The sequence below is a fragment of the Salvelinus sp. IW2-2015 genome, linkage group LG15 (genome assembly GCF_002910315.2).
Source record: "Salvelinus sp. IW2-2015 linkage group LG15, ASM291031v2, whole genome shotgun sequence".
Classification (NCBI taxonomy): Eukaryota; Metazoa; Chordata; class Actinopteri; order Salmoniformes; family Salmonidae; genus Salvelinus; species Salvelinus sp. IW2-2015.
The window spans coordinates 34,088,019-34,192,707 of NC_036855.1; the positions used below are offsets into that span (position 1 = coordinate 34,088,019).

Here is a 104,689-nt window from a genome sequence, read left to right on the forward strand (position 1 = left end):
ATCCGCAAAATGTTTACAGTATAGTACTAATGGTTCTCTCAACTACACAGCAAATTCTCCAGTATTAATTTAACACTGACTGTGTTAAATTTAACACTGGTCCAGTGGCTATACCTTTTCAGTGTTAAATGAACACACCGTTTAGTGTAAAGCCTTATTTGCATAGTTCCCAGAGTGCCTTACCCGTCGAGTGACTTGTAGAGTTACCACCCATGACTGTATTTGTTAGTGACAGAGACATGGTTGTTGCATTCATTACTTTTCAGCCCTGAACTGACAGGATTTTTATGGGAATTTTTTTATTATGGAAATTACAGTTATGCGGGAGCATGGACATTGACTCTAGGGGGTTTTAATTAGAGCTTATTTTGAGGGCCTAGTTTTACCATAATACAGTGGCCTGAAACTCATGGTTTTCAGGCCTGCAAGTCACATTATGATGGCTTGCAAAGTGATGTGTAATTCCTATTGTAATCTAGCCAGAGTGGGGAAATCCAACATTTGCATGTCATTTGAATGTCAGGTTGGGAAGACTAAGATATGAAACTGCCTAAACCATCTAAACTGGAACAACCATCTCAGTAACGGGTGCAATAAATCCAACTACTAACAGATTGGATTAGTTTAGAAAAATGTATCCTATTTATTTTTGAGTAGCATAACGTTAATGAATCAATGTACGTGCAAAAACATAGATATTGAAAACAAACTATTCTAAAAAGCTACCTGCAATAGAGCATGCTGGGAAATATTATCTGCATGGTTTTGGTTTAACTGATTATTAACACCAACACTGGGGTTCTTTTGCGCCAATGAGTTTTAATTTAACACTTAGAATTCATTTAACACCTGAATCAACACTAGAAATGTTACACTCAAAAATCAACACTAGGTAACACTGGCCAATTTGCTGTATAGACATCAAGTATTAGGGTGATATCTGAAAGTGATTTGACAGATGTTTTAGAGAGTTTGTGTGTGTGTGTGTGTGTGTGTGTGTGTGTGTTAGGGACAGATAGAGAGATGTGTGTGTGTGTGTGAGAGAGAGATTGATGTTGATGGGGAGGAAAAGGGCTTTTGGCACAAGGGGGCCGTGTGTGATCATGATTTCATTAGAGGTATACAGTGAGACAGGTCTGTACAAGCTGCTGTACAGTAGGGACCCAAGGGACGTCATTAACACCAGCACTGCACCGGTTTTCTATGCTATGGCCATTCCCCACCACACACACACACACACACCTTGTTCTCTCAACACTTTGGGGAATTGGGATGGTGTGGTAACATTGTCAACAGGATTACAGACTCACAAGCACCAACTGTTTGTCACAAGAAGGTATCCATCACATCACAACAAATGGACAGCTCTAACTTCCCTCTGACTGATGTAATTGTAATTGTGATTAATTGTGAAGTATCTGTGTGTATATCTCTGTGGACAAACGTACCTTATACCTGTACCAACATGTACACACAGCTTGTGCTGCTGCGTTGCTGTGCCCACCTCTGTGTGTCTGTGCTTCATTACTGTTCACACACAGACAGTTCCAGTGTTTCTGTATCAATATTTAATGAGGGATGGGAGTCTAGGGACCCTACGGCTGTCAGGACTGCCTGTAGTCTTGAGGTACCACCTGTTCCCACTCCCTCCCCTAACGTCACACACACGATAACTGATAAACCATGTTCTCTCAACACTGTGGGGAATGTAACATACATGTTTGTTACATACAGTCGATTCAGAAACTATTCACACCCTTTTGACTTTTTCCACATTTTGTTGTGTTACAGCCTGAATTCAAAATGGTATCAATTTGGATGTTGTGTCACCGGTCTACACACAATACCACATAATGTCAAAGTGGAATTGTGTTTTTTAAAGTTTTTTAATTTTACAAATGAATAAAAAATGAAAAGCTGAAAATGTCTTGAGTCAGTAAGTATTCAACCCCTTTGTTATGGCGACCTTAAATAAGTTTAGGATAAAACATTTGCTTAACAAGTCACAATAAATTACATGGACTCAATAATATTGGTTAACATGATTTTTGAATGACTACCTCATCTCTGTAAGGTCCCTCAGTCRAGCAGTGCATTTCAAACACAGATTCAATCCCAAAGACCAGGGAGATTTTCCAATGCCTCGCAAAGAAGGGCACCAATTGGTAAGATGGGTACAAATTTAAAAAAGCAGACATTGCATATCCCTTTGAGCATGGTGAAGTTATTAATTATACTTTGGATGGTATATCAATACATACAGTCACTACAAAGATACAGGCGTCCTTCCTAACTCAGTTGCCAGAGAGGAAGGAAACCACTAACCATGAGGCCAATGATGACTTTAAAACAGTCACAGAGTTTAATTGCTGTGATAGGAGAAAACTAAGGATGGATCGACAACATTGTAGTTACTCCACAATACTAACCTAAATGACAGTGTGAAAAGAAGGAAGCCTGTACAAAATACAAATATTCCAAAACATGCATCCTGTTTGCAATAAGGCAAACAGGTCCTGAACACAAAGYGTTATGTTTGGGGCAAATCCAACAACAGTACCACTCTTCATATTTTCAAGCATGGTGGTGGCTGCATCATGTTATGGGTATGCTTGTCATCAAGAAGGACTAGGGAATTAAGGACAAAAAGAAACAGAATAGGGCAAAGCACAGGCAAAATCCTAGAGGAAAACCTGGTTCAGTCTGCTTTACAAAAGACACTAGGTAAAAAAAAAAAATCACCATTCAGCCAGACAATAACCTAAAACACAAGGCGAACTATACACTGGAGTTGCTTACCAAGATGACAATGAATGTTCTTGAATGGCCTAGCTACAGTTTTGACTTAAATCAGCTTGAAAAACTGTGGCAAGACTTGAAAATGGCTGTGTAGCAATGATCAAAAAGCAACTTGACAGAGGTTGAAAAAAACGTAAAAAGAAAAATTGGCAAATGTTGTGGAAAGATCTTAGAAACTTACCCAGAAATACTCACAGCTGTAATCGCTGCCAAAAGATGATTCTAATATGTATTGACTCAGTTTGTCATTATGGGGTATTAGTGTGTAGATGGGTGAGAAAAATTATATTTTGAATTCAGGCTGTAACACAACAAAATGTCAAAGGGTATGAATACTTTCTGAACACACTGTACAGGTTTGTGGGATGGGCCTAGGCTCCCCTAAATCTTGATTCACAAACTATGGATGTGAATTAATACTGCTGTATTAATTCACCCAGAAGTGATAGTTTAAATCTGCATCATTTTTTTCTTCTTCTGGTGTGGTTGATGTTGCTGCTGATCCGAACTCTCCTGATAGAAACAGACCAGCGAGTTGAGCTCAATGTCGACCAACACATCTTGTCGAACAGCCTTGTGTCTCAGAAAGAGATGTACTGTAACCATTTACAAAACCAAGGAGGCCTAAATGTACCTTAAAAAAAAAAAACTTTAATTAAAACAAAAACACAAATCAATTGACTCATTAACAAGATTATAAAACAGTGATTTTAGTTACATAAATAAATTGATATTGGTGTATCAAATCTTATTTTCATAAGCATGTATACATGGATCATTGTAATAAATAAAATGGAAAAACAGAAGATTCTATTTCCTACACGAACAGAACAAAAAAAAAATTTAACAGCTAGAAAGAAAGAGGAAATCCTTTCATTAGAGGAAGAGAGACACAGGACGACGTTTTTCCACCAAACACACGAGGAAATGCTTTGTTAAAAGCACAGAGTTTACAGAGCCCATTCAGTTACTAATTAAGGACACTAAAGCTGGGACCAAGGCGGCTTGGCTTTCACTTCTTGGAACGCATTTGTTTGGTTGTTAGAACTCCTGTTTGGTTACTTTAAAAAGTGTTAAGACAAGGCAAGAGAAAAGTCTGTTTCTTCTTTAAAAAGAACAAGAGAAAGCGCTTRAAAAAAAAAAAAAAAAAAAACGAAAAATAAAGAAACAAGGCAAGTTATGAGTACAATTGCCGACCTTATACAGAGAGAGAGACACACTTGGTCTGTCCCGTGTTCAGATGCAAGCAGACAGGAGGAGAACTGTAGTACATTGCAGCGGAGCACAATTCCTGTCCTCGAGGGTCACAGTCCTTCTGGTTTTAATGGAACAATCAGTGTCATCGATTGACCAGAGAATTCACACTACTGGTTAGCCAGGTATTGGTCTAAAGTTAGAACTCTAAAGTCATTTCTCAACAGCTGATCATTGTTATGAAAAATCTATGCTCAGGTTGCCATATGCCATGTACAGTGTCATTGGAATACTGCACATCAGTCAAATACATACATCTGTTAATTGTGAAACAATAACATAGTTTCACGGTACTCTAATGACTTGAATAGATACCAATCGAACCGTCGATACCGGTACAATAATCTCAACCAATGTTTTAGTACTGACACTACTCTTGTGAGCCTACAGCAACCCTCCATTAGCCAATTCAGTCTTTCTGACATGTTCTGTGGTAAATAAGAGCACAGAAAGACTAACAGAAAAAGAGCGAGCGACAGCGGCTTCAAGTATTTCACATTACATAGAATACTCTGTATAATTTAGTTAACATATACTTTTGAATCCTCCATATTCAGACTTATACTATTGTATATATACACACACAGTACAGTACAATAAATGCTTGCTCGTGTCGTGTTTTTGTTTTCCTGTACTCCGTTCGCTCTTCCTTTTTCGTTTTCGTTTTCGAGAAATCCCTGAGAACGTCTGTTGACAGTTGCTGAAGGTTCTACACATAGAAGAGGCCTATTAGAACCCGAATTCTAATGCTATTCTAATTATTCTATGGTTCCACACGCACAGAAAGCAGTGACACTGGCCCGTTCCGGAGCTACACTCCACAACTATAACCATGATCTGTAGTTAGTTACCCAGTCCGACACATCTTCCAGTAGCCTGGGTCACTAGTCCGTGCCGGTCTGTTTCTTTTTTAGCTAACCTTGTGTCTGGTTGTCTTGCCAAGGCAGCGATGTACTGTAGCATTGAATACAGAAAAATTCAGGTAACCAGGCTAATCTTCTGAGTACAGAAACAGTCAGGTAACCAGGCTAGTATTCTGATCCACCTGATCTCTAATGGATTTCTTCAATATCTGAAACACCAATACAGTACATTTAGCAAAGACTGGGTTAAACTGAAGAAGGTATGAGACAATGTCTCCAGCAACAGTTTATCTTAAGACTTCAACCAAAAAAAACAAAGCCACAATTACAAGTTTGATGGTTCGAAGTACATTATGGGATATATCTGCCATAATACATCAAATGCTAGTAATCGCTTTGATAATACTCCATATCCTCATCTTACAGTGCATGTGGCATTACTGTGGTCCTGTACTGCCGTCCTCAACCTAACAGATATTCATTATTACTACATCTGAAACAACGAGTCTGTTAAGAGCATTATTCTACAACTAGAACCTCTCTCATGCCTATGACCTAGAGAAAACACAAGTGCCGAGTCAACAGAAATGCTAATGGTGGTTTTCTCAAGGAGCCAAGCTGTGCAGTGCATCCTACGTTCGGTAGCCAATAGCCAAGAGGTGCTGTGTGGTTTGAAAGCCATAGTGTCTCTTTGAGGCTGCCAATGCGTTTTTACACAAGCGCTTTTGCACAAGGGCCTTTAGCCACTTGACAACAATATACTCAGTATAAAACCAAAATAAAAAACACAATAAAAAAAATGCTAATAATAAAAAAACACGAACAGAAAAAGCCATTTTCGTTATCCTGTTTTTCCTCTCGCACACACAGAGAAACACTCACAACATTCACAACTTGACACGTTTCTTCTTCTGAAAATAGAACACGTCTGAACACATAGCAATGACAGTAATAACGTTCATAACAATAACAGCAAATCACGATAATACCGTGTGGCTCTGATCAGTATTTCTTTCTCTCCTTCTTTCGCTTGGTCTCTCTCTTTACTTGTCCATGTTCAAGTCCAAAAGAAGTTGAAAAAAGGCAGACGCGAGTTAATAGAAAAGTACTAGGGACCGACCCTGGTCAGCCAAACCGCTCCCTCACCAGCATCATCAGTTTCTTCTTGCCCTTATAGATCTGTTTAAGGTTGTCTATGAACTGGGTAAACTGGATGTGTCCGTCGTGGGCCATGAGGAACGTCTCCCGGGACTTCCCCAGGAACTCGATGAACTCGCTGTAGTGCCGCGGGCTGATGTGCGTGAGGCGAGAGTGCGTGGTGTTGATATAGGCCCCGATTGTGGCGTCCAGCAGCTGCCTGAGCGGAGCCTTGTCCAGCGACATCAGCTTCCCAGAGTTCCTGCGRCTATGCAGCGCCGACACCATCCCCGGCGTGGTCAGCGTGCACCGCCGCAAAATGTCGGAAAGCACCGTGGCGCACTTCACGCTCTTCACCACCAGGGGGATGACGGCAGCCAGCTCGTTCTTGCCCAGCGAGTGACTCAGAGCGCAGGCCCACAGCACGTCGTTGATAGCCGGGTGGGTGTCCTGGTTGTAGCTGAGGTTTAGATGAGCCATGGCTAACGTGGCTAGCTTGTACGCCCTCATAGGGTACCCTCTGTGCTCCATGTACCTAGCTATCGTAAACAGCTGCGTGTAGCTCATCCCCGCGACGGCCGCGTCCAGGACGATCTGGTAGGCCGTCTCGAAGGCGATGTGGTCCTTCTCGCAGAGGGTGAGGGCGGAGAGGGCACAGTTCTGGGGATCCTTCATGGCACACTGCAGGGCCAGGGTCCGGGCGGAGGAGGCCAGGTTCTCCTGCTGGTGACAGTCCAGGCGCAGGCGGACAATGGTGGTGTTGGACATGACGGTGGTGGCCACGATGCTGGTGGCCTCGGTCGGGGTGAAGAGGGTGAACCAACTCTGCATGATGCTGTCCAACGCATACACACCTAGGAGACACACACACACACACACACACAAAGAGGGAGAAGTCAGGGGATTAGCAGAGTAATTTGAATAACAAGACAATCCATTTTCAAGCCCTCATCCTGTCCACTAACTAAATATGTACTATATTATAGAAAGTCAAAAGGGAAAACGTTGTACACGTACCTACTTCGGTTGCACAGGTAACTAACCACCGTACCATCTCCCTCCTCCTCCAATTTAATGTAGACAGGGTTATCCTCATCACCTGATGAACGAGAGACGGTTAGCGATGGCAAAGAGGTGTGTGTGTGTGTGTGTGTCTGTGTGTCTGTGTGTCTGTGTGTCTGTGTTTGTGTACCTGTAGCCCAAGCTCCAGTGAAACTTTGAGCAGTGTAATGTCTGGCAGGCTGTCCATCAGTGTAGCGATCTTGAAGGCGTCCTGGGCCAGTTTAAAGATGTGAGACGAGGAGTGGATGTTCTTCTGGATGGACTCTAGCACCGTCTCCAGCTTACAACTATCACCTGGGACAACAGGGACAACACACATACAGTACAATGACAAAGGAACCCAAATATGTATGTATGTATGTATGTATGTATGTATGTATGTATGTATGTATGTATGTATGTATGTATGTATGTATGTATGTATGTATGTATGTATGTATGTGTGTATGTTTACCTTTGGCTGCGGTCAGCATGGTGGAAGCCAGTTCACACTGCTGGGACTCTATGTGGGAGAGTGTGAACCAGCGAGGGTAGCGGTTGGGGACCACAGACACCATGTGATGGGGTCGCGACAGGTCACCTGACGAGGCTGTGGACTCCAACACAGGCAACCTGAGGAGCACAGAAAAACCATACGGCTGATTAGGATCACACACAGACGCACACGAACACACACCGGCGCGTGCACAAAGCGCAAGTCAGCGACGGACCTCCAGCAAGGTTTTGACAGTGTTCTGGAGTGCATTATGGTTGTTAGCTTATTACTGCAAATGTACTTCCAACCTAGTCCTTAATTACAGAACTGAATCAACTGTAGCAGAACGGCTATTTTCTTGCTGTTAATGAAGACATGGGCTTGGAACACCTGCTAATGTATAAAACAGGCCCTATAGGACAGACTGACAGCACACAGAAACACACGGTAGTCTTCATGTCTGCCACTGTGGGCAGCTCATCTCTAATTCAACCCTCTTCTTCCAGCCCAGTTTCAAAGGTCTCGCTGCCTTTGAAAGAGAAGAGAACCTGGCCAGATCAACCAATCACAAAGCTAATTGAGTCCATGGGGAAATTAGGGGATTCACCTTCCAGGCCTCTACGGCTGGACACACATCAAAGACATACTTACACACCTCAGCGCATGTACACACGCACGCCGGTGCACGGACACTCACACACGCATGCACTTCAGAGAAAAGGGCCAGAGATACTATTGCCACGTGAGCACCAACAAAATCTGTATTTAAACATCTTGATCTGAAGTCTGTCGGGCCTAGACAAGGTAATAGGGGTCGGTCTGGCCAACAGTCTTGCTAGATAAAAAGGTGGGAAAAAAGCAAGGTGAGAGCTGTGCGAGTGTGAACACAGACTCGGTGTGAAACGGAAGACGTGCTGATGCCATAGCAACAAGGGGTTCATTCCAAACACATCTAAAAAGCTGCTAAAAGCTCTACCATACCGGGGGGGCTTCTGGACCATTCATGGGGTGGAACGAAGCAAAAAAAAATAAAAAAAATAAAAAGGTATTCCCTAAATATGGAGCCTTCGTCAACATTCCTGTCTTTGTGTGACTTACCCGAAAACCACTGGTTGGGATTGGTTGCGGAGCTTCGATAAGCCAAAGCTTGGAAAATACTCCATGTTTGAGTGAAAAATCGCACATATTTTTCTTAAGCTGAATCGTTTATTCCACCTCAAAAACAAATCCATTGCTCGGGCTAGTATTCTCCTGCTCTCTCTTTCTCTCCTACTCAAACAGCCTACTACAGGTATATACAGTGGGGAGAACAAGTATTTGATACACTGCCGATTTTGCAGGTTTTCCTACTTACAAAGCATGTAGAGGTCTGTAATTTTTATCATAGGTACACTTTAACTGTGAGAGACGAAATCTAAAACAAAAATCCAGAAAATCACATTGTATGATTTTTAAGTAATTAATTTGCATTTTATTAACATGACATAAGTATTTGATCACCTACCAACCAGTAAGAATTCCGGCTCTCACAGACCTGTTAGTTTTTCTTTAAGAAGCCCTCCTGTTCTCCACTCATTACCTGTATTAACTGCACCTGTTTGAACTCGTTACCTGTATAAAAGACACCTGTCCACACACTCAATCAAACAGACTCCAACCTCTCCACAATGGCCAAGACCAGAGAGCGTGTTAAGGACATCAGGGATAAAATTGTAGACCTGCACAAGGCTGGGATGGGCTACAGGACAATAGGCAAGCAGCTTGGTGAGAAGGCAACAACTGTTGGCGCAATTATTAGAAAATGGAAGAAGTTCAAGATGACGGTCAATCACCCTCGGTCTGGAGCTCCATGCAAGATCTCACCTCGTGGGCATCAATGATCATGAGGAAGGTGAGGGATCAGCCCAGAACTACACAGCAGGACCTGGTCAATGACCTGAAGAGAGCTGGGACCACAGTCTCAAAGAAAACCATTAGTAACACACTACGCCATCATGGATTAAAATCCTGCAGCGCATGCAAGGTCCCCCTGCTCAAGCCAGCGCATGTCCAGGCCCGTCTGAAGTTTGCCAATGACCATCTGGATGATCCAGAGGAGGAATAGGAGAAGGTCGTGTGGTCTGATGAGACAAAAATAGAGCTTTTTGGTCTAAACTCCACTCGCTGTGTTTGGAGGAAGAAGGATGATGAGTACAACCCCAAGAACCCATCCCAACCGTGAAGCATGGAGGTGGAAACATCATTCTTTGGGGATGCTTTTCTGCAAAGGGGTCAGGACGAATGCACCGTATTGAGGGGAGGATGGATGGGGCCATGTATCGCAAGATCTTGGCCAACAACCTCCTTCCCTCAGTAAGAGCATTGAAGATGGGTCGTGGCTGGGTCTTCCAGCATGACAACGAAACGAAACACACAGCCAGGGCAACTAAGGAGTGGCTCCGTAAGAAGCATCTCAAAGTCCTGGAGTGGTCTAGCCAGTCTCCAGACCTGAACCCAATAGAAAATCTTTGGAGGGAGCTGAAAGTCCGTATTGCCCAGCGACAGCCCCGAAACCTGAAGGATCTGGGGAAGGTCTGTATGGAGGAGTTGGCCAAAATCCCTGCTGCAGTGTGTGCAAACATGGTCAAGAACTACAGGACACGTATGAGCTCTGTAATTGCAAACAAAGGTTTCTGTACCAAATATTAAGTTCTGCTTTTCTGATGTATCAAATACTTATGTCATGCAATAAAATGCAAATTAATTATTTAAAAATCACACAATGTGATTTTCTGGATTTTTGTTTTAGATTCCGTCTCTCACAGTTGAAGTGTACCTATGATAAAAATTACAGACCTCTACATGCTTTGTAAGTAGGAAAACCTGCAAAATCGGCAGTGTATCAAATACTTGTTCTCCCCACTGTATATATATGTACGCTGACTTCACGCGCAGCACAAGCTAGGCTATACATCAACCATAAACATTATGATCTTACCATATCAATGACACTGTAAAACACTCAATGCCGGGTTTACAGCCAGTCTTCAAAACAGAACCGTAAAAGTCCCATTTTTACAATGACACGTGTATCCATTTAACGGTAAGAACGTAACACACCCTTCAGTCCCAAGCCACTGATGAGGACAGCTACGGTGTCCGATTGGTCCTGTGGCACTATAGTGCCGTGTAAAAAGGCAGAACGGGATGCTTTTAATACTTTTCACACCAGAGGTGTTCAAGAGCGAGGGTGCCAGGGGCCTCAGGGCAAGGGGCTCTGAAATTGTGCATGAATATTGCATTTTAAAAGCCTGTGATATTAAATTAAGTGTCCTATAATATGGACCACATGAAAAATGTCAATAAATCTTTATTTTAMATTTTTATAATGATTAAAGACTTGCTAAACGTCTGCATTTTGACATGTCCCTCTGTGAAGTTTAACCCACTTTACTCCAACATTGATCCAAGTTTTCACCATCATTGTAAAGTCCTAGTTACTTTTGTTGCTTTGACAATGTCATTTCTGAAGATGATTATTTATTTCATGTGATTCCATGGATCCCAGGAAGAGTAGCTGCAGCGTTTAAAATGACAAAAAAAAAGCAAAATGTGTGATTAATAAAAAAATAAAAAATAAATAAAACTGTCCCTAATTTTAAGGTCAACCCTGTTACGTGAACTAAATTCTCATTTTAATATGGTGAAACCATAACTTTTGGAAAATTTCTTTCCAAAATAATCAAAAAGGGTCAAGTGCAAGTGTTGGTTAAGAGAAATGACAGAACTTGGGAAGCTTGAAAACCAGGCGGGCTGCTGCGTTCCGGATAAGTTGCAGGCACTTACTATAGTCATTTGTTTTTATTTAACCTCTTGAAATGGGAAAACATTTTTTTTTTTTTATTAAGTTGAACGGGTGCTCTTTATGACAGAATGTTAACATTTGCTAAACAAGTTACACTACTTATTCACCTAGTTCACACTACTCAAAAAGGCACCTATAAATTGGTGGAACGACCCATAGATGGATGTGAAAAAGAGCAACTATCCAGTTCCTTCACGGTCTGGTCCTGGTTTCTGSTGAACATCAGTGAGACTACTGAACTCTCTACCTCCTGGTCTTCACCCTCAGACAAAGTAAACACTTCACAAACGTCTATTCACTTCCCCAATCTATCAAATCCCGGCATCCGCTGGAAGACTTCGACTCAACATCTCTTCTTTATACAAAACGCTCCCTAGGCCACCGCGAAGACGAGTCGAGGCTCCATGGTAGAGACATTAGAACATTTTGATGGACATGCATCTTCATCAATCTAAAACTCCGGAAGCGTTAACAATATGAGGGTATTATCATGTCTTTCTACATAATATTCCACCCGCCCTGCACTATTGAAATCAGCTGGGTGTGCCTATTGTACATTCCTTGAGCTGAAGATCAATTCCTCCTTAGCGTTAAGCAGAGGTGTGAATACAGAGAGGCTCTCTGAGTCTATGATAGTGTTGTAATGGGCCATTAAAAGCCAGTCCTTTTACCTAGCACTATATTTAACCAGCAGCACCTTTCCCATGAGGGTGGGAAAGCATACACTGCTATCATATTACGCCAGCACCACGCTACATTGCACACATTCATTACGTGCTGAGCAGACAGACAACCAGGACCCTGGAGCAGCTAGAAGTAGTGGCCACATTAGTCTACCTCACCCCCTTCCACAGGGCTGGGTGGGKAGAGAAGTGGACTGGGGAGGCCTGGAGCCCTGTGGAAATGCTGTGGTGCATTTTCATTACACTCCGGCCTCTGCTCCGGCTTGCATCTCTCCGTACGCGACGTAGCTCATACTCGTTCACAATCATTAAGCATCACCACATTGTTAGCATTGTTCAAAGCGCAGCTCGTTGAGAAGTGAAATGGTAGAGAGATGTTAGCGTTAGCCACGTAGCTGTCCTGTCCCTGTAGGCCAGGCGTGTGCGAGCCTGCTCATTACACACACTAATTAAACTCTCATTAACATCATTAATATTCACTGATCCAGGTCCCCCTACGAACATCAAAACAGAGCCGCCCCATCTGCATAACACACGCGCTCATACAGCGCACGCACAACACAAACGCAACACAAACAACACAAATAATGATAAAGGTGAGTGACTCACCGCATGGCTCTCAGTGCAATCTTGTACGCCAGTTCAGCGTCGTGAGGTAGGAGAGAGGTGAAGAGATAGCGGGTGAAGGTATGCATGGGAACACTCTCTCTGTGGACAATCTCTCCCAGGCCACTGTACGGCCCACCTGGAGACCCACGGAGGGAGGAAGAACATGTTAACCCACAGACCAGTGTGTTTCAAACAGGAAGAGAGGGGGTGAAACAGTTTGGAACAAATTAAAAGAACATTGAAATATCAGATGCAAAAATAGAAAATACATTTAATTATATTCGGTCTGTGGTGCCGTATAAAAGGAGAATGTGTGTGTACAGTATACTTATAAGTGTGTGTGTGTATTATTGCGTGGCTAGACAGTGGCTATCATAGTTTCCTCCTCCCAGTCTCAGTCCAGAGGAGAAAAGGCCACGCAGCACAAAGCGGTCACCATGACGTGGTGAATGCCATATGGCCAGATGTGCAGACTAGGCTTCCCTCCCCTCGTCTCCACTGGGTTATTCTAGACTGAACAGCCCCTCCCCGCCCCCCGACCACAAGCCCCATTACCCCCTCCCCGACCACAGACCACGAGCCCCATTACAGTCTCCAGCAGTCTTAGGCCTTAGAGCCTGGGACTCAATTACCAACCAGCCCAGAGGTGGGTGGTCATCCTGGGCAGAGGCAGGGGTTAGGGTGGGACTGGAGGTTTGAGGGCTGGGTCTACCATCTCTCCCACTCCCATAACCAAACCACAGCAGTCACATTCTGTCCCAGTACAAGATGTCAGTACAGTGTGTGTGTGTGTGTGTGTGTGTGTGTGTGTGTGTGTGTGTGTGTGTGTGTGTGTGTGTGTGTGTGTGTGTGGCCTGCCGCACAGCATCGCTAGTTTTACTGTGTGAGGCTTATTTTGGTCTGGCTTAAGGCGGTTCTAGTTATATTTACCCCACTGAATGAAAGATAATAAGATAATAAATATTGAGATGGATGGGTGAAATGTGCTTCAGCATAGAGCCTCAATGCTTGGAGAGAAGGAGAGAGGGAAGGAGAGAGGGAAGGAGAGACCAAAAGCCCGCTCTCGTTTTACCTCACACAGCTACAGCTCAGCCATGGAAACACACACTCCACACATTCATAACAACCATATGGAAGATTATTTGACACTTTATCCGATAACCAAAGTAAAGGACACTGTGTGTGTGTGTGTGTCCTCACTCTCTAACAGGAAGACGGCTTGTTTGCGGAAGATCTTGACCAGCGTGTCATCCAGCTCCACTTCCTGCAGCTTGGCCAATAGCTGCTCTTCGTTGCGACACACCTTCTCCTGGGCGTACAGCCCATCAGGCATGACCCTCTGCTGGCCTAAGCCAATCAGAGCAGTCTCCACAGCCAGCGCCCCGTATGATTCGCCCTCGCCTAGCAACCTCTGCACTGGCAACCGCTGCAGCTCCGCACGACTCACCACACTAGAACAATCTAAGCGAGAGAGAGAGAGACACAAAGGGTCAGTACCTAGTAGTCCGTTTTTCAGTGTTCTCTGAGGTTTGGAGCCTCCCTCCTAGTCCACAACACTGAGGGTCAGTCTGTCCCAAACAGCACCCTATTCCATATAGACTACACATTTGACCACGTCCCAGGTCAAAGTATTTGGGACGGGTCCAAGACCTCCAGCTAGTACTTTTCCATATCACCGGGCCAGCTTAGTGTGTGCCGTGACAATTTTTTTAACTAGGAGAGGAAAGACAGAGGGATAAGGAAAAGGGGAATGTGAGGGAAGGGTTGAGAGAGGGACCATCTGAGTGAGGGGGGAAAAAGGAGAAGATCAGAATCAAAGGTGGAGACAAAGAAGACTAGATTGATTATTCTTTTTAGTACCTGAGAGGTCAAGGCAGGTGTTGGCCCCCTCCTCTGCCCCCCGTCCCGTTTCAGTGAGAGTGCTGAACAGGGTGCCGATGGGATCCAGGGGGTGACCCACCCAGCCTTCCATGTTGGTTATGGAGGTGATGGCTTTATGGAGCAGCTCTGTCACGGACAGGATGCAACACATGTCAACTACAGGGCACATAGTAACATAGTGTCAACCCTATTGACACTACTACTTTAGTATGTAACAGAGCTCTAGATCTGCACTTATGAGGCTTTATAAGAGTCCATTGRGGCTTTAAAGCAGTCCTATGTCATCTAATACGTGCAGTCTGACCTTTCTTATGTCGGCGGAAGTGCTCCAGTTGCCTCTGCTGCTGCCGTCGTAGTGTGTTCACCACGGCAATGGCCAATCGAAGTGCTTCGCGGGGGTAACCATGGGAACGCAGGGCATCCACCCGAGCACAAGCCGTCGGGACGTGTTCTGAGAGACACAGAGACGGAGAGAGATGAACCAATGTTGTCTTTATCCCTTTCTATAAGGCTTTTGGCAAAATGTGACCACTTGACATAAGACAACACACATAGACACACAGTCCTCCATTTCCCCTTTACACACACAAAAAATAAACACACTCTCAAACACACACACACACACACAGTTCTGTTTCCCCTTTACACACACACACCAATCATCACGATACACACTAAAAATAAACACACTCTCAAACACACACACTCACCGTGCCACATGGGCCATCCACGTGTGTCGAAGAGCGAGCCGTCCTGGTTGTCGTGGTAACAGTAGTTGGCATAGAGGTCGCTGGCAATGATGTGCTGCAGGTGACGATCCTGCCAGTGGAGGTCACACGCCTCGATTGCCCGTGTGAACACCGTCCTGTGGGGACGCGACTCTGACAGGATGGAGAGGGAGAGAGACTCGCATTAGACAGAGAAGAGAGAAGGGAGGAGGGAGAGAGGGATGAAGTGGGAGAGGGTACTGGAGGGAGGGAGAGTTCAAACGTTAGCTGCAGGCTAACAAAAGAGAGAGATGGAGCGAGGGAGACCGAGAAGACAAGAAAGACAGATATACACAGAGAGAAAGAAAGAAGGAGGGTTGATGTGGAGAAAGAAAAGAGTCCCGTCTCTCACCTTGGTTGCCATGGGCACCCTGAGGCAGGGAGTGGGTGAGGTTGGGCAAATCGTTGCCATGGTTACCATCCTCCCAGGGACACACGTCCACGCTGTTCCACCTCCTCAGCTGTTTGAGCCACCAACACTTCTGCTCCGTCTTACAGTGGGGGTTCAACACGATACACATCCACAGGGCACCTGCACACACAAACCACACGCGCACACGCGAACGCACACACAGGTTAGGTCTTATCCTACCCAAGGTCATGTTTGACTTCAGGCTAGAATCAGGAGAATAGTCTGAAGGTGGTAAACCCAGAGAACCAAAACTAAACTGCAGGTAAAAGAGATCCCGTCAATCTTKTGTTTTGGACCCACATTTTTGGGTCTATTGTTGTGTTGTTATTTAGAGATGGGTTTGAAAGTTTATCCAACTTTTCAAAGAAATCWAAAGTTTAGATATTCCGTTAAAAAAATGCCCCCCCCCCCGCAAAAACGTAAGGGAGTTGCATACTTTGTAGTTGTAGATATAGTCTTGCGCTGACACACAAACTTTCCTTGTCGACAAACTCTTTGAAAAGCGGGAACTGTATTTGTCCTTCACGCACTGTCACAGACACACACTGCATACATCAATACCAGGTAAACAGAAACAAACTAAAGACTAAAAGTGAAGAAGTCTCCATGGATATCATAACACATTCAGGAAGATGTAGGACGATAGTGTCACAAAGACAAACCAAAAACACATCAGCTAATAACAACACAACACACACACACACACAACAACACACCCACAACACACCCACACACACCCACACACACCCACACACACACACACACCACACACCAACCACACACACACACACTGCTATTACAACTATGATGTGGCAACGATTGATGCACAATAAAAGGGGGATGAAAACATTCAGAAAGGCAGAGAGAGAGAGCAACAAGGACAGATGGTCAGAAAAAAATCAAAAAGGGGTGGTTCGCCAACAGAGATGAAGTAGAGGAGAAATGAAGGAAGGATGTGTGTGTCTGGATGAGGAGCGAAGTAGCGGCCCTGAGGAGGACTAAAAAACAAAAGTGGAAAGCAGCCGACCCGAGAGGCAGCATTTGCCACATATCAAGCAGTCAGAAAAGGACTCCGAGAGTCTGGACGTCGACGCATTTTTACACTTTTAAAAATACAAATCAAAGAAACCTCTGTCTGTCTGTCTGTGAACATAGTGAATAATAAATGTGAGAATACAGAAATGAGGTTGAGGTCGACATCCAGAGACTTTTTTGTCCCCATTCACACATTAGCAGGAGAGCACAACTAACATAACATAGGCTGCATAACCCCAAAACCTCAATCAGTGTGTGTGTGTGTGTGTGTGTGTGTGTGTGTGTGTGTGTGTGTGTGTGTGTGTGTGTGTGTGTGTGTGTGTGTGTGTGTATACAAGTAATCTGTACTGAAGGCCACAGTGGACATGTGAGTGCTTCCTATCGAAAGTCGATAAATAAATAATTAAGCAGAGATAAAGGGAGTATGGTATGGTGATTGCATGTGTAGAAGATGGCAGCAGAGTTTAATGATAAATACAACAGTACGTAAGGTTTACGTTTGTGTTGTCTATCAGTAAATATGTACAGTACATAAAGTAGCCTACTGTATGTGTGTGAGCATGCATGTTTGTTAATGATCCTGCGGTTCATTAGTGTGTGTGTGTGTGTGTGTGTGTGTGTGTATATACACTCACCTAGTTCGTCCCAGAGCTGTCTGTACTTGTCGTTCATGGTGGTGCCCTGCTGTCTCCACAGTGCCAGGCGAGGGTCGGCCATAAACTGTTCTGTGATCAGTGTTAACATCCGTGCTCCGTTGGAGTCACGCATACGCAGCATCTCCCTCACCTATGGGACAGGGAGAACAGCATCAGTGTGTGTGTGTGTGTGTGTGTGTGTGTGTGTGTGTGTGTGTGTGTGTGTGTGTGTGCGCTAGGCTAAATATTCACATTAGCACTAGGCTAAATATTTCACATTATAGCGCTAGGCTATATATTTCACATTAGCGCTAGGCTAAATACTTCACATTAGCGCTAGGCTAAGTACATCACATTAGCACTAGGCTAAGTACATCACATTAGCGCTAGGCTACATACTTCACATTAGCGCTAGGCTACATATTTCACATTAGCGCTAGGCTTTAGGCTTGTGTCCCTAACGGCACACTTTTCCCTATGTAGTGCACTACTTCTGACGAAAGTCCATACCCTATTCTATAAGAACTACTTTTGACCAGTGTCCAGATGGGCCATTATCAAAAATGGCGCACAACATAGGTGACAGGGTGTCATTTGGGACACAGAGTAAATATTTTACATTAGCGCTAGGCTAAATATTTTACATTAGGCTAAATCTACACTAGAAGAGCATATCATATTGCTGAGGTTGGCACACCAGCCAGACTAACACTCATCTGGTGTAGAGACAGGTATACATCCAGGGCTAAAAGCAACATCAAACCTCAACAATTGTACTGTTTAATGTATGKGCCAACTGCCATGCGAATGGCTCTTTAGACTAACAGAGAAACAGTGGCTTTGAACTGAACAGAAACAACTTGGCTGTGGAAATACACTGGGAGAAATGCAATGTTGATGTTAATGCGTTTATATATGAAAGGAGATATAATGCAACGTTTCAGCCTCTTCCACTGGTAATAATAGTCATTGCAAAGTTTTACACAGAGACGCTGAGTGAGTGTCTAGAGGAGGGGAGTGTGTGTGTGTGTGTGTCTGACGCTCCTGTGTGTGTCTGATGCTCAGGTGTGTGTCTGATGGGCATGTATGTGTGGTGTGTTACCTTGCTAAACAGGAGGTTTAGTTGTTTCCCAGAGCCATGGTATCCTCCCTGTGACAGGAAGAGTTTCACCTGCTCCTGGACCTGCTCCTCATCCAAGTGCCAACAGTTCTCATCATCCACACTGGCCCCTGCAGTGGGGTCTGGGGCCCCTACACACACAGAGAGAGAGACAGAGAGAGAGGTTAGTTACACACACATTTCTCATCATCCACACGGGCCCCTGGGGTYCGAGGCCCCTACACAGGCAGGCCCACAAACACACAATGAGACATTCTACATTTGATTTGTTTAATAAAGAACTCGAAATCTAATTTAAGGTAAGGTGTGGAGCTGTAGAAACCTTTCATCCTTTTACCCCTTTACCTACCCGTCTCTCTAAGGTAAATAAAGGCCAGGTCTTTAGTGTTGTTTAGAGGTGGACAGAGCTTTAGTTTACAGGCAGGATCAGACTAATGAGCAGCATTGATCTGCCCAGCCTTTACCTTTAGCACAGTCAATGTCCTCAGTGGGGCCTACACACTCACACACTCACCGTGGACCTGGTTGATCTCAGAGTTAGTTGACAGGATCTCATCTGCCAGTTTCTGTGCGGTGGGCAACACCTCYGTATGATGCACTGATATCAGGTACTGGACAAACTTCTGCAGCTGATCTCGGCTCATCTGGAACAGCGTCTCTGAGATGGGCAGGTGCAGTTTGACCTGCTCGGGCTTCCGTACGCGGTACAGGGCCAGCGCTACCACGTGGGCGCAGTAGAATATGTCCTTGTTGCCGCAGCTACAGGTCACCGCGGTGATCTTACAGCGGTCGAAGCTGACGCTCACGCTGCAGACCATCTCAGGCTGAGAGGACGTGGCCGGGTCTGTTACCGTACCACTCAGATGGAACCCTGGGAAGGAGGAAGAGAGAAGAAGGAAAAAAAACAAAGCATTTCAACAAGCCTTTAATTGTGCATCCACTATAAAAAGAGGAGAGGTGAAAGAAAGGGGGGTGAGAGATAGGATATAAAAGAGGATGATATAAAAGAGGAGAGGGGGGAAAAAAGACAGGGCTGTGAATTTCAAGCCCATTATGAATGGGGCGTCATGCAGGACTTAGGACACAGAAGCCCAAACCTGTCTAAAACGTCAGGGCGATGTTAATTAAATCAAGCAATTGACATTTTATTGATTTTAAAATGACTACGCCATGTCCTCTCAATAAAAGGCATGTCATGCGTAAGGATCACGTAAACCTTCCTAAACCTTATGAAAGGGGTGCAAAGATATTCCATATTCTCCGAACATAAAAGCATGGCCACATTGAGTACAGATAGACGTCCTGTGGCAGGTTGGGTCAACAACGATAGCAGCACAGATAGGGAGAGTGAGAGATGCAAAGTATGTGTGTGTATCAATAATGGAGCCCGCTCATTTGAATAGTGTTTGATCTCCTCCTGAGCGCTGCGTTTCCAGAGGCGGGGGGGGGGGGGGGGGGGGGTGCATTATTCCACTATGAATATGCATGAGGAGGGCAGGGCTGCTAGCGCTGGTATTAAAACACACACTGATGAGCATATGAAAGAGACGCGGCCAGCGTGAGATCATGCATTTATTAATATTGGGGAGGGGCCAGGGAGACAAGAGTGGTATGAATTAATTTATGCGCTTCGTAGAGAGCGCGAGAGAGATACAAACATATTGGGGCCAAGTGGAGACATACATGCATAAATACGCTTATCAAAAGGGATGTGGCTTGCTGTGATATCAGCAGTGTAATAACAGGGATATCAAAGCTGCTGCCGCTACTCGACATGGGGCCGTGCGTTACCGGAGGGAGGCGTGAATACGGCATCCCATACAAGATGAGACCGCAACGAAAGTGGTCGCAACCCGAAGCCTACCCCCCATGCTAAAATAAACCCTTTATGAAGAATGAGCTGCAAAAATGGGGGAGCAGCTAGAGGTAGACATCTAACCCTGTGAGACTCCATGCCGTTTGTTTCATCCCCACGGCCTTTGGATGGAAGGATTCGGGCCTAAGCCGCGTCTCAGAGCAATAATGCTACTCTGAAAAACAGTGTGTGTGTGTGTGTGTGTGTGTGTGTGTGTGTGTGTGTGTGTGTGTGTGTGCGCGCGCGGCTCAGAAACCGGTTCAGTGTGTGCTCTCCAACCTTTCACAAGCAAGTCCCAGTCCAAAGAGCGGAATAACAAGAACATCAGAAACATGTGCGGTTCAAAAAGAGAACTCGGGGCAGCTCTGATACACGCCTGTAGAAAAACTAACACCTACCTATCACTTATTTTTAGCAGACCAGAAACCTACACCATACAATGACCAATAGTGATAATAGGAATAAAATGGAGAAGTCAAACAAAAGTTTGATAAAACACAAAAGTCCAGATAGATTCCATAACACAAGAAACACCAAAGCCTATCACATTTGAAGACTGCTGCCATGGCTCTTTATTGGGTGCTCCCTCCCTCTCTTACACACATACAAAACATGAAAACGCACAAAACACACACACACCTTTCTCTCCCTCTTCTTCCCCCGACTGCTGGTTGGTATGAGGCCTTCAGTATCTCATGTGCTAGCTATTAGACTGTGTGTTCCCGTCACCTGCAGCTGCAGAGTGCAGCTTAGGGCTGTTGCTGTGTGTTGGAAAGGCCAGGGCGCACTTTCAAAGGAACCGTGACGGACATTTTTAGAACAAGGCCTCTGTGAGGTTGCCCTAGAAACCCCTTATGACCGGTCTGGTGAAATCACACTTGGCTTCAAGCACACCCTGAGTGTGTGTGTGTGTGTGTGTGTGTGTGTGTGTGTGTGTGAGGAGTGTATGCAAGCAGTAGAGAGTGAGTGTATGTGTAAACCCACAGGGCCCCCGGACCACCCATACACTTGGGGGCCCACATCAAAGCACTAGCCTAGATACTCTCTCTCTCTCTCTCTCTCTGCTTTTGAAACCGTATGAGTGGTGATAAGCCAGCAAGCTCTCTCGACCAGCTACAAGCCCTCCTTCCTCTCATTCAACGACATGGGGCCCCCAAAATACCAAAACCCTGATCTTATTTCAGGGAGAAGGAGAGGCCAAAGCCCCTCCAGAATTAACCCACTCCGACCCACAGGAGGAAGAATGTAGGCTTTATATAGGATTTGAGCATTCCCACATTAAAAGACCTAGTTGAGGCTGGGAGGCTGCTTKYCTAAGCACAAAAGCTCTCAGTTTGCAACCACTGGGGTAAATTAGACTGAGCATCATACATATATTTCCAAGTCAATGCAGACAATTCAGCCACAGCGGTGGGTGGTTCATGAAATGTATTTGCTGAATTGGTTTATGAGTAACTGTCACTTAGATATAATATGACACAGTCCTGTGTGTGTGTGTGYGGTTTATAGAGAAGAGGATAGAGAGAAGAGAAGTATTCGCCACTTTAGCTTTGAGATCTAATCAAATTACCCCAATTTGAGCTTAGCAGAAGAAAGCAATTGAAGGGGATCCTTTGGTAGCCAGGGGGATCCTAAGATAGCCAGAGGGATCCTATGGTAGCCAGAGGGATCCTATGGTAGCCAGAGGGATCCTATGGTAGCCAGAGGGATCCTATGGTATCTAAAGAGCATGTTGGTAGTCTGGAATTCCATCTGGCCTGAAAGAAGATCTACTGTAGAACCAGTTGGGATGCATATCTGTATGGGCCCTGGTCAAAAGTAGAGCACTAAATAGGGAACAGAGTGCCATTTGGGATGGACACTTGGAGTTCTGGGTGGAACTAGGAACCCTTCGAAAAGTGAGTGAGCAATTTGTTCAGCCCTTAGTGATGTCATCCATCTGAAATGACCTCAAAGGGCTTAGTTTATACGTTCATACGAGAAGAAAATAAAGAATCAGAGATTTCAGGGTGTACACCTCACATGTGTGCAGTCTTACTGGGAGAGGGGGGGCATAAGAGGTGCTTATGAATATTCCCATGTGTGTGTTAGAGAGAGAAGAGTGTGTGTGGTCCTATAAGGAAGACCCCGTACAGAGATCATAAACACAGATCAATGCATTAAGCAAGGGACGCTGCTTTAGGGGTGTTAAACTGTGTGCGCTCTAGGTGAGGGACAGGCTGGAATAACACAGCTGAGCACCAAGGGCGGTCCTGTTTGTGCCGTGACCCCTCTAACAGAGCAAAGGCCTTGTCCTCCACAGGTGCTGACACACACACAGACACACACAGCCAGGTGTATAAAATTATATATATTTAAAAAAAAATCCAAACATTCTGTGAATTTCAATTCCATTACTTCGACATGCAAATGTGACTGCAAATCTGCATATTAATCATCGGGATGGAGTGTGTGTGTGTGTGTGTTCACGTCTGTGTATGATTGGAGGTGTCATCCTACGGCTGCTGAAATGACAGTCTACTCTGGTCTCGTCGGGTGAAGCCGCCACTTAGTTGCCACACGATCCGTCAGGAATAATTTCCAAACTATCACTTACAAAATGGAGTCTAATTTGATTGAATTGGACTTTCAGGTCCAGCCAGTTTACTGGCCTGTTGAGTGATTCTGTAGCTTGGCAAGAGGATGGCTGTCTTGACTATCAGTGGGACATTCAACTGAACTATCTAGACAGCAGGGCTTTGGCTAGCTTATGTTTGAAACCACATGCCTCAAAACTAGGCTTCGGTCTATACATCCCCCAACCATGTGTGGAGTTCATTAATGGGAGAGAAATTATATATGCATGGAAGTGAACGTGCGTAATTACCAAGAGAAGTCCCTCAACGGTCTCTTGGCTGAAGATGAATGTAACGGGTTGGTGTGTGTGAGTGTGTGTGAAGATGAATGTACTGGGGATCCATTGAAAAGCCAATGTCAGCTCTTTAAGGCAGAGTGTGTTTGTAAGGACAACCCTCTACATTAGGAAGGTGATTACAGACAGTGACAGAGGGCAAATGAGGCTAGACCTATATCAAAACAGCTACGATGGCCATAAAGTCACGAGAATGGTACAAATCCACGCTGGGAAAAAAGCACACATTAAAGACATTCCACTTGGAAAGTCACCCGACACACTCCTGACTCCTAAAGTATATCGCCTACTCCCACAAACACACCCCTCCTCTTTCCTCCTTCCTTTCTCGAATATGTGACTTCTCCCTTGCTCCCCTTCCCAACACATACGTTCTCAGTGATGCCTAGCCCTAAAGCATACTACACGCTCTACACAGACGCAAGATTTGGAGTGTTGTATACAAGTATTTGTTTTCATTATAAATCTGATTATTTCACATGGAGATGTAGGAAGCTGGAAAGGCTAGCTAGCTTAATATATTTTTAGCCAGGCTAAAGCCAGCTAGCCAGGCTGCCAGCTAGCTACTACTAGCAAAGGAAGGCAACTCGTTGCTTTCACAAAATTAAAATGAAATGTAAACGTTGCTATGGGAGTGGGACTGGCGAGGATATCATGTTACCGAATGGTGTTCACTACACACACAAAAATCCCACAACCCACGGATGTAGATCAACGGAGTGACGATTGTAGTGACCTTAAACTGACCTGCTGTGTGTGTGCTGACATCACACACCAGACACACACACCCAGGGGGGGGGAAGCTGCATTCCAGCACTGCGCACGCACACACACACACACACACAAACACAGAACAAAAACACACACACATGGGTGGGAAGCATTGGGAGCGCTCAGCTGTAGCGAGGGAGAGAGAGGTTTCGCCGTCTGGGTTCCTCTGAGCTCAGCACTTCCCCTTTCTGCTTCAGCCAGCTGCGGTTAGCGTAACGCAGCCCTGCCGGCTCGGACTTAACCCCTTCCTTCCTGGAGTCACTTGGGTCGTTTACCATCAACTATTGACATCCAGATTTACTAACACCCCAGCCCCCACCCTAACCACACACATACACAGCCGAAATTAGCACACACACGCTGCCCACAGTCCAAGATAACATGACTAAAAGCCTACACACCCATACATGCCAATTTATCAACTAGCAATCCTGAATGTATGGATGAGAGAAGTAGTGGGGGTGCTGTGGAACAAACACACACACACCTCCCTGGTCCCATCACACATAGAGAAAAATTAAACACCTAGGAAAACGACAGCTTGGAAGAGTTAACCCCCACACACCAATATTTCTTTGTTTGGCATTTTGCATTCACAGTGTGTACTGCCTACTATCCTGAGAGCCCAGATGAATAAGCATAGCTCTCTCACTTCTACACTACTCAAATCTTTTTTTGCAACAGTGTCATTTAGGATATAGTCCACATTTACTATCCATTCGTGAATGACCTGGTTTCAAGTAGGAGCCCATAGGTAGGTAGCCCATAGGCAGGTAGCCGTTGAGGGGCAGGTATCCCATAGGCAGGTAGCCTAGCGGTTAGAGCTTTGGACCAGAAACTGAAAGGTCGCTAGCTCGAATCCCTGAGCCGACAAGGTGAAAWATCTGTCGATGTGCCTTTGAGCAAGGCACTTAAAGGGATAGTTCACTCAAATTACAAAATTACATTGTTTCGTTACCCTAGAAGCAGTCTATGGCCAAAGTATGACAGCAATCCATGCTATGGTGTAGTTTCCCTCGCACTGTTTCCACATGATAACGTTTTAGCATTCATGGCACAAATCCCATCAAGTCCTATATATTAGATTTGTTCAAAACATCTATAAGTGAYTTTTGTTCAGCTTTACAATCCATTTTAGATACTTTCAGATGATTTGGGCATGAAATGCTAATAAATCGGTCCAATGACTTGAATGAGATTTGTGCCACAAATGCTAAAACATTACCACGTGGAAACAGTGCCAGGGAAACTAAACCAATGCATGGATTGCGGTCATAGCTTGTCCGTAGACTGAGTACAGGGTAAGGACACCAATGTGTCATTTTGTAATTTGGGTGAACTATCCCTTTAACCCTAATTGATCATGGCCATTTCACACATGTGTATAATACACACTTGTACATGTGTGAATCAGGACAAATATTTACACCCACCAAACTATTATATTATTGTTATTAAATCATTGAAAGGACAAAGGCTGCAGAGAGGGAACAGAACCACAACAGCTTACACACTAATTCATTAGCAATTAGATTAGCTAACGTGTCCTAATAGTCCCTCACTGCCCCAGGCCCTGATTAGCTCCCATATGAAATCGCAAAGCATGTTACTGCACATATGGTACAAGACACATATCACTACGCCGTCTTACCTTTGCACTTAGGCTACTTCACATAGACCTACACTGGGCCTTGTCTATCAATTGGCACCAAATTCCATATAAAAAGTGCACTACTTTCGACCAACGCCACTATATAGGGAATATGTTGGGGATAGGGTGTTATTTGAGCTCGACTTTGTCCTTCCTGAACCTGCCTTTGTCTATGTAGGACAGAGTGACCCCGGGTCATGCTGCCCAGCACGATTGGAGGGGTAATACATCAGACATGCCATTTTTTTTTTTACCCCTAAACAGAGACGTGTCATTCTTCACACTAACCACAGTGGACAAAGCCAGGAACGAGAGGGGAGGAATGGAGGGCTCTCACGTTTAATATCACTTGACACACGTCATCTAGCATCTCTCAGCCCTCCGCTGAGTCTGTGTCAGAGCCTCAGCCGTCACACACAAATATCAAAACAAAGGAAAAAGTCAAACATCTCACCAGCCCAGTGCTGCTATCGACAGATACTGAGGAGGAGAGAGGAAGAGGATGAGAGAGCGAGAGAGGAGATAATACGGTTCTTAAGAGGTGGTCGATTCTCCTGCCTGTGGGCAATTCCTGTAAATATTGACGTTGAGGTTAAGGATATTCCCTAAATGGATAGGCTATAAAATGCATAGCTAACATTGTCTCTTAACGCTGTAAGCATCCGACATTATATGCAGTAGCACTTTTCTTTCCTCAAACAAAACACACACATGGAGAAGGCAAAGAGTGGGCCTACTGAACGCATCAACGACTTGCCTAAGAGCGGTTACTAGAATAGGGAACCGAGCACTCAATGGGTCTGCAGCCACTTTTGGTTTCGGTCTCTCCAGCTAAAAACGCAGACAGCTGATATTATCAAAACCCTTTCAGAATCCTATTTCCCTGAAATGGCTCTCATTACTTGTAAATAGCTACCCTTTACTGATGGATGATTGGGAAGAAATCGATTATGGCCGATTACATTGCACTCCACAAGGAGACTGCATGGCAGGCTGACTACCTGTTACACGAGTGCAGCAAGGAGCCAAGGTAAGTTGCTAGCTAGCATTAAACTTATCTTATAAAAAAAAAAATCTATCTTAACATAATCACTAGTTAACTAACTACACATGGTTGATGATATTACTAGTGTATCTAGCTTGTCCTGCGTTGCATATAATCGATGCGGTGCCTGTTAATTTATCATCAAAACACAGCCTACTTCGCCAAACGGGTGATAATTTAACAAGCGCATTCGCGAAAAAAACACTGTCGTTGCACCAATGTGTACCTAACCATAAACATCAATGCCTTTCTTAAAATCAATACACAAGTAAATATTTTTAAACCTGCATATTTAGTTAATATTGCCTGCTAACATGAATTTATTTTACTGTGTCACTTCTCTTGCGTTCTGTGCAAGCAGAGTCAGGGTATGTGCAGCAGTTTGGGCTGCCTGGCTCGTTGCGAACTGTGTGAAGACCATTTCTTCCTAACAAATACCGTAATTCATTTGCCAGAATTGTACATAATTATGACATAACATTGAAGGTTGTCCAATGTAACAGCAATATTTAGACTTAGGGATGCCACCCGTTAGATGAAATACGGAACGGTTCCATATTTCACTGAAAGAATAAACATTTTGTTTTCGAAATTATAGTTTCCGGATTTGACCATATTAATGACCTAAGGCTCATATTTCTGTGTGTTATTATATTATAATTAAGTCTATGATTTGATATTTTACAGACTGAGTCTGACTGAGCGGTGGTAGGCAGCAGCACGCTCGTAAGCATTCATTCAAACAGCACTTTCCTGCATTTGCCAGCAGCTCTTCGCTGTGCTTCAAGCATTGCGCTGTTTATGACTACAAGCCTATCAACTCCCGAGATTAGGCTGGCAATACTACAGTGGCTATAAGAACTTCCAATAGTCAAAGGTATATGAAATACAAATGGTGTAGAGAGAAATAGTCCTATAATTCCTAAAACTTCTTACCTGGGAATATTGAAGACTTGTTAAAAGGAACCACCAGCTTTCATATGTTCTCATGTTCTGAGCAAGGAAGTTAAACGTTAGCTTTTTTACATGGCAAATTTTGCACTTTTACTTTCACCAACACTTTGTTTTTGCATTATTTAAACCACATTGAACATGTTTTATTATTTATTTGAGGCTAAATAGATTTTTTTGATGTATTATATTAAGTTAAAATAAAGTGTTAATTCAGTATTGTTGTAATTGTCATTATTACAAATATATATACAAATAAAAATCATCCGATTAATCGGTATCTGCTTTTCTTGGTCCTCCAATAATCGGTATCGGCGTTAAAAAGTCATAAAAAATCGGTTGACCTTTAGTGTACACACACCTCAGTGCATTCGGGATGTTTTCATACCCCTTCCCTTTTTCCACATTTTGTTACGTTACAACCTTATTCTAAAATGGATTACATAATTTTTAATCCTCAATCTACACACAATATGCCATAATGACAAAGTTCTTTAGAAATGTTTGCAAATTAATAAAAAAGTATAAGTAATCAGACCCTTTACTATGAGACTTGAAATTGAGCACAGGTGCATCCTGTTTCCATTGGTCATCCTTGAGATGTTTCTACAACTTGATTGGAATCCACCTGCGGTAAATTCAATTGATTGGACATGATTTGGAAAGGCACACACCTGTCTATACAAGGTCCCACAGTTGACAGTGCATGTCAGAGCAAAAACCAAGCCTTGAGGTTGAAGGAATTGTCCATAGAGCATTGAGACAGGATAGTGTCAAGGCACAGATCTGGGGAAGGGTACCACAAAATGTATGCAACATTGAAGGTCCCCAAGAACACAGTGGCCTCCATCATTCTTAAATGGAAGAAGTGTGGAACCACCAAGACACTTCCTATAGCTGGCTGCCCAGCCAAATTGAGCAATCGGGGGAGAAAGGCCTTGGTCAGGGAGGTGACCAAGAATCCGATGGTCACTCTGACAGAGCTCCAGAGTTCCTCTGTGGAGATGGGAGAACGTTCCAGAAGGACAACCATCTCTGCAGCACTCCACCAATCAGGTCTTCATGGTAGAGTGGCCAGAGAGAAGCCACATGACAGCCCGCTTGGAGTTTGCCAAAAGACACCTAAAGGACTCTCAGGCCATGAGAAACTAGATTCTCTGGTCTGATGAAACCAAGATTGAACTCTCTGGCCTGAATGCCAAGCATCACGTCTGGAGGAATCCTAGCATCATTCCTACGATGAATCATGGGGGTGGCAGCATCATGCTGTGGGGATGTTTTCAGCGGCAAGGACTGGGAGACTAGTTAGGAAGGTTGAGGGAAAGATGAACGGAGTAAAGTACAGAGAGATCCTTGATGAAAACCTGCTCCAGAACGCTCAGGACCTCAGACTGGGGTGAAGATTCAACTTCCAACAGGACCACGACCCTAAGCACACAGCCAAGACAACGCAGGAGTGGCTTCGGGACAAGTCTCTTAATGTCCTTGAGTGGCCCCGCCAGAGCCCGGACTTGAACCCTATTGAACATCTCTGGAGAGACCTGAAAATAGCTGTGCAGCTGAAAGGATCTGCAGAGAGGAATGGGAAAAATTCCCCAAATACAGGTGTACCAAGCTTGTAGCATCATACCCAAGAAGACTCTAGGCTGTAATCGTTGCCAAAGGTGCTTCAACAAAGTACTGAGTAAAGGGTCTGAATACTTATGTAATTGTGATATTTCCGTTTTTTTTATTTGTATAAATTTGCTAAAATTCTAAAAACCTGTTTTTGCTTTTTCATTATGGGGTATTGTGTGTCGATTGATGAGGGGAAAAAACTATTTAATCCATTTTAGAATAAGGCTGTAACGTAACAAAAATGTGGAAAAAGTCAAGGGATCTGAATACTTCCCGAATGCATCGCGCACACACACACAGGTCCCCAATCAATACTTTAAATTGCCCGAACGGCACCAGAACATCAAGATGAAATGTATTTAGAATTTTGTTCCAGCAATACGGTGTATTTACCTAGCTCAGTGGAAACCCTAAGAGCATCAAGAGTTAACCAATCCTGTGAATGGGTTAGGCAACTCAGGTGTCTATACTGTATGAATAGTGTGTAAACAGTATTTTTGTTATCTCTTGATTTCTTTCCAATATACAGCTCGTATTTTATACGTAAAAAATGGTACAAAAATGATTTGAAATGTCCTTGTCTATTACTGTTCTGTACTTTGTAATGTATTTGTATGTTTTATGTAGAACCCAGGAAGAGTAGCTGATGCATGTGCAGTAGCTAATAGGGATCCTAATAAACTAAATACCAATGACTCACACACCTAACTGGTATCTATTCTATTCAAATTTGTATTCTATTCCATTAGTAGACAACACAGTATTCAAGGCTGTTATTAACTGCTTGAATCAGGCCTATTACAACATCATCTGTAAAAATGCTAACTCTGACTAATCATATTAATGTAATGTTTCATCTTTTGTTACGTGCCTGTGGTCGGGGATCGTCATTAGCTCAATTTGAGATGGTACACTGGTTAAGCAGAGCGGGAGTTGGGTGGTGAATGGGGGTACAACCAATGACCGTCGCAATGATAAATGGGGGTTCGGAGACCCTTCTGCTGATCAAGACGGCATCCATCCTTGAATTAGGTCAATGATATTTTGTCTAAATGCCGTGCTGTTCTGGACAGACAGCCAGAGTGGGAAGAGGGGACAGGTGAGAGGAGTCTCTGGACTAATATGGTTATGGGTGCAGAACCAAAACAGCTGACTTAAGCGGAGTTCATCATATTCATCACATTGGTTAGACAGCTAATTACTGCTACAGGCCAATAAAATGCAGAAACACACTAGTGTGCACACACACACCCCCCCACAGGAAAGGCATCTTCTTCACATCAATCTTCAGCCAAAAYGATTTCTTCTCCACAAATATATCTGATCACAAACACTCTGCATGCATCACAGATTTGTTTTGATTGGAAACGCTTTTGAAAAGCAGTCCGTTTCAGTTACAACGCTTTTAGGTATAACCATTTGCCCCCCTCCCCCCCCTTGCTGTTTGGCTGTTTTCTTCTTTATCATCCTTTCCTGTTTTTTCCCCCCGAGGCAGTCATTTTGAAGAATCCATATATGGTATGTGAGGTTGTTCTGTTCTAGTTAATAAATGGCAACGCAGAGAAGACTTTGAAGTCCCCAACAGGTTTGATTCACTTTCATCAACAGCGCTGTCAGCGCCTGGTTTAAACAGCTCAAAGAAAAAAGTGGGGCTCCAAAGGAAACTTTGAAAGTTCTCCAAAAACGACAACAACAGCAAAGATTGTATTGAGAACCAAGCAGTGGTTGGCCTAATTATCAATGTTGCTGTATTGGAACCATCCGCTGTCACGTCACTGCTGATTCTCAATGGGTTGTCTCGGCCTATTTTACACAAAGGGTAGTAGTATTTGTGTGTGTGTGTGTGTCACAGTGCATGTGATTGCATGTGTGTGAGTGCACCACAGCAGGCTACAGCTATGGGTCTCGCTCAACTTTCCCGTGTCAGTACTGTCTGATGTGTCCCCCTGCCCTAGACTAGACTTACAGTCGTCTGTCAAACACACAGAGAAACACTGACAGGTGTCTGACGTGGTTCACGTCTCCCACTGTTATGTGACGCACCAGAGGCCTGGCTCGGCCTCATCACAGCATCCTCCAGCTCCTCCAGTCTGACAGACAGGGATGGGGGACAAAAGGCACTCCCCCCTGGGCAACCATCAAACTGGTCTGGCTTGCCTCGGGACGCGAGAAGGCCCACTTCTTCCTGCCCATTGTCTTTCCCTACCTCCCCCAACGCCAATCATATGTCACGTTTTATTTTTCAGAGAGCATGTGTGTGTGTGTGTGTCTGATTCGGAACCCCCCTCCCCATCAATCATATGTCACATGTTTTATTCTCTCTCTGTGTTAGTGTGTGCCCAGGCTGTGTGTAGGGTCGGGTGGGGGTTTGGGGGACTGCTGTCTATATTGGTTATGGTGAAGAGACAGGCAGAGCTGAGCCCATAAAGCATGATTTACCATACAGCTGAGTGACAATTACAGAAAGCAACAAATCTGGTTTCAACCCTGCTTCTCTGGAAGCAAGTCTTGTCCCAGCCAGAACGGCTCATAAGGCAGGAGCCTATCTCCTGTTGATGTAGGCTAGCGTGATGTACAAGTACACATCCTAAGTGGTATACTACGAAGCAAGCTAGATCTACACAGGCTTTTATAAAGCTAGCCAGCTTCAGTTAGCTTCACATTCCAGGCCAGGCTTAATCTGTACTATGACCGTGGATATTGCACGTCCGCCTGTCGCTAACTCTAGCAGGCTTGTAACTGAGCATGCATGTCTCACATGGCTAGTAGAACGCTGAACTCTTCATAGACAATGCCCGAAACATCAATCCATGGCGAGTCAGCGCCACATTTTAATTTATGTCAAAATCAAAAAAAAGTTATCTTGTAAATTCAGCAAGCTATAATGTGAAATAGGCTTTTAGAATTTCCACCGTTATTTTATTACTCATTATAAATGCCGTCTTTGGTTTACTTATCCATGCACGAGCACCTTTTCGCACTCGATCGATCCTTCTATATGTGGAACCTCTTGTTGCATTGTGACTAAAGATAAATAACCCATAGAAGGGTTTTTGAACTTCTAAACCTGGCAATTTGACTGTTAAAATCATGGGTACGCAAGCAATGGCTGCCAGTCTTGACTTGAATGGGAACTGCCATCTATGGATTATATGTCTATGGTTGCCTGCAGCTGTCAGTTTGCCTCTCGCAAATTTCAACATCAGAAAAATGTGTCATGTGATAGGTATTAACATTATTATTTTTTTCACACACCAAAAAACATTTGATTAATAAAATATTTCAAATCAGTTCCTCTTCCTCAAATRAAGGGGATGACGACAAMATTTGYGAGAGGAAGGGTAYCTGATTTCATTGGTCCTTAACTCGTGGCTCAGACACTTCATTCATAATAAATCTAGTTAGCCCCGAGTTAGCCTGCCCCGGTGCAGGTTAGTTGTGAAGGACGAAATCAAATCAAATTTTAATTGTCACCTGCTTCATAAACAACAGGTGTAGACTAAAATAGTAACACAAGGAATAAATACACGATGAGCAATGATAGCTTGGCTATATATATACACATGGGGTACTGTTACTGAGTCGATGTGCAGGGGTAAGAGGAAATTGAGGTAGATAATGTACATACAGTATAGTTAGGGGTAAAGTGACTATGCAACAGGATAGATGAGACAGTAGCAGCAGCGTATGTGATGAGTGTGTAAGTRTGTGTCTGTGGCGAATGTGCCTGTGTCTACATGTTATGTGGGTGTACGTGTTATGTGTGAGTGAGTGTGTGTGTTGGACTGTAAGTATGTGTGAGTGTATGGGTAGAGTCCAGTGTGTATGCATAGAGTCAAATAGAGTTAGTGCATAAAGGGCCTTCCTCTGACACCGCCTGGTATAGACATCCTGGAGTTCGGCCCCAGTGATGTAGCATAGAATTGTACCTGGCTAAAAAGGTGAGCCACTTTCGTGGTACCGGTTATCCCGAGTCGAACTCAGAGTTGACCGAATGTACCTAGCTAATTCCTATAGTTAATATGTTGTATTCACGTCTCCATCTCAACCAAAAAAATCGAAGTTAAAGAAWAGGGCTAAATCAAAAACTTTATTTAAAGTGCATTTAAAGTTTGATTTATTTTAGTCCTATTCTTTAACTTAAAAAATTTGGTTGAGATGGAGACGTGAATCCAACATAAATAAGACAACTGAGACGGTAGCCTGTGAATAAAAAGTAAGCCATTTCATCCTACATATCCATGGAATGCAGAATTTAGTTTTTGATGTGCAACCTGTCAAAATAGGATCCAGAATGATCAGATTTCTATTTGGCTCTTTAGAGAATTTGCCGACATCTTTGTGCATATTGGCCTATAGGCTATACTATTCACCATCTGAGGAAGTGGGAACTTAAAACACTAAGCGAGATTGCTAACTCTAAATGTGATATTGTTGCTCTACAGCAATGTAGGTTGATTGACTAATCGAACAGTAAATGTAGAATAATGTCCTACGAAAAAGTTTCCAGCACTAGGCCTAGGCTACATGATGTACACCTATTCGCGCTACGCTCCGCGGGCGCATCAAAACTATACTACAGCCAACTCCGGTTGTAAAGTGGGCCATGAACTCAATATTAAAAGAGGTTTGAAATAAAGTATATACTTACAGAAAGCTGCGACTCTCCTCTCTGTATCTAGAACAACAGTAGTTGCTTTGAAAACCTTATTTTTTCCCCCACAATTGCATTTGAGCAACRGTCACGCTTGTGCTTCTCAGAATGCATCTCTCCCTCCTACGTGTGCACAGTGGGGATAGGGAGTGAGAGTGGCTCACTCAAACAGCAGCCGACAGCGAAACAGACAGGGAAATACTTTTATAGCAGGAATCCACAATGCATTAGCTATTACTGTTGACCGAATAATGGTTTTAGAACAATGTGTAGCAAAATCACCGAAAATGACCTACATATGCAAAATGCTTTGGTAAGAGGAAGGCAATGTGAGATCAGTAATTTTAGGTTTATTGTCCTAGCTCTACTAAATAGTATCATAAATGATATGACTTAAGTATGGTTACATTTCATTTGCTCTGTTATATCAAAGCTAAGCTAAGCAGGGCTTGTTTAAAACCCTGGATGGGAGACCAAATGGGTAGCTGTAGATCGAACTCTCCAGTAGGAGGCGCTGCCCAGCCTATAGTTTTTTTTTCTGATAGTGGAAATAACATTGAAGATCTGACTTTGTTTCAAATGACAAATTCAACATATTTTATATAAAAGGTTTGTCTGCGTTGAACATCGTTTACCATGATGACAATCCTATAGACACAGTTTCACCTTCAAAACAACAGTTTACGTTGATGACTCTTTTCAAATCCAATGTATTTCCCACGTAGATTCCATGTCATAATACGCTGAAACAACGTTGATTCAACAGGTTTGTGCCCAATGGGGAGTGGGTTTGGATKAAACTAACTTATCCATCAACAACGCCAAATCAAACCATCCCATATGAGCTCAGTCAGACGTTTAGACTAAACCAGCCCAGAGAGGGTTTGTGTTGTTTCAGAACTATACAGTACACAAATATGGAGCTAGGACCAGAACTAACTGGAGATGAGCCAAAACAAAAAAGCCTCTGTAGGGGCCTCCATAGGGTAGGGCTAGGGCTGGAACAGGAACATGGGCTGGGAGCCAGACAAAGGGAGGCTGTAGCTGAGGCAGGGCCAGGGCTAGAGATAGCAGCCAGCCAGAGAGAAAGAGCCAGGGCTGGGGCTATGGCAGAGGCAGAGCAACGGCTGTGGTGAGGTGGTGTGTCTGTTCATACGAGTGTATATGCGCATGTGTACGTGCAGGGTGCATGTGTCTGTGGAAGCTAGTGTGTGGTTGAAGGCCAGGGCTAAAAGTGGGGGCCAGAGAGAGCCAGCGCGAGATCCAGAGCTCAGCTGGGGCAGGACCAGAGCTGGGGCTGGAGCCAGGGCTAGGGGCCAGGGGAGGAGGCTGAGGCTGAACCAGGGCCACAAGCTCSAGATTTAGTCAGCTGTTCTCCTGGCCGCTGCATTAGGGAGAGGCAGGATGGAGAGAGAAAGGAGAGGGAACAGAGAAGATGGAGAGAAGGGATAGGGTAGAGAGAAGAGAGAAGTAATGGAGGTTTGGAAGCAGGACAGTGGAAAACCCATTAGAAGCCTATGAGAGAGAGAGAAAAAAAAMCAGCACTCAGCACAGACAGACAGAGGATGGGAACCTCTTAAGGCTCGGGGGGAGTGTTCGGAAGTTCGGATGAATGACGTGCCCAAAGTAAACTGCCTGTTACTCAGGCCCAGAAGCTAGGATATGCACATAATTGGTAGCATTGAATAGAAAACACTCTGAMGTTTCTAAAACTGTTAAAATAATGTATGTGAGTAAAACAGAACTGATATGGCAGGCAAAGACCCGAGGAAAATCCATCCTGAATTWTTTTTTTTGAGGTCACAGGCCATTTCAATGATAGCCTATGGGAAAAACAAATAGATAGGACCCAGATTGCAGATCCTATGGATTCCACTAGATGTAAACAGTCTTTAGAAAGGGTTTCAGGCTTGTTTAAAAAAAAATKAACAAGTAGTTGTAGTTTTTCCAAGGTGTCCCTCATTAGAAAGGTAGTCTTGTTGCGCACTCTTCGTTATTTTCTTGCCTATTGAACATACTATTCTCCGTCTTACATTTYATCGTTTATTTAGATATTACAGTACCTGAGGATTAATTAGAAACATCGTTTGACTTGTTTGGACAAACTTTACCGGTAACTTTTTGAATTTGTTTGTATGCATGTTGAACGGGTGGATTAATGAAATCAATGGCGCCAACTAAACAGACTTTTTTGGATATAAAGAGGGACTTTATCGAACAAAATGACCATTCATTGTGTAGCTGGGACCCTTGGGATTGCAAACAGAGGAAGATCTTCAAAGGTAAGTGATTTATTTTATCGCTATTTGGGAGTTTGTGACGCCTGTGCTGGTTTGACAAAGTATTTTGATGTGGGGCGCTGTCCTCAGATAATCGCATGGTATGCTTTCGCCRTAAAGCCTTTTTGAAATCTGACAACGCGGCTTAACAAGAAGTTAAGCTTTTAAAAACGATGTAAGACACTTGTATTTTCATGAATGTTTAATATTAAAATGTTTGTATTTTGAATTTCGCGCTCTGCAATTTCACCGGATGTTGTCGTAGTGGAACGCTAGCGGGATACCGATCCCAAATAGGTTTTAAGACTCACTGGGTTTGCAACAGCTCTTCCCTTCCTCTTTCACCACTCCTACATCTCTCTATCCATCCATCTATCCAACCCTCCCTCCCTTCTGTATTCACTCCCTCCCTACCAGTTGTGGCTCTGCAACAGTCAAGCTATTAATCACCCATGGCCTGTAGTCATGACCCCAAACACACACCCTAATACTCACACAGAGCTGAAAACCCATCCCTGCTGAAGACCCATGTGACGGGACGGAATGAGTGTTTTGAGAGGAACAGAGGGGGGGGACTTTGGTCTGTAATGTATTTTTCGTTATGTGTCAGACACCAGTAAGACTAGCTGTCGCCTCTCCTCTGCGGGTTAATGGCAGAGGGATACAATGTGGAATATAGATCAGTGGAAGATGGATGGAGGACCAGGAGCTCCGGTCGGTCCCGCAGGTCCCAGACCAGAGATTAACTAAATATTAGCTGACACAAACACAGGGGAGAGACACAGCTGCTGCTGCTGCCTGCCTGCCTCCAGGACAATGGAGACTGCTTTTATCCTCTATAGTCACTGAAGAGTCTCTCTCTCTATCCATCCAACCCTCCCTTCTCTTCTCCATCCATGCTCTATTCTCTCACTCCTTCCCTACCAGTTGTGGCTCTGCAACAGTCAAGCTATTCATCACCCATGGCCTGTAGTCATGACCCAAAACACACGCCCCAATACTCACAGCACTGAAAACCCATCCCTGCTGAAGACCCATGTGACGGGACAGAATGAGAGTTTGAGAGGAACAGTGAGTGGGACTGAGGGGGGGGGAACAAGAAGCGAGACAGAGAGAGAGAGAGAGAGAGAGAGAGAGAGAGAGAGAGAGAGAGAGAGAAAGAATCCCCATACTTTAACGATGACAGCTTCCCTATCATAGACAGGGAGATCAACCACTTGCAGGCTCAGGGACATGCACTAGTCTGTGGCGACCTAAACGCCAGAACTGGACACTCTCAGCACAAAGGGGGACAAACACCTACCTAGAGGTGACAGCATTCCCTCCCCAATATGCCCCCTACAACAAAACAAAACGTACAGCTCATCTCTTGGCAGTAGCGCTGCAGATTACTTTATCACTGACCTCAACCCAGAGGTACTCAAGAGCGTTCACAGTCAGCCCACTGACACCCCTATCAGATAACAGCAAAATTACAGTCTACTTGTCAACTTGGATGGAAAATGACTGAGGATGATAGTTGACGATATCGCCATCTCTTCAATCTAAGCCGACATGAAAGTGTGTGCCCTCAGACCTGGAAGGTAGCAAACATCATTCCGCTACCCAAGAATAGCAAAGCACCCTTTACTGGCTCAAATAGCCCAGGATGTTACCAACCCTTAGTAAACGTTTGGAGAGAAAAAATGGTTTGACTAGATACAATGCTATTTCACAGTAAACAAATTAAAACAGATTTTCAGCACGCTTATAGGAAAGGGCATTCAACATGTACGGCACTTACACAAATGACTGACGATTAGCTGAGAGAATTWTTTTTWTTTTTTTAAGAATGTCGGAGCTGCTTTGTTAGACTTCYGTGCAGCTTTTGACATTATCGAACATAATCTGCTGCTGGACAAACTTGTGTAATGGCTTTACATCCCCTGCTACATTGTGGATCTAGAGTTACCTGTAACAGAACAGGGTGTTCTTTAATTGAAGCCTCTACAACATAATCCTGGWAGAGTCAGGCATTCCCCAGGGCAACTATCCAGGCCCATTGCTTAAAAAAATAACTTTACTAATGACCTGGCTCCGAGTAAAGCCTGTGTATGTATGCTAATGGCTCAACACGCCTGGAAAGTAGTCCAGGTGCTACCACAGCAAGTGAAATCACTGCAACACTTAACGAGCTGATGTCAGCTTAAGAATGGGTGGGAAGAAATAAGTTAGAAATATTTAGGACTAAAACTTAAAGCATTGTATTTGGGACAAATCATTCACTAAACCTCTAAATCGTGTAATGAAACATTTGGAAATTGAGCAARTTGAGGAGACTAAACTGCTTGGAATAACTCTGGATTGCAAACTCTAATGGTCAAAATATATTGATGCAACAGTAGCTAAGATGTGGAGAGGTCTGTCGATAATAAAGTGCACCTCTGCCTTCTTAAAAAYGCTATCAACATGGCACTTCCTACAGGCCCTAGAGGACGCACCTGGACTACTTTCCAGTCGTGTGGTCACCGGTGCCACAAAGAAGGACTTACGAAAATTACAATTGGCCCAGAAAAAGGCAGCATTGTTGGCCCTTAAATGTACACGGAGAGCTAACATTCATAATATGCATGTCAATCTCTCCTGGCTCAAAGTAGAGCAGAGATCGACTTCATCACTACTTGTATTTGTGCGAAGTATTGACTTTTTCAATGCACAGAGCTGTCTGGTGGGAACTGGAACACGCTGTCGTACACATAGAGCCAAAGCGTCCCAAACATGCTCAATGGGTGACATCTGGTGAGTATGCAGGCCATGGAAGAACTGGGACATTGTCAGCTTCCAGGAATAGTGTAYATATCTTTGAAAAATGGGGCTGTGTATTATCATGCTGAAAATGAATGGCACGACAATGGGCCTCAGGATCTCGTCAAGGTATCTCTGTGCATTCAAATTGCGGTCAATAAAATGCAATTGTGTTCCGTTGTCTGTAGCTTATGCCTGCCAATACCATAACCGCGCTGCCACCATGGGGCACTCTGTTCACAACGTTGACATCAGTAAACCACCCGCCCACACAACGCCATACACGCTGTCTGCCATCTGCCCAGTACAGTTAAAACCAGGATTCATCTGTGAAAAGCACACTTCTCCAGCATGCCAGCTAACGGCGAGCATTTGCCCACTGAAGACGGTTACGAAGCTGAATTGCGGTCAGGTCAAGACCCTGGTGGACACGCAGATGAGCTGCCCGGAGACGGTTTCTGACAGTTAGTGCAGAAATTCTTCGGTTGTGCAAACCCACAGTCATGGACTGGCGTGATTACACGTGGTCTGCGGTTGTGACGTACTGCCAAATTCTCTAAAACAACGTTGGAGGCAGCTTATGGCAGAGAAATTAACATTCAATTCTCTGGTAACAACTCTGGTGGACATTCCTGCAATCAGCATGCCAATTGCACACCCCCTTAAAACTTGAGACATCTGTGGCATTGTGTTGAGTGACCAAACTGCACATTTTAGAGTGGCCTTTTATTGTCCCCTGCACAAGGTGCACCTGTGTAATGGTCATGCTGTTTAATCAGCTTCTTGATATGCCACATCTGTAAGGGGAATGGATTACCTTGGCAAAGTAGAAATGCTCACTAACAGGGATGTAACAAAATTTGTGAACAACATTTTAGAGAAATAAGCTTTTTGTGCGTATGGAACATTTCAGGGATCTTTTATTTCAGTTCATGAAACATGTTGAATTTATATTTGCACATTGCTACAATACTGAACATAGCCATAATATAACATTTGAAATGTCTCTATTCTATTGAAACTTTGAGTATGTTTACTGTTAATTTCTGGTTGCCTCAGGAAAAGTGAAATAAACAATGTAAACATGTCTCCCATGCCAATAAAGCCCTGTGAATTGAGAAAGAAAGAAAACACAAACCCCCCACAGGTCCAAATAATACACAGAGACATGTGAACTGCATAGCACACACACACACACACACACACACACACACACACACACACACACACACACACACACACACACACACACACACACACACACACACACACAACACACACCACACACACACACACACACACACACACACACACACACACACACACACACACACACACACACACCCTGGGAAAACCAGGCTGCTAATCACATTCTCTCCTTCCCTTCCCGGCGGATGGAGGGAGGAAAAAAAGGAATACATCTTTATTAGGAGACTTGTCCCTGCTCTATCGATCCGACCTCCCCCCTCTCTCTCCCCCACTCTCTCTTTGCTTTATTTTGTTTTTATAGGTGTGTCTGCCATCCAGTCCAATAGACTGACTATGTCAGAGAGTGGGCCATTACCAATCTCTCCCTGGAATAGCCATGTCTCCAAGGGCCCTGCTGAGGCTGCAAGGAGGGCCTGAGCATAGAAATATAATGACTTTCTGACCATTCTATTTCTATGAGCCTCGGTGGGTTGGGCTGGGAGGGCCTGAGTGGGTTGGGCTGCCCGGGGGAACAGGCAGGACAGAATGGGCCACATCAGACAGACACAGGCACAAATCTAGAACACTGCATCAATTCTGCTAAGCCAGCATTCCAAATGGTAGCGTACACCAAATATGGCCACTGGTGTCCGCACTCCCCACCGCTGAATGTTGCTTCGGATAGGAMTGGTGTGGTTCAGAGAGCATAGAGCCTCAGGTCATGTCTGGCTCATGGTACTAGAGCAGGGAGTAGAGCTTCCTGTGGGAGCCTTACGGACACGGGAAGTAGTATAGAAAGACTGTGGGCCTATCTAGATGGACGAGTGTAAATAAGATATGAGCTTCTATTACCATTCTTAAAAAGATGTATAAATACAGTAAAGCACACACACACTAAAGGGTAAAAAAAACATGTTTTGAGCAAAATAGTTGTTTTCTTTGACAACTACAAACTTCAAGGAGTAGGGCACTCAAGGAGCTGGTCTGAAGGCCACTTTGTTATGTCATTGGTCTCCTACTTGATTGAGAAACAACAGAGGCGCACTAGAGAACAAAAGAGGAAAGGCCACCACCTCACTTGTGTCATGTCATGACCACCTATTCAAATCAAATCAAATTGTATTTGTCACATACACCTGGTTAGCAGATGTTAATGCGAGTGTAGCGAAATGCTTGTGCTTCTAGTTCCGACAATGCAGTAATATCCAACGAGTAATTTAACCTAACAATTTCACAACAATTACCTTATACACACAAGTGTAAAGGAATGAATAAGAATATGTACATWAAAAAAAATATATGAATGAGTGATGGTATAGAATGACATAGGCAAGATGCAGTGGATGGTATAGAGTACAGTATATACATATGAGATGAGTAATATAGGGTATGTAAACATTATATAAAGTGGCATTGTTTAAAGTGGCTAGTGATACATTTATTACATACATTTTTCCAGTGGCTGTAGTGGAGTCAGTATGTTGGCAGCAGCCACTCAATGTTAGTGATGGCTGTTTAACAGTCTTATGGCCTTGAGATAGAAGCTGTTTTTCAGTCTCTCGGTCCCTGCTTTGATGCACCTGTACTGACCTCGCCTTCTGGATGATAGCGGGGTGATCAGGCAGTGGCTCGGGCTCGGGATATTTTTGGCCTTCCTGTGACATCGGATGGTGTAGGTGTCCTGGAGGGCAGGTAGTTTGCCCCCGGTGATGCGTTGTGCAGACCTCACTACCCTCTGGAGAGCTTTATGGTTATGGGCGGAGCAGTTGCCGTACCAGGCGGTGATACAGCCCGACAGGATGCTCTCGATTGTGCATCTGTAAAAGTTTGTGAGGGTTTTTGGTGACAAGCTGAATTTCTTCAGCCTCCTGAGGTTGAAGAGGTGCCGCTGCGCCTTCTTCACCACGCTGTCGGTGTGGTTGGACCATTTCAGTTTGTCTGTGATGTGTACGCCGAGGAACTTAAAAATTTCTACCCTCTCCGCTACTGTCCCGTCGATGTGGATAGGGGGGTGCTCACTCTGCTGTTTCCTGAAGTCCACGATCATCTCCTTGTTTTGTTGACGTTGAGTGTGAGGTTATTTTCCTGACACCACACTCCGAGGGCCCTCACCTCCTCCCTGTAGGCCGTCTCGTCGTTGTTGGTAATCAGGCCTACCACTCTAGTGTCGTCTGCAAACTTGATGATTGAGTTGGAGGCGTGCATGGCCACGCAGTCGTGGGTTAACAGGGAGTACAGGAGAGGGCTGAGACGCACCCTTGTGGGGCCCCAGTGTTGAGGATCAGCGGGGTGGAGATGTTGTTACCTACACTCACCACCTGGGGGCGGCCCGTCAGGAAGTCCAGGACCCAGTTGCACAGGGCGGGGTCGAGACCCTGATGACGAGTTTGGAGGGTACTATGGTGTTAAATGCTGAGCTGTAGTCGATGAACAGCATTCTCACATAGGTATTCCTCTTGTCCAGATGGGTTAGGGCAGTGTGCAGTGTCATTGCGTCGTCTGTGGACCTATTGGGGCGGTAAGCAAATTGAAGTGGGTCTAGGTTGTCAGGTAGGGTGGAGCACTTCATGACGACGGAAGTGAGTGCTACGGGGCGGTAGTCATTTAGCTCAGTTACCTTAGCTTTCTTGGGAACAGGAACAATGGTGGCCCTCTTGAAGCATGTGGGAACAGCAGACTGGGATAAGGATTGATTGAATATGTCCGTAAACACACCAGCCAGCTGGTCTGCGCATGCTCTGAGGACGCGACTGGGGATGCCATCTGGGCCTGCAGCCTTGAGAGGGTTGACACGTTTAAATGTTTTGCTCACGTCGGCTGCAGTGAAGGAGAGCCCTCAGGTTGTGGTAGCGGGTTGTGTCAGTGGCACTGTGTTGTCCTCAAAGCGAGCAAAGAAGTTGTTTAGTCTGTCTGGGAGCAAGACATCCTGGTACGCGACGGGGCTGGTTTTCCTTTTGTAGTCCGTGATTGACTGTAGACCCTGCCACATACGTCTCGTGTCTGAGCCGTTGAATTGCGACTCTACTTTGTCTCTATACTGACGCTTAGCTTGTTTGATTGCCTTACGGAGGGAATAGCTACACTGTTTGTATTCGGTCATGTTTCCGGTCACCTTGCCCTGATTAAAAGCAGTGGTTTGCGCTTTCAGTTTTGAGCGAATGCTGCCATCAATCCACGGTTTCTGGTTTGGAAATGTTTTAATAGACGCTGTGGGTACGACGTCGCCGATGCACTAGCTAATAAACCCGCTCACCGAATCAGCGTATTCATCAATGTTGTTGTTCGCCACAATGCGGAACATATCCCAGTCCACGTGATCGAAGCAATCTTGAAGCGTGGAATCCGATTGGTCGGACCAGCGTTGAACAGACCTGAGCGYGGGAACTTCCCGTTTTAGTTTCTGTCTATAGGCTGGAAGCAACTAAATGGAGTCGTGGTCAGCTTTTCCGAAAGGAGGGCGGGGGAGGGCCTTATATGCRTCGCGGAAGTTAGAATAACAATGGTCTAGGGTTTTGCCAGCCCTGGTTGCACAATCGATATGCCGATATAATTTAGGGAGCCTTGTTTTCAGATTAGCCTTGTTAAAATCCCCAGCTACAATAAATGCAGCCTCAGGATATGTGGTTTCCAGTTTACATAGAGTCAAATGAAGTTCGTTCAGGGCCATCGATGTGTCTGCTTGGGGGGATATATGCGGCTGTGATTATAATCGAAGAGAATTCCCTTGGTAGATAATGCGGTCGACATTTGATTGTGAGGAATTCTAAATCAGGTGAACAGAATGACTTGAGTTCCTGTATGTTGTTATGATCACACCACGACTCGTTAATCATAAGGCATACACCCCCGCCCTTCTTCTTACCAGAAAGATGCTTGTTTCTGTTGGCACGATGCGTGAAGAAACCAGCTGGCTGTACAGACTACGATAGCGTGTCTCGAGTGAACCATGTTTCCGTGAAACAAAGAACGTTACAGTCTCGGATGTCTCTCTGGAAGGCTACCCTTGCACGGATTTCGTCTACCTTGTTGTCAAGAGACTGGACATTGGCGAGCAGTATTCTCGGGAGCGGTGCGCGATGTGCCCGTCTACGGAGCCTGACCAGAAGACCGCTCCGTCTGCCCCTTCTACGGCGTCGTTGTTTTGGGTCGTCGGCTGGGATCCGATCCATTGTCCTGGGTGGTGGGCAAAACAGAGGATCAGCTTCGGGAAAGTCGTATCCCTGGTCGTAATGTTGGTGAGTTGACTTTGCTCTTATATCCAATAGTTCCTCCCGACTGTATGTAATAAAACCTAAGATTATCTGGGGTAACAATGTAAGAAATAACACATAAAAAAACTAAATACTGCATAGTTTACTAGGAACGCGAAGCGAGGCGGCCATCTCTGTCAGCGCCGGAAGTTATTGTGAGGTACCTTTTGTTAAGTAAATCAGGTGTTCAAGTAGTTGAAAATGAGACAAATTTAAAAGGCCCAGTGCAGTAAAAAAAAAATGAATTCCTGTGTTTTATATTTATTTCCACATTGGAATAATACTGTGAAATTATGATAAACTAAACTAAAAATGCATTAAGAGAAATTTTAGCCTGTTCTGGTGGAATGGAGTTTTGGCATGCCTGGTGACATCAACAGGCGGTAAAGGCGGTTCTTTGCTAAGAAGCTATTTCCGTTTATTTTTCACAAATTTAATTGAAAACAATCACAGTAAGGTACTTAATGGTTACCCAGAAATAATTTGATATTGAGATAGAAATGGCTGCATTGGACCTTAAAAAAATGTAGGATATGATAGTAGGGGAGAGCGTGAGAACAGACAAAGAGAGAGAGATAGATGGGGAGAGTGAAAGAGAATCTAAGATGGAAAGAAACTTGAGGGCCAAACTAAATTCCATTGCTCCTTTAAAACAGCTCTCATCCCCCCTCATGCCTGAAGAGCCATTCACTTCCACATAGCAGTGCATGCATACCTGACATACCACCCAACTCAACTACAGCAGTAGCCTCTGAATAGCCACAGGCTCCTCACACAGACACAAAGACTGTCTCAAATGGCACTCTATTCCCATATAGTACACTACTTTTGACCAGAGTCCTATTGGAATAGGGTGCCATTTGGGGACATGCACAAAGGCTCCAGGTACAAGTTGAACTTAACCTCTAAAAGCAGTTGTTACTAAGATACCATACGGAATTGTTTTAAGGATGGTCATACCATGGATCATTTAGCCATTTGATTTGGAATTTTAGGACCTCGTTAGATATTTAAAAAAATATATATAAAATAATTTGATAAAATATTGAATTTGGCCTTTACTTCTTTAGCTCATAGAAAAGCATTGAATCACATTCATAAATTGGTAAAAAATAAATAAAAGTTAAATCACAAGAAATAAGGTTTTGAAGTGTCTTTCTTTTCCTTTTTGGACACACATTTAACCCCTTATTTTTGTTAGCATAAAACAACCTCCATACTTCCTTTCTTTTGTATTGTTTACCTTCAGATGAGTCCCGTGACACTTGTGGGGGTCATAGAGCAAAACGGAGTGGTCATAATAGTTATGTAGACCAAACTGTTCGGAAGAAAAATATGTTTTTGTGAGAAGACCGATTTTTCGGGATGATCTGACAAACACCGCTGTAGCCCGGGCCACCTTCCACCGCAGATGCGGAGGGACCGACATAGGCAGGTGCGGTGGATTGAAGCTCAGCCCATACAACAACAACAAAAAACTATCTAGCGTAAACTGATGGATTTTGATGCAGATTATTTTATTATGTTACTTAGACTTGACGCACGGGCGCGTCAATAGACTTAATTAACCACGCATACGGGATCAAATTCAGATATTCATCATCGTAATACCAAGTTTAAGCATACAGCAGTTATATCACATATTGTACTGCGATATACAGTAGACCTGCCTACATACTCAGTGGTGTCATATAAACGTGTGCTTTTTTTACTCAGTGTCATATTGTGCTTTGTGTTACTCTGGGGGCGTTTATGTGTCCTCAGCCAGATACCTGTAGAGGATTTTCCTACACTATTTAAAAACACGTCTTCTGACGCGTGTAATGTGTATCTGAAAAATGACGATCGTGCACCTTCTCTCTCCAATCAGCGTGAGTGACAGACAGCGTTGACATCTCTCAGAAACAGCGTCCTCCATATCCACATACCAGCTCTTTCTGCTGGTGAAGTTGTGCTTATTGGAAAACAATCATGCGACTCTCTGACTATTCTGAACCTCGTTGTCACCGAAGAGGGCGGAGCCGTGGAGTGAACACCTTCACCCGAAGTGTGAGTGCGTGCGTTGCCTCATAGCCAGGTAAACCCTCATCCTCGTCTGGTATTGCTTATTGTGTAGGCACCAGAGAGAAGAAAAAAAACAAGAAATGAAAAATAACTTGCCTGGCGCCCCAAGGCTATGAGACAAGTGTGTGTATGAGAGAATGGAAACAAGATAGGGTGAGAATGCTGGTTGACGGGAATGCCATCCACCCTCTTATCATTACAGCGCCAAAACTATATCCAAGTTGACACACACACAAATGACTAGAGTAGGCTATACTGTATCTASAATTTATCTTTAGAAACTCATTTCAGATTAGAATTTCCCTATCCAAACACAACAGTAACCGTTGAGCCGTAAACAACACAAACCAGTCTTGGTTCAGTTAAGAACAGGAAGCAACAGTCAAACCGCCCAGCCCCCCCCCCCCCCCCCAGTGGTGACTGGTCGCTCACCATGTTTGTTTTGGGCAGATAGAGATGTTTGTTCTCAATCAGTAACGACAGCAGGTAGGCAAACCATCCACCTCTCTGCTCCAGGTTTAAATGACTGAGGACCTGGACAGGGGAGGACACGTACACACAAACCGGGATCCAGGTGCTATGGGGGCGGGGAGCCTGTTCATCAGGTGCTGTGGCGGAGCTGAAAGCACAGAGAACTCTTTCAGACACACGCACCTTTCAGTTTTTGCCTTTGGGCTGATTCAAAGCTCTTTAGCGATTGAAGGTGTGAAGGAACAAACAGCTGTTGACCACACACACCACAGAGAAGCACTGTTCCATGGTCATAATGATAACGTGTAGAACATGGTTAGTACACACACACACACACACACACACACACATGGTATACAGGCGCACACAGAGGATCACCTTCCTCCCACAGTCAGCAGTGGCTTGGAGAGATTAAGGCTTATTTCTGCAGCAGCCCATTGGTGCAAAGCAGAATTAATTATGAAGAAAAAGAGAATAGAGGAGAGGGGGATAACACTGTTTTTCCACCAAACACTCCTTACCCTTGGATGGTGCTACTGTTCCCTTTGGAAAGTCTGCTGTTTACACTACCCCAGGCCCAGCCATGTTTCCATGACGATAGGATCCCAGGGTCAGTCACATGGCAAGGGGAAAAGGGAGTCTCGGGGCCCAATTCAATAACAACAAGCTAACCTGGTTACTGGGTTAAGGTAAAAATAACACCAGAGTAGGCCTGAAGTCTGAAAGATTACGTGCTTGAGTTTCTTTTCTATTTCACACAGTAAAATAAATTAGAGAAGCAATGTCTAAAAGCCTTCTGAGTGTGCTTTAAGAGCTGGAAAAGGAGATAAATGTAAACTACCCATTGGCCATGTCGCTATTGTTAAAAATTAAATAAAAATCTGTGTGCTCAGATAACTAACCTGGTAAAATAAAGGCGCAAACTATAAGTAAATAAAGGCTCCTCTAACCCCCTCCAAAATTCTACATAAATACAAAAAGGCTTCTCTATAACTGGAAAGTAGAGGCCTAGAGCTTCCTGGTTGCTTAATGCGCAAATGGAGCCACAGAGAGACTCAAAGACAACATGCTCATGCAAGATTTAAGTTCCCGATATTAAATTCTGCACTTCTGTGAACAAAATGCTTAAAATGTCAAAGCAGGCCCCTGAAAAGGCCCGGGATAGCCCTGGTAAATTCTTTAAGTGACTTTTGCTGAAGCACTGAAGCAGAGAAAATCTAATAAAATGTTATGTCACATGCTTTGTAAACAACAGGTGTGTGTGTGTGTGTGTGTGTGTTGTGCATTTGTTCAATACACACATGTTCAATGACACCGTCTCTAAGTCATAGACATTTAAACTATCTTACAAACACGTACACCAACTCGTCCTCTCAAGTGCAAGCGAGTATGCACACACACACACCTGTTGTTTTATCCCCTGCTAAGGAGGCTAGTCCTCTCCCTCATTTACTCCTCTTTCTCTCTGGAGCCATTTACCCCAAGGTGATTCAAAAGAGTTAGTGCAAAGGGGGCGGGTGGGGGTCCAGACTTGCCACGCGGTAGCAGAGAGAACAGTCTATGACTTGTGTGGCTGGAGTCTTTGACAATCTTTAGGGGCTTCCTCTGACACTGCCTGRTATAGAGGTCCTGGATGGCAGGGAGCTCGGCCCCAGTGATGTACTGGGCCGTACGAAGCCCCTTTGCGGTCGGATGCCAAGCAGTTGCCATACCAAGCGGTGATGCAGCCAGTCAAGATTCTCTCAATGGTGCAGCTGTAGAGCTTTTTGTGCCTTCTTCAAAACCGTGTTCGTGTGTTTGAACTATGATAGAYCCTTAGCGATGTGGACACCAAGGTACTTGAAGCTCTACAGCCCTGTCGATATGGATGGGGGCGTGCTCGGCCCTCCATTTCCTGTCGTCTTGGCGCCACACTGACCTCTTCCCTATAGGCTGTCTCATCGTTGTCGGTGAACAGGCCTACCACCGTCATGTTGGCAGCAAACTTAATGGTGTTGAAGTTAGTGCAAAGGGAGCGGGTGGGGGTCCAGACTTGCCACGCGGTAGCAGAGATAACAGTCTATAACTTGTGTGGCTGGAGTCTTTGACAATCTTTAGGGGCTTCCTCTGACACAGTCGTGGGTGAACAGGGAGTACAGGAGGGGACTAAGCACACACCCCTGTGGGGCCCCTGTTTTGAGGATGTGTTGTTGCCTACCCTCACCACCTGGGGACGATATGAGCGATATGAAGGCCTAAAAGATAGGAGGAAATATGTAATGATGACAGTACTGCTTGCACACTGATCATTGGCATATAAGTGCTTAAGACATGGTTTACTAGGACACACACACACACACAGAGAGAGAAAGCTTGGAGTAAACAGCTTGATGCCAACATAATTACAACATGATGCCAATCATCTCCATAGCTCATAAGGCGTACCCTGTTATAAAGCAGTACAAAACACCTTTTTCTGGCTAACATTCCAGCAGGTAATGGAAGAGGGGCCAGTGCATAGACCTAATCAAGACTCACCAGGACGTAAAGAGGTTAACCCGTTTCTCACACACACACACAAAATCATAAGAGGACCAAGAAAGGATGACATTGACACTCATGCAGGCGTGATATTTCAGGCAGAGCAAAATATGACCTGGATGAGAGTAATGGAAAAGGACGGTCAGGGTAGGAGAGCAGCGTCCCGACATGCTTTTGTCATGCTATGTCGGCCATCCCTAAACTGCATTCTCAGCTCAAATCAGACACAGAACAAGAGCTAGGCGTAGTCCACACAAGGTGCCATGTGTTGTTCCCTATGGCACTGATCAGAATGAGCACATTGTGTGGAATTCAGTTCAATAGTTCAAATGAATTCAAATGTGCTCATTTGGCATTGTCAAGCATGTAGGTATTGACCAAGCAGACCACACAGTGACTGGTAATAAGTCCACAGGTACACATCACAATGATAGAATACGTCGCTACCCTAGAATCCCGGGGCTGTTGAGAAACTAGTATCCTTACCAATTATTTTAGTGCTCACTTGTTCGTATTTTCTTGGGAAACAGTATTAACAAAGAGCAATAGCCCTAACTAGGCGATGTTCTAGCCTGTACATTGTTATTAGGCTAATTGCATACGTTATTCCTGTAGAAATTACCTTGGTATAATGTTCATGTATGTAATGTTGCGGAATATTCCTCTGGAGCATCAGTGTTCCCAGAGTGGGGAATGTCAGGGAGGGGGGGGGAGCGTTTCATTATGCTACATACTGGATCTACTGTTTATCCTTCCCCGCCTCTCTCTCTCCCCATCTTTGCGTCTTTCCATCTTTTCCCCACAATCTCTCCTACCCCTCCTCCTTCTACAGCACCCCCCTCTGTTCCATTCCTCAAACCCAGCATCGATGTACAGGGGGGGGGGGGGGGGGGGTATAAAATAATGTGTGATTAATGTCTTTGAGAAACAGATAAATAATCACAGGAGACCAGGGGCTGCTAGTTGGCCTTAGGGTAGTAAATATGGAGAGTTTTATAGCTGTTCACCAGGGAGAGACGGAGAGGGGGAGGAGAGAGGGGGAGAAGTACAGACGCAGATTCATTCAAGTGTATTAGCTTTCCCTATACACACAATAACCTCTGCCTTCTCTCTCTCTGTACTGTCTTCATCCTCATCACCCAACAGTACACACACACACACACACACTCTCTCTTAAGGACAAATTCCCCTGTGTTTGATGTGTCCCTACATGCTGTGGTTTGTGATGCGGTTGACAGCCCGCTCCACCCCATGTCACCCTGCTTTTAAGCCGTTCCTCCAGTGACAGCCTGTCCCCTGGAGAAGATGGCATCATTTATTTTATCAGATTCTTTCCTTGGCTTTATTTTCACAGCAAAAAAAATCTGGGGTGAAAATGTCAATCAGCACAACAGGCACTCCTGCTGTGGGCTCACCGGTCATCCTCCTCTTCCTGTTAGCATGCAGAATGAGACAGACAACACACACTACCCCTCTTTCTATTCCTCTCACCAAACACTCTCCCTTTTTTCATTCTACTTTCCCTCTCTCTCTCTCTCGCACACACACACACACACACACACACACACACACACACACACACACACACACACACACACACACACACACACACCACACACACACACACACACACAACACACAAACACACCTCACCAAATCGGAGCTAACACTCATTTGCAAGAACGGACAATCTATGTCTCCCAGAGACGCCAAACGGCAGAACATAAACAAGCCCCATTGCTGAGGAATCTGGTAAACAGATAGGAGCTGGTGGAGTGATACTACTGTGAGCAGCCCCAAAGAGCAAAACAGAACCTTCTGAAGGGAAAGAACAAGGGGAGGAGGCTGAGGAAAGATCATGCATAAAATCATGTTTGCAGATTGCATTATAAATTCAGATGAACTGGGGAGGGTAATGGGATTAAAATGCTGAAGTGTTTCCAAGGGTGGGGAGGCAAAGAGTGACAGCTGAGTTTATTGCACTGACGAATGCAGGGAAATATTATGGCTCTGGCAAAGGGAAGCAGTTGAGCCAATAGCAGTCTAAATGTCTGTATATATTTATACTTGGATATCCCACAAATAATGCATTATTGAACAGGGCGCATGATTGTGCTTTGTTGGCATACATTAGCGCGTACCATATCATAGCCTTTCTCGTGGTTCAAAAAAAAAAAATCTCTCACGAATGCTGAAAACGTAGCAGAGCAAAAGATTACATGGTGTTTAGCAAACAAAATAGAAGCGCTGTGGCTTTAAATCCCCGTCCCTCCCAACCTTTCTAAATATCTTCTATTTAGCCAGTGGTGAAAAGGGGGGCTATTGTCTGGTTACCCATTGGAGGGGGACAGAAAGCTGAAAAGACACAAACGATCACGAAAATAGGAACAAAGTGCTAAGCTTTCAATTGGGAATGGCTCAGAGCAATTTTATATGCGCACTGGGCAAAAACAAGGGGGTAGGGTAGCTGGGTTGTTTTCTGTAGGTTACCCTACCCCCTTACTGGAAAATATAGAATCGCATGGGATGAGTGTGGGTAGAAAATGGCAAATGACTTAGTCTGTGAGAATTTAAATAACACTAGCCTTTTGACTAACATGGTTCCCTTGAAATTCCAAGCAATGTGGGTTAGCTTGGAACTGTGTTAGATACTCCCCGGCCAGCATCATATTTCCCAGTAGCCTAGCGAAAGCTACTCACCGACTTGCAGTACGTTGTCCACCCAACCGCCCTCCAGCAGAGTGACACCCCGTAGGAAAGGCAGCTGGGTCTCGTCATTGTTTTCCCCGCTAGTTCCACTCTCATCTCCCCCTGCGTTGAACGAAGAATACATGCAGATCTCCTTTTCGCTCCTCGGAAACGACCAGTACACGATCCTTCTCTGGACAGGTTCTGGAATCCGTTCGAACCGTTCTTCCACCCTTTGGAATGGCCACTTCTCTGCGACTCTCCGAGCCGCGATGTCGAGCAGCGATTCGGGGTTGTGTGTTTTTCCCAATCCCCCTGGAGCGGACCCCGGACCGCCACAAAGTACTCCTCCAGCCCGCTGCCCCTGCCTGCATGCCGGGTTGTAGCCGGGCCGGCAGCAGAGCCGCTTGGCCGGGGGCTGCTGGACTCGCTCCGCCATGATCGCACCGCTGTAACTTGTAGCGCAGTTCCTCTCGGATCATATAAACGGGATAAGGAAGAGAAAAATACGCTCTCCAGCCGATTGTTTTCCGTACATGGAGAGACGACCCTTATTTGGAATAGTAGGCGGTGTCTTCGGGTTCAGTGAAGTCCTTTGTGTTGTCAAATTAGCAGAGATGGGTGTGATCCTGGACAGATTCCAGCGCACGAGTGGCGCTAAAAAAGGAACTGAAGGCGGAATTCCCGAACGTCGGCAAATCCTTTGTGAAGCCATTCCGGAGCGAGAGGGCGGGGCCTTTGCAGCCGAAGAGACTTTGAAGTTTGTTTGTGTTTGAGTTTAAAGGCGGGGTCTAATCCATGTGTGGTCTTATAGTTCCCCACTGGGGTAAAAGAAGCAAGAGTTGAAGTAAAACCGAATTTTAAACTGGGTCCGAATTGAAGACTTCAACCAACCGCAGGCTCTCTCATCTCGATAACATCAGGAGTGACTGGGATCTTTTCTAAATTCAGAGGGCTCTCAACCGTAGGCGAGGGTAGAGGGCTTGAAAGGAACCTGAGGATATGGATGAGTCAATTCTCTAGTCATTTTATAAATACAGGTCTTATTCTATTATCAATAGCCTCTCTCTTGCTTTCTACCTCATCAAGCTTACACACACACACAGTCCACTTGCATGCTTGACAAAGTGCCTTAAATTCAACACTTTTCACAGTTCCCACCAAGTGGGAACCCTATTGGTGCGATGTGAACAGGGTTCGCTTCTCTGGTCCACCATTCACTACATTGGTGTCAGAAGTGGAATGTGGCCACCGTACATGTAAGGGGGCTGAGTAGTCAAAGCACGGGGATGTGCTTTCCCGTTTGGAGGGGGCAATGTAGCGATCCTCACTATATGTATTTATTTAACTAGGCAAGTCAGTTAAGAACAAATTCTTATTTACAATGACGGCCTACCCCAGCCAAACCCTAACACGGGCCAATTGTGCGCCGCCCTATGGGACTCCCAATCACGTCCGGTTGTAATATCAATCAAAATGTATTCATAAAGCCCTTTTTACATCACCCGATGTCACAAAGTGCTATACAGAAACACAGTCTAAAACCCCAAAGAGCAAGCAATGCAGATGTAGAAGCCCTGATACAGCCTGGAATCGAACCAGTGCCTTAGACTGCTGCGCCACTCCAGAGCTCCTATATGGGCCATATTACAATTGCTACTAATTGAGTTAACCCTATTGGCACGATGTGTAAGGTATTTGCCTTTCACACCTGAGACCCAAGTTCACTTCCCTGTCCTGCTGTTCTCTACATTACTTTATAACTAGCCTATATGCCTAGAGTATGTAGAAACAGTAGGCTAGTTTAGAAATGGAATGATAAATATTTATATTTATCCATAGCTATTAAAAATATTACCTAGACAGACCATTAATCTGTTCCAGCTGGCTGATAGGCATTATTAGGCACTGTTTGGCATAGCACAGCACATTTTTGACCAACTTTAACTTGTCAATACTTTCTCAATATCTGACTTGGAAGGCAACCAATGTGTTCTAAACGTCAAGTTCTAAACGTCATTTTATTTAGAAAAATGCTCGATTTTTTAGATTTGAAAGACAAGATGGCAGCGTACACATTGTTAGATTACTTCACGGAGCAAAAAACACTTAACCGCAGAGCATTTTCTAGATTCAAACAAACCCCTGTGCAACTAGACATTGATATTTAGAAGACATTGGTTGTCTTCCAAATTGGGAATTGAGGATGTATCGCCAAGTTAAAGTTGGTTGAAAATTCTCTGTGCTACGCCAAACAATAACTAACTTGTAACGGTTAATGGAGCATCAAATTAGCCCGTTACAAACTGCTAGCTTTTTTATCCAGTATATTCAGTTCATAGCAACCATTTCAGCAAAGCTCTATTACAAGCACCAAAATGATGGAATAAACAAAACTGTTTAAATAGGGCATATTCTATAAACCTATTACAAGCCCATTACCTCATTTGTAAAGGAAATTAAGTTTAGGTTCAGAAAGGTGCACCTTCCAAGTAGGCAAAAAATTATTTGATGTACTGTAGTATACTGTAAGCCTATATGGTCTGTTGAATGCTGTGATTAAAAAAACAAACATATTTGCCTTAACAAAAACAGATGGAAAGTCATGGACTCTTTCACTGAACAGGAAAGAAAAACCTTGCCCAGTTTAAATGAGCATAAAAAATCCCAACTACAAGCCCTCTGCTTGGTATGTGCATTTGCCTGTCTGGATGTCCTGCATGTGTTTCAGTCTGACCCCTCTCCTTCCCCTGTGTGCAGGGGCCTTTGAACTGCTCTGAAAGTGATCTGTGCCATATGAATGGAGCAGATGTGACCAAACCCGATTTGGTTTCAATACTTCCTCACAGGAAGTTCAAACAGCCTGCAGCTCCTTTGTCAAGTTATTCTTGTTTTTCTTGTCACTCAGGGTCAGAAAACTGGTTGCTTATTTTGACCATCAAAGGACATTTAACACTGCCTTCTTCAGTTTTAACTCAAATAAACAAACATTGATGCAGATGAAGTAACATAGGCCTACCCTTTGAACATAACAATTGTCAAAACAGCATGGTCCCAAAATGGTTTCCTCCGAAGAAACACACTTGTGACACAGCACAAGACATTCAGAATGAAGCCACCAAGCGCTCACCTGAAAAGGTCTAGGGGTGGTTTTATACATGTCTACCTGTTCACAATTGATTAGGGTCCTTTGTTAAACTTGGTCCACAATGGGTAGTTCATATCCCGTCACACTATCAAAAAATGTTCTTGAATTTACCACGTTTTTTTATGGATGGCTCTCGACTCACTACATGCACACAATAATGCGATTATTGTTGATAGTCAGATTAATATAAGAGTTCGATTAAAACGTTTACATGCTTTTCAGGAAGAACGATTTCCCTGATAATCCTGTTTACATGGACACATCTGAAAACAGGCTCCCTGATAAATGGAGAAAATCGCCAATCAAAATAAATGTTCTACCACAGCGAACATGTTATTTTTGGGAAGCATATTTGATTCTGAGTTTGGACGTAAAGCTTGTATATGAAAACTACTTATAAAAGACTCGTAACATTCCAATCGGTTTTCCCGAACTCACTTCACTCATACTAAAAAGAGAATCTCGCTCGGCTGGTCCTAGCACATGCGCAGTTCAAATACACCGCTAGAACGCAGAGAACGCCCATTACGGTGTTTACGGGTGCGTTCGTAAATTCACTTTGGCTATCTACTCCGATTTCAGAGCACTCTCGTTTGAGTGTACAGTAAAGCAGAATAATTGATTCATTTACGAATGGGCGACAACCGTTGAATATGACTGGTGCCAGTAAACGTCGGCAAAAAAACGTAATTAAATTGTTGCCATCAGCACAGTAAGTCACCAACGCTCTGGATAACATGAAACCAGCATAGGGCGAGGAAAATGGTCAGAGTGAGGTGTTCTCTCATGTGTGTCTGGAAGTAGCTAGCAAGATAGCCAACATTAGCTGGGTGTTTGACTGCTGGTGAAGCCAGAAAGAAGGCTCAGCTCAACCCTACTCCTCGGCTAGAGCGCTCTGAACGTTCCGACAGCGAAACACTCTGATTTTACGAACGTATAATCTGACAACGCTCTGAATTTACGAACGCCCAAAGTGCGCTCTGGCACTCCAACTTGAATTTACAAACGCACCCATAGTGTGCCTGTAAACGTACATGTTCTAACACAATAAAACTACAGTTCCCTATATGCTAGGGTGTCACGTCATAACCAATTGTGAGAACTCACTTCCTGGTGCCAGATCAGCGTGGGATAAAAATAAAAACTTCTCTTAGTTGAGTATGTTTAACTTAATTATACGATTATCATTGATTTGAACTGTTGTCTCTGTGCTTACTGCTAAACTAGATCAAAGTTGCTGGGGCGATGAAGCGGTTTTAAAATGTAAATAAAGGAGCTATCTTAATTGTTTACAGAAGCTAACGTAATGAAGCTAACCGTTTTATGTAGCTTGCTAAATTAGCTAATGTTTGTTGTAAAGAGGCAATCTGTCTTTTGCTTCTCGAGTACTAAAACCTCCCTTTAAACATCATTGTCATGGAAAAGAATACTAGCTAGCGTTAGCTAACTACACGTCACCAACTTCTAGAGTATCTAGTTTACTGTTTGATATGCTAAATAGGCTCAGTTAATCCATTATTGGGCTACCTATTGCCTAACGTTAGGACCTTTATGTTAAGAGACGAATTGGCTCTGACAGTCAAATACACCATCTAAACGGGAATGGATTCTCAATTGCGGTACGGTTCTAGAAACATAAAGCTCTCTACTTTCATATCACATCAAAATAAGTTCACAAATGCAAGATATACACGTATTGTTTAACACAGTTGCAGACGGTATTTTTCCGGTGACAACAAGTTTGTGCCTTCCGTTTACACACAGGTGTTCGGAGACGCAGATAGCTAATCATCACAGGTAACGTTAGTCAATACTGTCTTCCATCTGTGTTCCATAAACATGTGCAGTAACATGGAAATATGGCCGTGTGGGAACCCTAACCCTATTTAGCGTCTGAATTGGCTACTAGCTAGCTGGACTGTGACATAAATGTGGAGTAACACACTATATATACAAAAGTATATGTGGATGCCCCTTCAAATTAGTGGATTCGGCTATTTCAGCCACACAGTTGCTGACAGGTGTATAAAATCGAGCCCACAGCCATGCAATCTCCATAGACAAACATTGGCAGTAGAATGACCTTACCAAAGAGACCAGTGACTTTCAATGTGGCACCATCATAGGATGCCACCTTTCCAACAAGTCAGTTTGTCAAATGTCTACCCTGTTAGAGTTACCCCGGTCAACTGTAAGTGCTGTTAGTGTTAAGTGGAAAAATCTAGGAGCAATAACGGCTCAGCCGCGAAGTGGTAGGCCACACAAGCTCACAGAATGGGACTGCCGAGTGCTGAAGCGCATAAAAATCTCAACACTCTTTACCGAGTTCCAAACTGCTTCTGGAAGCAACGTCACCACAAGAATTGTTAGTTGGGAGCTTCATGTAATGGGTTTTCATGGGCAGCCGCACACAAGCCTAAGATCACCATGCGCGATGCAAAGCTTCGGCTGGAGTTGTGTAAAGCTCGCCGCCATTGGACTCTGGTGTCTGGCAGTCTGACGGACAAATCTGGGTTTGGCGGATGCCAGGAGAACACTACCTGCCCGCTCCATTGTGCCAACTAAAGTTTGGTGGAGGAGGAATAATGGTCTGGGGCTGTTTTTCATGGTTCGGGCTAGTTCCAGTGAAGGGAAATCTTAACGCTACAGCATACAATGACATTCTAGACAATTCTGTGCTTCCAACTTTGTGGCAACAGTTTGGGGAAGGCTCTTTCCTGTTTCAGCATGACAATGCCCCCGTGCACAAAGCGAGGTCCATGCAGAAATGGTTTGTCTAGATCGGTGTGGAAGATCTTGACTTGCCTGCACAGAGCCCTGACCTCAACCCTACCAAACACCTTTGGGATGAATTGGATCACTGACTGCGAGCTAATCCTAATCCCTAACATCAGTGCCCGTCCTCACTAATTCTCCTGTGGTTGAATGGAAGCAAGTTCCTGCAGGAATGTTCCAGCATCTAGTGGAAAGCCTTCCCAGAAGAGTGGAGGCTGTTATAGCAGCAAAGGGGGGACCAACTCCATATTAATGCCTATGATTTTGGAATGAGGTGTTTGACGAGCAGGTGTCCACATACTTTTCGTCATGTAATGTCTGTGGTTGAGACTGTAAAATTACAGGGGCGGCTTGACTGTAGTGCACATTTGATTTTCCTCTTGTATACCGGTAGGTATAAAGTCAAGCATACAATATATCCAATGTGAATTGGTTAGATTTGAAATCTGAAGCTGTGTGTGGCTGTATCGATGGAGACTGGGCTACTTCTATGTTAGAGTAGCAGCACCTGTTGGTGAGTAGAAATGTTACAGAGTTAAATGTTCAGCAGGACAACAGTGTGTAAAGGTACCTTACAAAAAATTAACACCGTCCTAACATTGAGTTGCACCCCCCTTTTGCACATCAGTTTAGCCTCAATGTGTCGGGTCATGGACTCTACAAGGTGTCGAAAGCGTTCCACAGAGAGGCTGGCCCATGTTTACTCCAATGCGTCCCACAGTTGTGTCAAGTTAGCTGGATGTCCTTTGGGTGGTTGACCATTCTTGAAAAACCCAGCAGTGTTGCAGTTCTTGACACAACCAGTGCGCCTAGCACCTACAACTATATCCCATTCAAAGGCACTTAAATCTTTTGTCTTGCCAATTCACCTTCTGAATGGCACACATACACAATCCAAGTCTCAATTGTCTCRAGGCTTAAAACTCTTAATTTAACTTGTCTCCTCCCCATCTACACTGAATTGAAGTGGATTTACCAAGTGCCATCAATAAGCAATCAGAGCTTTCACCTGGATTCACCTGGTCAGTCTGTCATGGAAAGAGCAGGTGTTCTTAATGTTTTGTCCACTCAGTGTATATGTTACAAGATATAGGCCTAAACATTAACTTCTCTGACATTATTTCTTCCCATAATTGTTTAGGATTGGATAATCCGAWTGTAGATCTGTGGTTACATTTTGCCCCAAGCTTCTAATTTGTTAATAATTACATTTTTCGTTATTCCCATATTCCAGATTGGAGTTGCTGTTGGCGATCAGGATGATTGACGTGCGGGCGTGGGCGGAGTACGTGGTGGAGTGGGCGGCTAAGGACCCGTACGGCTTTCTGACGACGGTTATCCTGGCGCTCACACCCCTCTTCATCGCAAGCGCCCTGTTGTCGTGGAAACTGGCCAAAATGATTGAGGCGCGCGACCGCGARCAGAAGAAAAAGCAGAAACGCCAGGAGAACATCGCCAAAGCCAAGAGGACCAAGAAAGACTGAGCCGTAAAGAGGGAGAGCGGGATCAGGAGAGAAGAGTAGCTACAGTACACAGCTATGCTCAACGCTCTCTTTACTTGCCACACCCCCCACCCCTCGTCTCTTCAACCCAGCCCAGCGCAGGTCCCCAACCTATTACTCTTGTCCAATGTAGGAGGGATGTAGGCCCTACATGGAGGCCTTACAGCGCTGAGGGAACGGTATAGACCGGGGAGGCTCATTCGATGGGACTATCATCACAATGTGGAGATCCACCCACCGTCTGAGCTTGGTGGTGTTGCAGGACTTTGCATTCCATTTGTAACAACTCCACTCCAATGATTTCATTAACTAGTAAAAAAGAAAGTTCTCCATTTGAAGTTACTAATTAAATATCTGAATTATTTTCTTGTTTTTAATGAAGTTCTGAATTTAAAAAAATGGCTGTTTTCTCCTTGCAAGTCATAACCCTCCCCTAACCCTGCCTGAATGATGCTTAACTGAATAGATGCAGTGCATCAACCAATGGTTGCATGCCATGTCAACTGTTCAGTCGGCTTAGATGGATAGCTATATCATGTGTTTTGCTTATAGTTAAACACCTATCCAAGTGTTTTGACATCTGGCAGGAGTGTACTGTAGTCTGGCAGGAACTCCACCAAGAAGTGAGCCAGGTAATTTTCATACATGGGTTTTATTCAGTGTTTTTAACATCTAGACAATTATAACACACACTTCTTGTAAAGGGACRTCTACTCCTGAGACCTGCAACCATCTTGTGAGCTGTGCGATATCCTTTCCTTAATTTAATAAAAATAAAGAATTGTTTAAAAGGTTTGTAGTGTCATGTGTCACGTATATATAAAATTCAAAGCCATTAAATAAATTACACCTTGTCATGCAGAAAAATATTTAATATTTATGCCATTTAGCAGAAAATGTATCAATCAACTTACACTAGTGCACACATACCTTGCTATCTTAAGATGAGTGCACTAACTTATTCACTGTCGATAATCGCAAACACCATGATCTACCAATTGAGAAACACAGGACCACCTACTTTCCAGTACTTACATCACATCCCAGTTCTCTCAAGCCTGGCAGTTTCATTTATAATCCACAACAAATCAAACAAGATATCTTGACTACCTACAACTGAACTTTATATACAAAGAGTTTACAGTAGGGTCAGGGAGATCAGATAAATTGCCTTCCACATCCCATGAACGCCATTCACTGTCAAGTACTCCCTGATTCAATGCATATGAAGAGCAGAGCTTCCTTTATTAGTTTACATCATAACCAGGGTCATATTCATTCAACCGCATACGTCACATTTAAGAGCATAGTGACCGGTTTCCGTTGCCAAACATTTTATGGTGTGCACTAATGAATACAACCCAGTCCAGATCCCAAAATGCATGTGAAAAGTGATAAAAACAAATGAGTTCGTTTTGCAAGACATTTTATAGATAAAACAATAAGTAGCATATTGTGCAAAAGCTGATTCAAAGGGGGTGTTTAAGATTTCAAAACTCATCCCGCAAAGGACTCCGGTAGGATAGACATGACTTTCACTGATGAAAGGCGGCTATCGAGGAGGTGAAGACACTTCTGTTCACCTGCTAACGAATTGGCATCTCCTCAGCCACTTATCGGTTTCTGGGTCACGGAGGAGAGGACAGAAGAGAGGGTGGAGGATGAATTTATGCGCAAATGAGAGAAGGCCATTGAAGCTGGCCAGATCATGCTTCCTTCCCATCATCCTCTCTAGCTGATTTCAATTGTTCAGTCTTTTCAGGTCGCCGATCCATGGTGGTAATGATGGAAGGAAGTCTGTGAATACTCACATAGGGAGGGCCTATACTTGTTTACACATTTCTAGTTTTTTGGATGTAGGTATGAAGAGAGTGCATATGCACAGTATGCATGTGTGTGTGTCTATTTCTTAGTTGTGTGTGTGGGCAAACTATGAATAGCACTGCATATAGCCTGTGTGTATTTCTTGTGTGTACCATAGTGTCATTGTGTTTTAGGTACCAGTATCGCGATACTCAGAAGTACCATGGCGCGGAAACAAAACATGAGGCAGAAAAACAGTTCTAATCTTGTAAACACACAGCCTTCTGTTGTTACCCAGAGTAATTGTTTATTTTCCAAGCTATATCACACAACAGCAGGAGTTCAGTTTGCTTCATGTTTTTATTTTTTTTACCATGGAAAATTCCAGTATCACAGTACTGGTATCATGACCCAGTGAGTGTGTGTGCGTGGCTATTTCTTGGCTGCGGGTATCCAGGAGCCAGGCTGGAATGTGTTGGCTGTACTGACAGGCTCCTCACTGGTCTCTGGCTGGCCGAAGCTGGTGGCGGCGGCGTGGCCCTTGGCTATGGTCTGAGCAGGCCGAGCCACCAGGCCCTCCTTAGCCTGCAGAGCCAGCTCTCTCTCATCCACCTCCCTCGCCTTTCCTTTGATGTGCTCCCTGTAGTGCTGGTTTTTCACCAGCTCCTGTGGGGAGTAGGGAACACACACACACACACACACACACACACACACACACAACACCACACACACACACACACACACACACACACACACACACACACACAATTAACCGAGGCTTTTCAACAGAGACTCAGTCCTTTGAAAGGATAGCTACTGGTGACAGTGAAGTCCTCTCAAGTCATCCATAAACTAGTGTCCAGTCTGTGGTGTTAGTCTTGCATTGGCAGAGTCAGAGAGCGAGGGAAGCCTGGATGTGTTGATGTTGTGTGTTGGCAGCAAAACTAGTGGGCTGGGAACGACGGAGGGAGACCAGGGCATAACAGCCCTGCTTTGGGGAGCAAGGTGAGCATATTGAGCTGCTTTTCCAGCTTGTTAATGACAGGATTTAATCCAATCAATTTATGTTGACTTGGACAGGGACGAGAGGAAACGTTAAGAAGTGGACACAAAGTGCCGGGGGAGTGGTTTTGGCTACACCACTGTCCAGCTGTGGACGACTGAGAACGGGCAGACAGTAGGCAGAAAATTGGAATAGAATGTTCTGGCAACACCGAGGTGGGATGGCATTGGCCATTGGCATGGAATATACAGATGGGGGTGCCTGGGTATTTGCTTTCTAAAGGCTTTCCCATAGCCTCCATTTCAATGGACAAATAATAATAATAATTATAGTCGATTAGATTAACCTTGTATACCAACGAAGCTAAAACTGAATATGACTCATTGAGACTACAAAAGGCAGTTAGTTATACACTGAGTGTACAAAACATTATGAACCTTCCAGTGGGGGCTGCTGAGGGGAGAACGGCTCATAATAATGGCCGGAACGGAGCAAATGAAATGGCATCAAAACACCTGGAAACCACGTGTTTGATGTAATTGATACCATTCCACTCCAACCATTCCCACAAGCCCGTCCTCCCCAATTAAGGTGCCACCAACCTACTGTGGAACTTTCCTAATATTGAGTTGCACCCCCTTTTGCCCTCAGAACAGCCTCAATTAGTCAGGGCTAGGACTCTACAAGGTGTCGAAAGCGTTCCACAGAGATGCTGGCCCATGTTGACTCTAATGCTTCCCATAGTTGTATCAAGTTGGCTGGACACACACAGGAAACGGTTGAGCATGGAAAAACCCAGCAGCGWTGCAGTTCTTGACAAAAACCGGTGCGCTTGGCACCTACTACCATACCCCGTTCAAAGGCACTTAAATCTTTTGTGTTGCCCATTCACCCGCTGAATGGCATTTCTCAATTGTCTCAAGGCTTAAAAAAATATTCTTTAACCCTTCATCTACACTGATTGAAGTGGATTAACAAGTGACATCAATAAAGGATCATAGCTTTACCCTGGTCAGTCCATGTCATGGAAAGAGCATGTTCGTACACTCAGTGTATAATTTCAAGTCAATCGTCCTCTATTAACAAGGAAACATTAAGATGTCAGAGTTCAGGTGGGCCTTCGCGCTTCAGCAAACAAAAGGAAAGGAGTGCTCAACAATGACAAAAATCATGAGAATGGCTTACCAAGAAAAACGTCCAAAAGGACTAATTAGAGGTAAAAAAGGAGTTGGAGCCCTCGACAAAAAAAAGGCAGATAGATTTTTTTTATTCTCACTTTAATCCCTTGTACAGGATGCGAAAAGATGACTGATGTTTCCTCGGAGGAAGACGTCAGCTTGACGTCGAAATGTCAGGCATATTGCTGTGACTGTCTACACTCACTACCACCATCACACGCCAGCTCCAGTTTATTTTTAACACCTGTCCCCCCAAAGTTCCTTGGCTCTGTTGGAAACTGAGAGAAAGCAAATCAAAGTGTTTCTCTGAGCGTCTTCCCTCCCGGTTACCCCATCCCACAGAGTCCCCCCCACAAACACAGCAGGGGATACGCACCTCAATGGAGGGGGGCTGCTTCCGTCTGCCTCGGATCCAAGCTGGATGAGGGAACAGACAGAGTTAAGAGCACCCACACTGCACACATACCACGCCAGCAAAATTAACAGTTACAGCTGACATCCAATGTAACGCCAGTTGCATGGCATCACACTTGTATAATTACTCCATAGGTAAATTAAAACACTATCTAACTAGTAAGTGATCTGAAACAGATTTTGGCCTGTATTCATTCATTACAATTCCAGCTTGACAACAGCCAGAATATGGCATCACTGTGATTGGCCAGTCTAAGCAGAAAGGGTACTGTAATACTGCTACTGCATTTCAACTACTGTACAGCATAAGGCAAGAGACTGCAGATTTCTCCTCCTCTGATCCTTAGATCAACCCCTCTACATCTATCTAGCTCTCTCTCCCTCTGTTCTTTTTTAGGTGTATTTTGGAAGGGCAGGCTCGGGAGAAAGAGAGAGATTTCCCAGCTTTTCCTTCAGCATGCCGGGACTCTGGGCTTCTTATCCCCCTCTTATTTGCATCCTGATGAAAATGCATGGGAGCGGGACGATGAGGGCTTAATGTGGATAAAGCAAGTCGGAGACAGAACATTTTGTATCTAGTTGTATGGGAAATGGAAACAGTTTTTGACATTGGCAGATAGGGTGACTTTGATACATTCATGAATACATTTCTGAATAAATAGCCTAGGTGATTAATGTTAGTTCTAGTACAGTTGTTGTTGTTGCCTAGCACTATTCTGTACTACAGTGTATTCCGAGCTCCAGATTCACAGTATCCATGACACCATATCACGGAGACGAGCAGACATATAGCTAAAGTGTCAGTGTTTCAGCATTACCATCCCACTCTGAGGGTATGTTGCCTTCCAGGTACTCAAACTCTGTAGGGTTAACAGCCACCACCATCCGCTTGGCCCGAACAATCCTCCCTAAGTAAACAATGAGAGAAAGAGAGAGATTTTTGAAAAACATTAATGCATGAAAATGCACATGATCAAGCGCATTAAAAAAAAAAAAAAAAAAAAAAATTTTTTTAGATATCGCACGCACGCACACGACAGGACATGGATGATTAGCTCGTGGCCCTCAGGCCTGCTTCTCAGATCTCTCCAAGTGTGTCGAAATCTGGGCTAAGCCTTATGTAAATCAACCCCCCCCCCCGACACCCTCCATCCAACAATGCCCTCCAAATCAACATCAAGCCGTATAGGAGACAAAAGAGGTCAGATATCACAGGCAACACAAGAGAGATGAGCTGAGAGGAATACTAAAAACACTCTCTCACATTCTGTATCCTACAGTGCTAGTAGCAACACCACCAATTATTTGGGGGAAAACTGCTGATTAAACAAGTCGAGCAGGCCCAGTGACATTCAGGTGGAGGGAGGGTTGAAGGGATGGAAGGATGGAGAGAGGGTAAGAGAGAGGCAAATGATTTTAGACCATGATCCTTAGGACTCAGCTGTAGAGGTTCTCACAACTTTCACTAATGAATGTCTGCCCTCCTGCCACACTGACATATCACATCACATCCCCAGAAGTGTGTGTGTGTCTGTGTGAGGGAGAGAGGGAGGGAGGGAGGGAGTGAGTGAGAGATAGGGATGGGGGCTCTCTAGAGAGAGATGATGCGTGGTGAATGCAATGCACAGCAGCTGTTGTGAAGGATGAATGGATGGACAACATTCCACACAAAGATCAATCTGTCAACATGCCATCAACTTCCAAACACAGACCAATATGTCAACATTCCATCACCATTCCACTCCATTAGTCTTCACAGAGCTAAAGACCAGTGGACATGGACAAAATGGCACCACCATCTCCAAACGCACACCAGATTGATGAGCCTGATTGTTGTTCCAATGATAACAGATAGATATGATAAGGCTGGAGTAGTATGAAAGCTAGTCTGCCACGGTCCATATCCAACATGTAGCCTCCTCTCCTTCATTAAGACACAGGACAGGTGAAAGCAATAAGATGTATGCCAGGTAGGCCTATCTGCTTCACCAGTTTCATTTTCCCATCACATCAATGCAGGTGAAGGAAAGAAGACAAGGAAAGGAAGGCCCTTTAGACTGTTGAGATACACCATTAGTAAATCAGGCCTACTACTATTTAGTTCTTAGCTATACTCTAGACTAATGACTAGTGTACAGGCAGCTATGCTACAGTAGTTACTAAATTACATAAGCCCACTGCACAGTAGCCTACATAGTAGCTAGGCCTGTCACTTGGTTCAGAATATGAGGAAAGAGATCATATAATCGTTCTATTTGTTTACATACAGGCCTTTATCATTCAGCTGAGAGCAGCTTCATAGGAAAACCCAGAGGACATCAAATCCAAGCAAAAAGACTGGCATCCTAGGCAATACCAACAAATACATTTAAAACAGGTAATAAGTTAATTATAAAACAGGTGTTATCCACATTTGCATTGGGTGTGGGTGGTGGAGGATAAATATATGGTTAAAATTATACAAGTCCCCACAAGCGTTCTGCTTAACTATAGCCTAGCTAGCGCTTAAGCATAGAGAAGCAATCACCCCCCACCTCTCTCTCACACATTTACCTCCCCCTCTTGCTTTCTCCAACGCCCTCTCTCTCCGGCGCTCTCTCGCTCTCTCTGCTTCCCTCGTCTTGCCACTTTTGAATTGCTGGCATGACTAAATCCTTCTACCATGGCTTTTATCCTTGGATTTTAATAAAAAATATGTACATATATTTATGAGACAAGCCCATTCCTCCCACCACACTCACACCCGTGAAAGCTTTCGCGCACACTGGCAATTCTCATGAAACCAAGTCTGTGATGAATTCAGCCTTATATCGTCCACATTTTTTTACAGTATTTACTATCATATTAAGGCTCACTTTGCTTGGTTTCTGGCTCGTTAAGTTGTTTTGAGCTTAAATCTTAAACTGCAGAGCCAGCTTAAGTTTTTTATAGAAAATGTTTACTCAATTTCATTACCGTAATGAAATCCGGGTCAATTTTGTAGGCCTTTAAATACATTACATTTATAAAAATAACTGACATATTTAATTAAAACCAATGAAATATTGGTTTAAAGTGGTACATATTCAAAGACAGTTATCAGTTCTGGGTATTCACATTACAAACTTGTCATAAAAAAATCTATTAAAAAAAAGTTGTCCGAGCACGTTTCTCATTACCGTAGCATTTCTGCACAAAGTAGAGTGTTTTTTGTATTACGTTTTTTCGACCCATAATGCATTACTAAGAGAAGCTCAAAGATGGCTACAAGATAAGCTAGTCTTTTCTCATGATTAAATTTGATAATTCACCCCCTTTATCAATTTTAGATTATCATTACCATAACTGTGTAATGTTTGAGCAAAATTATTGATTTAATAATTCACGGTATAACAGATTAGAAAGAGCATGAATTTATGTCAATAATCGCTTCTGCCATTGTTAACTTCTTATGGCTGGGGGCAGTATTGAGTAGCTTGGATGAATAAGGTGCCCAGAGTAAACTGCCTGCTACTCAGTCCCAGAAGCTAAGATATGCATATTATTAGTATATTTGGACAGAAAACACTCTGAAGTTTCTAAAACTGTTTGAATGATGTCTGTGAGTACATATGGTAGGCAAAAACCCGCAAAAAAATCCAACCAGGAAGTTGTAAATCTGAAGTTTGTAGTTTTTCAACTCATCGCCTATTGAATATACAGTGGGATATTGGTCATATTGCACTTCCTAAGGCTTCCACTAGATGTCAACAGTATTTAGAACCTTGTTTGATGCTTCTACTGTGAAGGAGGGGGGAATGAGGGCTCTTTGAGTCAGGGGTATGGCAGAGTGCCATGAGATGACCACGCGCGTTCACGTGAGAGTTAGCTTGCGTTCCATTGCATTTCTGATAACAAAGGAATTCTCCGGTTGAAACATTGAAGATTTATGATAAAAACATCCTAAAGATTGATTCTATACATCGTTTGACATGTTTCTACGGACTGTAACGGAACTTTTGGACTTTGTCTGCTCGCGCCTCATGAATTTGGATTACTGGGCTAAACGCGTGAACAAAAAGGAGGTATTTGGACATAAATGATGTACTTTATCAAACATTTGTTGTAGAACTGTGATTCCTGGGAGTGCATTCTGATGAAGATCATCAAAGGTAAGTGAATATTTATAAAGCTATTTCTGACTTCTGTTGACTCCAACATGGTTTTGTTGTCTGAGCGCTGTACTCAGATTATTTTCCGTAAAGTTTTTTTGAAATCTGACACAGTGGTTGCATTAAGGAAAAGTATATCTCTAATTCTATGCATAACACTTGTATCTTATATTATGGTTTATGATGGTTATTTCTGTAAATTGATGTGGCTCTCTGCAAAATCCCCGGATGTTTTGGAAGCAAAACATTACTGAACGTAATGCGCCAATGTAAACTGAGATTTTTGGATATAAATATGCACTTTATCGAACAAAACATACATGTATTGTGTAACATGAAGTCCTATGGGTGTCATCTGATGAAGATCATCAAAGGTTAGTGATTAATTTGATCTCTATTTGGCTGGAAAAATGGCTGTGTTTTTCTGTGACTAGGTACTGACCTAACATAAATCATTTGGTGAGCTTTCGTTGTAAAGCCTTTTTGAAAATCGGACACTGTGGTGGGATTAACAACAAGTTTATCTTTAAAATGGTGTGAAATACTTGTATGTTTGATGAATTTTAATTATGAGATTTCTGTTGTTTGAATTTGGCGCCCTGAACTTTCACTGGCTGTTGTCAAATCGATCCCTTTAACGGGATCTTAGCCGATCTCAGCCATAAGAGGTTAACTAAACTCGCTAAGGGCTTCTCATTACTGTAATGCCCATTTCTAATTACCATATGGTTTTCTGTTATGGTAAATAGACATTCAGTTACGGTAATGGTAAAAACTGTTTATGATTCATGTACAATGTAACTCCCATCACACTGTGTGTGCAACAGATACACTGCTAACCAAACAGTGCTATGTGCATGCACACTTGAATTAAAGGGTAACTACACTCAAAAAAAAAAATCTTTGATTTTCCCCAGACACCAAAAAATGGTATCCTGGGAAATAATTCTAAACAGCGCATCTGATAACGGTTCCATACTTAGAAAGAGGTGGAATCTAAAGATGGAACAACTAGGATGGGTTGCTAATATGACTAGGATTATGCCCTTGGCTTCTGGACAACGAAAAAAAAGTTGATATGAAAGCCAATGGAACAGGAGAGAAATGGTATAGCGGTGGGGCCAATAGGGAAGTAAATGGAAACAAATTTGCTCAAATTATATAATTACTCCTGTCTATGTATAAATAAATAAAATCATTAAAAATAGTACACCAGAAAGCATGATTTAGCCACAGAGGAATCGATGATCATTAGCTTCTTTTAAAAAAGGGCTGTTGAATTGTTTCAAATCACACGCTCGTAGGCCTATGCCTATTTGGTAAGCCCACAATTTGGGCAGTGCGTGGCAAAAGGCCTAGCTGATTATTGAGTTGCAGCTGTCAGTGAAAAGCATCTAAAATATTTGAAGATAATGTGTCGAGTACAATTTAAAATGTTGAGACAAGAAGGGGAGGGGTGTGTTGGCAAAGATATAGGCGAGTCTCTCTGCAGAATGGCTCCCGCCAGTTCTTGTGCATTCATTGTGTCAATTGTTTGCCCTTTGATTCCCACCCAGCAATTCGCCATTATATATGTCACGTGTAGTAAATGTTTCGTTAATCCCTGTCATTTGGTTACATACATTTCTGTTAATGCATGTATTAATTACAGTAATTTTCCGTACTCATTCTCCGAGTGGAATCGTTGTTTGCAGAGTTCACAACCTTCTACACTTGTGAGAAACAAGTTTTGGTTTATTTCATAACTGTCATTTTCGGTCATTGTCAATTTTTTCATTGTCTTTCGTTTGGAGTGCTCCATGTTAGCAATGAGCATGTGTACGGTTTCTCTGTCTTGATCATGTTGAGGGAGCGCACGCACCTGAGCACCTATAGAAGTACCTGGACGGCTGCGTAGAAATGTAGGAAAGTGTTTAATTTTTTAAAATATTTTTTTTACATCAATTGCGAATGATAATATATCACAGTAAGCTATTTGAAAAAAAATCCAACAGTCTCCCCCTCGATAATCACCAATCCTCCGTGTGAAAGAGCAATGGCTCCCGAGTGGCGCAGCGGTCTAAGGCACTGCATCTCAGTGCTAGAGGCGTCACTACAGACACCCTTGTTTGAATCCAGGCTGTATCACATCCGGCCGCGATTGGGAGTCCCATAGGGCGGTCACAATTGCCCCAGCGTCGTCCGGGTTTGGCCGGTGTAGGCAGTCATTGCAAATAAGAATGTTCTTAACTGACTTGCCTAGTTAAATAAAAATAAATTWAAAAAGTTATTGGCCTATAGACGGAGTTCCATGCGCTGATTTTCTTTAGCCACCAATGGATCATGGTGTATCAATATGTCCATTTGGCAGAGGCTGGTGATCTCACATTAGTTGACTTAATTTTTAGATTTGAATCATTTTAATTCCGATTTTTATGATTAACAACAGGATGATTTGAGAAATTAAAACACTATTGAAATGAAAAAAATCACAACTGCCACACAGAATGATAGAAATGGTAGGATAAATTGTAAGCTTTCCCAAACTTGAAACTCACCGCCTATGAAGTCTTTATAAAATAATGACCTCCATGTTTCCATGGTCGAACTTTGCCTATAGGCTACTTTGAAGCAAGGTAAGACATGCCTAATAATATTAAATAAAACAGTCAGGTTTCAACAAGTATGTTTTCAAAATGCATACTGCTTCTAGCTCACATTGTAAAGTGGTGGGTGACACGTTGACAGCCTGTTGCCTGCACTTGAACGGTGAATGGGAGGTGCGCTACAATTACCAGTTGAGAAATAAAAATAGTAGCGCTTTTTAATAGTGCACCAAAACTGTTTTTAACACGCGATTGCATTTAGAATTGTTGCGCATAAAAGCACGTTTTACTCCAGTAGCAACCACCTGAGGACCTGGTATATGTGTGCTGTGCGCTTGTGATCGTTGTGTTGGATAAATAAGATGCATGATGGCTAACAAAAATACACACAGGCCAATTTAATTCCAGTAAATGATGCAAATGAACCTATAGACCGTTAAGCAAGATGTCAAATGTATTTATATCAATGAATAAAAATCATTACTTTGCAATTGGATTTTCTTCTTCAACAGGACACTGGGATCCGAATATTATTTAAAAAAAATCAAATTCAAAGGTGAATACAAGATGATGCCGAAACGTTGGTGGTTTATACCCAATACATTACTGGGAGCTTACAGTGCCTTCAGAAAGTATTCACACCCCTTTGACTTTTTAAGATGGGATTTTGTGGCACTGGCCTACACCCAATACCCCATAATGTCAAAGTCAAATGATGTTTAGACATTTTTACAAATCAATTAAAAATAAAAAGCTTTATTGTATTGAGTCAGTTAGTATTACTCTTTGTTATGGCAAGCCTAAATACATTCAGGAGTAAAAATGTGCTTAAAAAGTCATATAATAAGTTGCATGGACTCACTATGTGTGCAATAATAATGTTGAACATGATTTTTGAATGACTACCTCATATCTGTACCCCAAACATACATGTAAGGTCCCTCAGTCGAGCAGTGAATTTCAAACACAGATTTAACCACAAAGACCAGGGAGGTTTTCCAATGCCTCGCAAAGAAGGGCACCTATTGGTAAGATGGGTGAAAAAAAAAAAAAAAGTAGATATTACATTTGAGCATGGTGAAGTTATTAACTACACTTTGGATGGTTAATCAATACACCAAATCACTACAAAGAAGCAGGCGTCCTTTCTAACGCAGTTGCCGGAGAGGAAGGAAACCCCTCAGGGATTTCACCATGAGGCCAATGGTGACTTTAAAACAGTTACAGAGTTTAATGGCTGCGATAGGAGAAAACAGGATGGATCAACAACATTGTAGTTACACTGCAATACTAACCTAAATGACAAAGTGAAAAGAAGGAAGCCCATACTTTAAAAAAATCTAAACATGCAATAAGGCACTAAAGTAAAACTGCAAAAAATGTGGCAAATAAATTAACTTCATGTCCTGAATATAAAGTGTTATGTTTGGGGCAAATCCAACAACACATCACGGAGTACCACTCTTCATATTTTCAAGCATGGTGGTGGCTGCATCATGTTATGGGTATGCTTGTCATCGACAAGGACTAGGGAGTTTTTTTTTGTTGATAAAAATAAACAATAGAGTTAAGCGCAGGAAAAATCCTGGAGGAAAACCTGGTTCAGCCTATTTTCCAACAGACACTGGGAGACAAATGTACTTTTCAGCAGGACAATAATCTAAAACACACCTCCAAAAAAACACTAGAGTTGCTAACCAAAACAACATTGAATGTTCCTGAGTGGCCAAGTTACAGTTTTGACTCAAATTGGCTTGAAAATCTATGGTAAGACTTGGAAATGGCTGTCTAGCAATGATCAACAATTAACTTGACAGAGCTTGAAGAAATGTTAAATATTGCAAATATTGTACAATTCAGGTGTGCAAAGCTCTTGGAGACTTACCCATAAAGACTCAAACTGCAAATCAATGCCAAAGGTGATTCTAACAGGGGTGTGAATACTTCTGTATTTCATTTTCAATACATTTGCAAAAATTCTAAAAATATGTTTTCACTTTGTCATTAATCGATATTGTGTGTAGATGGGCGAATAAAAAAACGAAACAATTTTAAATTCAGGCTGTAACAACAAAATGTGGAAAAGTCTAGGGGTCTGAATACTTTCCGAATGCACTATACCTCTTTCCTTTCTTATGTTCTCCTCAAGCAGCTCTGGATTTCTGTACAGTTGCTCTTTATGCTTATCCACCCTAGCTTTTGATGCAGCCCTCTTCCTTTCTTTAGTAACAAGACGTTTGATTAATCAGATTGTTCTGTTTTATTAGACTACTACATTATTACAGTACACAACCCCTAAAGGGGCATTACACAAACAAATGTTGTTGTTTTGAGTGTGTGGACAGGTGTCTTTTATACAGGTAACGAGTTCAAACAGGTGCAGTTAATACAGGTAATGAGTGGAGAAGAGGAGGGCTTCTTAAAGAAAAACTAACAGGTCTGTGAGAGCTGGAATTCTTACTGGTTGGTAGGTGATCATATACTTATGTCATGCAATAAAATGCTAATTAATTACTTAAAAATCATACAATGTGATTTTCTGGATTTTAGATTCCGTCTCTCACAGTTGAAGTGTACCTATGATAAAAATTACAGACCTCTACATGCTTTGTAAGTAGGAAAACCTGCAAAATCGGCAGTGTATCAAATACTTGTTCGCCCCACTGTATCTCAAAGTAATGGCTGGATTGCCATAACATTTATTGTGCACAATCAAGACCCCAAGTGGAAGAAACCTATTGACCTTTCCTCTAGCGCCACCATCAGGCATTTTCATTTTGTTTTCCATTTTCCATTTCCACTTTCACAGCTGCTTATTTTCTGGTTGGCATGTATACTTAGTTCAAAAATCTGCTGCGGAATTTATTATTTTGTTTGTTACATCATTCTATAGATGATGTAATTTATTTTAATTGAAGAGTTTAATGTATATTTATTTTAAGTTATTCATTCATGTTAAGAGAAGTTTCCATTCAAGAATTTTACCATTAAAATGACATTTAGACTGTAAAAGATGGCCTTTAGCACATTTCTTATAGAGGGTATAAGTCTTGCATCAAATAGTGAATTCCACTGTATGCAGAATGTTGCATGCATGTCTGCACAGTGTTATATTTTCACAGCTCACTGTCAGTAAATATCGTGCAGTAAATATTGTACTACAAGAGAGTGCAAGCCTGCAAAGGTAAGAGTTATTTAAAGCTTTGAATGGGTCGATTGGGTTCTGGAGCTGTGTGGTTACAGCAATTGCGCACGGTTGGTGTGGCCTGTGGTGTTGAGGCCCAATGTGATATCTTTTCATGGGTCCCAAAATCCCTGGCGGCACCCCTGCGTTTATCTACTTACCCCTGTATGAAATAAATACTAAAAAGAAACCTTCAATCTCCTTTTTGAGAACGTTCCAGTTACATCATTTAGGCTTGCCTCCCCCTCACTCACCAGGGGGGCACACAGTCCCCCGTCATGTTCCTGCGCACACACAAACAAACAGGCCCAGATTAACCTGCAGGATGGGAGGGAGGACAGTGCTGCTCACCATGAAGGACGAATGCAGTGCATCAAAGGAGAGGCCACGCACAATCAGATTAAATCCCTCCTCATGAATATTAATGAGCCATCTCACCGGTCTGAGCGCGATTCATCTGCGAGGCTGCGATGAGACCAGGTTGAGGGAGGAGCGGAGGGAAATGGATGGATGAGGGGTTGCCGTGGCAGCGAGAGCGGCAGCCAATCAGTGTGTTTCTCCTCTGTTCTGAGGGATGATGTGCTGTGAGTGGGCTCTTTGAAACCTGAACAGACCCTGTTAAACTCCCATCATCTGCTTCAACACCCAACACACCCCTATGCCTCCACACACACACGCACACGCACGCACAGTCCAAAGACGTTCTACTGAGGGGGACCTGACATGCTTTTTACCCTCTGCAATGTCATCCATGACACAGAACTGGGACAGTACCGTACATCTATCCATCCATCCAGCACTCCGAATCTTGAATTAGTTTAATTTTTTATTAATTATTTTGTCCAGAAGCTTTGACCAGAGCCTTTCTCCTGCCTTTGCTGTGAGCTGGCTGTAGAGTAGTCCTGTCCTAAACCTCTGCATGGCAATGGACAGTTTTATGAAGAGAGTGATCTGATAAGGAGAAGAAATACAGGTGCAGCCCACCTCACCCACCCAGCTAGTATAGTCCACCCTACCCCACTCACATCTTACCCTCAATATCCTCCCCCTCGTCCTTTACAACAGCTAATGTGTACTTAATTCGCCACACATCAGCTCTCTCTAGCCGCTACATTCATAATGTAGAGAGCCCCCACCCCGCACACACACTTTTCAGTCAGATAAGTAGCCTAGATTATTATGCAACCTTCACATGTAATCTGTAGTGGTGGGCTCCACTCAGAAGCAGTGATGTCATTGTTCTAGACGTTCATTTCAAGCTTGGCCACCACCTATTAACACTCTAAAGGGCTGTCGGAATCATTCACCTCACAAACCACTGCATCTTACTGTTACGTTGTGGAACAAGGGCTATAAAACAGGTAGTGAAGCTAGTCTTTTTGTATGGATGCTGACCTGTTTCTCGCTCTGAGCTGTATGTTGCTTTGCCCACCCAGCACACGATGTCCATAAAGAGAGCTGTCCACCCCTTTCTATTCTCCTCCATCCATCACACCATTCAACAAACCCCTCTCTTTGTCTTTCTGCCACCTCCACCTTCTCTCACTCCGTACTCATCTGTTCCTTCCACCTTCTCATGTCGCCCTCTTTCTGTCAGTATCCTCCCTTCTCTCTCTCTTCCCCAAATCATCATTTCTGTAAGTAATCCCCCACCTCTCTCCCCCTACCGTCTTATTTCCCCCTTGGTCAGAATAGCCCCTGTATCCATCTCCCTTCCCTGTATCTCTCAGCCTGTTGGTTTTATGAGAATAATGTGAATTCAAAAAGCAGTGGAGCAGATTTGAGGAGCGGAGGAGGCCGTCTGTCTTTTCCGTCTGACCTGTTGGCTTTCTGACAGACAGAAGTGTCAAGCCCTCTCAGTCCAGAGCGAACCCAACTGACTCAGATTGATGCCAGCCAACTCCCTGCAGCAAGTAGCTCAACTGGAAAACAGACTCAAAATAACCTTATTTGTTTTCTCCTCTCTTCACACATAGGCCCAACGTCTCTCCATCTTCGATCCCTCGTTGAAAGAGAACAGAAAACAAGCCTCGGCAGAAAATGGACTCCTGAGGTAGCCTAGGAGGTTATGCCTGGTGGTATAGAAATAACCATTAGGCCTACATCGTATACTGTAGCCTATGGACATTTCCGTGGATAAACCCCAATGAGCACTAACACAGAAGTTCATAGGAGCACATCAAATTTGGTGTCAAATGAAAGCGAAGGGTCTACATTTTTCCACCCAACAAATTTGGGAATAGGCCTAAGCAAAGGCTTTGTTTCCTGGAAAAGGGGTCTTAGGAAACATCTAGCAGAAAAAGTATTTTTTTTAAAAGGTCCAATGCAGCCATTTGTATCTCAATATCAAATAATTTCCGTAACAATTAAGTACCTCACTGTGATTGCTAAGAAACCATTTTAATTTAAAGAAAAAAGCAATTTCTCAAGTAATAATTTTGCTAGGACTGTCTGGGAATGGTTTGAGTGGGGAGGGAAAAACAGAAAATGTGCTGTTATTGGCAGAGGGGTTTGGAACTCTTTCTCATGGGTCTATTAAGTAAATTTACCGCATGATGATGTCACCATGGAAGGCCAAAACTCCCTTCCACCAAAACAGGAAGAAATTTCAGGTGGTCTTTTCAAACAGCTCTTACAATAAAAGGGCATTATAATAAATTTACACAATATTATTCCAACCTCATTGTGAAAATAGTCCATAAAACATTAAGAACACCTGCTCGTTCCATGACAGACTGACCAGGTGAAAGCTATGGGCCTGTCACGCCAAAAAGTGTCTCCCCCTGCATCACAATGGGATTCGATGAGTTCTAGCTTCTGTTGCTAGGGTTGTTGTTAGAACTTGCAAAATTTTGACCGGCCTAAGTAATTAACCAAAACGTCCATTGCCATGCTGGTTGATTGGCTCCATTTTTACTTCGTAGCGGTCGCAAAGGACGGAGGCCTCGGGCAGAAGTGGTTCTATTTCACCTCATAAGTGCTCGCTCAGTCCGCGCAACATTATTACCTCAGAATTTCTCACCAAGGACGGTGTTTTTGACGGCGACTACCTGCTGACTACCTACTGCTTCAGAGAACCGAAAAGAGAACCCTTTGTTTACCATATATTTGTCTTTATACAGTTCATTCAGAAAATATTCAGACCCCTTGACTTTTTCCACTTTGTTACATTACAGCCTTATTATAAAATAGATTTTTTTTWAATTTWAAATTTTATTTTTTTATTTTTTTAATCTCAGCAATCTACACACCATAACCCAGGCGTTGAGATTTTTTTTGCAAATGTATAAAAAATAAACTGAAATATCACATTTACAGAAGTATTCAGATCCTTTACTCAGTACTTTGTTGAAGCACCTTTGGCAGTGATTACAGCCTCAAGTCTTCTTGGGTATGAAGCTACAACCTTTGCAGACCTCTATTTGGGGGAGTTTCTCCCATTCTCTGCAGATCCTCTCAAGCTCTGTCAGGTTGGTTGTGGAGCGTCGCTGCACAGCTATTTTCAGGTCTCTCCAGAGATGTTCGATCAGGTTCAAGTCCGGGCTCTAGCTGAGCCACTCAAGGACATTCAGAGACTAGTCCCGAAGCCATTAATGCATTGTCTTGGCTGTGTGCTTAGGGTCGTTGTCCTGTTGGAAGGTGAACTGTCGCCCGAGTCTGAGGTCATGAGCGCTCTGGAGCAGGTTTTCATCAAGGATCTCTGAAGAATTGTATCATGGCGCCGGAGAAGATGGCTGATGTTTTACGTGCTCTAACCAACAGTTTTTTGTTCGTTTTTTGCGTTGTTTGTAACTTTTTTAAAACTTATTCTGTACATAATATTGCTGCTACCGTCTCTTATGACCGAAAATAACTTCTGGACATCAGAACCGTGATTACTCACCACGATCTGGCAGAAGCTTTTTTATCTTAAACGAGTTTGACGTGAAGGACATACTACTTTCCTGGAAACAGGCACATATCCCCGTCATTTGTGTAAAGAGAAGACGAAGAAAAAGAGGACGGAGGTCGGCTGCCTTCTGAGAATTCGTAGGCGATCAAATAAACCCCCACTGCCTTCCGTTCTACTAGCTAACATGCAATCACTGGAAAATAAAATCGACGACCTCCGAGGAAGATTAACTTCTTATGGCTGGGGGGCAGTATTGAGTAGCTTGGATGAATAAGGTGCCCAGAGTAAACTGCCTGCTACTCAGGCCCAGAAGCTAAGATATGCATATTATTAGTAGATTTGGATAGAAAACACTCTGAAGTTTCTAAAACTGTTTGAATGATGTCTGAGTATAACATAACTCATATGGCAGGCAAAAACCTGAGAAAAAAATCCAACCAGGAAGTGGGAAATCTGAGGTTTTTAAGTCTTTGCCTATCCAATATACAGTGTCTATGGGGTCATATTGCACTTCGTAAGGCTTCCACTAGATGTCAACAGTCTTTAGAACCTTGTTTCAGGCTTGTACTGTGAAGGGGGAGCAAATAAGAGCTGATTGACTAAGTGGTCTGGCAGAATGCCATGAGCTAAGTCAGGCGCGAGGCCGCGAGAGCGAGCTGCGTTCCTTTTCATTTCTAAAGAGAAAGGAATTGTCCGGTTGAAACATTATTGAAGATTTATGATTAAAAACATCTATACATCGTTTGACATGTTTCTACGAACTGTAATAACTTTTTTTTACTTTTCGTCTGAACTAATTGCTCGCGCACTTGGATTACTTACAAAAAGGAGGTATTTGGACATAAATGGACTTTATCGAACAAAACAAACATTTATTGTGGAACTTGGATTCCTGGGAGTGCATTCCGATGAAGATCATCAAAGGTAAGTGAATATTTATAACGCTATTTCTGAGTTGTGACACCTCTCCTTCTTTGGAAAATTGCTGTATGTTTTTCTGTGACTTGGCGCTGACCTAACATAATCGCAAGGTGTGCTTTCGCCGTAAAGCCTTTTTGAAATCTGACACAGCGGTTGCATTAAGGAGAAGTTTCTTTAATTGTGTGTTTAACACTTGTATCAATGTTCATGATGAGTATTTCTGTAATTTGATGTGGCTCTCTGCGTCCCACATATCCCAGAGAAGTTAACAGCTTCTACCCCAAGCCATAAGACTCCTGAACATCTAATCAAATGTCTACCCAGACTATTTGCATTGCCCACCCCCTCTTTTACGCCGCTGCTACTCTGTTATTATCTATTTATAGTCACTTTAATAACTCTACCTACATGCGCACATTGAGGGGTGGTGCCATGTTTCCTCCAAACGTGACGCTTGGTATTCAGACCAAAGAGTTCCATCTTAGTTTCATCAGACCATAGCATCTTGTTTCTCATGGTCTGACAGTCCTTTAGGTGTCTTTTGGCAAACTCCAAGCGGGCTGTCATGTGCCTTTTACTGAGGAGCGGTTTCCGTCTGGCCACTCTACCATAAAGGCCTGATTGGTGGAGTGCTGCAGAGATGGTTGTCCTTTTGGAAGGTTCTCCCATCTCCACAGAGGAACTCTGCAGCTCTGTCAGAGTGACCATCAGGTTCTTGTACACCTCCCTGACCAAGGCCTTCTCCCCGATAGCTCAGTTTGGCCAGACGGCCAACTCTAGGAAGAGTAATTTAAGAATGATGGAAGCCACCGTGTTCTTGTCAGCTGTGGGAACTTATATAGAGAGGTGTGAGCCTTTCCAAATCATGTCCAATCAATTGAATTTACCACAGGTGGACTCCAATCAAATTGTAGAAACATCTCAAGGATGATCAAATGGAAACAGGATACACCTGAGCTCAATTTCGAGTCTCATAGCAAAGGGTCTGAATACCTATGTAAATAAGTTTTTTATTTTTAATAAATTTGCAAACATTTCAAAAAACCTGTTTTCGCTTTGTCATTGAGGTTTTGTGTGTCGATTCTAATAGATAACTGGAAGGATTTAGCTATGTACAACCATTTTCCATCTAGCTAGTTGGTCATCTACATGTTGCCATCTATACATGTCTATTATGTTGAGGTATCTAGCTATAAATTAAACCTGATCAATCAAATGGATAGGTGTAAGCAATTATGGTAATTCCAACTTCCCTTAAATAGACACAGAAAGGGGAGGGGGGGAGTGAGGATTAAAGAGAGCAGTGCAAATTTACTTAAGACTTGAGTATTTCAACAACTCTTCTCTTCCAACTTGTTAGGCAATCACATGTACCTACAAGGGCAGGATGGCCAGCCACACAGGAGGGTGATTTTCAGTAAGGAGGAGAAGGAGGCCGTGCTGACCGAGATGCATGCTGGCCATTTCAGAGTGAAGTGCATGGTTGCCAAAAATCAACCTACGCTTCTTCTGGCGTGAGRTTGTAAAGGATGTGGTTAGCTGGGCATGTGAAATAACCTTTTGTTTATCAATCACATTCTATTATACGTGAAATTATKATGTTTTTAATGAATGTCATATCAGAGAGCACACAATGTTTCAAATTGTCACGTTGTGCTTGAAGGTAAGTACCTGTCTAGCCTGCCAGAAGTTTGAGAGGGCGAAGACTGTGGCGCCGGAGTTGAAGCCCATCAGTTGTTTCACCATGGCACATGGACGGTAAGTGTCACAATTCACATTTTGCCCTGATAAGTTGTTTTGTAATGGTTGCTTTATTTGTTCACAGCAGAGTTCAATATTATAGAATGTGAATGTGTCAGTATCCTTACAAACATCTGCATATTGTACGACACAAATACGGGTAAGAATAAAGYCATCTTCTCTAACACTTTAAAATGTTACGGGTTAACCTCATCGGCCCCTTCACGAAATCCAGGAATGGCAACAGCTGGTGTCTGACGGCAACCGAACACTTTACCAAGTGGGTGGAGGCAATACTCATTAAGGCCAGTAAAGGAAGAGAACGTGCTTAACTCTAAAATGTCCTTCTGTACCCCATTAAAAAGGGTGCTTGAAACCAAAATGTGATTTTCATTTTGTATGATACCCATCAAGGACGAGACTGGCGAAGCCACATAGGCTATTTACACCCACGGTTCTCCTGAGGTCATCTTGACTGACCAAGGTCGTGAACTCTGGAACTCTGGAACAAGGTACGGATGTTATAGGTTATATWCTGTCACCAATGGATTGTTTTGTTTGTTTTTTACAATTAGTTTTTGTTTTTCCGTCGTACATGATCAGACATACACTACATGACCAAAAGTATGTGGACAACTGCTCGTCAAATATCCCATTCCAAAATCATTTACATTAATATGTAGTTGGTCCCCCTTTGCTGCTTTAACAGCCTCCACTCTTCAGGGAAGGCTTTCCACCAGATGTTGGAACATTGCTGCGGGGACTTCCATTCAGCCACAAGAGGTCGGCACTGATGTTGGGCGATTAGGCCTGGCTCGCAGTCTGCATTCCAATTCATCCCAAAGGAGGTCGGGGCTCTGTGCAGGCCAGTCAAGTTCTTCCACATCGATCGTCAAACCATTTTTCCTGTATGGATCTCACTTTGTGCACAGGGGCATTGTCATGCTGAAAGAAGAAAAGGGCCTTCCCCAAACTGTTGCCACAAAGTTGGAAGCACAGAATCGTCTAGAATGTCATTGTATGCTATTGCGTTAAGATTTCCCTTCACTGGAACTAAGGGGCCTAGCCCGAACCATGAAAAACAGCCCCAGACCATTAATCCGCCTCCACCAAACTTTACAGTTAGCACTATAAATTGTGTCAGGTAGTGTTTTCCTGGCATCTGCCAAACCCAGATTCATCCGTCGGCCTGCCAGATGGTGAAGCGTGATTCATCACGCCAGACAACACTTGCGTTTCCACTGCTCCAGAGTCCACTTGTTGAGAGCTTTACACCACCCCAGCCGATGCTTGGCATTGCGCATGGTGATCTAAGGCTTGTGTACGTCTGCTCGGCCATGGAAACCCATTTATGAAGCACCAAATGAACCGTTCTTGTGCTGACATTGCTTCCAGAGGCAGTTTGGAACTTGGTAGTGAGTGTTGCAACTTAAGACAGATGAATTTACGCGCTTCAGCACTCTGCGTTCCTGTTCTGTAAGCTTGTATGGCCTACCACTTCACGGCTGAGTTGTTGTTGCTCCTAGACGTTTCCACCTCACAATAACAACACTTAACGTTGACCAGGGTAGCTCTAGCAGGGCAGAAATTTGAGACACTGACTTGTTGGAAAGGTGGCATCCTATGACAGTGCCACGTTGAATGCCACTGAGCCCTTCAGTAAGGCTATTCTACTGCCAATGTTTGTCTATGGAGATTGCATGGACGTGTGCTCGATTTTATACACCTGTCAGCAACGGGTGTGGCTGAAATAGCCGAATCCACTAATTTGAAGAGGTGTCCATATACTTTAGTTTTTTTTTGTGTATTTCAATATCTTACATTGTCAATAGATACAGTTGAAGTCGGACGTTTACATACACTTAGGATGGAGTCATTAACTCGTTTTTCAACCACTCCACAATTTTCTTGTAAACAAACTGTAGTTTGGCTAGTTGGTTAGGACATCTACTTTGTGCATGACAAGTCATATTTTCCAACAATTGTTTACAGACAGATTATTTCACTTATAATTCACTGCATCACAATTCTAGTGGGTCAGAAGTTTACATTCGCTAAGTTGACTGTGCCTTTAAACAGCTTGGAAAATTCCAGAAAATTATGTCATGACTTTAGAAGCTTCTGATAGGCTAATTGACATCATTTGAGTCAATTGGAGGTGTACCTGTGGATGTATTTCAAGGTCTACCTTCAAACTCAGTGCCTCTTTGCTTGACATCATGGGAAAATCAAAAGAAATCAGCCAAGACCTCAGAAAAGAATTGTAGACCTCCACAAGTCTGGTTCATCTTTGGGAGCAATTTCCAAACGCCTGAAGGTACCACGTTCATCTGTACAAACAATGGTACGCAAGTATAAACACCATGGGACCACGCAGCCGTCTGTCTCCTAGAGATGAAAGTACTTTGGTGCGAAAAGTGCAAATCAATCACAGAACAGCAGCAAAGTACCATGTGAAGATACTGGAGGAAACAGGTACAAAAGTATCTATATCCACAGTAAAACAAGTCCAATATCGACATAACCTGAAAGGCCGCTCAACAAGGAAGAARCCACTGCTCCAAAACCGCCATAAAAAAAACAGACTACGGTTTGCAAATGCACATGGGGACAAAGGTCGTACTTTTTGTAGAAATGCCCTCTGGTCTGATGAAACAAAAATAGAACAGTTTGGCCATAATGACCATTATTATGTTTGGAGGAAAAAGGGAGTGCTTGCAAGCTGAAGAACACCATCCCAACCGTGAAGCAAGGGGGTGGCAGCATCATGTTGTGGGGGTGCTTTGCTGCAGGAGGGACTGGTGCACTTCACAAAATAGATAGCATCATGAAGGAGGAAAATGATTTGGATATATTTAAGCAACATCTCAAGACAGTTGTCAGGAAGTTAAAGCTTGGTCGCAAATGGGTCTTCCAAATGGACAATGACCCCAAACATACTTCCAAAGTCTTGACAAAATGGCTTAAGGACAACAAAGTCAATAATAGAACATGTGTGGGTGGGCAAGGAGGCCTACAAACCTGACTCAAGTTACATTAGCTCTGTCAGGAGGAATGGGCCAAAATTCACCAAACTTATTGTGGGAAGCTTGTGGAAGGCTACCCGAAACATTAGACCCAAGTTAAACCATTTAAAGGCAATGCTACCAAATACTAATTGAGTGTATGTAAACTTCTGACCCACTGGGAATGTGATGAAAGAAATAAAAGCTGAAATAAATAATTATCCTATTATTCTGACATTTCACATTCTTAAAATAAAGTGGTAATTCTAACTGACCTAAGACAGGGAATTTTTACTAGGATTAAATGTCAGGAATTGTAAAAAAAAAAAAAACGGAGTTTAAATGTATTTGGCTACGGTGTATGTAAACTTCCAATTTCAGCTGTGTTTCCTACCCCCTCCAAGTTTGTTTGATTGGACCAACCAGACCCTCAAGACTGCCATGGGCAAGTCCCTTGACGTACCAGGAACGGTGGGAGGACAACATGAAGGTAATTCTCTTTGCACACAACAGCAGCGTCCAGGCCTCCACCGAGGACTCGCTCTATCACCTGCTGTACGCACAGGAGCTGCAGCTGTTTACCGAGGTRAACAATGCAATTGCATATACCCTGTCCCCTTTAACTCTGCTCCTGTTCTCCTAACACTGATATTTTTGTCTTCCTAGGGTTACCTCTGTGGAAGCCAGCAATCTTCTCCAGTTGGACGGTCGACCACCGAAAGCTCTGACGCCATACACTTCGTTGAAGCCCAATAGACAAAGTATGTTAAGCTTTGGTTGACACTTGAAAAAGCAAGAAATGGTAGTTATGCTGAGCTTATAAACATCTACCTCCTTCAATTTACTTTGCCAAAATGACTTCAGGACCATCGACTGTCCGAGCCACCCAGGAGGTATCCCATCCACCAGAGCCAGTCTGATTCTCAGAGGGGGACCAGCTTGAAGTAGGCTATACTTTCAAAAACTGTTAAAGTACATATCTCCAATTTATAACAATGCACTAATCCATACATTTTCTCACAGTAAAGTGTAACCTGTGTGTTTGCTTGTTTACGTCTGTCTCTTACCCTGTTCCCTTTAACTCTGCTCCTGTTATCCATGACCTAGGGTTTCTGCCAAACACACAGACGTGGATCCACCTAATGTCCTCCATTACCAACCACCCTCCAACTTTTCATTACATCTACAGCTACTGTAATTGTCATTATCTGCTAAGAAAGTTCTTGCTCTATCATACTGGGCACATAATATGTGAGATACACAGATGAACTAAAAACACTAGCACTGCAAACAGTCAGAGCAAAGAGAGCAGCAGTGCCTGGACTTTGCAGTCTCCCTGTTCAAATCCCCCTTTCCGAGACTGGCTGCCTGTTGAGAACAAGTCTAGGATTACCATGTGAGTGTACAAATAATCTGTGAAAATAAATTAAATGACAACTGTACCAAAAATCTAAACGTTTATATATTTAAATCGTAAATGGTCGGCAGATTGGTTTTCACAGCTGTTTCACAAGGTGTTCATTATTGTAAATTGTAAGGTATCCCTTGACGGTATTTGTTAGTTCCACATTATTCAGTGTCGTATCCTAGGACCTACAATATATATTCAACCACAAAGGTGTACTAATGAGCTATGCGAGAGAAAACAAATCATAAGAGGACAAATTAAATATTATTTCAGTGTAGATAAAGGAAGGGCAGCTTAAAATAAAAACATGCCAGCCAAACAAACCAGTGTATGACTCAAACGGATTTGCATATGGAGTGGAAATTAGCTGACTGTGATCTGTAACGTAAGTAACACTGTGTCATGCAGATTACACTTGTTCTTTGCTATTTCCCGAAATGTAGCAATGTTTAAGACATGGATTTCATGTTGTAATGTTAACACGGTACCCAAAAGTAGTGTTTTCATCTTATTAGCTAAACAAAGCTTGTTTAAACAGTAAAATTGTCACAAAAATCAGCCTTGTTTGCATAGCGGGATGAAAATAATGTAATTTAGGGGGCAATTTTTGGGGGCTGGGGGCCAATATTTGGTATGAAAGGCCCCCCCGGTTACATAAAACATCTTAAGTGCTTACCTTAAGGAATAATTTTCCCTTACCTAAGAGAATTGTTTAAGAGCGTTGCACAGAGCCCTAAAATATTTCCTTAGGTAAGGGCATACTTAACCCTTAAGGAGTTTTACGGTATGTATGACAGAAAGAGTATCTGGTTACCATGGAGACGGCCTGATTCACTAACTAAACCTTAGAGAGAAATTCTCTCTCACAAAATGAAAGCTATTTTGCCAGCTAGCCAGCTAGCTTAGTAGCCATGGATTGTGCACCTTCCACTGTTTAGCTAAGTAGCTAGCTGGTTGATGTTTTCCTTTTGTAACCAGTGCAGATGAAAGTAACAGTCACCTCCACAAATGCTGTTGACATTGATATCCATACTGAATGAAGCACTTAAGGGTGCCCATGAGGTCCTGTAATTTAAGGGTGAAATTGACCTTAAAATGTTCTGTGCAACAGACTTAAAGTTAAGGAAATTAAGGGGAAAATTTACTTCAGGTGTTTTATGCAACCGGGCCATGATCCTTTGTTGATACTTGTTAAATCCACTTCAAAAATCAGTGTAGATGAAGGGGAGGAGAGAGGTTAAAGGAGGATTTTTAAGACTTGAGACATGGATTATGTATGTGTGCCATTCAGCTGGTGAATGGGCAAGACAAAAGATTTAAGTGCCTTTGAACAGGGTATGGTAGTAGTTGCTAGGCGCACCAAAGCTGCTGGGTTCTTCACGCTCAACAGTTTCCCGTACAGTAGAGAACAAACTAGAGATGGCGGGTGTTAGACTTCTTTCTTGTGCTTTTTGAGGTGCAATGACACGTTATTAAATCTAAACCTGTTCCAATAAAATAACACTTAAGGCCTGGCTAATGTGTGTCCATAGGAGGATAACATTGCATGCAGCTAGATGAACTTGGCATGATGATGGGTAAACAACCTTCATTGAAAACCAAAGCATGGCAACGCTGCCATTCAATGAAGATGATTTAATACCCCAGGCAGCTTTTGGTCATAGGCCTCCATGACAAACCCAGTGCTGGCGTTGAAGAGAGGCCTACAGCTTCCTTCATCTCCCCCTGGGGACAGCTTGTGGCTGAGTAAACAGCCTTTTGGACCCCAGTCGCTCTCGGCTGTGACTTCTTCCATGGAATATATGCAGCCCGAATKAACGCTCCGATGACACACAGCCATCTGTTGTTGTGTTAAGTGTGCTAAGGCATGAAGTGTTGAGAATTCACTAGCTCGTTCTCTTTAGGTTTGCAAACGTGCACGCGCACACAACCTCCCCTCCCACACTAGACAACCTGAAAAGGCAGAACCAACCGAAAGCCTTTCAGTTTTCACTTCATGGAACAGAGCCTCAGAATCAAATAAATAATAGACAAAGGGAGAGGATAGTAACAGGAGGACAAGTCAATGCCTCTTTTCTCTCGCACAGTGTGGTGCACCTCTGAAGCCCTCAGATTCCTCCTCGCACAGCGCACGGACCAATAGATTAAAACTGCATAGCATACAGCGCTAAGTGAATAGCACTAAAAATACATCCTTTTCACTGCCACATGAAAGGGGCTGCCTTTCCCCTGTCCACTATTGAGCAGCCACTGATTCCAAGACAAAGGCTACACCTCCTCAAAGAGGCAAGGGAAAAAAAWTTGCAATCATACAGGCAATTATTTTCCAATCCGCCTGCAGCGGGCGATAATGTCAGCTCTCCTCTCCGCTCTCCCTAAATAAGAGGGGATGGGCGTCAGTGCTGCAGCCCGGCTGCCATTAAGACAAATGGGCCAATCTCCAGAATGCCTTGCTTTCTTCCAGTCAGTGTGATAGGGCGTCCCTGCAGTGAGGTTGAGCCAGTCTGGGTACATACAGTATAGAGACACAGAAAGACAGAGGAGCACAGAAAGGGATAGGCTTATGCTCTGTGTTCATACGGACAGCCTGGTAGCCAGATCTAGGCCGAGTTTGCCTTCAGCCAACTCCTTTGTTGTTGTCATGTTTGGAAACAGATCTGGCTAACCAATAGCCACCAGGCAGCCCAGGCTAGGGACATGGAGTTAGGCCTACTTTTCATATCTATGGCAGAGGCATAGATAGTCTGTTCTGTGTACTCATTCCATTTATCAGATAGAAATGCTAAAGGAGAAACAGACTGGCTAAGCCAAAAGGAGTTAGCTAAAGCTAGAATGGACTGGCAACCAGGCTAAAAGAGGCTCTGTGTACATTTACAAGGGTACTGTAGTATGTTGCTGGGCCCAGCCTTTCACATAACACAACCACTCTGATATTCTACACAGCTCTGGACAGGCATCAAAAAGAGCTGGATTACAGGGAGAGAGGAAGGGAGGGAGTGAGAGAGAGAAAAAATAAAGTGATAGAGGGGGAAAGTGATAGAAGGGAGAGGATAGAGATAGCTTGAACAATATAACACTGGAATATTTTCCCCTCTGCTTTTTCCAATTCTGTCCTGGGCAACCGAACACAACACCCAGCATTATATTACTTACGCCCCAGTTTCATACAGCCCAACAGATTGAGAGGGATAGAAAATAGGAGCACTAAAGTACAAAAAATAAATAAATCAAAGGAGGACTGACGAATAGGGACAGGTGAATAGATTGAGCAGATAGTTGAGAGAGAGAGAGTTACCTATGATTTTACTAAAGAGAGGGGGAGGGAGAGAGAAATAGTTTCCTCCTCCACCTGCATTGCTGTTGTAAAGAGCCTGCAGTCTGTCTGTGCAGTTTAAGATTTTTTTWAAAAGAGCAAGACGTATGAACTTAATAATACATCCCCTTTATTTCTACAAGGTTGGAGCGAAAGAAAGAGGAGAGATCGCGTGCGTCAGTGGCGTAGCGCAGTTTCGCAGGGGCTCCGCGCAAGGTCCGAGCAAGGCAATATGTAATACAAATCTCCAAACTTATCTTTGTTTAGTTTTATAGCACTACTAAATGCTCTAATTTCGTTAGCATTATGACCGGTTTTCCTAGATTTAGAACATAAAACAACACTTCTAAAGCAAACATTATCCCTTAGGTCCTGCACGGCAAATACTTCAAATTGTTCAAACATGTGTTGCGGAATAGTGATGAAAATATTTTTGCAGAATATTGAGAAGAAGAAATAAAAGTTTAAGGGCGTTAGCCATCCGTGACGGAGTTGACAAGCCACTGACTGAGTTGACAACAGATACTCAAAACAGACATGTGTCTTTAAAAATAAAAAGTTCAATACAAACATTTGCAAAATATGGAAAATGATTGATTTGTAAATCCCCAATAAAACAAACATTCTATCAGATTTGTCCGCACTGACGGAGTTGAGTTGACATTAGACAAAAATCGGACAGATTTTTTCTTTTTCATTCACACAGTAGCAATTTAGTTTTCCTCAGCTGCTTTAGGGCTTTAAAACCTAGTTAAATGTCACATATTTGAACCAAAAAGCATATTCTATTTGAATCTATCAGGCAGAAGGAGTTGACAGTTTATAGTTGCGACTATGGTGATTCCAATATTGTTCGTTTAAATCTATCAAAAGTAGAGAACTTTACAGACCATGAGTGTTGTAGTTGCACTACATGTAATGAGGACATGGGTGGGAGGGTGTAAAGCTTGTCGGGGCTACGGGGTTGTGTGCTACGCCAATGGTGTGTGTGGTAGTAGCCCTGTGGTGAGGAAGAGTGAGTGGAGAATCAACCATTATGACCCGTGTCATTACACAGCCAATATGTGATGACATARGTCTGCATGTACTTGAGGCCTAGGCTATTCATGCACAAGAGGTCCCATTGAGAAATCACCGTATGCCTAATGACTGAATAACAAAAGAGGTCTTCCCTGTGCAGTAGCCTAGGCCTAGACTGTGCTGAACACAGGCCTCTACGACGTTTGAATACCCAGCCACCTACATGCTTTGAAATAACTTACGGATAACTTCACGTTAATAAATAAGACGAGGTGGGCAGATGTCTCGCAAACAAACATGACGACAACAACAAGGCAACAGTAAACATGTCGTCCCCCACAAATGACGCAGTTAGTGAGTGAATGGGTACCAGGCCAATATCTCCTCGCTAAATCCTACACCACGAGAGGGAGATCATCTTGGTAAATTAATAAAGCTAACATGGGTTTACGGATTGAAAATGCAGACCTAGTCAAACCATTTCAATAGGACGAGTGTGGGCGGACTGGAGCTCTCACTACATCGAGTTGCTGTCAGTCGATACTGTAAAATGTTAAACCCTTACCATGTACCTATGTTTGTCCTGTGTAAAATCGGGCCTGTCTTTGTTTGCTGAAATCCACACCAACCGTTTCCTAGTTTCTATTGCTCTAAAATGGCAACTCAGCGCGAATGCCCCAATTTAATCTCAGATTACGTAGGGTAATCTACATTTTAGAGCAATTGAAACTAAGAAAAGGTTGGTGGTTGTATTTGACAAAAGTTTCATTCAAAAGTATGGATTTAAGCAAACAAAGACAGGCCCGACTTTACATAGGACAAACATACGTACACTGTAAGCGTTTAAGATTTTACAGGTATCAACTGACAGCGACTCAATGTAGTCGGAGCTCCAATCCACCCACACTAGTCAACGCTCAACTCCCTTGTACGTTGAGATTTCTGAGCAAAGATCAGGTCCCCCCCCATCCATACTAACCGGATTCATTATGATCTATCTAAAAGGCAAAACTGATCCTAAATCTCCTCTCTCCTAGATAGTACTGACACGTGAAAGGACTGGGTGAATTTCAATCACATTGTTTTGCATTTTTCAAACTAGATGCTGAGACAACACACACTCCTTACTTATAAATTGAAGAAGGATGTATCCCTGCTACAATGTCAAGCCTTGTCAAGTCATTGGTGAAGGAAAGGAGACGAGGTAAGGAAGCTATTTCAGTCTACAGAACAGCCTGAATGTCCTCGACCTTGCCTACTAAGAACCTTGCTACCTGAGGGACAACAGTGCCTAGTCACCACAGCTTAGTCTGCTGACTCACATCTGAGGCTTGGCTTATATATTAAGCTACATACACACCATCTTTCTCAGCTGAGAAATATGACCTCATTCTACATCCTCAAACAAAGGTTGAATGGAAATGTCTGAAGAGTAGAGAGAGATTAATTTATTGTAATTATGTGACAGGGTTGCAGTGCCATATTTTGATGGCATTGATGATGGTATGTTTTAACAGAGATGGGCTTCACTGAGCTTTGACGTGTCAAATGTGTTTCAATTAACATACAATGAAGAGGAGTGTATGGAATTTATTGAAGAAACTGATGTGATTTGTTTGGGATATATCAAAACAGGTACACGTCCTCCATCTAGTGGTCATATCTTACATGAAACAAAAAGCAACAGCCAAGATCTCAATAACATGTAGCAAAGAGATCAGAATTCAATGCCACGTAATAATCTCGATTAAAATTAAATTGTGTAGGAAGATTTGGTCACGGTTTGAGCTAGCTATAATTTTACATATTAAAACGAATATTTGCTAGCTAACATAGCAACTGTTACATTTGCTTACTTTGTAGCCTATACCATTTACTGTAACGTTAGCTAGCCATCTAAACCGTGTAGCTTCTAGTTAAAGTAGGTGGCTAATAAATCTGGAGAGTTCCAGAAGATAGCTAACGCTACTTATAGCTAGGACAACAATAACGTAACAGAGGTGGCTGTCTAGGTCAAAGTTTCTAGGGATGAGGTAGCTAAAGCGTTAGCAACTTACCCGTCCAAGTTTTTTGCTCGGGCTGCAAGTAATATTTATTTCCTAAATGGTCGGTGCCCACATGTTCTTTTATCAACCCAAAGCTCCGGCGTAATAGACCCCCGATCCTGCTCATATTWAAAAAAATATGATATAGCTATCGGGCTCGTATTTTTCACCACACAACCTCAACTATCAACGCATGTTCAATTGGATTTGTTGTTTATGCAATCTCCCGTATCTAAAACGTATCTAAAAACAGACAACAGTAAGATATGTTTTAATTGGATGGCAGAATCAGAGGAACCAATCAGTGCACTTGTTATACCAGCGAGGGCTCAAAAATCCTGACGTAACAACATGGCCGCGCACACCCCTTGTTGGCTGGAGCTAAACTAGCTTGCTAAATCAGTTTAAATAAGACAGAGCGTGAAATTTGACTGATTCAAATGATTCTATTGACTTTTTATAAATCCAGATCACAGAGATTTATTGTACACAAAAAACGTTTGCAAAACTGGCTTAGTAGCTAACGACATTGAATTTGTACGTGGTTAGCCAAACTAGTTATGCTATGCTAGCTTTAGAACAACCATAACAAACAGTCATGCTAGCTAGCTAAATTATTTAAATATACATATATTGAGGGAAGTTGTTGGGGTTTCTAACAGCAAGACAGGCTGGACTTGACGACACACTTTGCCTGAGACGGGCAGAGTCAACAGTGAGGGGGAAAGTTGGCCAAATCATCATCCCATCTGTGAACACTATTCCATTGTTTCTCTGATGGATTCCCTTTTATACGTGAGTTTGAATGATGCTTGTTTCCTGATGTGTAGCCTATTTAGTAAGTAAAATTAAATCAAAGTTTATTTGTATCATTAAATATGAAATATCTTTTCACCCTGTCATTGGTAGTAGGTCTGACAATATTACAATTGAGAACATTATTTTGTTATGATTACCATATAGCCTAGGCCTATAACGTACTGCATGCTTCCCTCATAACCTGATTTCAACAAAACTTGATACATGAGCAAGCAACCTACAACAACTCAACATGGACATGTGTTGCCTAGGTAGCACATCTTTAGAGTCCTCCTGGTGCTGTTGGAAGCTAACCCTCTCCTCTTGGCTGTTCTGTAGCATGCTATCTAGAGGGGCAGATGGAGTGATTGTGGTGTTTGACCTGGAGAACAAAAGCAGGAAACCACAGTACACCTGTAAAGCAGTGTGCATGGTAGACAGGTGTGTGTGGCTCACATATCTGATGGCACCCACTAGATGGCAGCATCACTATAAATGTGTACCTCACTAAATATTGGTGGACAGGAGTGGGTGTGAGAGAGAGGGTATGTGCTATTGTGCATCCTCGAAAGCACTTATTTGCCAATGAGTGTGCAAGCAGTAGTGTATGTATTTGACAATGCATGTCAGAGCAAAAACCAAGCCATGAGGATGAAGGATTTGTCCATAGAGCTTTGAGACAGGATTGTGTCAAGGCACAGATTTGGGGAAGGGTACCACAAAATGTATGCAACATTGAAGTTCCCCAAGAACACAGTGTCCTCCATCATTCTTAATGCATGTCAGAGCAAAAACCAAGCCATGAGGATGAAGGATTTGTCCATAGAGCTTTGAGACAGGATTGTGTCAAGGCACAGATTTGGGGAAGGGTACCACAAAATGTATGCAACATTGAAGTTCCCCAAGAACACAGTGTCCTCCATCATTCTTAAATGGAAGAAGTTTGGTACCACCAAGACTCTTCCTAGATTTGGCCGCCAGGCCAAACTGAGCCATCGGGGGAGAARGGACCTCATACTGGGGCGAAGGTTCACCTTCCAACAGGACAACGACCCTAAGCACATAGCCAAGACAACACAGGAGTGGCTTTGGGACAAGTCTCTGAATTTCCTTGATAAGGCCCAGCCAGAGCCCAGACTTGAACCTGGTCGAACATCTCTGGAGAGACCTGAAAATAGCTGTGCAGTGACGCTCCCCATCACACCTGGCAGAGCTTGAGAGGACCTGCAGAGAAGAATGGGAGAAACTCCCCAAATACTGGTGTGCCAAGCCCAAGAAGACTCGAGGCTGTAATCACTGCCAAAAGTGCTTCAACAAAGTACTGAGTAAAGGGTCTGAATACTTATTTTTTTATTATCAATTTGTAAAACATTCTAAAAACCTGTTTTTGCTTTGTCATTATGGGGTATTGTGTGTAGATTGAGGGGGGGGAAACTATTGAATCCATTTATAATAAGGCTATAACGTAACAAAATTGGCATGACAAAATCTGATTACTTTCGGAATGCACTGTAAGTGGATTATACAGAAATGTATAATATTTCTTACAAGAACATGCAGTCAATCTCTCCTCTACTTTGTCAAGAGAGACTGACATACAGTACCAGTCAAAAGTTTGGACACACCTACACATTCAAGGGTTTTTCTTTATTTTTACTATTTTCTACATTGTAGAATAATAGTGAAGACATCAAAACTATGAAATAACACATGGAATCATGTAGTAACCAAAAAAGTGTCAAATAAACCATAATATATTTTATATTTAAGATTCTTCAAAGTAGCCACCCTTTGCCTTGACAGCTTTGCACACTTGGCATTCTCTCAACCAGCTTCATGAGGTAGTCACCTGGAATGCATTTCAATTAACAGGTGTGCCTTGTTAAAAGTTAATTTGTGGAATGTCTTTCCTTAATGCATTTGAGCCAATCAGTTGTGTTGTGGTAGGGGTGGTATACAGAAAATAGCCCTATTTGGTAAAAGACCAAGTGCAGCTCAAATAAGCAAAGAGAAACAGTCCATTATTACTTAAAGACATGAAGGTCAGTCAATGCGGAAAATTTCAAGAACTTTTAAAGTTTCTTCAAGTGCAGTCGCAAAAACCATCAAGCGCTATGATGAATCTGGCTCTCATGAGGACCGCCACAGGAAAGGAAGACCCAGAGTTACCCCTGCTGCAGAGGATAAGTTCATTAGAGTTAACTGTACCTCAGATTGCAGCCCAAATAAATGTTTCACAGGGTTCAAGTAACAGACATCTCAAAATCAACTGCTCAGAGGAGACTGTGTGAATCAGGCCTTAATGGTCAAATTGCTGCAAAGAAACCACTACCAAGGGACACCAAAAAGAAGAGACTTGCTTGGGTCAAGAAACACGAGCAATGGACATTAGACCAGTGGAAATCTGTTCTTTGGTCTGATGAGTCCAAATTTGAGATTTTTGGTTCCAAGCACCGTGTCTTTGTGAGATGTAGAGTAGGTGAATGGATGATCGCCGTATGTGTGGTTCTCACCATGAAGCATGGAGGAGGAGGTGTGATTGTGTGGGGGTGCTTTGCTGGTGACGCTGTCAGGGATTTATTTAGAATTCAAGGCAGACTTAACCAGCATGGCTAACACAGCATTCTTCAGCGAAACGCCATCCCATACGGTTTGCGCTTAGTGGGACTATCATTTGTTTTTCAACAGGACAATGACCCAAAGCGCACCTCCAGGCTGTGTAAGGGCTATTTGACCAAGAAGGAGAGTGATGGAGTGCTGCATTAGATGACATGGCCTCCACAATCACCCGACCTCAACCCAAATGAGATGGTATGGGATGAGTTGGACCGCAGAGTGAAGGAAAAGCAGCCAACAAGTGCTCAGCATATGTGGGTACTCCTTCAAGACTGTTGGAAAAGCATTCCTCATGAAGCTAGTTAAGAGTGTGCTAAGCTGTACATAGTTTTAATGTCTTCACTATTATTCTACAATGTAGAAAATAGTAAAAATAAAGAAAAACCCTTGAATGAGTAGGTGTGTCCAAACTTTTGACTGGTACTGTACACACTGTTGACATTAGGCCAATGTGTACATTGAAGTGCAAGACTGCTGCTCAGCACTTGACCATATCACTGGGCAATAGTCAAGATTAGATCAAACTAGAGCCTGTGGTGTAACAAATGCGGTGTGAGAGAGTGTGTGAGAGAGAGAGAGAGCGAGTGTGTGAGAGAGAGCGAGTGTGAGAGACAGCGAGTGTGTGTGAGAGAGGCTCTGATGGTCACTGTGAGTGTGTGTTGCAGGTCCAGTCGGTATGTCCACAGGTTCAGTGTGCAGTGGTACCCGTTCGACACGGGCATAATTGTGTCCAGCTCCTTCGACAAAACCATGAAGGCCCGGGACACTGAGACACTAAAAGGTATTCCTACATAGACTCTTTCTCTTCCGTTGTTTTTCTCTCACATACATCCTTTTGTCTCTCACTTTCTTTCTGTCTCGCTCTCATTCTCTCTCGCTCTCTAGCTCACTCCTTCTCTCTCTCGCTCTGCCTCATATGGTGCGCTCTATGCTGAGCTAGAGTTACACTGGCGCCATGGTTACCTCAAAGGGTCAGCTAAAGGACAGTAAAACATACACACACACAGGCACGCACATGCACACACACAGGAATTCAGATCCAGGAATCAGTAGCCAGTACCTGCACCACACTTAAGCAGCTAAGAAGTGCCTTGTATAAGAGAAAATGTCTAGCTAGCTACAGTATGTATGTGTGGGTTAGATATGTCCTGGATACGCATCAGCATTGTATCTCATTTATATTAAACTGACATTTTCTGAGCCCATGAAAGGTTAAGAGATAAGTGTATGTGACTGAGTGTGTTGAGACAGAGCCCCCTCTGTGTATACCCATTGGGTCAGCCCTTGCTAGTATTGGCACACAGTGGCAGCCAAGGCACCAGAGAGGGAACTTGTGTTTGCAGATGGATTTGCATTGTAACTGTCACTCTGCTGCCTTCCTCCAGCCTCTTAGTCCCCTGCCGTGCTCTGTTCTCCCACACGGCCATGTTCTTCTCTGCTCCCCTCCATTCCTCCGCTCCATTTCTCTCTCAGTCTCACAGCCACATTCTTCATTTCTGTCTCCTGGTCCCATTGTGTCAGTCACGGCAGTGTTCTTTCCTGTCATGCTGACTGGCTGACCGACTGACTGAACAGTATTGTTGTCCCTCTACAGCACATAGAGATCAGGTTTATGTTCAGGTTGAACTAAAGCTGATTAGTTCCTTCTCCTTCCTGTGTGTCTGTAGCCCAATGAAGTGTTCCAGTATGAAGGGAACGTCTACTGCCACCACATGTCCCCCATCTCCAGGAATCACAGCCTCATCGTGTGTGTGTGTGTGTGTGTGTTGCTGCGTTTACGCGGCCCAATTCTGATATTTTTTCCAATTATTAGTCTTTTGACCAATCAGACCAATAATAGCAAGTTTGTGTGCTTAAAATATTATTTACTGTCTATAATAATCCGTTATTACATTTGTAAAGCTCTTTTCATTATACAGAATAATCTCAAAGTGCATAAAATAAAAACCTATTAGAAAAAATAAATGGACACAACTAGACAGTGCAACTGACACAAAGAACACAGCTGACGCTACAAGGAACAGTCTGTCTTACTGATATAATCTAAGAATGAACATTGGCTCTACTCTCCAGGCAGAACCATTCTGTAAACCTGTCAACAAGGTAATCCTTTGCCCCTTTTGCTATGCTCATTCCACAGCATACTTCTGTTCTGATGCAAGGCCTGCAGCAATGATTCTCTCCACTGATTTTGAAAGCTGTTCGCATGACGGCTGATTGTGAAACAGCGGTGTGGTGGGTTGACAAAGTGTATGCCCCTTGGGGTCTCAGGAGTTGGAAATTACTCCGGAACAGTTTAGATAGACATGATAGGAATCCAGGCGGTGCCCCCCTGCTGACAGAGCAGGACAGACTGGTTGTACATACCTGCCAAATCACTTGTTTAACACCCACACTGCTCTCTTTCCTCATCGCTCTCTCAATGCATTTCAAAGGGGCTCTCGCTCTCTCTCTGTGTGTGTGTGTTTTTCGCTCACTTTCTCCATGTTACTGTCACTGACTCTCCCTTTGTCCGCCCACGCCCCTGGTGCTACTCGGACCAGAATTATCATTTTACTTCTGCCGGGTTTGAAACAAATGGACTCAAACCTGATTGTGTCTATCCCTGTCAATTATCTTGCTCCCTGACTGCTCACACCCTCTGTGTGAATAATGATCTGTGTTGTGAGCTCATGTATATCAATGGCTGGCACAAGTGCTCTCTTATATAGCTACACTCCTGTCTCATCTGAGAGAACCAGGGCCTCCAGTTTCTCCTCTGGGTCACAAAGCATTTACACACAAAGTGAAAGTAAAGATGTTTTTCCTTTGTCTTAGTCATGTATGTAACCTCTCAATGAATCCCTTGATCTGTGTGTTCTCAGTGGGTACCAAAGACCAGAAAGTACAGTTCTGTGACCTGAAGTCTGGCTCATGCATCTAGGTTCTGCAGGGTGAGTGCGCCACACGCACACGCACGCGACACTCAGGTCACAGAGGTGTAGGTTCTATCTGTCCGGTGGTCGCCAAGATATGAGCACATTTTAGCTACAGCCAGGTAGGCCAATTAACACCACACCTGAAGAGACACAACAACAACCTCCGTGTCACGCCTTTAGAGACATGTGCCTCCCTCGGGCACACCAAGAGACCGTTGCATTGCCTGGGAACTAGCCTCTATTCCCTGGGAGTGCCAACACAGCTCAGGCAGGCAGCATGCCCACCTGGTTTACGCCAAATTAGATCAGCTAATTAAACCATTGGGATCATATCACTGTCCCTTTGGGCTGTAAGTGATTCGAAAAACATCTGGGCATGCTTGAACTGCTCCYGATAACATGGGCAATTGGACAGTGAAGGACACTGTCTTTGGAAATGTATGGAGTGACATTCTTTTTTAATATGGAGGGCTATTTTCAGGAAATGAGGCACTAGAGCTGGGAAATTGAAGGGACTATGTGGCATTGTGGTAGTTGTAGTGTTACAGAACAGGTTTAACCTCTCTACTGTTAGAAAGCCTGATCAACTCAGAATACCTAAGAGTGAACAAAATTATTTTGAAAAACGCAATTAACTGGAATGATCTCTTGTCCAATACAGATGTGGAAGCTGATAGTCAGGTTTTTCTATCCACAATCCAGACTACAATAAATGGCTTCCTAAAGAAAATCAAATCCAAACCTGGCCAAAAGAGCACTCTTCCTTGGCTAAATGGAGAAATCTGGAAACTGATGAAAAGAACTAGATTATGCTCTAAAAACATCCCTAAAGTCCAAATTAGAGCATGACAGACGTAGGTTTACCATGTTGAGAAATAAGGTGATGAAAGAAATCAGACAGGCCAAGGCAAACTTTTTTATTAACAAAATTGGTGAAGCAAAGGGAAATTCTAAATTGATCTGGGAGAATCTAAAAAAGTTAACAGGGAAAGAGCATAGTAACACTGCAAAAAGACTAGAAATCACGGGGAATGACAATCTAACACAGGATGCAGTCGAAATAGCAATAGCCTTCAATTCCTAGTTTGTTGACTCTGCCAGGGTACTGACACAGAACCCCTCCACTTGTTTCTTGGGCTCAGTGCTAGTGAATGACACTCAACTGGTCTTCAGAGGGGAACAAGGTGATTAGCTCAAAAACAACTCTAAAGCCAAAGATGTGTTTGTAGTTTTTAAGAAAGGTAGAGTTCAGCCCAGAGTCACTCATTGGCCCCATTACTAAGGTCACCAACACATCTATTGGTCAGGGGGTGTTTCCAAGGGTCTGGAAGTCCGCGATAATAACAACAATCTTTAAATCGGGTGACCCTGCTGATGTGAGTAACTACAGGCCCATTAGTATACTACCTGTGGTGTCGAAGGTTGTTGAAAAGTGTGTAGCAGAACAACTGATTGCCCACCTCAATAATAGCCCCTTCACATTACTCTCCATGCAGTTTGGCTTCAGAGCAAAACACTCCACAGAAACAGCCAACTGCTTTCTTCTGGAAAATGTGAAGTCCAAGATGGACAAAGGGGGCGTTGTTGGGGCTGTGTTTCTGAACCTAAGGAAGGCTTTTGATACTGTTAACCATGAGGTTCTCATCACAATATTGTCCAAGTTCAACTTTCCCTCGATGCCTTGAGATGGATGAAATCATACCTTGAAGGCAGAACTCAGCGTGTCAGAGTGAGCAATGAGCTGTTGCCCACTCTTAGCTATGATGTGGGCATGCCCCAAGGATCAATACTGGGGCCCCTCCTGTTCAGTATGTACATTAATGATCTGCCTTCTGTCTACTGGGTCTAAAGTTCAAATGTATGCAGATGGTACAATGATATATGTGCATGCAAACAACAAGCTGCACAAGAACTCACTACTGTAATGGTCCAGGTTACAAAGTGGCTCAGTGACTCATGTTTGCATCTCAATGTGAAAAAAACTGTCTATGTTCTTCACAAAGAGGGCAACTGATGCTACTGAGCCAGATGTCTATGTGTCAGGGGAGAACCTCCAGGTGGTATCTGATTTTAAGTACCTTGGCATCATACTTGATTCCAACTTCTCTTTTAAAAAGCAGGTGAAAAAGGTAACTCAAATAACCAAATTCAACCTAGCTCATTTCCGATTAATACAAAAGTGTTTGACTACAGAGGTAGCAAAACTGTACTTCAAATCTATGACTCTCCCCCACTTAACATACTGCTTGACTAGTTGTGCCCAAGCTTGCTGTACAACATTAAAACCCATTCAGTCTGTCTACAAACAGGCTCTCAAAGTACTTGATAGGAAGCCCAATAGCCATCATCACTGTTACATCCTCAGAATGCATGAGCTCCTGAGTTGGAAAAATATTGTGCAATACACTGACACATGTCTTGTATTCAAGATCCTAAATTGCCTGGCTCCCCCTCATCTCAGTACTTTTGTTAAACAGAAAACCCAAATATATGACAGCAGATCCACAAGGTCTGCCATGGGAGGTGAATGTATAGTTCCCATAAGGAAAAGCACCTTTAGTCAATCTTCTTTCTCTGTGAGAGCTTCCCATGTTTGGAATACACTGCCATCACACACACAACTGCACCACCTATCACACGTTCACAAAAAACATGAAGCCATGGCTAAAGGCCAATCAGACTTGTGAACATAATCTCTAGCTGTGTATTGCTGCTTTCCATGTTGTCTGTTGTCTGTAGTTTGTGAGGTGTGTAAATACTTTGTTGCTTTTATGGATTTTGTCTTGTTGCTTTTTGTGCTATGTTGCTCTGTCTATATGCTTTGCCTTGCTTGTCTTATGTTGCTCTGCGTGTGCTCACTGCTCATTGATTGTCTGTATTGTTATTGTAATTGTTTTTGATAACCTGCCCAGGGACTGCGGTTGACAATTAGCCGGCTGGCTAAAACCGGCAGTTTTACTGAAACGTTGATTATTGTGCACCGTCCCAGTAAAATAAACTCAAACTCAGATGCCGTCTTAATTCGAGCCAGTTTGCTACAGCAGGAAAATAATCCTGCAGCAACAATAAATGTGAATTATAGTTAATGGACATTTGTTGTTCTGGCAAATCAAGTCACACTTTAAAGTGGAAATTACAAACTTTAGAAGCCTTTTTAAACCTTGACTACTCTAGTTTGCATTTCCTGTAGTACAGGAACATTCTCAGCAACAAAAGAGTGATCAAAATAAGATCCTACATCTGTACGTTGTTTATGCCCAGTGATGTGAACCTTCACCCGCAGACCAGTTAGGGGACGTTTATGTAAGGGCCCTTTATATGTCCCTGTAGGGCCCGAGGGTGCTGTCACATGTCCCCTGAGGGATAGGTGAGAAATAGAAAGCTGTTGATTTAGGGTTCTCTCCTCTCTCTCTCAATTCAACATGCTTTATTTGGCATGTTTACATTGCTAAAGCAAGTGAAATAGATGATAAAATGAACAGAAAACATTACACTCACAAAAGTTCCAAAGGAAGAGACATATCAAATGTCATAGTATGGCTATATTGTAACGATGTGCAAATAGTTCATGTACAAAAGGGAAAATAAATCAACATAAATATGGGTTGTATTTACAATGGTGTTTGTTCTTCACTGGTTGCCCTTTTCTTGTGGCAACAGGTCACAAATCTTGCTGCTGTGATTACACACTGGCATTTCACCCAATAGATATGAGATTATCAACATTTGATTTGTTTTTGAATTCTTTGTGTGTTTGTGTAATCGGAGAGAAATATGTTTCTCTAATATGGTCATACATTTGGCAGGAGGTTAGGAAGTGCAGCTCAGTTTCCAACAAATTTTGTGGGCAGTGTGCACATAGCCTGTCTTCAAGAGACAGGTCTGCCTACGGCAGCCTCTCTCAATAGCAAGGCTGTACATAGTCAAAGCTTTCCTTAATTTTGGGTCAGTCACAGTGGTCAGGTATTCTGCAACTGTGTACTCTCTGTTTAGGACCAATTAGCATTCTAGTTTGCTCTGTTTTTTTGTTAATTCTTTCCAATGTGTCAAGTAATTATCTTTTTGTTTTCTCATGACTTGGTTGGGTCTAATTGTGTTGCTGCCCTAGGGCTATGTGTGGTCTGTGTTTGTGAACAGCGTCCCAGGACCAGCTTGCTTAGAGGACACTTCTCTAGGTTCATCTCTCTGTAGGTGATGGCTTTGTTATGGAAGGTTTGGGAATCGCTTCCTTTTCGGTGGTTGTAGAATTTACCGGCTCTTTTCTGGATTTGGAAAATTAACGGTTATTGGCCTAATTCTGCATGCCTTCTCAATTTGGTGTTTGTCCCATTTTCTTTATTGGCATAATGTAACAATGTACTTATTGCAAATGGAATGATTCATTAACAATATATTTTTTTTAAATGTGTAATTTAGCAGAGGGGGGGGGGGGGGGGGAATAAAGTGCAAGTGTTGGTTCATGAAAGGCAAGGATATAATTTTTTTGGGGGGGGGGATTATATCAACATCCTTAAAGGTAATAAATATTTTCACAAACAGGACCATCAGTAACAACAATAATCAAAGGTGTGGGGGATGGGGTTGTATTAGATATTTAAATCAATAAGAAAATAAATAAGTAGATAACACTTGGTTGGTCTGTCACTAGGCAGGTTTCCATTGACCCAGGTCGACAAAAACAATGTCACATTTTCTAAAGATCGACATTGTTTATCTGTTCGACGGGTGGATTTTATTTTGTGTATAAGTCTCTGTATTGTGGCAATGATGATGGAAACTGTTTTTTTTCTCAAAATAAATTATGATTGCCTAATGATTAAACGTRATGCCAAGCGTGCTAAATAAATGTTTCAACTGTAAAAATAAATGTTTCTTTGCAGGACAAGGATTGTCCTGACTTTCAAGAATGCCTGAATTGCTTCGCCTTGCTTTCTGGTTGGCTGGATGCAAGTTTCCCCGTTCAATTATTTCATATCGACAGCTGTGCAAGTTTCACCATGGCACTGGCCGTGGCGATACGTTGGCACGTGAGAATTATTTGAAAATGGCTAAAAGTAAATTATTGCATTCTATCCATTCTGGCTTCTGCGAGCTACCCGAGACGAGAAACAGATAGGTGGGAGGGCATACAGGCTGTCGGCAATTTATTAATGCGCAATTTCCATAAATGGATAATGGAAACACTTTGACCACTATTTTTTGCAAGAAAGTCGTTGGGGTGGTTTGACGTCATTACCTCCAGCTGTTTTTATAGCCACACRACAGTTCAAAGGAAAAGCACCGTAGCAGACAATTGTCACATCTATTTTCTATGCCAACTATCCAAATGTCTACAAAAACATCACTGGACAAGTTAATGGAAACGTTGCTACTCCTGTCCCTCATTTTATGGCAGGCAGCAATGTAGTGCGCTGCCATCCCCACAGCTCTCTACATCCTCCCCCAACAGGACGGGTAGCCTATTCTCATCAGAGAGGTCGTGGAAACCTTCAATTATTTTTTCAACCCCCAAAAAATTGTGGGTGGGGGGGCCTCTCCAAATGCATTATAGTTTTTACATATTGTCAGCTCTGTCTCAGGTTCTGCAGGGTTGCAGTGACTGCACAACCTTTCCCCTACAGGGAGCCAGGTTTCCTGTGTCTACCCTTCTCAATAGCATCAAGTCTGTATTTTGTTAAGGTTTTTCTAAGGTTTTGATCAGTAACCATGGTCAAATAGTTTGCTATGGTGTACTGTCAATTTAGGGCCAGGTAGCACTTAATTTTGCTTCCCAATAAGTGATGTAGTTTTGTTTTGACCGTGTTGTAATTTGGTTGATTTGATGTGATGTTCTGGTCCTGAGGCTTCGGTGTGTTCGTAGAACAGATTTGTGAACTCAGGACCAGCTGGATAAGGCAACTATTTTCTTTGCTTAGCTCTTAGCATTGCAGGGCTTGGTAATGTTTTGAGAGGGTGTCAGTATATTTTAGATGTTTCCAAAGCTCTTTTTTAAAATTATTATTAGTGGATATTGCCCGAATGTTGCCCTGTATGTATTGTGCTTTGTGTTACTCTGGACATGTAGGAGAATCTTGCATAACTCCACATGCAGTGTTTCAATGGGGTGTTTGTCCCATTGTGTGAAATCTTGTTTCGCAAGTGGACCCAATACCTCGCCGCCTTGGTCCAATGATGCATCTAAAACGAACTGAATGTATTTTAATAGGCATTTCAATTTGTTTATTAATGGTGTAGAATACCCTGCATGTTTTCTCTCTCAGTTCAGTCACTGCCTCATTTAGACATTTCAGCTTTTCATTTTTAATTAATTTGTAAAAATGTAAAAAACATAATTCCACTTTGACATTATGGGGTATTGTGTGTAAGCCAGTGACAAATAAAATCCATTCTAAATTCAGGCTATAACACAAAATGTGGAAAAGTCAAGGGGTGAGGATACTTTCTGAAGGCACTAAGAATTTACAGTGTTATCAGCATATCAATATTATGTTCATTCATTATCAATACCTTACGCATGTTCAKGTAAATAGGCTCATGTGCAGTCATATTGTTCCTAAGATGAACCAAGGTCTCTGAGACCTGGATCGTATTCATTAGTGCCCATTCTAGCGAACCATAGCAAAATGTTTTGCAACGGAAAACCCGGTAGGTCCCTTCCTGTTTCGACCCGTTTGCTTCTGTTTGGTTCCAAATGAATACGACCCTGGCCACATATTCTGCCCACATKATCAGGATCCTGACAATGCTATCAGTAGATAGCTGACGCATTATCAGTTTATGGTATATAGTCGGCACAGATAATATGACATGGCAAGGAACACTGTAGCCTTCCACTAATGTTAGTCAGAGGAAATACTAGTTATGCTGTTAGTCTATCCACCTAATGCCGCACTTATTGTACTGTTTCATATTGTATTGGATGTGTATATTTTTGTAATTACAGGGCTCATTTGTAAAACATACCTTGGTTTCAGCAGGACTCCCTGTCAAAAGAAAGGTTAAATAAAATAAAAATG

At 43.2% G+C, this 104,689-nt stretch overlaps 3 protein-coding genes and 1 long non-coding RNA gene across 9 annotated transcripts; 2 read left to right on the forward strand and 2 right to left on the reverse strand.

The window, feature by feature from the left end:
- Positions 1–799: 799 nt before the first annotated feature.
- Positions 800–52,945, reverse strand: LOC111974077 (zinc finger SWIM domain-containing protein 6). Of its 3 annotated transcripts, none has more exons than XM_024001603.3 (14): positions 52,288–52,945; positions 19,091–19,447; positions 18,559–18,707; positions 17,457–17,607; positions 15,727–15,906; positions 15,318–15,488; positions 14,912–15,058; positions 14,587–14,733; positions 13,927–14,187; positions 12,727–12,862; positions 7,570–7,727; positions 7,246–7,409; positions 7,071–7,152; positions 800–6,907 (listed from the first exon to the last, which is right to left on the reverse strand). In XM_024001603.3, exons 1-14 carry the CDS (start codon positions 52,712–52,714, stop codon positions 6,042–6,044), a joined length of 3,396 nt encoding a protein of 1,131 aa, XP_023857371.1. In that variant the 5' UTR covers positions 52,715–52,945; the 3' UTR covers positions 800–6,041. The 3 variants fall into 3 exon arrangements, with proteins under 3 accessions (XP_023857371.1, XP_023857370.1, XP_024003285.1); XM_024001602.3 differs by having other exon boundaries at positions 14,587–14,763; XM_024147517.2 differs by having other exon boundaries at positions 6,633–6,907; positions 7,075–7,152; positions 14,587–14,763.
- A 3,528-nt stretch (positions 52,946–56,473) lies between these two features.
- On the forward strand, positions 56,474–60,495 carry smim15 (small integral membrane protein 15). Of its 3 annotated transcripts, none has more exons than XM_024001834.2 (2): positions 56,474–56,581; positions 59,433–60,495. In XM_024001834.2, the coding sequence occupies exon 2, from the start codon at positions 59,458–59,460 to the stop codon at positions 59,680–59,682; it is 225 nt and encodes a 74-aa protein (XP_023857602.1). In that variant the 5' UTR covers positions 56,474–56,581; positions 59,433–59,457; the 3' UTR covers positions 59,683–60,495. The 3 variants fall into 3 exon arrangements, with proteins under 3 accessions (XP_023857602.1, XP_023857603.1, XP_023857604.1); XM_024001835.1 differs by having other exon boundaries at positions 56,482–56,576; XM_024001836.3 differs by lacking the exon at positions 56,474–56,581 and adding an exon at positions 57,199–57,220.
- Positions 60,496–61,844: 1,349 nt separating this feature from the next.
- On the reverse strand, positions 61,845–91,583 carry ndufaf2 (NADH:ubiquinone oxidoreductase complex assembly factor 2). Its single transcript, XM_024001833.2, has 4 exons — positions 91,354–91,583; positions 64,917–65,006; positions 64,061–64,101; positions 61,845–62,169 (listed from the first exon to the last, which is right to left on the reverse strand). Exons 1-4 carry the CDS (start codon positions 91,466–91,468, stop codon positions 61,936–61,938), a joined length of 480 nt encoding a protein of 159 aa, XP_023857601.1. The 5' UTR covers positions 91,469–91,583; the 3' UTR covers positions 61,845–61,935.
- A 114-nt stretch (positions 91,584–91,697) lies between these two features.
- LOC111973867 (uncharacterized) lies at positions 91,698–102,087 on the forward strand. 2 transcript variants are annotated; one of them, XR_011481029.1, is made up of 3 exons: positions 91,698–92,136; positions 94,828–95,536; positions 96,423–102,087. It is a non-coding gene; the product is annotated as an uncharacterized lncRNA (long non-coding RNA). The 2 variants fall into 2 exon arrangements; XR_002878650.3 differs by having other exon boundaries at positions 95,421–95,536.
- The last annotated feature ends 2,602 nt before the right edge of the window (positions 102,088–104,689 follow it).

Bases quoted from the DNA above. Each gene is read 5' to 3' on its own strand.
- ndufaf2 (XM_024001833.2), bottom strand. From the start codon at position 91,468: ATGAGCAGGATCGGGGGTCTATTACGCCGGAGCTTTGGGTTGATAAAA. The intron at 65,007-91,353 runs GTAAGTTGCTAA...TTGTTTACTTAG, and splicing joins CGAGCAAAAAACTTGGACGG to GGAGGATTGTTCGGGCCAAG. The intron at 64,102-64,916 runs GTAATGCTGAAA...TCCCTCATCCAG, and splicing joins CATACCCTCAGAGTGGGATG to CTTGGATCCGAGGCAGACGG.